Source organism: Selaginella moellendorffii, unplaced genomic scaffold (assembly GCF_000143415.4).
Source record: "Selaginella moellendorffii unplaced genomic scaffold, v1.0 SELMOscaffold_101, whole genome shotgun sequence".
Classification (NCBI taxonomy): domain Eukaryota; kingdom Viridiplantae; phylum Streptophyta; class Lycopodiopsida; order Selaginellales; family Selaginellaceae; genus Selaginella; species Selaginella moellendorffii.
Window position 1 is genome coordinate 1 of NW_003314362.1, and position 122730 is coordinate 122730.

At 46.7% G+C, this 122730-nt stretch overlaps 34 protein-coding genes, 1 long non-coding RNA gene and 1 pseudogene across 44 annotated transcripts in view; 24 read left to right on the plus strand and 12 right to left on the minus strand.

Annotated features, from left to right (window-relative positions):
- Positions 1-3424: 3424 nt before the first annotated feature.
- On the plus strand, positions 3425-4155 carry LOC9629348 (cilia- and flagella-associated protein 20). Its single transcript, XM_002989738.1, has 3 exons — positions 3425-3477; positions 3526-3853; positions 3907-4155. Exons 1-3 carry the CDS (start codon positions 3425-3427, stop codon positions 4153-4155), a joined length of 630 nt encoding a protein of 209 aa, XP_002989784.1.
- A 131-nt stretch (positions 4156-4286) lies between these two features.
- Positions 4287-21280, minus strand: LOC9628975 (dynein-1-alpha heavy chain, flagellar inner arm I1 complex). The gene is made up of 71 exons (XM_024663584.1): positions 21160-21280; positions 20991-21098; positions 20860-20925; positions 20647-20814; positions 20511-20588; positions 20324-20464; positions 20111-20274; positions 19885-20050; positions 19645-19819; positions 19472-19566; positions 19309-19383; positions 19130-19246; positions 18964-19074; positions 18730-18915; positions 18489-18674; positions 18320-18427; positions 18205-18263; positions 17964-18153; positions 17795-17914; positions 17658-17732; positions 17536-17604; positions 17421-17482; positions 17246-17372; positions 17001-17201; positions 16869-16951; positions 16719-16814; positions 16577-16664; positions 16413-16523; positions 16267-16362; positions 15977-16213; positions 15778-15920; positions 15425-15713; positions 15138-15367; positions 14544-15075; positions 14348-14493; positions 14061-14298; positions 13880-13999; positions 13624-13829; positions 13250-13574; positions 12959-13190; positions 12683-12909; positions 12507-12625; positions 12252-12456; positions 11953-12195; positions 11812-11898; positions 11548-11754; positions 11373-11515; positions 11111-11315; positions 10806-11057; positions 10479-10748; positions 10126-10431; positions 9918-10073; positions 9517-9858; positions 9390-9463; positions 9113-9338; positions 8933-9064; positions 8659-8874; positions 8366-8601; positions 8059-8302; positions 7775-8011; positions 7626-7718; positions 7429-7533; positions 7231-7365; positions 6575-7180; positions 5991-6515; positions 5829-5935; positions 5245-5773; positions 5016-5195; positions 4733-4930; positions 4564-4683; positions 4287-4511 (listed from the first exon to the last, which is right to left on the minus strand). Exons 1-71 carry the CDS (start codon positions 21178-21180, stop codon positions 4287-4289), a joined length of 12990 nt encoding a protein of 4329 aa, XP_024519352.1. The 5' UTR covers positions 21181-21280.
- Positions 21281-21755: 475 nt separating this feature from the next.
- LOC112342176 lies at positions 21756-23419 on the minus strand. The gene is made up of 8 exons (XM_024663594.1): positions 23305-23419; positions 23186-23248; positions 22961-23119; positions 22687-22896; positions 22484-22630; positions 22312-22437; positions 22059-22250; positions 21756-21986 (listed from the first exon to the last, which is right to left on the minus strand). Exons 4-8 carry the CDS (start codon positions 22834-22836, stop codon positions 21780-21782), a joined length of 822 nt encoding a protein of 273 aa, XP_024519362.1. The 5' UTR covers positions 22837-22896; positions 22961-23119; positions 23186-23248; positions 23305-23419; the 3' UTR covers positions 21756-21779.
- LOC9629021 (ycf20-like protein) lies at positions 23409-23998 on the plus strand. The gene has a single exon (XM_002989739.3). The coding sequence runs from the start codon at positions 23472-23474 to the stop codon at positions 23928-23930; it is 459 nt and encodes a 152-aa protein (XP_002989785.2). The 5' UTR covers positions 23409-23471; the 3' UTR covers positions 23931-23998.
- On the plus strand, positions 23894-26508 carry LOC112342174. Its single transcript, XM_024663588.1, has 9 exons — positions 23894-24131; positions 24191-24511; positions 24561-24776; positions 24835-25484; positions 25546-25642; positions 25699-25755; positions 25803-25927; positions 25978-26168; positions 26235-26508. The coding sequence occupies exons 1-9, from the start codon at positions 24000-24002 to the stop codon at positions 26441-26443; spliced, it is 1998 nt and encodes a 665-aa protein (XP_024519356.1). The 5' UTR covers positions 23894-23999; the 3' UTR covers positions 26444-26508.
- Positions 26496-27817, plus strand: LOC112342175 (GATA zinc finger domain-containing protein 10-like). The gene is made up of 2 exons (XM_024663591.1): positions 26496-27145; positions 27204-27817. The coding sequence occupies exons 1-2, from the start codon at positions 26518-26520 to the stop codon at positions 27794-27796; spliced, it is 1221 nt and encodes a 406-aa protein (XP_024519359.1). The 5' UTR covers positions 26496-26517; the 3' UTR covers positions 27797-27817.
- Positions 27818-27894: 77 nt separating this feature from the next.
- On the plus strand, positions 27895-28681 carry LOC112342179 (protein MHF1 homolog). Its single transcript, XM_024663599.1, has 4 exons — positions 27895-28047; positions 28106-28177; positions 28290-28370; positions 28431-28681. Exons 1-4 carry the CDS (start codon positions 27906-27908, stop codon positions 28547-28549), a joined length of 414 nt encoding a protein of 137 aa, XP_024519367.1. The 5' UTR covers positions 27895-27905; the 3' UTR covers positions 28550-28681.
- A 62-nt stretch (positions 28682-28743) lies between these two features.
- On the plus strand, positions 28744-30780 carry LOC9628976 (aspartate aminotransferase, cytoplasmic). The gene is made up of 12 exons (XM_002989740.2): positions 28744-28924; positions 28969-29040; positions 29116-29177; positions 29235-29318; positions 29365-29464; positions 29526-29646; positions 29701-29864; positions 29916-30053; positions 30106-30227; positions 30278-30372; positions 30426-30546; positions 30595-30780. Exons 1-12 carry the CDS (start codon positions 28760-28762, stop codon positions 30680-30682), a joined length of 1332 nt encoding a protein of 443 aa, XP_002989786.2. The 5' UTR covers positions 28744-28759; the 3' UTR covers positions 30683-30780.
- Positions 30781-30930: 150 nt separating this feature from the next.
- On the minus strand, positions 30931-32049 carry LOC112342184 (pentatricopeptide repeat-containing protein At4g02750-like). The gene has a single exon (XM_024663610.1). The coding sequence runs from the start codon at positions 32047-32049 to the stop codon at positions 30931-30933; it is 1119 nt and encodes a 372-aa protein (XP_024519378.1).
- Positions 31971-35509, minus strand: LOC112342173 (bromodomain-containing protein 4-like). Of its 2 annotated transcripts, none has more exons than XM_024663586.1 (13): positions 35234-35509; positions 33832-35177; positions 33718-33769; positions 33573-33671; positions 33233-33520; positions 33061-33174; positions 32935-33006; positions 32792-32881; positions 32665-32736; positions 32521-32601; positions 32356-32472; positions 32231-32302; positions 31971-32183 (listed from the first exon to the last, which is right to left on the minus strand). In XM_024663586.1, exons 1-13 carry the CDS (start codon positions 35474-35476, stop codon positions 32097-32099), a joined length of 2733 nt encoding a protein of 910 aa, XP_024519354.1. In that variant the 5' UTR covers positions 35477-35509; the 3' UTR covers positions 31971-32096. The 2 variants fall into 2 exon arrangements, with proteins under 2 accessions (XP_024519354.1, XP_024519353.1); XM_024663585.1 differs by having other exon boundaries at positions 33573-33674.
- Positions 35471-36488, minus strand: LOC112342177. Its single transcript, XM_024663595.1, has 2 exons — positions 36153-36488; positions 35471-36106 (listed from the first exon to the last, which is right to left on the minus strand). The coding sequence occupies exons 1-2, from the start codon at positions 36378-36380 to the stop codon at positions 35543-35545; spliced, it is 792 nt and encodes a 263-aa protein (XP_024519363.1). The 5' UTR covers positions 36381-36488; the 3' UTR covers positions 35471-35542.
- On the minus strand, positions 36359-37743 carry LOC9628977. Its single transcript, XM_024663593.1, has 4 exons — positions 37051-37743; positions 36911-36978; positions 36705-36863; positions 36359-36642 (listed from the first exon to the last, which is right to left on the minus strand). Exons 1-4 carry the CDS (start codon positions 37703-37705, stop codon positions 36421-36423), a joined length of 1104 nt encoding a protein of 367 aa, XP_024519361.1. The 5' UTR covers positions 37706-37743; the 3' UTR covers positions 36359-36420.
- A 54-nt stretch (positions 37744-37797) lies between these two features.
- LOC9629022 (digalactosyldiacylglycerol synthase 2, chloroplastic) lies at positions 37798-40912 on the plus strand. Its single transcript, XM_024663587.1, has 7 exons — positions 37798-38765; positions 38829-38873; positions 38931-39030; positions 39077-39555; positions 39602-39868; positions 39925-40274; positions 40328-40912. Exons 1-7 carry the CDS (start codon positions 38037-38039, stop codon positions 40845-40847), a joined length of 2490 nt encoding a protein of 829 aa, XP_024519355.1. The 5' UTR covers positions 37798-38036; the 3' UTR covers positions 40848-40912.
- LOC9628978 (tryptophan--tRNA ligase, cytoplasmic) lies at positions 40910-42624 on the plus strand. Its single transcript, XM_024663592.1, has 11 exons — positions 40910-41110; positions 41165-41284; positions 41337-41522; positions 41579-41630; positions 41681-41749; positions 41805-41891; positions 41946-42038; positions 42094-42180; positions 42236-42319; positions 42371-42481; positions 42537-42624. The coding sequence occupies exons 1-11, from the start codon at positions 40929-40931 to the stop codon at positions 42573-42575; spliced, it is 1110 nt and encodes a 369-aa protein (XP_024519360.1). The 5' UTR covers positions 40910-40928; the 3' UTR covers positions 42576-42624.
- Positions 42625-45546: 2922 nt separating this feature from the next.
- Positions 45547-45917, plus strand: LOC112342180. Its single transcript, XR_002990852.1, has 2 exons — positions 45547-45625; positions 45679-45917. It is a non-coding gene; the product is annotated as an uncharacterized LOC112342180 (long non-coding RNA).
- A 1264-nt stretch (positions 45918-47181) lies between these two features.
- Positions 47182-49340, plus strand: LOC9628979 (AUGMIN subunit 4). The gene is made up of 13 exons (XM_024663590.1): positions 47182-47333; positions 47391-47438; positions 47499-47624; positions 47691-47990; positions 48038-48131; positions 48188-48233; positions 48281-48374; positions 48432-48503; positions 48559-48617; positions 48673-48741; positions 48801-48852; positions 48911-48988; positions 49044-49340. Exons 1-13 carry the CDS (start codon positions 47205-47207, stop codon positions 49110-49112), a joined length of 1236 nt encoding a protein of 411 aa, XP_024519358.1. The 5' UTR covers positions 47182-47204; the 3' UTR covers positions 49113-49340.
- Positions 49341-49466: 126 nt separating this feature from the next.
- On the plus strand, positions 49467-51137 carry LOC9628980 (zingipain-2). The gene is made up of 4 exons (XM_002989744.2): positions 49467-50079; positions 50143-50378; positions 50442-50582; positions 50652-51137. The coding sequence occupies exons 1-4, from the start codon at positions 49662-49664 to the stop codon at positions 50931-50933; spliced, it is 1077 nt and encodes a 358-aa protein (XP_002989790.1). The 5' UTR covers positions 49467-49661; the 3' UTR covers positions 50934-51137.
- On the minus strand, positions 51039-51748 carry LOC9628981 (MORN repeat-containing protein 3). Its single transcript, XM_024663598.1, has 2 exons — positions 51457-51748; positions 51039-51397 (listed from the first exon to the last, which is right to left on the minus strand). Exons 1-2 carry the CDS (start codon positions 51641-51643, stop codon positions 51135-51137), a joined length of 450 nt encoding a protein of 149 aa, XP_024519366.1. The 5' UTR covers positions 51644-51748; the 3' UTR covers positions 51039-51134.
- Positions 51749-52292: 544 nt separating this feature from the next.
- LOC9629023 lies at positions 52293-55387 on the minus strand. Of its 2 annotated transcripts, XR_002990848.1 has the most exons (6): positions 54699-55387; positions 53077-54628; positions 52954-53014; positions 52670-52896; positions 52463-52596; positions 52293-52366 (listed from the first exon to the last, which is right to left on the minus strand). XR_002990848.1 is itself a non-coding variant. In XM_002989787.2 (5 exons), the coding sequence occupies exons 1-5, from the start codon at positions 54799-54801 to the stop codon at positions 52539-52541; spliced, it is 2001 nt and encodes a 666-aa protein (XP_002989833.1). In that variant the 5' UTR covers positions 54802-55387; the 3' UTR covers positions 52293-52538. The 2 variants fall into 2 exon arrangements, 1 of the variants encoding a protein (XP_002989833.1); XM_002989787.2 differs by having other exon boundaries at positions 52293-52596.
- A 107-nt stretch (positions 55388-55494) lies between these two features.
- LOC9629024 (subtilisin-like protease SBT3.9) lies at positions 55495-57496 on the plus strand. Of its 5 annotated transcripts, none has more exons than XR_002990850.1 (7): positions 55511-55618; positions 55685-55788; positions 55840-55937; positions 56116-56729; positions 56779-56926; positions 57002-57083; positions 57134-57484. XR_002990850.1 is itself a non-coding variant. In XM_024663596.1 (6 exons), the coding sequence occupies exons 4-6, from the start codon at positions 56843-56845 to the stop codon at positions 57430-57432; spliced, it is 465 nt and encodes a 154-aa protein (XP_024519364.1). In that variant the 5' UTR covers positions 55495-55618; positions 55685-55788; positions 55840-55937; positions 56116-56842; the 3' UTR covers positions 57433-57496. The 5 variants fall into 5 exon arrangements, 2 of the variants coding, with proteins under 2 accessions (XP_024519364.1, XP_002989791.1); XR_002990849.1 differs by having other exon boundaries at positions 56116-56642; positions 56696-56926; XR_002990851.1 differs by having other exon boundaries at positions 55512-55618; positions 56116-56642.
- A 1425-nt stretch (positions 57497-58921) lies between these two features.
- Positions 58922-61762, plus strand: LOC9629298 (annotated as a pseudogene).
- A 719-nt stretch (positions 61763-62481) lies between these two features.
- LOC112342185 (G-type lectin S-receptor-like serine/threonine-protein kinase SD2-5) lies at positions 62482-63485 on the plus strand. Its single transcript, XM_024663611.1, has 2 exons — positions 62482-62649; positions 62736-63485. The coding sequence occupies exons 1-2, from the start codon at positions 62482-62484 to the stop codon at positions 63483-63485; spliced, it is 918 nt and encodes a 305-aa protein (XP_024519379.1).
- Positions 63486-94757: 31272 nt separating this feature from the next.
- On the plus strand, positions 94758-97341 carry LOC9629299 (sister chromatid cohesion 1 protein 3). Its single transcript, XM_002989748.2, has 13 exons — positions 94758-94898; positions 94976-95240; positions 95303-95394; positions 95448-95491; positions 95551-95594; positions 95663-95931; positions 95994-96108; positions 96173-96303; positions 96356-96673; positions 96726-96881; positions 96938-97007; positions 97063-97183; positions 97234-97341. Exons 1-13 carry the CDS (start codon positions 94775-94777, stop codon positions 97330-97332), a joined length of 1848 nt encoding a protein of 615 aa, XP_002989794.2. The 5' UTR covers positions 94758-94774; the 3' UTR covers positions 97333-97341.
- LOC9628985 (protein PALE CRESS, chloroplastic) lies at positions 97295-98592 on the plus strand. Its single transcript, XM_002989749.2, has 5 exons — positions 97295-97556; positions 97621-97815; positions 97877-98014; positions 98072-98251; positions 98309-98592. Exons 1-5 carry the CDS (start codon positions 97401-97403, stop codon positions 98543-98545), a joined length of 906 nt encoding a protein of 301 aa, XP_002989795.2. The 5' UTR covers positions 97295-97400; the 3' UTR covers positions 98546-98592.
- On the minus strand, positions 98537-99547 carry LOC9628986. Its single transcript, XM_002989790.2, has 5 exons — positions 99351-99547; positions 99082-99293; positions 98973-99022; positions 98718-98922; positions 98537-98656 (listed from the first exon to the last, which is right to left on the minus strand). The coding sequence occupies exons 1-5, from the start codon at positions 99544-99546 to the stop codon at positions 98609-98611; spliced, it is 711 nt and encodes a 236-aa protein (XP_002989836.1). The 5' UTR covers position 99547; the 3' UTR covers positions 98537-98608.
- Positions 99548-99672: 125 nt separating this feature from the next.
- Positions 99673-102513, plus strand: LOC9629300 (serine/threonine protein phosphatase 2A 55 kDa regulatory subunit B beta isoform). 2 transcript variants are annotated; one of them, XM_024663639.1, is made up of 14 exons: positions 99673-99939; positions 100175-100278; positions 100350-100445; positions 100508-100627; positions 100687-100833; positions 100880-100971; positions 101030-101148; positions 101211-101334; positions 101386-101509; positions 101570-101638; positions 101699-101790; positions 101848-101925; positions 101992-102062; positions 102124-102513. In XM_024663639.1, the coding sequence occupies exons 1-14, from the start codon at positions 99810-99812 to the stop codon at positions 102267-102269; spliced, it is 1512 nt and encodes a 503-aa protein (XP_024519407.1). In that variant the 5' UTR covers positions 99673-99809; the 3' UTR covers positions 102270-102513. The 2 variants fall into 2 exon arrangements, with proteins under 2 accessions (XP_024519407.1, XP_024519408.1); XM_024663640.1 differs by having other exon boundaries at positions 99674-99939; positions 101992-102056.
- On the plus strand, positions 102512-105607 carry LOC9628987 (ABC transporter G family member 7). 3 transcript variants are annotated; one of them, XR_002990866.1, is made up of 13 exons: positions 102513-102792; positions 102855-103045; positions 103099-103249; positions 103313-103445; positions 103510-103711; positions 103764-104025; positions 104083-104214; positions 104269-104489; positions 104552-104764; positions 104815-104899; positions 104980-105142; positions 105226-105396; positions 105442-105607. XR_002990866.1 is itself a non-coding variant. In XM_002989751.2 (11 exons), exons 1-11 carry the CDS (start codon positions 102571-102573, stop codon positions 105133-105135), a joined length of 1968 nt encoding a protein of 655 aa, XP_002989797.1. In that variant the 5' UTR covers positions 102513-102570; the 3' UTR covers positions 105136-105241. The 3 variants fall into 3 exon arrangements, 2 of the variants coding, with proteins under 2 accessions (XP_024519404.1, XP_002989797.1); XM_002989751.2 differs by lacking the exon at positions 105442-105607 and having other exon boundaries at positions 104980-105241; XM_024663636.1 differs by lacking the exons at positions 104552-104764; positions 104815-104899; positions 104980-105142; positions 105226-105396; positions 105442-105607 and having other exon boundaries at positions 102512-102792; positions 104269-104493.
- LOC9628988 (fatty-acid-binding protein 1) lies at positions 105159-106301 on the minus strand. Its single transcript, XM_002989791.2, has 4 exons — positions 105866-106301; positions 105587-105809; positions 105429-105520; positions 105159-105373 (listed from the first exon to the last, which is right to left on the minus strand). The coding sequence occupies exons 1-4, from the start codon at positions 106191-106193 to the stop codon at positions 105237-105239; spliced, it is 780 nt and encodes a 259-aa protein (XP_002989837.2). The 5' UTR covers positions 106194-106301; the 3' UTR covers positions 105159-105236.
- Positions 106302-106366: 65 nt separating this feature from the next.
- LOC9629301 (uncharacterized protein At2g17340) lies at positions 106367-108398 on the plus strand. Its single transcript, XM_024663642.1, has 12 exons — positions 106367-106623; positions 106680-106745; positions 106795-106861; positions 106944-107012; positions 107078-107218; positions 107267-107395; positions 107447-107533; positions 107619-107693; positions 107756-107833; positions 107887-107964; positions 108027-108089; positions 108153-108398. Exons 1-12 carry the CDS (start codon positions 106454-106456, stop codon positions 108231-108233), a joined length of 1104 nt encoding a protein of 367 aa, XP_024519410.1. The 5' UTR covers positions 106367-106453; the 3' UTR covers positions 108234-108398.
- Positions 108399-109036: 638 nt separating this feature from the next.
- Positions 109037-109683, minus strand: LOC112342202 (GDSL esterase/lipase At2g03980-like). The gene has a single exon (XM_024663643.1). The coding sequence runs from the start codon at positions 109549-109551 to the stop codon at positions 109063-109065; it is 489 nt and encodes a 162-aa protein (XP_024519411.1). The 5' UTR covers positions 109552-109683; the 3' UTR covers positions 109037-109062.
- Positions 109684-109686: 3 nt separating this feature from the next.
- LOC9629302 (SWI/SNF complex component SNF12 homolog) lies at positions 109687-111611 on the plus strand. Its single transcript, XM_024663637.1, has 2 exons — positions 109687-111314; positions 111380-111611. The coding sequence occupies exons 1-2, from the start codon at positions 109723-109725 to the stop codon at positions 111501-111503; spliced, it is 1716 nt and encodes a 571-aa protein (XP_024519405.1). The 5' UTR covers positions 109687-109722; the 3' UTR covers positions 111504-111611.
- On the plus strand, positions 111595-115038 carry LOC9628990 (phosphoinositide phosphatase SAC1). The gene is made up of 17 exons (XM_024663635.1): positions 111595-111678; positions 111736-111940; positions 112017-112182; positions 112252-112483; positions 112537-112613; positions 112674-112852; positions 112904-113001; positions 113053-113186; positions 113236-113355; positions 113408-113702; positions 113751-113872; positions 113929-114042; positions 114100-114294; positions 114345-114512; positions 114564-114666; positions 114721-114875; positions 114924-115038. Exons 1-16 carry the CDS (start codon positions 111613-111615, stop codon positions 114862-114864), a joined length of 2418 nt encoding a protein of 805 aa, XP_024519403.1. The 5' UTR covers positions 111595-111612; the 3' UTR covers positions 114865-114875; positions 114924-115038.
- A 296-nt stretch (positions 115039-115334) lies between these two features.
- LOC112342201 (pentatricopeptide repeat-containing protein DOT4, chloroplastic-like) lies at positions 115335-117511 on the plus strand. The gene is made up of 3 exons (XM_024663641.1): positions 115335-115451; positions 115522-117329; positions 117394-117511. The coding sequence occupies exon 2, from the start codon at positions 115695-115697 to the stop codon at positions 117105-117107; it is 1413 nt and encodes a 470-aa protein (XP_024519409.1). The 5' UTR covers positions 115335-115451; positions 115522-115694; the 3' UTR covers positions 117108-117329; positions 117394-117511.
- Positions 117512-118026: 515 nt separating this feature from the next.
- LOC9628991 (transcription factor MYBS3) lies at positions 118027-119794 on the plus strand. The gene is made up of 4 exons (XM_002989755.2): positions 118027-118316; positions 118382-118668; positions 118746-118954; positions 119006-119794. The coding sequence occupies exons 2-4, from the start codon at positions 118422-118424 to the stop codon at positions 119591-119593; spliced, it is 1044 nt and encodes a 347-aa protein (XP_002989801.2). The 5' UTR covers positions 118027-118316; positions 118382-118421; the 3' UTR covers positions 119594-119794.
- Positions 119795-119842: 48 nt separating this feature from the next.
- On the plus strand, positions 119843-122391 carry LOC112342196 (coiled-coil domain-containing protein 96-like). Its single transcript, XM_024663631.1, has 11 exons — positions 119843-119927; positions 119990-120091; positions 120158-120193; positions 120292-120426; positions 120492-120641; positions 120769-120831; positions 120891-121073; positions 121134-121244; positions 121299-121412; positions 121524-121825; positions 121883-122391. The coding sequence occupies exons 1-10, from the start codon at positions 119892-119894 to the stop codon at positions 121812-121814; spliced, it is 1221 nt and encodes a 406-aa protein (XP_024519399.1). The 5' UTR covers positions 119843-119891; the 3' UTR covers positions 121815-121825; positions 121883-122391.
- Positions 122392-122556: 165 nt separating this feature from the next.
- The window catches only part of LOC9628992 (ethylene-responsive transcription factor FZP), a 747-nt gene continuing 573 nt past the window's right edge, over positions 122557-122730 (minus strand). Inside the window, exon 1 of the mRNA XM_002989793.2 lies at positions 122557-122730. This exon is cut by the window's right edge and continues 573 nt beyond it. Within this exon, the coding sequence (XP_002989839.2) occupies positions 122632-122730 (99 nt within the window). The 3' untranslated portion in view covers positions 122557-122631.

The following is a 122730-nucleotide window of genomic DNA, read 5'->3' on the forward strand; positions in this document are numbered from 1 at the left end:
CTGTGAGTGTGCATCTTGTTCTATGTATAAAACTTCAGTACAAGTTCAAGTTCATTCAAATTGTACAACTCGAAGAATCTTCTGGAGCTCTAGCTGCTTCATTCACGCAGGATGGGCTCAATAGAAACCAGAACGTTTTTTATTCCATGAGGCCAGGAGCACTGCAGCTTGGAATAGTTCCTGGTTCCCAATATAGCCACTGGGAATAAGGATAAGGGAACACCATTTGTGAGATTTGTCAGCAGGTAATGTCATCCGCACTAAATTTTTTGATTTTCTTACTTTCCTCATATTCGCTGATTTCAATCAATACAGAATTTATTCAATCAACTTACAAAATTTCCTTGTCATGCTCGCTCGATGTTGTTGATATTGTATGGAGTTATGCATCCAAGTCGACTGTGAGAATTCCTCATCCCTTGCTGACCATGGCAAAGTTTCTCAAGTCAGAGTTCTCCTTCTCCTACCCAGCTGTAAGTTCCATGGCACAAGGCTCTTGGCTGCCATGAAATCAAAGATGTGCTGGTTGTGTTCTTTGCTCTCCACACACGGACATTGAGAGACTCAGCACTGGTTGGGCGAGTCCCATTTCTATAAGAATGGAACCAGCTCAAAACCTGTTTTTTCATGTTCAGTAGATTCTATTTTTGCCCTGCTGGGATTTTATCGATGGAGGCTTTATGGAGTGATCCTTGTGATGGTGGTGGGCAGGAGAAAGACGAGACTGGGAATCCTGAAATCCCATGCTCTTGTTGCAGCAGGTTGAAGGTAGGGACTTTGTTCCTTGAGTTGTCTGAGAGTTCTAAGCAATTCTTGCTCGTCCTCATTTATTTTTCTCTCTTTTGTGTTTGGTAGTATGCTCATCAAAAGTGTGTGCAGCACTGGTGCAACTAAAAAGAGGACACCATCTGCAAGATTTGTCTGCAGGTACATCATTTACAACTTACAATTTGCTTACCTTCCTTCTGTTTGCTGATTTCAATCATTCTTTAGTTTTAAATGCAGCCAAGGTAGAGCTCCATTCCTGAGAGTTATGACACAACACTTAAGAACTTAACTGCAAATGTGGATTTCCGCACAAGGGTCACCAACCTGTCGCTGCTTCCATCGCTGCATGATGTTTGTGGTCATGAGAAAAAAACAAAAGCTGCAGAACGCACAGCTTAGAATCAAAGTTGTAAGTCTCAGTAGCAACTGGTAGTAGTAACAAGGTAAGAAACTTTGTTGTTTAGGCCGGCTGAGATTTCTAAGCAAGTTTCTGGCTTTGCTTGTGTTCTATGATTCTTATGATCATTTTTTCATTTTTTTTTTCTTTTTCTTGGTGTTTGGTGCCTCACCGCTGTTTTGCAGCTTTTTAAATGCTATATAGCGCCAATCCAGTTTCATGCCACTCCTATTGCTCTCTCCCTAATGACCACTCGAGGTATGTGTACTTTTTCTTTTCCTTGACATGCTTACTCGGATTCTTCATTGTTTAGTTTATAATTTTTTTTTTATAGTGCTGTTTTTCATTAAGCAATTTCTGTGAAGCTGAGGTAGAGCTCCATTCATAAGAATTGTGCTCAAGAACTTTCATAGAAGGGTCACTAAACTGTCACTACCACCATCACTGCATGATATCTGTGATTTTATGGCTCAAACTTGTCATGAGAAAAAACAGTTAGTGCAGTAAAGAAATGACTAAAAAGGCATGAAGGAATTGCAAACCTGGTAAAGCTGTATAATACACATTGGAATCAAAGCTGTAAGTCTTGGTAGCAACCTATAAAAATAAACATGCTAAAACAAATTAAGAAAAAGAAATAGTTTAAACAATTATAGTTACAAATACATCTTTTCAAATTGAAAATATTCTCTACTACTCCCAGCAGAGCTGGGATCCCTGCTAGTAAGTAAAAATGGATATTCTTAAAATGGAATATGTGACGCCGATGCCAAAATAGCAACTTTAAATAAATGAAACGTACCATCTACATATCAATCAAAGGTGTTGGATAAGGAACAAATGTAGGTTGCGGCTTTTGGTAGGAGGTTTTTTGGTCCCTCGCCAGGCTCGACGCCACCGTTGCTGCAATTGGCCGGAATATCTTGGTCATCCTGGAACATCTCAAGTTAGAATCGCAGGACGACAATAGGGGGGTCGAGACTCTTTTACCAGATGATATTCTCTGTTGAGTACTTTTTCCATAAGTGTGACTCTTTTCTTCACGAACTCGGTAATTCTACGAACTCTACAAACAGAGATAAATCCCTTCCTAGGGTTAGAAATAGGATAAATGAAACGTACCATCTACATATCAATCTGCAAAGCATTCTTAAGCAAAGCATTCCCTCCCAGTCGATGGAGCGGTTGCAAATCTAGAATTGAAACAGTACCTCCCATATTGCCATCTTGGCCGTCTATATCAATCGTCACAGATTTGGACAGTCAGATTAATAGTATCTGCCATAAGTAAATTTGAATATTCTTAAAATGGAATATGTGACGCCGATGCCAAAATAGCAACTTTAAATAAAGAGTTTGATGATTTGTGGCACTTAGCATCAAACACTTTGAATAAAAATCTCTAAAATAGAAAAAGAAAAGAAAATTAATTAAGCCTTGAAGTTTATTCCACTGGCCCTGGTGTTGAAAGGAGGGCACCCTAAACCATCTAGTCTCTCTACTGTAATCAAACTCCATGCTAAATAGCTCCAAATGCATCACTCAAGTCCCATTTTGCTCTGGGCTTGGGCTTGGGCTGGATATTTAAAGAATGTCTCACTTTGGAGGATCAAGCGATTGTGGTGCAAAGAGTACCCATAGACTGCTTGCAAGAAAAGGTGACACAGCCCCAAAAATAGCTGACGTGATTTGCTGGAGAGAGAAGAGACGAAAAGAAAGAAACATTAGAACACAGAGAAAAGAAAAGTAGTAGCAGTGTGACTTTCTTGTCCATTTTTTTTGCTAAGTTTTGTTGGAAGAACATATTTGCTGAACTCATGGCCTTGTGTCCTAAAAATGGTGTGAAATGAAGGTGAAAAAACTAATGAAGTAGTTGGAGTATCAATAGCAATGCCACCTGGAAACTACTAAACACTAAATGATAGGAAATGACTGTGTAAAAAAAGATGATATGAAAAGAACTTTGAGAAACTCTAGAGTCACAAGCTTCAGGGAGAAACGAGATCGATGCAGCCTTGAGGCCAGAACCCAGGCTAAAGAAAAGAAAGATCACACTGCGGCATGCCCCAAATAATATTATAGACATGAAGATTGTTAAGCACGTGATGGTGGTGGTTTTTTAAAGTACTGTTTGAAAACATGTGAAGCTTACGTCAAGCCAGACGCATAAAGCCAAGGTTCGATTCCCAGTGTCATTAGTTTTAGGGCTTTAGGCAAGGGGATACCAAGAGTTTGGTGCAAAACAGAGGAAAGAAAAGGATGTTCAGACATACTTATCAGACAGGATGCCTGTCCATTTTGTACAGCCTAAGGTGAGCTTCTTGTGTGGAGCGCTGACCTGTGGTTGGCCACCACTACAGGGGGAAGAATCCTCTCCAGTCGTGGAAGAGGCACGGTGAGCAGCACTTCGTGCATGGATTGACGGGAAATGAGTGGGGGTGTATAAGTGCGTATGGTGACGTTAAGAGCGTCCGGGACGAGGACATTGAGTCCTATGTTGTGGAGATTATGGGGGCGAACGTTCAGATGACAGGCATCACTTGTCCACGGGACAATTCTGACTCTCTCGCCGTTCGGCTCCCTTTTTTCGTTATGATCGTCAAGAACATGAAGCGCTACTTCATGTTTGAAGTCGAGGTGATTGACGACAAAAACAAGCACCGCCGCTTCATTGCCTCCAATTTCCGGGTAAGAAATGCCCAGAACTGGAATGCGAAACATGTGTTGGCTTTTGTTGGCAGACAGCAACTCGCGTTGGTCAGTCCGTGTGCTTGATGCCTGTCACCTTGGACGTTGGGTGGAACCAGGTGCACTTCGACCTTCCTGGCTGCACCCGACTTGCCTACGGTACCAACTACAGGGAAACCGTCCGAGTGAGGGTGTTTGCCAACTGCAGAATCCGCTCGGTCTTTTTCTGCGACCGAATATATGCCGAGGAAACGCTGCCGCCCGAGTACAAGCTCTTCCTGCCAATTCAGGTAAAAGCCTAAATTCAGCTTCACCCTTCCTGGACTGGTACTTTGCAACAGCGAAAGCAGTGGATTGATCTACCCAGCCAACAGCAGACAGCTGCATACGTACCGCACTCCAAACGTTGTGTGGCTTAATGGCCTTGGCACCATCAGTAGTCGATGTTCATGGACAGAGCAACTCCTTGCAGAACCCAATGTGACGTGTGTTCCTCAGTAGCCAAGTCCGCTTCAAAGATGAGTCCCACGCCCATAGCGTTTCGGCGTGCCTGTGTGACGTAAACAGGCGTTCTAAACGTGTTTTGAAGCTTGATCTTGCTGGCCTCCATGGGAATGATTTCCAATATTGGCAGCTCGACAACGAGCTGCTTTGGATCCTGGGGAGACAAGCAACGTTAACGCTTCTCTTCCACTGGCGTTGACTAGTACCTGTCGCTTGAGAAACGACTTTTCCAGATCCCAATTGGCGCCTTCCAGGTAGAGGCCAGTGACATAGCATCCATGCTTGGGCTTCTCCGGGACTTCATCAATGCTTTTGAACTTGGTCACCTGTGGAGCATCTTTAAATGACAAGCAAGGAAACGGTATAAACAAAAACCTTGGTGTAGATAGTGGACTTGTCTAGTGGCCAACCGCGGTCCCTGCACGCAGTTTGAACAAGTGCAGCAATATATGTTTCGGGAATCTGGAGTCCCGACAGCCACATAACTTTCGGCTCCCCGTGCTCGGCCCAATTTTTGTATTGTTGATCTCGCCGCAACAACCACACAATCCAAGCTGCAAGCATCTTCTCTGTCTGTGTTTTATTTTTTATTTAATTTCCAATGCATTAACATTAACCAACACATCAATAATACGGATTTCATAAAACTGATCTATACCTGAGAGGTTAGCCTGCGCCACATGTTTGGAAGCTGCCCATTAAACAAAGCCGTTGAGAGCTCGTCTAAGTCTTTGCTCATCCCAATCTCTCCAGCAAGTGCTTTCTTGAGCTTCCGAAGGCTCTCTGCCATGCTGGTAATAAGCCTGTTCCATCTCTCAATCTCTTGGAGAAGCACAACCTGGGGCAGGCATCCAAGAAGTTGACAAACAATAGCAGACGTGACTTACTTGCACGGGCGTAGGGACTCCAAATCTTTTCTTCAACACAGGAAGATCAAAAGGCACAGGAAGCTTGGACAGTATATCTGACGCCACACGCTCAATGATGTCCTCTCTTCTCACCCCGCCTCCACTGTCCCCTCCACGAGGCTGCAAGTCCACAAGGTCTTTCCACAGGTTCTTGGTCGTATTGGTGTAGTAGCTAATATCGGCATTGGAGTGGAGACCAAACACCTCAGGCGTCTGGACTATTGGTAGGGAGTCAATGTAATTGGTGTAGTTCTCTCTGGGCCCTGCAGGAGGAAGCATATAGCCAGAGCCATCGTCTTTGGTGTAGAAAAAAAAGGGATGGAACTTGTCAAACAAAAAGTCCCCCAGGTATTCATCCAGGTAAGTTTTCAAGATCCTCCGGTCGAACGAGTCCGAGACACGCCCTCCATACATGGCCTCACCAATGAGGTAGCGCAGCGTGCCCCACGGTATGGTGTCATCCCTGTTATCAAAAGCCTTCCGCAGGTACGTGGAGATGAGCAACAGGCTGTGCAGGAGGGAAGGCGAGGGGTTAAGCACGCGGAGCTAGCGCAAGAGCTCACCTGATGCGAAGGTCGGTCTCGTTAAAGTCGTAAGGGACATTCCATCCAAGCCTTCCGTACTTTCGCCGCTCTTGCACCACTGCATGGAAAAAGGCAACCACAAACACCTGCACATATACAGAAGTCAAGGTGGCGTGAGTGCCTCCGAGAGCAGAGACCCACCTGCGGACGGAAAGCAAAGTGTGGGCAGTCAGCAAGCATCTCTTCGGTGATTTTGGCGTACGATGATCTCAAGTTGAGCTTGAGCCCGTTGGGGGGCTCCGTGACAACTTTTAAGCTGCGCTGCAGGATGCCAAGAGGGAAAGTTGACGTCGGCTCCGTGGTGAGCCAAAGCCTGAATTCGGGATGAGGTTTGGTTATCTTCTCAAGGATCTTTTCCAGCGTCTTTAGCCAGGACGGGAGCAGATGACAATTTTGAAGCATGACCCACAGGCCACGGCCGGAGCCCGACTCGAGTGTCTCTGCTGCCTTTGGCCCCATTCCCTGTCCCAGAGCCATATACTTGAGCTTTGCACCGGGCTTGAACCCCATCTCCTCTCCCAGGTTGAAAACGTCGAAAGCTGGGTCAGCACCAGGGCTAAGAATGAAGACGATGGGCGTCAATGCCGAGCTTTGGCGGTGTATGCTCTTGTAGTCGAGCACCGGAGGCATGACATACTTCTCTCCCATCCGGTCTATCACGTACCGCTGCAGTTTAACAAGTGATCAAACACGTTGACCAGCAAACAATTAGCATTCAATTTTACCGTGACAGCGACCGTGATCCTGTCGATGCGGAAGCAGCGTAAGACGCAGAGCTGCTCGAAAAGATTGAGCTTGTCGTTGAATTGTCCTGGCATGGATGCCATCTCTGGCTGATCTTCCTCGTACCATGACTTCCATTCCGGTCCATTCTCCGAGAAGTGGTCTACTAGAGCTTTGAACTGCGGGCCCAGTTCCATCATCTCCACGACATCTTGCCACCCCGTGTCCGGAAACCAGTCGTGTGGCTTTGGCAGGGGCGATTTCTCCAGAGACAGGTTGCCCTTGAGGAAGAACTGCAGCTGAGCATGATCCATTCCTGTCTCCCCGTCGATGATCCTGGTTGTTAGCTGGAAGGAGAGCATCAACTTGTGCTTCTCAAACAGCCCCGTGCACGTATAATTGTACACGTCGTATGTGACAGCGTCGATGATGCTGCGTAGCCGCGCATCTAGTGTGGGTTCCCGCTTGCTCGTGGCCAGTGATATCTCAAACACTTGCAGAAAGGATGCCAGCGAGTACTCGTACATGTTGTTGATAGCGGAGAGGCCGGACATGACAAAAAAGAGGATGGCACCCCTCTTGGCAGCCGGGGAGTACCTCAGGCGCAGCTGCACACGAACCAGAAAAACTCACACGGTTCATGGACACAACAACTTACTTGATCGATCTCTACGGACGTATCCCGGGCGAGCTTCAGCTTGTGAGAAATCTCAGATGCTTTAAGCTTCGTGTTTTCCAAAGTTGTCAGCAGTTCCTCGTTATCCAGAATGTTACCCGTGGCATTGCTTAGTTCCTGACAGACCGGAGTGGAAACGCAGTCATTGCAGGTTTACGTAGGAACGAACACCAGGCATACCCGCAGAAGGGTGTCTTCGAGCTGTTTCAACAGCGCCTTGTTCTCGCTAGTGTCCCTCACAAGCTCTTCTCTTTGTTCCTCAAGGTCGGGTCTTTCATGTCTTACCTGTTGAAAAGCAAAAAAGAGCGTCAAACTCAGAAAGCTGGCCAGCTTACCGTGGCATTTAGCAGCTGCGACTGCAGCCCTTGTTCAGTGACGCCATAGTTGATGATCATAGTCTTTCCGGATATTTCTGGGCCATAGTGAGGATTCGGAAGCTTGCTTATTAAATACAGCCTAAAGTTGTCGTCCTGTTTGCCGCTGAACAGTCAAAAACAAATACAGTCCTGGAAGATTGTATGCTCACCCATTCGACGTCTTTATCCCCGAGCTTGACACTTTTCCTTGCACCACCAGCAGATGTGAATGTTCTTTCTAGAACCGGATCTATGACAGGGTCTATATACTCGTCCACATTTTCAAACATAAATGGAAACCCATACTGGATTGCCATCTCAAGCTGCTTCACGAAGTCAGAGTCATTGAAGGTTTTCACCCGGCCCTCAAGCTGCTTGCCCTCCTTCTTTTTTATCCAGGATATGGCCTGCTCAGCAAAAGAAGCGTTGGGTTGGAGTTATCACAGAACTATACCTGCATTTGCGGGTCAATGCAAAGAGGAAAGCGGGACGCCCTTGTTGTTAGTATGCCGTTCTGAATGGAGAGCTCATTCGACGGCAATCCCTCGCTGTTCCACTTGCTAATCTCAACTTCACTCGTTAAAATGTTCTCTAGGAAGAAAGGGTCTGTGCAGGGCAACTCTTTGGATCGGATGTCTGCAAGCCAGATATTTTGAATGAGCTCCGTCCTGTAGTCCATTGTAAATGCCCCGCAATAGCTGGGAGAAAACGATAGTAGTAAGTCAACATAACCGTAGTAGCATAGTCATAGTTTAGCCAACCTCAGGAAGCTGGAGGTGACGAGGCAGTCTCCAATCAGCTTGACTCGAGCAACAGCAAGGTCGCCCAGTTCTCGAGACCATCTCTCGTGCTCCGAGCCCAAGCCAACGATAAGACGTTCAGCAGCGCTCAAACGCTTCTCCATGAGGTCTGCTTTCTCCTTAAGTGCTTGCTGCTCTGCTGTGTTGTCCTCAAATTGCTTCTGAAGAGCTCCCAGCTGCTCAGAAAGCTGCCTCACCTGCGCTGGAGTAAAGGGGTGCTTAAGAAACAAAGAGTTGCCTTTTTAAAAACAAACCTCCTCCTGTATTTTCTCAAGCTCCTTCTGTGCATTCTTTAGATTTTTTTCGGCATTGGCAACCGCCAGCCTCTTGGGCTGCACAACTTTTGCTACTCCGTAGTAGTTTACCATGGCAACCACCCAGCGGAGAAGCCCAGCTCCGGCTGTGGAGATGGTACTTAGTTCGTCCAAATTCAGTTTTGGATCCTTAAAGTACTCCTTGAGAGCTCGCATCTGAAAAACACCTCTTAGCTGTGCATGCTTGTTAGGAGACGGGGAGCGACAGAGCAACCTGCTTCTCGGTAATGGAATCCTTGTCAAACTCCATTAACGTGGCCAAAAATCTGTTGTCAGCCATCATTGCCTTGGCACCTTTCCAAGACACGTCTTTGATGCCCCGCAAGATAACCACGCACTCGCACACCTGTATTTTGGCCCTAGTAATCTCACATCACACTAGACAAACTGTTACCTTTTGCACTAAGATGTGAGGCTTGGCAAAAGATCTAATCTCGGTAATCTCTTCCTTTTTAAGACTGTTAAGAGCTTCAGCAGCTGCTTCCAATGCTGGTAGTGCTTCCGCAAGAGCTACCTCTGCCTCTGCTTTCTCTCTTGTTATAACCTCACTTTGCTTGGATAAATCCACGGCTTTATCATTTGCAATGCCTTGTTTTGTCTGAACTTCAGCGGTATTCTTGCTGCAGCCTTCAGTGCATAAGGCAAGCATCCAGTGCATAAGGCAAGTTTACCTGATAACTTCGAGAAGCTCGTTACATTCCTTTGTCTTGGCATCAACAACAATTTTCGCGTCCGCAAGAGTAATCTAGGAAATAGCAGATTATAGGAAAAAGTTTGTAATAGCTAGAGGTAGTGTACCTGCATTTCTGAAACCTCAACCTTCGCCTGAATCAGTTTTTGGAGACCACCATTCAGTCTTGCAGCCATATCACTGTTATTAACCCTGGTCTTGACGAGTGACGTCCGATAGTTTTCAATAAAGTCGAGAAAGTTTTTGGGTGTGACATAGTTGTAGCGACGCATTTTCTGCTCAAAACCTGCACTCACCTTGCACACAGATTGGTGAACCATCACCATATGCTCTAGGATATGGGGGCGCAGGTTTTCCGGGAGGTCTAACTCCGATAGAAAGACCGTAGCCACAGAGTGAAGTGCTTCTTCAGGCCATGGTGTTAGCCAGTTTATGACACAATTGTTGACCTGAGAAATTATAAAACAAATGTGTTGGCAAAGAGAAGAAAAATAAAAAGACGGTATACCATGCCAGGAAAGTTTCGGCAGCGGGTTCTCAAAAGTTCACCAACTGGAGACATTGCCAGAGTGACATGCAAGTTACTGCGACAACGATGAATGAAATAGGCCCAGCAGTTTTCTTTGGTGTCGACGATTCCAGCAGCGGTGACAGCATCTCGAATCTGCATTGGAAAAGGTGAGGACAGTGTGACCGGGGTACAGCATCGAACTTACCTGGCCGATCATTCCATCCTTCTCGTCTTCCGCAAAGAGTGCGGGTACCATTCCAGAAGTTAGCATGTTGTTTACAAGCTCAAGAAAACCCTCGTCCACAACGTGAGCATCTGTGAAAAGGAAGACTACAGAACGGTTCTCAACGCCCAACATGTTATACAGCTTCTTCAAGTCCTCCCTAAATGTTTCCTCGTTGTAGCCCCTGGTGAGAGTTATCTCAAAAATGCTGCATCCAGCCGTAAAGGCGGACAGCTTAGACAGGCTCTTCTTGCCACTGCCGCCAACGCCGACGAGGAGCGCATTCCCCTGGAGCAAAAATATTGGCAAGGCGGCTAAAATCTTGTTACGCATACCTGATCAAGGCGCATGATCCGATGAATATGCGTCAGCTGCTCCAGCGCGTCCTTGAACATGACAAGGTTCATTCTCTTGTTCGTCAAGCTGTATTCGTCCAGGATTTCTTCAAATATTGGCTTCACTACGTCGTAGTTTCCAACGTCTACGTACAGCCGCACTTCACTTTCCTTGAGAGCATTCTTGTAGTCACCATATAGGATAGGATTGCCCGCAGCATAGTCTGCTGAATTTGGCAGCTTGAGTTTGAGTAATTCCGTGAGCTTACTCTGTTTATGCAATGAGAGCTGGCCAATGAGCATGAAAAGTACGACAGCATATCGTACCTCCACAATCTCTTTGTCTTTGTCAGAGATGAGACGATCGTAGAATATTCTCAGTGCCTCGTTCCTCCATAGCCGCACCATCTGTGCGGCATTCTTCGTTGTGTCCGGGGTAGACAGGCAGAGTCCCTCGTATATCCTGCTTAAATCTCGTAGATTAAAGATGTAGTGGAAGCGCGATGGTGTTGGAGGAAGCCGATCAAGTATGTAGTTGTAGAGTTCCAAGGTGACGTCCGTTATGACTCGAGTACTTTCCTGCAGATACCACACAATGTTGAGGTATAGAAGAAGCAAAAATTGACGTTAACCTTAATGTCGGACGCAAGATTCTTGGCATGAGCCTCCAAAATCGCGTTATAGATATGCGACAAGGATTGGTTGGATGGAAACTGTATTTCCAGGACGGCAAAGAGGGAGATAAATCGCGGGTCGACGTTGTTCCTTGCACCTCCAGGACGACCCATTGCGCCAACATACTGCACGTCTTTGATAAATTTCCAGTTGAGTTCCTTCCTGCCAAGGCAAGAAGCATCACTCCTCCTGGGCTCACAAAAGAGACAAGACATTTACCCTCGGTCGTATATACCTCCACGCTCAATCAGCAGCTTCAGCATTGCAATCGGCTGCTGAGTGCCATACGTGTCAACTCTAGGCATGTTCATGTCATCAATAAACAGTATCATTTTCCTTCCAACCGGAGGCCCGTAAATGTCCTGCGGGGAGACCCAGGCACCGCTGAATGAACATTAATGGACAGGTAGAGAGCAAGCACCTTGGTTCGTTTCTCTAGCACGTCTTCAACTGTAATCTGCACGTCCATGGATGTGGTGCGACTGCTAAAATTTGAGCTCAATATCAGCGTGCTAGCTGTCGGCATAGCGCCCAAGTACTTTTGTATGATAACGGTTTTAGCGGTTCCACTTTCTCCAACGAAGAGAACAGCTTTGCCAATCTGCACGGAGTGAAACTTCTTCGGCCACAAAGTCGTGTAAAAGAATAGCAAGCTTACCTCCATGAACGTGTCCAAAAGCCACGTTGATCTCACGGTGTCTATGGTTGGAACCAAGATTTTGCTGAACACGCGATCAGGTGGAGGCTGCAAAGGAAGTATGCATTAGGTGAGAACAAGCAGACTGAAAAAGTAATCTACCTCATATTCCGGGACCATTAACTTCCATGACCGCCACTGAAGATCCTTGACACTGAAGCAGAAATCGTAGAGGGATTCTGCCGGCAATTGTGTGGGTGGGAGGGGATCCGCAGTACTTGTTCCCATTAGAGCCAAAGACTTGATAAACTTGTCGAAACGCTCTCGGTCACGGACTGCCGTGGACTGCACCACTCCGGCCCCTATTGACCATACCAAAGAAAAAATAAACACAGCCTCCAGCACCTGCAAAATGCGAGAGGCGTAAACACTAAGGTCCAGATTCCTTGCATCTTTAAAACCTGTGGAGCAGTGATAGGCTGATCTTCTGTCAGGATAGCTTCTAAAAGAGTGCACAGTTGAGCAGCCATATTCAGGTTGGTAAGCGGAATTGTCAATACCAAAGGAGAAGTGATTTCCTCCTCTGTTACGCCCTCCAGCACGTATTCTATGCATTTTTGTGCGTACTTCTCGAATAGTTCGTTCAATAATCCAGCTTCCTCCTTACTGTAACATCTAGAAATGTAAATCCAGCCAAACAAATGCAAAATCCCTACTTGGCTCGTTTGTTGACCCATTTCCAAATATACGGTTTGAATCCCAAATTCTTAGAGTCGACAAAGACCATCCCACACCTACTTACGGTAGCTGGTGAAGCGTACTGCAAATCCGACACCTACGGGAGCAAGGAATATAAAGTAGTCAAGTAAGGGGAAAATCGAAGTCCTCGTACCTCAAAAAGCAGCTTACAATGATTCTGCAAACGGATTCGCTCTCCATTCGGAAGAGTGAGCAGCTTGTTGTCATCCATCACACTGTTCATATCCTCTACCCACAGAGCGTCCACGTCTCCATCGAATACGAGGTAGAACCTATCGTTTCTATCTGGAGCAAGAGGCTTGTTCATTTCTCGAAATATATTTGAAAGTAGACCATCCGTCCAGTCTCGAGTCTCAGGATCTGCATACAGTTTCTTATCAAGCAAATAAAAGAAATACCATGTCCTTACCCATCAAACCGTAGAGCTCAGTCGTAGGCTGAGCCTTTGGGTTTATAATGCTCAACTTGGTTGGACAATTGAGTTTAGTCTGAGCTCGCGCAAGCGTTTGTATGATCACGCTCTTACCACCTCCGGTTGGTCCGACAACCATGGTGGTATGTCTAGTGAGCATAGTCTCGTATAGCTGAATAACTTTATCAACCTGTTCACTCGGACCGGTCATGACCAGGTAGCCATTTTCCTGTAATCCAAGATGCCATCAGCTAAGAGCTGCCTTTCACTGCTAGCAAGCTTATGTACCTCCAAGTCGTGTTCAACAATGTCATTGAATGACGGATAGCGCACACGAGGACAATCCAGGCCAGGGAACAAGTCGTTAATAAGACCAAGGAATAACGGTACGTCCTCGAATATGAACTTCGGCAGGTTCATGTCACGAAGTGCTCGCATAAGCACCAGCTGTTCACTCATGTCAGGAGCACCACGTTTCAATGCCCCTGCCATTACTAGCACTGACTTCAGGGCACGAAGGCCAAAGTCATAGTGGTATTGCTTGGACAGTTGCTCCCTTGCAAGCTTGTAAAGTACAGTCATCTTCTTTGCTAGAACTTTTGCTGTGTCAAAACTGCAGCAAAGGGAGTTAGAGAGCTCCTTTCATAACAGGAAATCCGTACCCTTCAGAGAAAAGCATGATCTCGCAGATTTGCTGCAAGTCAGGCACGATCATTGTCACTGGACGAAACAGAGCCTTCAAGTTGTCAGGCAGCTCCGTTCTGCCGGCATAACCTGGATTCATTGTAATAAAAATACCTGTCCGTGAATCAAGAGCTATCTCCTTCCCCTCAAATTGAAACTTTTTGAGGTTGTTTTTCAAGGCTTCCTGCAGGAAAAATCGATCAGCATGAAGTCTTTGACAGAAGTTTACAAAACTTGAATTTGCTTAATCTGGGAAGAAACGACAGACAAAACTTCGGCTTCGATGCGATTGAACTCGTCAAAGCAACCCCAAGCTCCGCATTGCACGAGACCAGAGAAAATCGATCCCATGGCCTGCACAGTGAAAAAAGGATAACCGTAAGCTTTTCCAAAGCAAGAGCTTCTTTGGACTAACCTTGTAGTCCAGACCATCACCACAATTAAAAACGACACAAAGTAACGCCATAGATTTTGCGAGATCTTTTGTCGTCTCGGTCTTGCCTGTTCCTGCTGGGCCAGCAGGAGCGCCTCCAAGACGGTAAGTAAGAGCAGTTGTTAGAGTCATGTAGCATCGATCGGTTAAAGCAGTAATGACGAGCCTTCCGTTTAGACCCATGTATTCGTAGCCAAAAAGAAACTGTCCAGTACATTGCCTGCAATCAGAAACGTATGGTGAAACACAAGTTACTACAGCCATCCAACCTTATGACTATATCGTCAACCTCCCGGTCCCAGTAAAAACGCAGCTGGCTCTCCCAGGCAAACTCTCTGTGGTCCAGAATACTGTCTCGGACAAACGTATCTATTATATCTCTTGCATGCACCTCAATAATGATCAACGCATTCACCTGCGTAAAGCTTCGTGTCACTCGAGGAAAAGACTTTTAAACCATTGAACCTTCTTTCGCTGTAGATTACTCAAATCGGAGCGAACCATTCCAACTAGCTCGTTAAGCTGATCTGTCAACTTGAAGCTAAAGACTTTCATGGAATTTTTGTTACCAGACCGCACACTGTTGAAAGCATCTTCAACCTCCCATGTCCACCATATTTGACTCCCAACAAGGGTAACCATACCGAGATTGTCTGTAATCCACTTGGTACGCCTTGCCTTGGCATAGTGATACACACCTTCCTTAGATATTTGATATAGCGAACGCCTCATTTCAGCTTCCACCTTTTTCATCCAAACTTCGACAGGCCCATCTGTTGATATAGGAGCCCGTAAGGCATATGTTTCACCTTCAGATGATTTCATCCCGACAACAGTTTTTGACCGCTCTCCAAAGTCTAAAGCTGCACAATTGTCAAAAAGTTTGAGCATGTGTTCCTGAATAGCAGTTGGATCAGAGCTGCCCAAAACTGAGAGAAGCTCGTCATCAGAAACAAAGAAAAAACGTGGAAAGGCATTTCTCTTTGTGTCCAAGTACCTGCATTTTCCGGCAGGTCAAAACAGTACTGAAAAAAGAAAACAGAACAGAAAAGCTCTTACTCTGTCAGACTCTTTTGACAAGTTTCCAGCTGCGTGTAAAGAACATTGAGCGTCGCAAGCCGATCTGGTGCCGTGCAGGCATCCACTATATTTGGATTTTTAACAGTTTCATTCATTATCTTCTTCCAGGTCTTGTCGATATTATCAAAACGCTTGGCCTCATCGGGCAGCTGATGTCGAATATCATCTGAGATAAATATGCTTTCCAAGTACATCCACTTCCTTTGCACCTACACAGATCATAAATCGATGGTTATATGAGTAAGTGGAAAAAGTGGGAAGAATACCTGCATTAAGATGTCGATGACCTCTCCAATGAGGCTCAACTTTCTCTCCCAGTTATTTACTTCGTTCAAGAATGCACGCACAAAGCGCGAGCTCACCATGCTCTGAAGGTTAAGCATCATATCTTCGAGCAGTACAACGATAGGTTCTGTGGATTTTAATGCCCAGCCCCGATCCATCCCGTCCTTGTTGTATTTGAAGATTTCAAATTGCTGCTCTTTCCATATTTCAGCCATTTTTTTCAGGTCCATTTCAATGTTGAGCTCCTTCTGTGCTGAATTCGTTATGTCACTGTAGGAGCAAAAATAAAATGTAAAATTGGAACAGGTAAGTTGTAAGGGTGACAGACTGTTACCTGATTACAGCAGAAAAATTATGCAGCTCCATTCTGAAAAGGTTTGCCAGTGTGAATGATTTAGGATCCATGTCAAAAGATTTTCCTGTTACTTCCATCAGCTTTTCCCAATGTCGTGATCGTAACGCATCACTTTTCAGGTCCTACACACGTACACCAAAAAGAAGCACATTAGAACACCTTAAGTGCAGCAGCTTACTTGAATAAGCGGAAGAGAATCCTGAAAGCCCTTGACTTTTGCTTCTAGCAGGGCATACGGTTGAAAGTTTTTGAGAGTACGCAGTCTCTTCAGCCGAACAGTAAATTCTTCAGTAATAGCTACTAGCCTTTGGATATCCAGTTCAACCCATAAAGTGCTAGCGTAATTGTCAACGGTCGTTCTGAAATCGGTGTAGACTGTATAGATTTGTGAAAGGCTTTTCAACAGTGTCTCCACCTTCAGTCACAAAGAACAAGTGTGCAGTGTGCCATAATAGCAGCAAATGATACCTCGGCTAAAAGAGGGTATGGTGTTATAGGCAAGTCAAACAGCTTTTGAGCTAGGACAAGTTGTTCCCTATTTCCCTGGAGCCTCAGCAACTCGGCCTGAAAAACCGCGATGAGACAAATTCACCATTTCGAACTTGAGACAATACATGCGCGGTCTCCATTAGTTCCACTCCAACATCTAGGTCCGGAGCTTTTGCCGGACCTCGTTGTACTGCCTGATCACGAAATCCTGAGACTTCCTTGGCAAACTCAACAACCTGAAAGCATAAAAGCAGGAGAGATGCATTTAAAAACAGAAGTGCGCTGATACCTGTTTCTTTGTGGTCTCAGTGAACTTCAGTTTGATTTCTTGCAAGGAAACGTTTAGCAGAGCACACTCTTTCTCCAAGGTTAGCCATCTGGTAAGGAGTAAAATTGCAAATAAATAATGATTATAAATTACAAAACATTACCTCTCTCTGATACTTAAAATACGTGACTTTTCTTCAGGATCGTTGTGTAGTCCAAAAAGTTCCCGCGTTCTGTTTCTTTCTTCCAGGTCCATGTATCTGTGTTTGACAAGGACATTGCCTGATCACATCAACAAAGATGCAATGACATACTCTAACTCCATGACCATGCCTGAACTCTGGACTTCCGCAACCACATTCAGGACCATTTTCAGAGTCTCCAAGGTCTCTGGAGGCTGCGGAAACAACCTCGATAAAAACTAGGAAGCAAAAGTGGTGTTATACCAGGTGTAAAGTATTGAACAGGTAGTCAATTTTTGCGTGGAGTTCAGTCACTCGGGGCTTTTCACAGTTCGACATTTCATTCCCAATAGCTTGGACCCATCCAAGAGCTACTTGATTGATAGAAGCCGCCAACTGGTGGCTGTTAAATACGAGAAACTCCACAGCTTTCTCTTTAGGAAGCTCTAAGATGTCGGTTGCAACCTGCAAAATTCATCTAAGCCACAATAAGGGTAAAAATGCATTACCTTGTAATACTTAGCAAGCTTTTCTTCGAATTTTGCACAAGTTGGATTCTTGGACGCAAACTTTCCAATAATGGTGAGTTTATCTTGCCTCCATAGGTGTTGAAACTTTCTCCAGTGATCCAAATGTCTGACGAACAACCAAAAGGTGAAATGCTTCTTAAAGATCGCAATTTACTTGTGCGCTCCAGTCAAGACTTTGTCGATGCAAGTATTTAACGTGAGCATGGATGTTATGATCTGCAATGTATGAGAAGCCTCTTGAGCTAACTAAACAAAGTGGCGAAACGCACCTTGGGATTAAGCGAGACGTCGCTGTAGAATGAAAAGATAAAAGGCTCCGCATCTTCACTGCCAACTCTCTGTTTGCATTGAACTGATTCAAGGAAACTATAATCATTTTCCAGATGCGAACCTGCTCGGGTGTCTCCAAACAAGTCCCATCCATCCACCTGATAAATGGCTTTGCCGAGTCAACGATACTCCGTACCTGATACAAGGCGGGTTACGTCACAACGCACACCCACCCAATTGTTACTTCGAAACGCATACCATATTTGTAAGCAGCTTGGTCAGCTCAGTCAAGCTTGGCTGCACAACTATGTCCGGGATATTTAAGTAGCAGTTCAGTTTAAAATAGCGTATAAAATCCGGTTTCTTACTGCTTGAAACCTGCATCACAATAATCACACGGCTACCCAGAAGAACTTGGAGCATGTACCTTTACAGTAGGAACCTTCTGATAGAGAGCTTTAAGAGCATCTAGCCCACCGATCACCATCTGGTTGAGAGCCTTGAAGATTTTTCGCTCCCAGAAACTATAGTAGTCAATCAACGCAGGTGATGATCCCGTGTTTGTTGCTACCACGACTTCTTCCAGTTTTTTCAGAAGAGGAGAGATCCCTTGGTACCTGTAACGTAAACGCTAAAAACTTGTAAGTTGTGTCAGATCTAACACTCACTGTTTTAGTGCGTTCTCCTCGGCCTTAAGTCTCTGCTCTTCAATATAATCGTACATCTCCTGCACAAAGGTGCACGCTATAACATTTTTGCAGCAACCATATGTCAAACTAGAACCTGAAATTCCATGCTTTCGACATCCCCAGTGGCAGGTGGTAAGTTCAAAAGCTTTGTTTTGGCAATGGTTTCTATGGCTTTCTCGATGCTAGCCGAGTTGTTTTGAACCTGTAAACAGGTTAGACAAGACAAAGTGACATGACATAGACTGTCAAGGTGACTTGTTTACCTGGGTTACTATGGACTTAAATTCGTAGACTGATTTCATGCACGCCCCCACAAATTCCGGAATGCCCAACGAGTTCCAGTTTAGCTGGTTGTAGCCAGGATCAAGCACATGCTGCAGTTTATCCACACGAATTGCCAAAAGCTTCGACTCCACTGGCGTCAACATCTCCAGGACATTATGGTACCTCTGGAAGGAAAGATTTTCTTTAAATGCTGCACAATCCCAGATTAAAATCCGGTACCTGCAACATATTCTGAAGGCTCTCGATGCACGTTTGAAACTTTTCTTCCTGGAGTGCTACATTCAGCGCCACTTCGGGAAGCTGAAAACCCATTGCGTCCAGATACTTCGCCTCTCTAATGATTTGAACAAGATTTGGATGAAAATTGATAGAGACATTCCCTATCGGGCCCTTGCTCAATATGGACTGCAAAAGCCTCACTGCATGAAGCTCAGCCTTCGGTTTTTGGCGTACCTGTTTCATGTATACCGATGCGTGGTGATTGACGGAATCCGCCCACTTCGTTATCCATTGCTTCTCAAAATACATCATTTGCTTTGCAAACGCTCGATAATGTATTTCCATCTGTTAAAACATGGCTAAGAAAAAGGATGGATTCAAATATACCACGACAACCAACCTCCAGCCCTGATGCAGCTTGAACGATATCCGTGCCACCTGTTTCGAATTTCCGCATTGTTTTGCGTAAACGTCCAAAGAGAGACCTCGCCCAGTTTATCGAACCTGCAACCGGAGGCTATAGGCACAAAGGTGTCAGCCACAAGGTGTTTAAGCAACGGTCAAACGACAAGAAAGTACTTGGTTCCGAGTTCTTGGAGGGGTAGACGAGAGCCGGTCAAAAATTTCTCGTGCACTTTCAATCTCCTTGGTGAACTGCATTAACCATGAATGGGGTAAGTAATCAATCGTGGGAAACTAGACAATAAGACTTATTATCTTACAGAGATAGCTGCGTGAATACTTGAATAATTATGTCATTGAATTTATCCATCATCTGCTTGTTGATGGTCCCTTCGCTCTTGATGTTTTTGAAACTCCGAAGCAACTCCAAAGCGCCTATACAGAAAGAGCTCACTTAGAGGGAAAAAAAAAACGAAAAGAAAAGAAAAGAAAAGAAAATAGGAAGAACCACACCTTCAGCACTGCGCAGCTTCTTGAAGGAAGTGTCAATAAATGCTTTCGTAAGATGCTCAATATTTTCTTTCTCAATATTGAAGTTTGAGACTGTGGCCGACCATTGCAATGCGAAGGCTTTGTCAAACACGTCAAATGCAAGCTTTTCCACGGGCTCTATCATCGCAGCAACTTTCTATTTACACGAGGTGCCAACGTTAGCACGTGTAGGAACAAAGTAAACCATTCCTCAACTATTACCTGGGTCACAGCATCAACACCCTGAGTATCACCGGTCACGGCCTTCAGCTCTGGCCCTAGGAAGTTGTGAAAATCGTAATAAACTTGAACTATATGTAAGAGGTCAATGCAAATGGATGCCATGTAGCTTGTGCGCTCAAACAGCTTCTTTCTATCGAACTCCCACCTGCACTTGCAAAGACGGTGTAGCCCGCCAGCCAAAGCCAAAGAAAGAGATGGTTCGTACCTGGGATCACGACCCTGAACTTCAATTCGTTCACGGACTTGCATATAAACTTCGCTCCATGAATCCAACACAGCTTTGCCGATTGTAAGCTTCGAGACCGCAGATTCAGCAGGCACCGTGAAAAGTGTCTTCAGGTCTATTTCCGACGAAACCTTTTCAGCAATCTACACAAAGAGTTTTGTTTTCGCCGCGCATGCCAACTGGCGGCCATACCTGGTGTGCAATTCTCTCCATCAAGGACCCCATTCGTGCGTCGTCCGAATAATGGCGAGAGATAATCCAGACCATGCGAAGGGCATTCACCATCGGATTCATTGTCTCCAGTACCCTTGGCAGCGCCCCGCCAGCAATAGTCTGAAACGTTGGTGTTAACCGGCATCACACATACTTGGGAGAGTACCTTGAAATGCCTCTCTAGTGTCGTGAGGAACTTGACATTGTCTTTGGCCTCCAGAAACATTTTTGCAAGCTCGCCAAACTGCGACATTCAGCCCACAGTGTACAATGTGAAAGAAACTGCCAGGCAATCCTCTTACGCGAGCTTTATAGGTCCCGACGAGCTCCGAGTTGCTGTTGCCATGCTCCAAAACAGCGAGAACTCTTTTTCTCTTGGCAGAGTTGAGCTGCTGGTAGAGACCGCTCAACGAGCTGCTCCTGTCTCGCCAAAACTCCAGCTCTGCCAGAGGATTCTTCCCGGTTACAACCTGTGCGAGCATCAATCACATTGCAAGAGCAATATAGCAAGTTACCTTTTTCAGCTCGCGAGCTATTAGTGCTTCCAGAGCCTGCAACCAGTCCGTAACTGCAGTCTCGAGCTGGTGACAAAACAAGCATGCATAGGTGAGTGAGGACAGTGTAGCACTATCATAGCACACGGCACCTGAAGGATGAGGTCGAAGTCAATCTCCACTCTGTCAAACGTTTCCGCTGGCAGCGCAGGTATTGCCAGCTGCGTGTCACCAATCAGGAGCTGCTTGACGGTCGACACCTGCGCAAAGTGGAAGCGAGTTGATCACATACAAGTACTGCTTTCTCCCCGGCACGCAAACCTGAGTTTGGAACCTTTGCATGTTGCTGAGGAGCTCACTTCCGCTGTGCTCGGCCACCTCGGTGGCCCAGAAATGCGTCTCCCCCCGCCCCGCCTCCTTGCTGAGCACGGGGATAAACACCTGGTTGAGCAGCTGCAAGGGCCAAAGCAAGGAACAAGGGAGTGAGAGAGGCGAGGAGGAAGGGCTCTTGCCTGCTCCAGTGTTGCCAGGGAAGGCCCCATGGGAAGCGTGCCAAACTCGAAGCTCGAGGCGATGGCGCCGGGCAGCACGGGGCCCGGCGTGAGCGACTTGACGAAGTACATGACCACGTCGGAGGTGGCATCCTGGGGGAGTACGCCGCTGGTGCTGCTCGACGACAGCAGCACCTCCATGTCCTGCTCGCCGTCGGGGCTGGGCTGCGTGCCCACGTAAAAGAGCACCAGGGGCGCAGGGCCGTCGAGGAACTGGAGCAAACCACCCATCCTCCTCGACTCCCCCTGGTAGTCTTGGAACATGCCATCGTCCAGTTCCAGGCCTGCGCATACCTTGGCCTTGAACCACGCAATGCGGCTGTCGCCCGCCATCTGTGACCTAACCGACCGGAGGACACCCTTAAATATTTTTAAGTGTGTCATGGCATTTTAAGTTTGGAGCATCCGGATTGCCTCGAGGCACAGCTGGAAGAGCGCTTGGTCCTTGTCTCTCACCACCGAGCTCGCGTGCTCTAGCGCCGCCATCGCCAGGCTGCTCCGGTGGTTGTACAGGTGAAGGAGGCCCTGCGCCATGAACGCCTCGCCAACCCGGACGTGGTGTGGCCCGTATGACTCTGCTCGCTGCTGGCTTATCTCCTGAATTCACGATCCAAGCCCGGTGCTCATGTGTACCACCGGAGAAAGGGAGAGAGAGAGAGAGAGAGTTACCTGGAGGAGCTTGGTCATCTCGTGCGAATGGACATGAGCCAGTGGAGACGTGCACTCGACGTGGACACGGTCAGTGTCGGGCTTGAGGCCACACCCGTGGACATGGGAAGGATCAAACACTAACTCTTTGAGCTTGGGAAGCCACGACTCGATGACGAGATCGCAACAGGCCATATGGTCGCGCGTTCGCCCCTGGGCACATAAAATTCGGCCATCTTGGATTGCAGAGCTGGATTTGGATTTAAACACCCACCAGGGAGCGATGGACTTGGCCGAGGTGGAAGAAACTAACGCTGGTGTGGGTGTCATAGACGCCATACTCAAGAGAGTTGTAGTAAATCTCCTCGGAGTATGCTTTGAGGGCTTCGTCCACATTCCCCTGCACGCGACAAGTTGGTCAAATACTCGCCACCTTTTGTGGTAACCTTGATAACATGCAGCTGCCCGTAGAGCCGCCCTAGCTCTGCTCGCATGGCGTTGTGACGCGCTCCGGATGTGTCCTGGAGGAGTAGCCATGCAGCCAGCCCCAGCAGGTCCTCGCTCTGCATCACCCGCTCAAGACCCAGATTGGCCTGGAATATAATACAAGCACTTGTCAGAGATGTATCCAGCTCCGTGACGATGTTACCTGGATGACCATGAGGTAGAGAGGGACGAGCTGAGGAGTGTGGCGCGGATAAAAGAGCTTCTGCCCGATCTGGACAGCGTCCATTGCAAGCGGCAGTGCTTCCTCGTACTGCAGCTCGCCGATAAGCTGGACAGCTTCCTCGGTTATCATCCTCAGCAGGTTCACTTGCAGCGTTGCAACCAGATCTTCCTAAGTTCCAAACAGTTGGCCCTTGAAGAAAGAAAGGGGAGGAATTCACACTGTGGAAACTATACAAGAGGTTGCAGGAGGTTACTCGTCTCCGGTTGTGGAGGATCTCTTCCAGCGTCTGCGGCGACAGGAGGGTTGCTCCTTTGATTGTGGCTGATTCGGGGGGGATTTCGTGTTCATCCAGCAGCCTGATGAGCCCCTTCTCCTTCGTCTGGACTCTGCTGTACCTGCCTGATCTCAGCTCCTGGTCAATCGATTGAAAGCGTGATTGGACTGGGTGTGGCGAGCTGTCGTGAAGAAAGAGACCAACCTTGCCAAATGCTCCTGGGTTCTCCTTGAACAGCGACACAGCTATTTCGCTCATTGCAAACATCTAGACAATGTGATATGACCGTGAGATGAGGCCGTTGCAACAAAGAATGTACCCACATTCCCGTGCGGCGTCGGGAAGAGGTGCAAGAGGACGCCATCCAGATCGATGCCAACAACTCGATCCACCTTGTTGTTCGTCGTCATGGCGCGAGAGCGTTTAGGGCCTGTCCGGTAGTTAGGACGTGAACGAGTGCCTGCGCTAGGGTTTGCTTGCGGCTGGAGAGATGGCCGGGGCTGGGATCCTGTGCGCGCCGGCGGTGGCGGGCGCGGCGGGAGTGGCGGGCGCGGCCACGGCGACGAGGAGGAGAATTGGGAGGAATGGAGTGGCGGCAGCAGCAGTAGATGAGGGTGGAGGCAAGCGTCGTCGGCAAAGGCTGCTAGACTTGGTTGGGCGCGTCCCGGGTGCGGCTACAAACTACTTCAGGAGCCCCTGGAGGAGAGCCCTGTTTGGAGGCATATCACTGCTGGGCGGCTTCTTCGTGGCACAGACAATCTCCCTGTCGTTTGGGGCGGTGGGTGTCAACGATGTCATCGCGTCGGCGCTGTGCGTGCTCCTCACCGAGTACATGACCCGCTTCTACTTCACCCGCCAGCGCCCGTCCCTCGGGGTAGCGCTCCTCAACAATTTCAAGATGGGCTTCACGTATGGCCTCTTCATCGACGCATTCAAGCTCGCCAGCTAGCTATAGATCATTCGTGCTCTGGATCTCTTAAATCCGTGTAAGCGAGGAAAGCACCTAGGGCTTTAGGTGATGTCGTGCTTGCCATGGCTATGGCATGCCGCGGGAGTGCCCGCGCGGCTTCCTCCATTGCCCACGCCCACGGTCACAAAGTCATGCATCACCAGGCTCCGCTTGCGGGCCTCCCCCGCCTTTCCTTCCGAGGTACGGCCGATCGTCTTTCTCAAAGTAGCGCGCCTCCACTCACCACCAAACGAATGCAGGGCCATGGTGATTCGCCCGTGCCGCAGCTCGTACGATTGCTGGGGCTGGACAATCCCCTGGACAAGCGAGAGGAGGCAGTGGACGAGCTGTGGAGGCAATCAGAAGGTGGCAAGGAGAGCGTGGAGGAGATTGTGAGCTGCCCCGGGTGCCTGGATTTGGTGGTTTCACTCGTTGCCTCGGGCTCTCATGCTGCCTCTGAAGCAGCCTCTGGGCTTCTTCGTGAGGTCTCGGCTGTACAACCTTATGGCTCCTTGGTTGCTCAGGCTGGTGCCATACAAGAGATTACGGGCTTGCTAACGCGGAAGAGTCCACCACCCGAGGTAGCTCTCTACTTCTGTGTCTCTCCCGTTTTCATCAATCTCGTCTCAGGTGAGAGACCAAGCTGCAAATGTGCTGCTCAATCTGGCGGCGGAGCCAGGGCTGCGGGAAAAAATAGCCAACCCCGAGTTGCTAGCTGCAGTAGTTCTCATGCTAGATTCGGAGCTACAGGGCGAACAGAATGCAGCTGCTGGGATGATTGCCAAGCTCTCGCTTTCGGAAGGCATCCAGAGCTTGCTGCTAGGCGCGGGTGTTATTCCAAAGCTGGTAGGCATGTCTTCTGTCTCGTGTTCACATTTCACTCACAGTGTGCTCTCGCCGCCAGGCCAATATCTTGAAAGCGGACTTTCAGAAGGTGTCCAAAGTTGCTCGGCTGGAGGCTAGGAACGCACTGCTGAGACTTGCAAAGAATCCGGACGCGAAAATGGCCACAATAGACCAAGGCTTGATGTTTGTCCCGCTGGTTGGAGCTGATGCTTACAAGTCTCTCAAGGCTACTGGCGTGGGAGCTCCCAAAGTTCCGGAACAGGTGACCCTGGAGCACCCACTTGGATCGCAAGAGTCTCCATTCGGGGCTGGAGATCTCCTTTTGGGACTGCATATCAGTAGCCAGCAGAGTGTGGACGAAGCAACGCAACTGGCAATGGAAGGCCGCAGCAGGCTAAACTTTCTGAAGAGGGTGGGCTTAGTAGAGACTCCAGCCGGCGGCGACAACAAGCCCAAAAGTGAAGCTCAGAGTTCCACGGTATTGCCCTGGTGGGATGCTATCCCCCGTTTGGTCCTTATTCTCGGCCTCGAGGACGTGTCTTATGCCATGCAAGGTGCCCGGGCTATAGCGGAGGTGGCTATAACCGAAGACTACAGACGAAAGCTCGCCAAGGCTGGCGCAGTTCCTCACTTGGTTTATCTTCTGGGAAGTGGCGACGAGACTGCAATGGGGGCTGCAGCAACCGCCATCGAAAAGCTTTCAATAAGGTGACTCGTCCTTCCTGTTCTTTCGCGTGGATGGTTTCCTGATGCTGGCAATTTGATATAGCCAGAAAGTGAGGAGAGCTATCAATGCCTTCGGTGCTATTCCGGCCCTCGTCTCGGTTTTGAAAACACCCGATGTTCCGGAGTCCCTCCAAGAAAAGGTAAGGTCGCATCTTCAGCGCCTGTCTACTAGTTTTGCCATGTGATGCGTTTGCAGATTGTTGGGGCTCTAGTACGCTTGTCTCAAACGCAGGAGGAGGTGGAGGCTACCACGGTACGCTTTGTACTCGCTCACGGCTCACCTCAGAGATTTGGATGCAGGTCCGGTCTGGAAGCGTCGCTCGGGGAGTTTTGGACATTGTCAACTCCGAGGATGCGACCTACGAGGCCAAGGTTGAGGCTGAAAATGTTCTCAAGGAGATCATGTCGCTCAAGGCAGATCCAAGGTACATACGCATGAGATCAATATTTTATAGGCTCAGCTGGCTGATTTCAGGGACAAGATCGTAGATGCTGGTGGTGCAGCGCCGCTCATTCACCTTGTTGCGTCAAGTGGCTCTTTCGCCTTGAGACGCAAAGCGGCAAGCGTCTTGGAGAGCCTGGCGACCAAGGAAGCTCATGCCGTGAGCATGGCAGGCGCGGGAGTCGATTCTGCTCTTAAGTCTCTACTCCGAGTGGAAACGGCAGGTTCGTAGCTATGATGTGGCCTTCCTTGTTTTCGAGTTACGTATGCCTGCCTTGGTTTGTTTGTAGACGAGGACGATGGTAGCGGTGTGAGCGCAGCCTGTAGTTTACTGGGAAGGCTGCTCGACTGTGAAAATGCCCGGGAGAAGCTCGACTGCCCGTCCTATGTTGCGCTCTTGGGGGAGTTTTCTAAGCTGGAGAGCGTGCCTCCGTCCATCAGACACGAGATATCGGAGTGTCTGCTCAAGCTGGGCGAGCAGTCGAGGAGGATGCATTAAAGTTTATAGTGGCTCGTCTGTCTTGACAAGTATAAAGCGCTGCTTGCCCTAACCCTGGGGGCTCCTCCTCGGCGATGGTCGCTAACGGCTGCATGGCGCCGCACGAGGCGGTGGAGGAGGAGGTGGAGAGGCTGAAAATGGAGATCCGCGAGGTGAAGGCGCTCATCTGGGAGGGGAGGATGAAGCTCGCGGCCACAGCGGACGCGGAGGAGCGGCAGTTTCTGCGGGAGGAGCAGCGCTGGCTGTTCGACGAGACGAGGAAGATCCGGGACGAGGTGAGGGTGCGGCTGGAAGCGCGCAACATTGCGATGCAGCACCAAATGGCGGCCCGCTTTGCGGCCGAGCCCGGATGTGCTGGTACGTCAAACACAAACTGTACGTCGTCGTCGTCGTGGAAGATGCCCGTGCTCCAGAGGCCCGACACTCCCGCTGCTGCTGCCTGGGTGTTCCCCGACTTTGTGCCCGGCTGTGGCTGGCCGCCTTTACTTCCCTGCTCGCAAGAGCAGCATCAACAGCACCAGCACCAGCACCATCAGCAGCAGCAGCAGAGAGATCGGCAGCCGCAGAAGCGTGAGCCGGAGCATGTGGACCTGTCGGGCTGGACGTCATGCCTGATTCAGCAGCAGCAGCAGCAGCAGCCACAGCAGAGCCAGGAGCGTCCGAAACCCAGGCTGCCACCGTTGCGGCCGAGGAAGGATGGAGGTACTGCTTATACTTCCTAGTTTGGTTCTGCCCGCGCATTAATTGTGGTTCGTGACAGAGGCCAAGACTGATCCCCTGGTGATGCAGCCACCAAAGAGCAACGGCAACAGCAGCAGCAGCAAGAGGAAAAGAGTTTCCAATCCGGCAGCTGCAGCGTCGACAATCAAGGAGGAGCAGGATGCGGGTGGTCGAGAGGAGCGGGGGAAGCGGCCGCGCTGGAAGGACCACTGGGTGATGCAGCTCATCCAAGTCCGGGGTGGGATGCAAGAGGAGTTTAGCAAGCCGCCCAAGCAGGGCGTGGATCTGTGGAGGCAGGTCTACACAAAGCTGGTCGCGTCGTGCCCGGATTTTGACAAGGAGCCCGAGGCGTGTAGGAAGAAGTGGAAGACGCTGGTGACCGACTACAAGGCTGCCTCCACCAACAATTCTAACAACAACACTAACACCGCGAGTACCACCACCAACACCGGTGCCAGCAGCGGTGCCGGTGAGGTGAACGAGAGGCCGGACAAGTGCCGCTATTACACCATGATGGACGAGTACATAAGCGTCAAGGACATCCAGACGAGCGTCATTGGCAGTGCCGCAACCGTGGCCACCATTGCCTGCCTGGACGAGGTGACGAGCGAGCTCGACTGTGTGGACACCTAGCGAACATGCAACGCGGGTGACACTATCCCGGACCCGGGGCAAGGAGATATCTATCCCGGAGAGAGGGGAAGGAGACTTCTTTTCTTTTTTATTTTTGCGCGAAGATAATATGGAGGAAGTAGAGGTCGAGGGGGAGGAGGAGGAAGAGGAAGTGGCTGTGGTGGAGGAAGAGGATCGAGTGAAGGAAGAACGGGCGCGGGTGTTGCGTGATCGGCTTCGCATTGCTGTGATTGGCGTCGCTGAATCACAAGGTGCTCTACTTGTTTGGCCCTATAGCTAGTGCCCAAGTCTCATATCGCGGTTTTGCAGCTCGACAGAGTGGACTGACTGTTTCCCAGCCGGTGATGACGGCCATCTGCGACATCACCCACAAGTTCACCGGTGAGTAAGTGAGGTATGATTTATGCAAGTGTGTGAAGGCTCATTGCTTTTCTTTTTCTTTTTTTGTGTGTGTGTGTGTGTGTGTGTGTGTGTGTGTTTCCCACATTTCCAGAACAGCTAGGCAAGGAGCTCCAACTGTTTGCGCATCACGCCGGTCGAAAGTCGATCAACATGGACGATGTTATCCTGGCTGGTAAGCTGTTGTGCTGTTACTGCGGGGCTTGTGTTACTACTCGTGTTCGTTTGCAAGCAGCGCGCAGGAATGAGGACGTGGCCACGGCGCTCAAGGCAGCGTCGCACGAGCTGCCCGACAAGAAGAGGAAAAAGGCTCAGGGGGAGCAACAAGACAACCATTTTCTAGTGATCGATTAGTTCATCTGGAGTGGAGGATCATCGTTGTTTAGGACTGGATGACTTTGGAAAGAGAGAGCGGACACGTTTACTTGCATTAGCCGCAACAACAATAATGCAAATAGAGCGATTGGGCCCGGCCCGGCGTCAAATTTGGAAAGTGTCCAATCCAGCCATCTCTTCCTTTTCCTATTTTTCGCCCTTCACGTATTTGGTGTTTGGGATTTGATCATGGAGAGCTTTGCGCTCAAGCGGATTGCCGCTGTCGCCAGCCATCTCACTCCCACCGCGCCGCCACGGCAGCAGCAGCAAGCGCTCTCCATGGAGGCCACCAGCGCCGCTGCTGCATCGGTGTTTGACCATCTGGAGCAGGCGCCCGAGGATCCCATTCTAGGGGTACGCAAATCTCCTCCTTCCTTGTAAATAACTGCTGTTCCCAGATAACTGTGGCATACAACAAGGATCCCCATCCCGGGAAAGTAAATCTTGGAGTTGGAGCTTATCGCACTGAGGTGAGCAAAGTCGAGCTGCTATACAAAGAAGCGTCCAATTTCTGAAAAGAAGATGGCTCTCACTCGTGAATGAAGGAAGGCAAGCCCCTCATATTGAATGTGGTCCGACGTGCTGAGGAGCGTCTTCTAGCTGACCGGTATGGCATGTAAAATGTGGACGATGTTTATCTTTCTTTTCCTGTGTGTCTTGCCAGCTCCAAGAACAAGGAATATCTGCCCATTACTGGCCTTGCAGATTTTAATAAGCGAAGTGCGATGCTCATTCTTGGGAGCGACAGGTATGTGGATCTTTGCGTGTGTGCTTATTCAAGTTTGTGGGAGCAGCCCCGCTATTGTGGAAAAGAGGCTGGTAACTGCACAATGTCTTTCTGGAACGGGCTCCTTGCGTGTAGGAGCCGAGTTTCTTGCAAGACATTATGGTGTGGTACGCTGCGTTTTTCTTTGTCTTGGTTGATTGTTCACCCTTTCCTTGTTCTGCTTTGCAGAAGCTGGTCTTTCTTCCCACCCCGACATGGGGAAACCATTTTAAGGTTTTTATGAATGCTGGACTCGCCGTTAAAACTTATCGTTACTACGATAACAAAACCCGCGGCCTTGACTATGAAGGTGAGTGATGCTTCTCTGGATTGCCTGTATGAAACGGCATTGTTGGCTTCTCAGGTATGCTCGAAGATATTGGTGCCGCGCCGAGCGGCTCGGTCATTCTCTTGCATGCCTGTGCTCATAACCCCACCGGGGTGGATCCAACACCACAGCAGTGGGAAGGAATCCGGCAGGCAATCCGGAATAGAGGACATTTACCATTTTTTGACAGTGCTTATCAGGTATCGCTATAGCGGAAAATACGTACAGATAGAACTGTTTCGTTCATCCAGGGGTTTGCAAGTGGTAGCTTGGATAAGGACGCGCATGCGGTTCGAACCTTTGTAGCTGATGGCGGAGAGTGCTTCATTGCTCAAAGCTTTGCTAAAAACTTGGGACTTTATGGTGAACGCGTTGGAGCTCTCAGCATTGTAAGTTAAAGGTAGCCTGACTTATGGAGGCTGATATCAAGTTTCTTTTCAGGTCACGAAATCTAGTGGAGTTGCAACGAGGGTCGAAAGCCAGTTGAAGCTCGTCATCAGACCAATGTACTCAAATCCTCCCATTCATGGGGCTTCAATCGTCGCGCTTGTCCTGGGTGACGGGTGAGCCGACTATATGCGCTTGAAGTTCTAAGGACTGACTTGTTGCGCAGTGATCTCTTTTCAGAATGGACTGTGGAGCTGAAAGGCATGGCGGACCGAATCATTAGCATGAGGCATAAGCTCTACGATGCTTTACGAGCTCGAGGTTTGTTCTTGCTACTCGTCTTTGGGTTTTAAAATTCGGCTTTTGTTTCACAGGGACCCCTGGAGATTGGACGCACATTCTCAAACAGATAGGAATGTTTTCATTCACAGGCCTCAACAAGGAGCAAGTGCAGTTTATGACGAGAGAATACCGCATCTACATGACACTAGACGGGTAAAATGCTATTTTGTTTTTAGTTTAACAAACTCTCTTGCTATTCAGACGCATCAGCATGGCCGGCCTGAGCTTGAAAACGGTACCATTGCTCGCGGACGCAATTCATGCTGCCGTTACAGGGGCCAAGGCGTAACCTCTCGCAAAGGCCATAGAATTTTGCCAATAAAAGCCTCTTTTTTCACATCAAGCCAGAGGACTCGGCAATCAAGTCTGCGAGGTCCTCCTCAATTCTATTGTCGTGTCTTTGAGCAATCGTCGTAGGCTATGCTGTAGACGCTTGAAACGAAGTCGAGAATCGTGTGTGAGGGAGCTTCTTTGGCGAAAGTGCCAATACGAAGCATGGGAACATTCTTGTGCTATCTTTCGAAACAGCTCCCATAATCAAACCACGGTGGCCGCTCTACACATGTTAGAGAGCATTACATATGGTGAACCGACGCCAGGCTCCGCTTGCATGGCAGCCTGGGACGCGACGGCAAGGCCATCCGTGCTGCTGTAATGGCCGCCCCGACACGCCGCTACGAAGCATCTCCAGTCCAAGGCAGTCGGAGCGAATGGCATGGCGGCCATCAAGGCTTGGGCGTCGGTCACGTATCCCGCCCTGCACAAGAGGCTCACCATGCAGCTGTAGTGCTGCCCGCTCGCTACAAGCCCAAAGTCGCAAGTCATGGACGTGAAGCAGTGGCAGCCACCTCTCACAGCTCCTCTGTGGCTCCACGCCCCGAGAACGCTCGCGAAACAGATGCCATCCGGGTGCTCCACCAGGTTCATTTCGTTGAAGAGCTGCAGTGCCATCTGCGGCTGGCCCGCTTGAGCGTAGGCGCTGATGACTGCCGTCCACGACACCACGTCCCGCTCGGGCATGCATCCAAACAAATTGCCACACTTGGACATTTGCCCGCATTGGGCATAGGCTGCAAGCAGGGCGTTCCACGATATGACATCTCTCTCTCGCATGGCGATAAATACTTCCTTCGCTTCCTCTATGCTTCCGCTGCTTCCAAACGCCGAAAGCATTGCGTTGCAGCACGCGAGGTTCTTGTCTTGCAGCATGTCAAATACGTGCTTGGATTGCTCCAGATGCCCTGTGCGGGCATACACCCAAATCATAACCAGCGCACACACGTTGTCTCGCTCCGCCATAGAGTCGTAGACGAGCTGCGCTTGGTCAGTCTGGCCGCCTCGCGCGTACATGTTGAGCAGGGCCGTCCATGCCACTAAGTTCCATGCCGGCATCTCGTCGAAGAGTTTCTTGGCCTGCTTCGGGCAGTCGTTGTTGGCATACGAGCACAGCATCAGAACCCAGCTGAAGCAGTCCTTGCAAGGGATGCTGTCAAACACTTGCCTCGAGAGAGCCGGGCTGCCGCACCTGCCATACATCTCCACCACCTTGTTGGCCACAAACACATCAACACGCTGCACCTGGGAATGAAGCCTTCTTGCATTTGGAAGGGAGCAACAGGAACGTATGAGTTCCAGGCAAGAGCTTCGATCTAGCATGCCTCACTGGAAGAAACGAAAAAACTCAGACTTAGGAGCCGAGTTATCTAGATTGTTTCTTCCTGGACACTGGTTGTATACTCCGATATGATGGATTTGAGCGTGCTTCGCTCCAGACTTGTGCGAAGCAGCACCTGCGCATGCAACGTTAAGAGAGCAGAGAAGACATGCACACACGTACCTCCTGGACTTCGTTGCCAGAGCGAGCAAGTAACTTGTACGCTTCGTCATGCTGCGCCGAAGACAGGTACACCTAGAGCTCACCACCGAGTTATTGTCACGAAGAAATCCCAACAGATTCTGTACCTGAAAAGTCGGAACGACTGATGCACTATGCACGCGTCGCCCTTTCGCTATTTCCTGGATCTCCTGTCGCGATTCTAGCCTTTTAAGCAGTGCCTCCAACTCCGGAATGCTGAGGATCTAAGCATGACATACACTGAGAACGACTCAGGCATGAAACGATCTTACTTGTGGATCAGTTGCAGAATTAGAATTCACGTCTTCTTGTCGGGCCAGCATGCTTTCCACGGTCTCTAACAACGGGTCTGGCTGTTGTCAAAAAGCGAAAGACGGTCATTTAGCGTTCATTTGTGTGGACTCAGATCTACTTACAGACATCCTCTTCAGAGAAAGATAGATACGCTGTCGATCGTAATCGAGTTTGTGTACCGCTGTCTCGATTTCCTACAAGTTGAAAGTTAAGTTTCAGCCAAGACGACATGACATCCGTACAACAAACCTGGCCAACGTTTACGAACTTTGCCGGATCAGGAACAGGCGTCCACGAAAGCTCTGAGAAGTGCATCAGCCCACTAACACCTTCAACCAGCTGCGTGATACAAGTTAGAGCTTCAGAAAGCATACTGCTTGCTTATTTCTAACCTCTACAAAAACACCAAAGAGGGAGATGTTTCTGACTCTTCCCTTCACGATATCTCCAGTCTTCAGTTTTGCCTGTAAAATGCGCACGTTCAGTATCACTAGATTAGACTAGAACACAAGGCTAACCATCAAATCAGCTCGTCTCTGAGTAACCTCTGGATCTTCGAGGGCGGCCTTCCTTTCGGAGAAAACAAGCTTTTTCTTCGCTTTATCCACATACGTCACAGTAACCTTTGCTCTCTGTACAGGCAATAAAATATGCGATGTAAAATAAAACATTTCCTAGAGCTATACGTACCTGGCCAACTAAAGATGAAAGGAAGGAGAGCCTTTCCTCCCTGTAAACCCTGTCTAGATCAGAGTCGCAAGCTGGATGTAGCAAATGACTCTCAACTTCGCCGGTTAGGCCTTGGTTGCTCATCTTGGACACGGCAAACGTCGACTCTGACGAGCTAGATGAGTCCAAAATGCTCGTGTGATTGGCATCATGGCCCCTTTCTCTAGCCCAGGCCCTGAAAGTTTTCAGTCCTCGGCTCTCGAGCAAGTCCTTTCCCGGAACAAAACCGTTCAAGTGACCAAATCGCACCTGAGAAATGCCATGGTGACAAAATAATAAGAAGACGAACACAATCACTTACGATCATTCCACCCGCATTGCTCCCAATAAACAACACGTCTTGAATTGCCCTTGTATCCAGAGCAACCTCTGCTAGCGCCCAGTCCTTGTCTATTTCTTCCTGCTAAAAACCACATCAGCGACTAAACAAACATTCTTATGCGTACTTGATCAGGAGTTTCCGCCACAGTTTCTTGCACAAGACGTGGTGCAGGCTTCCTGCATACACCCAGTAAGGCTCGTTTCAAAACAACACAAAATAACCAGGTTGAGGATTGTACTTTGCTTGCACAGCATCCAGGTCTACCTTGGCTGGTTGAGGAGATGAACTTTCTAGATGAGCGGCGGAACCATTTCCACTGTCAACACCACCGGGAATCGCCTTCCCTTCTCCAAAACTGTCCGCCGCCTCGGATTTTTCGGACACTGGCACGGCAGGCTTGGCACTCAAGCTAGGCACAGGTATTTCTTGTCCACTTGTAGGCCGTTCTCCAGCTGAAAACTCATCTGCTGCAGGTGGTGTTAACGGCCGAAGCGCAGGTCTCGAAGTGAGACTTGGAGTTCGTAACTCCTTGTCTTGTCTGGTTGAAGCCGGGTTATCCGAGTGTTCTTTCGTCTCCAGTTTTGAAGACCGGACCTCAGGCCTGGGAGCAAGACCTGAAACGGTTAAGTCTGGTTCTTTCTCGAGTTTTACGAGATCTTCTACTTCTTGGATCGTTGCTGGTGGAGTCATCTCTGGTATCGGCACTCCTGTTAAGTCCGGTCCCATCTGCTGTTGGGCTTCGTGTTCGGCTTTACTAGTAGGAGCCGGCATTTCAGGTCTTGAGGTGAGGCTTGGAACTTGCATCGCAATCGTTTGTGGTGGAGCTTTGGACTCCTGTTCGGGTTCTGCAGGTGGAGTTGGGAGCCGCATTGTAGGTCTCAGCGTGAGCTCAGGCACGTGTAAGTCTGGTTTTTCTTGCACGGCATTTGCCGGTGTATGTTCTTGCTGATGTGATGGTGGAGCTGGCTGCGGGATTGCAGGCCTGGAGCTGAGACTGGGAACAGGCAGCTTTTTTGGAGGTGGAGGCGCCTGCTGTGGTGTTATACCTGCGACTGGAAACATTTCCTTAGCTCCGCCACCCCTCGACGGTCTTGAATGAAGCTCAGGAGCGGGCTTTTCCGGGGCTTTAGCTTTTCCAGGAGACGTCCTTTGAGCATCCGATGATGGAAGCCTGGGAACCAAAGGCTTACCAACGCGTGGTGTCGTCGAAGAACCACCTCTAGGCTTCGGAGAGAGCTGGATGATATCGGGCCTGGAGAAATCCCGATAGTCGTCCTCCAAATTCTTTCGTAGCTCGTCTGCTTCCCGGGGCCACTCAAACTCAAAACCTCCAGCTTGACGACGAGGTGGAGGAGAAGCAGCTCCATCACCAAACGAAGGCCTTGGCGGGAGCATGACCGGCGGCGGCGCTTCGCTTCTGGACTTGTCCATGGCTTCATCCTTACGTTGAATCGCTGCTTCTCGATCCTCGTCCAAATCCGACTCCTTGACAACCAGGCTGAGGAACGTCTTGACACCTTTCTGCTTGACAATCTTCTCCACCTCGAGATTAGTGGCGGATGGATTGAGCTTCTTGGCCACCACCTATGGAACAGAACGAGAAGACAATCATCGTATAGCTAGCCCTGGAATTCCCTCACCTTTGCAATGCTGAGGTCGCGAGATTCTCCGAGCATGCGACGCATTTCCAGCTGCATGAGATCCGCCTTGTCGAGCGTCACTTGTCTGGGCTCCCAGACGTCCTCCCACTGCTGCCTCTTGGCAGCGGCAATCCAAATCCCAGCCCTCCGCCCGCGACCCAATGCCTGCTGCTGTGGAGGAGAAGGAATGCATCCCAGGGCCAAGGCCGACGACGGATTCGGCCATAGCCAGGCATGAACCATAGAAATCTTCCTATTCTTCCACCAGTGGAGGAGAGTGACAAAAAGCCCTACCTATGAACCCTACATTTACTTGGCTGGTTTCCCCTTGTTCTTGGTGAGCTTCCTGTTCGCGTTAGCGGAGGTGGAGAAGGGCATCTGCCGCGACTTGGCCCTGCGCCTCCGCCCAATCACGTCACTGCTGCGAGGCCGACGATCGAATTTCTTGGCCGGCTTCTTGTCCGCTCGCCGCGCATTCATCCCATCTTCCTTTTTCATCACGTCCAGCTCGCGCTCGTTCAGCAGCTTGACGAACTTCTCCATGGAGATGTCGGTGTCCATCCACTCGGGGTTGACAGCAGCATCCAGCGTTCCACCATCCTCCTCCTCCGATGGTCCGATTGCTGGCTTGGGCGGCTTGGGTGCGAGAGCGATGAGGCCACCGTTTTCGAATTCTGGAGCTTGAGCGCGGGCGAGAGCAGCGATTCCTGGAGGAGGATTCACAGGCTTGGGTTCCGGTGGCTCCGTGGCGGCAGCAGCTCGTTGCATCCAGGAATCGGAGACGAGGCGCATCAGAGCATCCGTGCCCCTCTTCTTCACCAGCTTGTGGATCTCCAGATTGTTGAGGTGGGGATTGAGTTTCTTGGCCACCACCTGCAGAGCAGGATCATGAGAAAGAGGAGGTGAGAATAAATGGAACCTTTGCAATGCTCGTCTCCCGCGACTCCCCCAACAACCGGCTGAATTTGAGCTGCAACAGGTCCGACTTGTCCAGCTCAATCTCACTCTCCGCCCCCTCCCACACCACGCTTCTCTCCTCCTTCTTCTTGACACACACCACACTCTGTGGCCTTCGCCATACCCTGCTGCCGCAAGGCACACTCATGCTGGCGCCATGGATTCCCCTTGCCTGGCAAAACAAAGCCATCTTTCTCTCGTTGCCCTACCCTCAGGTAAACTCTTTTATCTCAATCCGCACTAGCTTGGAGAGAGAGAGGTGATTGTGCCAAACCATCCAGGACGTGACCAATACTATCTGTGTCTCGGACGATTTGTCTACCAGGAAGCACGACGGCAGCCAGGGGCATGTTATCCTGTCCGCCACTCTCGTCGATTATAAGCCTGTGACTCTCCATATGCAGCGATCCGTGATGGCCGCTCACCACCATCACGCCATCCTTGACAAGCTCCTGAACAAAAAAAAAAAAGGAGAAATTTTGAGTACCTACGAGAGACTCAATATACTTCTTGCCTCTGGAGCATTCCACACGTTGCTCCGTCCCAGCATGTTCTCGTGCCTCGAAAGCCTCACGTCCTTCTCCCTGAGAACTCTCAGCTGCTCTTCCAGGGGCCGCGCTGCTTCAAGCCCCGCGTGAACTGCAACGAGCTTGCCGCAGCTCTCGCTTCCATCCTGGTGGAGTGAAAGAATGGAATCGATAAAGAGTAAAAACAATATACCTGCTCGTAGATCCACACGAGCTTCCGCAAGAATGCCTTGTGATCCTCAGGAACAGCACCAAGCAGTCCTACGCACACCATCACAAACACAGCATGGCTCAGGAAGGAGCAAAAATGGCTGCGGAAAAAGAAAAGACTACCTTCCCGATCGCCATGCTCCACCCCGTAAGAGCTAAACGTGGGCTCCGAATCAAAGATGGAGCCCCTGTACTCCATGTTCTTCTTCACGTTAAACTTGGCCTTGACCCTGCCACCCCATCGCCTCCCTTGCAAGTGCATGTCCTCGAATCCACGCCCGCTCCACCACCCCTCCGCCTCCTGCTTCTCCTCGGCGCCCTTGGTCCCCTCCCACGTCCGGCTAAACGGGAAGCCGGGCACCGCCGGGAGCAGCCCCAGGAAGGCCGACATCCCAAAGTCGTGATTCCCGCACAGGAAGACGTGCTTCTGGGAGGGATACGAGGCGGGCAATGCGACGAGGAAATCCAGCACCCCGGCGGTATCGGGGCCCCTGTCGCAGTAATCCCCGAGGAAAATCACCGTGGCCGATGCGAACAGCGCGCCCAGTCCCGCTTCCAGATTCCGCCACAGCGCGCGCAGCCGGATCAAGTGGCCGTGCACATCGCCAATGCACACCGTCGGCCGCCTCGCCACGGTCGTCGCCGCCATGGCCAGCTTCGCGAAGCTGCCGGGCCCGGGAGTGACAAACCCTAGCTTTGCGTGGCGCGGAGTGCTTAGATTTGGGGAAACCTCCTGGTGCGTTATTACGCGGATTCCCTTCCAAAGCGCGCCATTCATCGCCGTCTCTTTAAGCAAAACTGGAGAGAAGAGAGAGAGAGAGAGAGAGAGAGAGAGAGAGAGAAAGATGATTCCAGGGACATTCTGTCCACGTCAGCGGACCACGTGGCTACAGCATATGCACAGGGCGGGATGCCCGCATATCCTTTCCTCCTCACAGACGCAGAAGACTTGCTTTTAACCACCGCGGCGGCATTGCGGCAATCTGGAGAAGAAATTCATGGGGTACGCACTACTGCTGGGCTGGGCGAGCTATAGTTAGAACGAGCTTAGGTCTCATCAGCAAGCAAGCAAGCAAGCGAGCAAGCGAGCAATTGGATTGCACCCAGGGATGGCGGCGTGGGTGGATTCCGTGGATGGGCGGACGGAGCGAGCTCTGTCCTTCATCTCTCGGAGCTTATCGGACGTGCAAAGGAGCGCGGATCAGGACTTCAAGCTGATGAAGGCGCGGGCCAAATCGTTCCGGGATCTGGCCAGCACCCTAGACAAGGAGTGGGAGAATTTTAGGTTTCCAGTCCCGGGCAGCAGTCGCGATCTCCTGGGGAGATTTAAGGAGAGGCAGCACGCGTCGCCGGCTCCTCTGGCCATTTCTCCGCTCACAGCCATCTCGGCACAGGTGGAGGACGTGGAATTCATACGGAGGTTGCGGCCCACGCTCTCCACTTTCAGGAGAATCCAGTCGGATCCCAACTTCGTCAAGCGTGATGACTCCAAGAGGAGCAGGGACAGGATGGATCTGTCCATGCTCAAGAAGGCTCTTGCTCCCTTGGCCAGCGATGGCGATGGCGACGATCCATCCACTACTTCCTTGGAGCAGCGCTCCCCTTGGGTCAAGGGCGACAATGCGAGCTGGAGGTGGCGGGAGAGGGGCACAGGCACCAGTGCCAAACGGACGAGAAAGATGGTGAAGTTGCCAGCCTCAGAGGACTGGGAGCCTCTCAAACGAATGAAAGAAGGACTCAGGGATTTGGAATCGACTGCGGCCAAGAGCAAGACGCCCTCCGAGTTCCTCGAGAACGTCAAGAAGACGGAACTGTTTGAGAACGTCAAGAGCAGCCTGGTAAGCCACCTCTCTTCTGGTTCTCAGAGCATAAGTTTTGCTTTCGTTTGCTCCTTGTTGCAGAAACTCACTCTTCCGAATTCCGATGGTGCGAGAAAACTTACAGAGGTTCGACTCTTTTCTTTCTAGACTTTTACTTAGTAGTTCTTAACGAAGGCGCGTCAGGAGCCTGGAAAGGATGTGGCGCCCTTGGACGTTCCCGAGCTGCTGGAGAATCTGGTGAGGCAATCAGAGCCTTTCCTCGATCAACTCGGCGTGAGAAAAGGTTCGTGTTTCTGTTTTGTGGCATTGACTGTATGATCCTCATGCAGACGTCTCCGTGAGCTTCTGTAAGATGCTGCGGCGGTGCAAACGCGCATCCAGCGGCAACGCGGAGCTTGTAGCAACGTCGACAGAGTCAGAACCCAAGGACGACCTGGACTTGAGGGTCGCTAGTGTTCTGCAGAGCACAGGGTACAGGTACAGAGGTGGAATGTGGAAGGAGGGTACTGAAGCTGCGGATTTGCCAGACGATGGAAGGCGTAAAATCGCAATCGTGACGACGGCAAGCTTGCCATGGATGACAGGAACCGCTGTTAATCCTTTGTTCCGTGCGGCATACTTAGCCAAGGACGGGATGAGAAATGTGACCTTGCTCATTCCTTGGCTTTGTAAGAAGGACCAGGCTCTGGTATATCCCAGCCACATGAGCTTCAACACTCCCGAGGAACAGGAATCGTACGTTCGTACTTGGCTGGAGGAAAGAATTGGATTCAAGGCGGATTTCAAGATTGCATTCTACCCCGGCAGAGTAAGCTTGTATCATAGCGATCGTCTTAATGCTGGTGAATTTGCAGTTCTCGACGCACAAGCGAAGTATACTGGCTTGCGGTGATATCTCGCAGTTCATACCCGATAAAGAAGCAGACGTCGCGGTTTTGGAGGAGCCGGAGCATCTCACGTGGTACTACCACGGGAGAAGATGGAACAAGAAGTTCAAGGACGTGATTGGCGTGGTCCACACCAACTACTTGGAGTACGTTCAACGCGAAAAGAACGGTGCCTTGCAAGCGTTTCTACTCAAGCACATCAATAATTGGGTGGTCGGCATCTACTGTAACAAGGTACGCCGTGCTTTTTTTCACTTTGATTCTGCTTGTAGTGAACCGCGGTGTTTCAGGTATTGCGGCTCTCCGCTGCTACACAAGAGCTGCCGAAATCGCAAGTTTGCAACGTCCACGGCGTGAGTCCCAAGTTTTTGGAGATTGGGAAGAAGGTGACCGTGGAAACAGACTCTGGCAAGTCTGCCTTCACCAAGGGCGCTTACTTCCTCGGCAAGATGATATGGGGAAAGGGGTACAGGGAACTTGTTAATTTACTAGCGCAATACAAGCAGGACCTGGCGGACTTGAAGCTGGACGTTTATGGTTCCGGAGAAGATGCGGCCGATGTGAAGTCGACGGCTCAGAACCTTGGCCTGGGCATAAATTTCCATCAAGGCAGAGACCATGCAGACGAGTCTCTACACAGGTGCTCTCTTTTGGACTTGGATATGGTTGCTTACTAACGGGTCTCTCTTGCAGCTATAAGGTGTTTATCAATCCAAGCGTGAGCGATGTGGTGTGCACGACGACGGCAGAGGCACTGGCCATGGGAAAGATCGTTGTTTGCGCCGATCATCCGTCCAACGAGTTCTTCCGGGGCTTCCCAAACTGCCTCACTTACAGCAGCCCCACGGAATTCGTGGAGAAGGTGAAGGTGGCCATGGCGTCGGAGCCGGTGCCGCTGTCGGCCGAGGAGTGCCATCGCTTGTCGTGGGAGGCTGCAACCGAGAGGTTCCTGGAGATGACAAAGCTGGACAGAGGAAGCGCGAGTGAGCAGCAGGCAAAGGCTGGAGCAGCGGTGAAGCGGCCAATGACACTGTCCATGTCGCTTCCAAACTTGCGGGATGTTGTCGATGGCACTCTGGCACTGGCTCACTTCGTAGCTTCGGGATTTGAGCCGGCAAGGCTGGTGTCTGGAGCGATCCCTGGAACGATGCATTGCAGCGTGGAGCAGAGCAAGGATCTGGGCTTGCCACCTCCATTGTTTCATGGTTTTTAAGTTCGCCATGAAAAGGAGGGCAGCCATGTCACCAAAGAGAATATAAAGTTTGCCGGAACCTTTAATATTTGCCCTAGAATTATGGGTGAACAGGTTGTGACGCCTTACTCTGTTTCGGCGAGGAATGGCGGCGTTGATTACGCGCGGATCGTCTCGGATTTTGGATGCAAGCTGATCGATCCACAGCTCATCCAGCGACTGGAGAAGCTGACCAACAAACCCGCCCATCCGTTCTTGCGCCGCGGGATTTTCTTCGCTCACAGGTATGATCGTTTCGCTAAACCCGAACACCCTTGCAATCCCCTCTCCTCTACCAGGGATCTAGAGTCCATTCTCGATGCGTACGAGCAAGGCCACAAGTTCTTCTTGTACACGGGGCGTGGACCATCGTCGGAATCCTTACATTTGGGCCACCTTGTGCAATTCATGTTCACAAAGTACGTACTCTACTCTCTCAAGCTCTAGGAGTGTTTCTAACGATTTCCAAAGGTACTTGCAGGACGCTTTCGATGTCCCTCTGGTGATTCAGCTATCCGATGATGAGAAGTTCATCTGGAAAGACATAAGCCAGGAAGAGTGCCAAAGACTGGGCCGAAACAATGCCAAGGATATCATTTCTTGCGGATTTCGTTTGGAGCGGACTTTTATATTCTCTAATTTAGACTATGTCTCTGGGTACGTGGTGCAGTAATCTCGTTTTGATCTTTGCTTATGTCTCCGGCTCCCTACAGTGCCCTGTTCGACAACGTGCTCACTATTTCGAGTTTTCTCAGCATCAATGCGGTATGATGATTTCTTTGATCGCTGGAGAATCTTTGCGACGGAGCCTGCAGATGAGTGCTGTTTTTGGATTGAATGCAGAAACGGATGTCCTCGGGAAGCTTTTGTACCCCGCTGTCCAGGTATTGCTCGCTGCTCTAGTCGACTTTTACTCATGTCATTTGAATGTAACATCAGATTGCACCAGCATTCTCGACGTCTTTCAATGATGTGTTTGGAGAGGGAATCAAGATGAGATGTCTAATTCCATGTGCAATTGATCAGGTCTAACTTTTCATGTCTGTTTACCACTTTTATTCATTCTTTCTTTCTGTGTAGGATCCATACTTCAGGCTCAGTCGGGATTTGGCTCCACGCCTCAAGCTCTACAAGCCCGCTTTGATAGAGTCCCGGTTTCTACCGAGCATCCAAGTGAGCTATCGTTTTTCCTTGTTTTACTTCTTTCTTATGCTGTTGCCTCACCCAGGCGGGTGACGATTCTGGCAAAATGTCTGCAAGTTCTCCCAACTCAGCAATCTTTGTCACCGATACGCTGGAGGAGATCAAGCAAAAGGTTAAGCAAAACTCCTTTATTTTGCGTGTTCTTTTCTCCAATACTGTCGTTTCAGTTGGCTGGTGCTGCCGTGGAGTCTGTGCTCGCGTACTTCACCTTTTTCGAGGAGAACGATGCCGTTCTTGAAGAAATGAAAGCGGTAATGTACTTAAAACATGCTTTGTTCGTATATTAATCAAGGCTCTCACAGGACTTCTCGTCAGGAAAGAGATCTCTGGAAGACCTGAAAAACGACCTCAGCAAGGCTCTGTGGGAAGTGCTGGAGAATCTCCAGCAACTAAAAGCGGAAGTTGACGACAAGGTAGCAAGAGTGGCTTGAAAAATGGGTTGATTTTTCTTGCATGTTTTTCTTTCAGATACTCTCGGAATTCATGAGACCAAGATTGATACGATGACAAAATCAGATCTAAAATGCTAATTTGAAAATATTGAAAAGATTAAAAGGTTTCAAAAGTACAATATGAGAGAGAAATGTGAGGAAACCGAGAAAATACCCTATCATCGCTCCCATTTGCATCATCAAGTCGACAAGCTCCGATGGCGATGCCCTCGGAAATCACAGCTCCATCGATGTGCCGAATCGAATGGCGAGAGCAGCGAAACACAATAGTCTGTGTCCCAAGCCTCGTCAGCTAAACCATTTTCAAGGTTTTCGAACAACGATTGGGTCCTTGAAATTGCTAAACTTCATAAGAATCTGAGAGGCAGACGAGAATATAGCTTTAACTCGTTTCAAAACATCTCACAAAGACTGTCATCCTGTGCCTCCTAGAAACAAAAACTTTTAGATGTGTCGATCGCATCAAACTAAAGAGCTCGCCAGTGTCTTATTTTGATGCGAGGCATTTTCTGTTCCAAAAGTTATAATGTGAATTACGTTTAATAAACCACGAAAAAAAAGAAACTTACAAATGAAACTTGTGGCTTAATTATAAACTAATATTATAAACCATGTAAATAATCAATCTCTTTAACTAATCAAATGAAACCCACTTTAAAATAATTTATTGAGAATTTGCCACTTTAAATTAATTACAATTATATTTTTAAAATTTTAGTTGTCAATTTTAATTTTGTTTACACTTATTATATTACAAATTTGTCAATATATTTGTTAATATGTTAGAGTCAGCACCTATGGAATGTGAATAGTGGGTTTGGATATTAATTTTATAACAATACTTGATAACATTGAAAATAATATATTTTGTTCTTTTGCACATTTATTATAAATGTAACATTTATTGATATAACAATTAAAAATTAATTTAACCACCCAACAAAGAATTAGAGCTTAAAGCCATAAAAATGGAAATTCTTGGTGATGTGGGCAGACATTTTGTCATGGAGTTCATTCCCTGAATATTTTATGTGAGCGTATTTTATGTTAATTGAAAATGCAATACTACTAGCTTTTAAATTTTATAGTTTTTCTAAAACTTTTAGGGTTTTATAAATTATTAAAAGTCAACTTAATTAATTTTAATCAAATTTAAAAAGTTTTTATTTAACTTGAGCTCCAAAAAATTGCTTAAATTCAAAATGAATAGTGAGATAAATTTTAAATCTAAATATTCTTAAATAATTTTTCCTTTCATCTCCTCAATTATTAAAGAATTTAATTTTGTTACTTTTACTTTAGTCTACCACTTTATAATTGATTTTTATAATTAATAATTTATTCACTTGGTCAAGGAATTGAATATACACCTTGAGTTTAAAATGAAAGTTTATCATTAATTAATTATTATAACTATAACATAGAAATTTAAACAAAATATAAATAAATAAAAGTAGAGATATTTGTATTTGTATATTATAGTACTTGATTATACTTATACTAAATTTGTGTGGTGAGAAATAATCATTAAATTTAATACTTGTATCTTATAAAAAATTTACAATAGCTATTAATTATTTAAATTTAAAATATAGAAAAAAGTTAACTAAACAAAAAACATTAGAATTATTTAAATTAAAATTATTTTTAAAACAGTACGCTGTTATTAATTAATTATAACTGATACATAAAATAAAAGGATTAATTTTGAAGTGTTATAATATAAAATCTTAATTTTTTATCACCCACAAGAAAGAAAACATAACAAATATTTATTTTATAAATATATTATATAATAGTTTTTAATTTATACAAACCCTAAAAATTACTTTATGTTTTTAAGTTAATAAACTGATTTATAATCACAGCCTATTATATTATTATTTTAAGGTATATATTTGTGGCTGGATGGGAGTATGTTAGTAAATGGGCTGCTAGCAACAAGGCGCTCAATGCCGTGGCTCCAACTTCAGGTGGAACATGGTGTGTTGCTCACAAATTTGATTAGGGGCATACTACCCTCTACCGGTGAGGCTCCCAGATGACGAACGACCAAGCGAAGATATCAACAAGTCTATGCGCCCTTGCCAACACGGTGCATGCGTCCAGCACCCTTCCAGGCCTTCGCCCGCCTGCTTGGTTGATTTCCCTGGCCGGCTCGTCTATGACGCCAAGTCGCCCTTGATCGAGAGCAGCCGCGAGCGGAGCAACGCGTGGCTTGACTTTGGCATGGCTGCTCTCGCCTTTCCACCATTCGACGGGCGCCCGGAGAGACTCCTACCCGGGGATCCCTCATCGACGAAGAGTCCGTTTTGTTCGAGCTCCATTGCGAGGGCCCGTTCATCCATCCAAGAGAGGCGAGCCATGCTGCGTGATAGGATACTCGAAACGAAGGCTTATGCGCAGGGAGAGTACGAGCAAGCGCTGATAGATGGCTTTGCAAGGTACTACTGGAGGCTGATTGTGTTCAACAAACCTTCTTTTTTTTTTTCCCTATCGCAGCGTGAACGAGTACCTTAAGCAGGGGACACCAATGAGGCAATGGTTGGTAAACTAGAGCTGGTTAATAAACTCCTCGCTGCTTAATTATCTGGTTACAGGCTGGGATGCTGCGCTTTGGTTGTGGAGCTTTTTCAACAGTGCTACTGATGAAGCGGAATGTCATCTACACCGCTGGTGTTCGTAGCCGCTGCGTTGTCTACTCACCCACCCATGAGCAAGTCTGTACGTGTTTCTTCCTTTTCTGTGTCTAAACATGTTGTGCCGTTGTCAGGAGAATCGTAAGTTTTCCACAATTGTGCCGCGCGATTACTGCAATCCTCATAATCATCCAGAGGCGGGGACATGGTGGTAATCACCGAGACAAGTATCTCCAGTCTCCAGCCATTGAGACGCACACGGCAAGTGTGCTAAACTCATCCCTGTTCTGGTGTGATAACTCTTATTTCCTGCAGTTTGAAGTAAGCATTGGATCTTATGTCATGCTGCTGCCCAGATATCTACAATAAGCGAGCTACTGATCAAGTATTTGACGGTCTTTTTCTTTTCTTTTTTTTCTGCAGTGGTCCAGAGGAGATGGGCATGCTGTATGGGGGACTGAAACTGGTACGTTTTCGTTTTTACACAGAGCTTGATTATAAAGCATGCTGATGATGCAGGGCAAGGACTTGCGAGAGATCTGTATGAGCATTCTCCTTTACCGCGGGATGAACTGCGAGGATGTGACTACACCGCTCGCTCTTGGCAAAGTCAAGGCTGGAAACCAGTAGAGTTACTTATTTTCATGAAGAAGCTATCATCTGTTGAATATTTCGCTTCTTCCAAAAGATTTCTTATCGAAAGAAATCTTGCATAATCGTATATGCTGCCCACAGCATACGACTCTTCTATGGATAAAGTCACAGATTCCTTCTATAATCTATAGCATTTTTAGTGCTTTGACTGTAGCGGCGTGAAGCTATTGAGAGCCCCAAAGTGCAACAAGGGGCTTGGTTTCACTCTGATCATCAGTATTTGCGAGGACTTCTACCTCCTGTCCATTTCTCTCAGGTGCCAATCTGATTTGGAATTTCGACACGACACGAACCAAATGCTGCTTTTTGGTGTGAGGAAGAACGAATTCTAGGGGATTTACGTTCTTACCCGGATCCTCGCTCTTATGGAGCGAATCATGGTTTCTAAAGAGCAACTTGCAGGAAAGAAACCTGTTCACCTTGCTGTTGGTCGTGTGCTTGAGGATCTCCTGATCCGAGTCTATCCCCACCTGGACGAGCTCTTGCTCCACAAACTGCCGCATGCTCTTGGGGTTCACTTCGGTGGCTCTCCTGTACTCACACAATCGCCGGTAGAGCATCTCGGTCGTGCGCCGCAGGCACCGACACTAGCTGATAAACTCCTGGTGGAGGTCCAGCGGGGAGTCCGAGGATCTCGAGAGGAGCATAAGAGTACGTGAGGTCCTCTCCCTTGTCAATGCCCACATTGGCCCAGAAGATCTTGGCGGGTCCAACTTGCACCACGCATAAGTTCCCCTTGCTGCTGTATGCGATGAACCCCGGCAGCGTTCACAAGGCCCTGACAAAGCCCAGCTTTGCAGCGTTCAAATTATGATTATGAATTACGTTTCTTGTGATCTACAGGGGTAAATTGAGTAAATGGAGAAATTGAGTAATATACGCAAACCATAATAATAATTGCAAACTAATTTAATTAAAAATTAGAGGACACACCAGGAATTTAATGCTCGAGTCGAACATGTAGAATCGAGCATGGGCCCGGTGGCAATGGTAGAGGAGACTGGAGGTATGTTGTTGAAAGTTGCTTGTCGGCCATGAAACTTTCTGGTAGCACTTGGATGGCTTGTGCAGCCGTGCATGCAGGATTGGTCTCAGCCCATGCTCGAGCTTTGCAAGCCCAGCGTGCGTCAATTGGTTGCTAGGCATCCTGTTGTGACGAGGGTCCGGTGCACGCAGCCCACAGTCGCCCATGGCGTTGTTTTATGCAGCCCGCGTTGTGCTCTGCTTGTTTCTGGACGTTGTTGGATCCAGTTTTCAACTTTTCTTTCAAGCTTCTGCAGAGTGAAGCTTCTTCCACATCACTCCAACAAGGTCCTAAATGTATTTTACATAAAAGGATAACACACAACAAAAAAGAGGGCGTTTGAATTCTTTCTTTGCCCTAGGCGACAATGGAGCAGCTGGAAGGTGGAGCGATGGTGGATGACGGCCTCGCGCAGCTTGTTGAGCAGCTTAACCGGCATTGCCTTGCCCCCGACGGATCTTATGTCGCCAAAGCTGCGTACTACGATCTCGTCCAGGTACTCTGCTGCTTAGCTAGGTCGATGAGATTGAGCGCCAATCCAAGTCTTCGTTAGGCGCGTGAGGAGATGGGGCGGGAGAGGCTTCGTTTCCTAGAAGTGATGGTCGGTGGTTCGTTTCATTCTTTTCGGAGTGCTCTTAAACCACTGGCGCTGTTGTTATAGGCGGCTTACAGCGAAGCAGTGACACTTGTGGAAGAATTCCAGCAGGCTATCTCAGTGGCAAATGCAGGTGGAATCAGGGATGTTCAGGCATTGTTCTTGCAGCTCGGACTACGCTCTACTCCACAGGTAGTGAAGAGCTTTTCAAGTTTAGTTTCTAGACTTTTTTCTTTAGCTGTTCTTTCTCCCGTCAAGGTGTATGAAGCCCTGGAGGAGCGTCTGGCTGTGGCCGAAGCTTGCCAGCGCTTGCGGCTCCCTTCCGTAACGAAAGATGGCGACATACTAGACGAGGAAGCGGAGAAGTGCAGCATTGTGTCGAAAAGCTCGCTGGACAGCAGCACCACCAGCATCAGCATGAGCTCCAGCAACACCAGCACTCCCAATCCCAGCCACGATGTTAATGAAGTTGGAGTTTCCGGTGTTGTCAACCGCTTCCTAGGAATAACTCCTGCGTGGCTTCGTCAGACACATCTATCAAAGGCCCCTTTTGCTGAGGTTAGTGCCATCTCAATGGCCTTTTTCTCACGAGATTGTCTTGCCAGGACAGCACAGGCTACCTTATGCTGCTGATTCCGGAAATTGAATCACGGCTAAAAGCCAAGTGTGAGAAAATCAGCTCTTCCTTTCAAGAGAATGGTCAGTACTTTGAGTCGTGGCTTTCAGTATTCAGCTCTAACTTACTTTTGTCGTAGATGGCTTTGGTTCTCATGGTACAAAGAGCTATAGACTTGCTGAAAGGTCAGTAAAGATATTCGAGGTCATTTCCTATCAGGTGTTTCTTCCAGGGTTAAAGCAGCTGTAGAATCCAACGAGAGCGAAGAGGCGGCTTTACTTAGCGATCTCTACTCTGCGGACCGAAAGTTTTCAGAATACTACAATGTACGTTTCTTTAAATTTTTGTCCTTGAAGAGCGAAGCTTGATCAGCCATATCCCAGGTTCTTGAGCAGATATTGGGAGTACTGATAAAGCTGGTCAAGGACTATAAGCTGCAGCACCAGCATGAATATGTAAGTGTTCGAAACAATCGCGGGCATATAGATCGATTACTTGTCAAACTGGCAGGACGAGATGAGAAAAGCTTGGCTGTGTAAGCGTTGCGAGACAATGAATGCGAAGCTGCGGTATACGTTTCCTATATTACTAATGCATGATTCCGTTATCTTTTCCTTTTTCTAGTGTGCTGGAACACCTTGTTCTCAGAGACACGTATACGGAAGAATCAATCGCAGCGTTGCACAAGATCAGGTGTGCGCTTTTAAATATTTACTGGCGTGGCGGGCTGCTCACTTCATGGTTGGCTGCAGGAATTATTTGCTGGAAGCAGACGACGAAGCCACTGCCGGATATAATAGAGCCGTAAGTATCGGGACCAATCTCACGGAAGCTCGTCGCTTACCAGTCGTGGTATTCGCAGGTGACGAGGTTGCGCGAGTACCAAGGCGTGGATCAGTACTTTGATGACATTGCCAGGCGGTATCACGACGTTGTTAAGGTGAGAGCAAAATCGTGGGCAGCCTTTGATATGTTGGGTGGTGACAAACTTACAGAAACTGGAGGGAATTCAGTGGACAATAAGACAGGTGGAGATGGACCTCAATAATGGACACGAGCATTAGTTTGGCTGGAACTGGGGAACAGCTCAGTAGATACTTTCGAGGCTCGAAAAGGCAGGCACAGGGAATGGTGAAAGTGGTGGTGGTGCCATGCGTGGAACTCGCTGGTGTTAGTTTGGTTTCTAGTGGCAGGGAAGACGAGCAAGCTACAGCAACGGAAACAGACTTGTTGGTTGGATGTATCCACCGTTTTGCGCTCTGCTAGATTCAATGGACTTGGTCAGTGCGGCACGAATTGAATAGGTGGGGGATCTCCGAAACGCTTGCGTCCAATGGCAAAAGAAATCTCCTTGAAACGAGGATGTGGCGCAAGCAAGTACGTCTCCGAAATTAGCAGGCTCCGCCATTTGTGGAAGGCGGCCAGGCTTGACTGGCCATAGGCGGTGGCCGCCGTCGCCAACTCCCGCGCGTTACCGGTTGGACCCCGTCCCGCCAAATGCCGACCACCACACTTTGGAACAAGGCTGCCTATAAAACCACATCTCCCTTGGTTGGAAACTTGGATCCTTGGCTTACAAAGGGAGGGAGGAGAAGAATCGAGCGAGCAGAAGAATGGGATACCAGCATCAGTTCTTCTTGCTCTTGTTGGTGTTGCTAGTCGCGGCATTAGGAATAGCAGCAGGAGAGGGAGATAGATCGTTCCGGGCTTTGTATGAGAAGTGGATGGTGGATCATGGTCGAGTTTACAATGGAATTGGTGAAAAGGAGAGGAGGTTCCAGATCTTTAGAGACAATGCTGAATATATTGAAGAACACAATCGGCAAGTGAATCAGACTTACTGGTTGGGCCTCAACAACTTTGCGGACATGACCCACGACGAATTCAAAGCCCTCTACTTTGGTACCAAAGTTCCCCTGTCGAACACGATCAAGTCTGGGTTCAGATACAAGGACGCAACGAATTTGCCTCTAGATACCGACTGGAGGTCAAAAGGAGCTGTTGCAACTGTGAAAAACCAGGGAGCTTGCGGTCAGTGAGCAAGTTTTTCTCTCTGTCTCTCATTTCTAAATCCATTCCGTCTCCGTTTTGCAGGTAGCTGCTGGGCCTTCTCCACCGTTGCTGCAGTCGAAGGAGTGAACCAGATTGTAACGGGGGAATTGGTGTCTCTGTCCGAGCAGGAGCTTGTCGACTGCGATAAGCAGAAAAATCAAGGCTGCAATGGCGGCCTCATGGACAGTGCATTCGAGTTCATCATCCAGAATGGCGGGCTGGATTCCGAAGCAGACTACCCTTACAAAGCCGTGTCTGGAAGCTGCGATGAAAGCAGAGTAAGCCTCTGGTTCTTCCTGTCTTGATAAACTTTCTAACTGGTGTTGCTTGTTTTCCAACAGCGCAACTCCCATGTTGTCACGATTGATGGCTTTGAGGATGTGCCAGCGGAAAGTGAGGCTGATCTGCTCAAGGCCGTTGCGAACCAGCCAGTCAGCGTTGCGATCGAGGCCAGCGGTCGCAACTTTCAGCTCTATTCTGGAGTAAGTCTGGAAGAAACCATTTGTATCCTTTTTGGCTTTTGCTAACCAGCCAAAGGAATGCCATTGCAGGGCGTGTATACCGGTCACTGCGGCTACGAACTCGACCACGGCGTAGTGGCAGTCGGGTATGGAACGTCGAAAACCCCAGATGGTGTTGCCACGGATTACTGGATCGTGAGAAACTCTTGGGGTGATGCGTGGGGCGAGAGTGGATACATCCGGCTGCAGCGCAACGTCGCATCGCCTCGAGGCAAGTGTGGCATTGCAATGATGGCGTCGTATCCCGTGAAGAACAGCACCATCGTGGAGACGGTCCCGTCGAGCCGGAAGTCGGGCTTTGCTTTCCAATGAGAGAAAAAGCTACGACACACGGCCAATCGTCAAGTTGTTTGTACAGATCGATCATTCGTTTCATTCGTCCGGGTCGTATTCCAGGATTCATTTCGCCAGAAAACGTACTCTTCAATCTCTCTTTCTTTCGTTTGTAAGCATATCTATATATCGCTAGTGTAAGAAAAAAAAAAAGACAAACAAAACTTCAACTTCACTGGATCAGCAAGAAAGAATTTGGAGCCCGTCATCCTGGACAATTTTGTCAATGAGACAGCTCGCGAAGGTATCGGCATTTCTCAGCTCGAGGTGTGGTAGTGGTGTCTTAAACTCGTAGTCGGATTCCATCTTCGAGTAAGTCCCGCAAATCGCAACATCCTCCCTCCACAGCCCGTCGTATCTACACCTGGAGGTTGTGTAATAGAACACACCCTTGCCATGCTTCTTGTCGTTGGAAAAACACCCCTCATACACATCGCCATTCACTGCAAGATCAAACCAAATCAAGTTTTTTCCAAGAACACTTGCCTAAGCTTTTGCTCACCCACTGTCAGTGTTCCCGTGCCTTCGCGCTTGTCATCCCGCCACTGGCCAACGTAGACGTGATATCTCCCACTTTGGGGGCAATAGTACGTCTGTCGGCCATAGCCACTGCGAACGCCGCGCTCAAAGTCGCCTTCGTACACTTCGCCATAAGCGCAGTGAAGGTAGCCAGGCCCCTGCCAGTACATCCATCGTCTTGTGAGCTATCCTCACTTGTCGTCCATCCCAGTAGCAGCGAAAGAGAACTTACGTGCAAGTTCCCCGATTTCCAGTAGCCTTTGTAGACAACTCTGTACTTTCCATCTTCCCGGATGTAGAAAGTACCATATCCTTCTCTTCGATCTTTCTTCCAGTCGCCCTCGTACCGATTGCCCGTGCAATAGCTTTGGATGCCACTCCCTGCACAAAAGCCACCATGGAAATGGTTGAGCTCGAGTTTGAGAGGAGCTCGATCGAGTACCTTCTTTCTTGTTGAGCCTCCAGTTCCCACGGTAGAGGTCCTGTGTGATCCAGTAGACATCGTGGTGGAATCCATTCTTGTTGGCCCGCAAGTCATTGATCCTCCACGCGCTCTTCTTCTGCTTTTCCAGTTGCTGCTCGCGCTCCTTGAATTTCCTGCGGTACCAGTGCTCGGGCTTCTTCCTGGCGACCGGCTGAGGCTGGTGCTGCAAGCGTGCCAGTGCCAGAGGAACCTCCTTGGTCGTAAACATCACGGAGCGCCTCTCCTTGATATACGCGATCTTCGCTCCCCTCCTCCGATCCATCCTTGCTGCTCCTCCTCCCTCCTCCTTTCTTTCTTAAAGCTTTGAATTTGCTGTGGCGCGCGGCGCGGGTATATACACACGAATATTCACTCGTTCTGTTGTAAGTAGTAGTGCGTGGCTTGCTCCACAAAAAATAAGTTCAAAGCCCTGTTTTGATCGTATGGAGTCAGTCGTGACAAAAAAAAAAAAAAAAAAAAAACACCAACAAGCTCTCTCCTCTATTTTCAACCAGGTCACTCTCACCTTTCGCTAAAAAGTCTCGCTGGAACTCAGAGTCTATGTACGAGTTAGAAGTCAGCAACACGGACCCTCGTTCTCTCTATGTCAATCCCCGAGACAGGGGAAACATTCCAAAGCCGACACCTCGCTTCTCGATCCTGGAAGCAGCAGTCCAGAAGAAAAGTGGTGAGACAAGAGAGCAAGCAAATCGAAGAGAGCTAGAGAACTTACGAGGGAGCGAGCTTGCCCAGGCACCTGATCTCATTCCCGGTGGCCAAGTCCACCACCACACCGTCAATGTCGATTGTGTAGGAAGTGTTTGGAGTGGAAGGCAGGCCGCGCTTGACGAGAACCTGGAGATCCTGCTGGTGTAACTCTCGGCCATTGATCACCACTCCGGTTTTGCCACCCGCGCAGTTTACTGGCATCGCCGGGTGCTTGAACTCCTCAATGCATGGCTGCAAAAAGCAAAAAGTACCCGGTCAAAAAACTATAGCAGGGTCACATGATCTTACAGGAACTATCCCGATGCACGGCCCTCCCATCACTCCCCAGAACCCAGCACGGTAGTCATACCTGTTGATCATCATCGTCAAGAACAGGAAAAAGAAAGAAAAAGATAGCAAAAGTGAGCTTACCAATAGTTTCCTGGATGAATCGGCCCAGCTAGTTCCTCGGCCTTTCTCACGAGCTCGTCCGGTATGGTTGCGCCGTTGATTGTCACAACCGAGTAATGCTGCTGCTGAAAATGGAGCTTGCTGATCTCCTGGATGCTCTTGAGAAGCAGCGCCTTAATTCCGCCACCCCCGGCTTTGGGCTTTGGGCTCGTCTCCGACGAAGACTTTGTGGAGGACCTCGTGCTCTTGTTGTCAGCCACCTTGAGGAACTGCGATGGCGATTCGTAGCCGAAGAGCTCGTGGAGACAGGGCGCCAGCGGCACGGTGGAGCTGGATCCCGCGGAGATGGTCCTGGCGTGGCTTGAGGGAGTGGAGGCGGAGGCGCCGTGATGGAACTCGGGAGCCGACTCGTAGCCTTTGCTGTTGCTGGTGATGTTGTCCGTGATGCGCTTTTGGAGATGGAAATGAGCTGCGTGATACGAAGCTGGAGCCGAGCCTGGAACTGGCGAGCTCGAGGAGCTCATCATCATCGCCACCATGTCCATCTTCCTGTTGTGATCGATCCCTGACGCGTTCTTCATCGTCGAGCCGCCGCTGGAACGATCGAAAGAGTCCACGGGAACAATGCCTGGCTGCTGCTTCCTCTCGTGTTCGACGTCGGCGAGTGCGAACTTGGAGATGGAGTGGCAAGCTCCACACCGGAGCTTCTGGACGCTCGTCTTGGAGGGTGGCAGCGAGCGAGGGACCTCGAGCAGCTTGTCACAGTGTTGGCACACGACGTAAGGCGAGTTGAGTGGAGGATACGCTCTCTTCTTCTTGTTCCCTGCGGGGCCGGGGGTGACGGCAACCATAGCCAGATGATGATCTTCTTCATGTCCTCCCAACGCATCGGACGAGCTGCTACTGTTCCTGCTCCTCCTCGCCGCCGCGTTGCAGCGCAGATCTTCTCCAGTCTCAGTGGCAGCAGTGGAAGTGGGAGCCTCCACTGGATGAAGATCATGAACGCACGACTTCCGGCGAAGATCGTCCGACTGAGCACTCGAATCGAGCTCTTCCAGTGTGGAGTGATAGTCACTCATGGCATCCAAGTCGCGAGCTTGCCTGGGAAACGTGAACTCGTCCAGCTCCTGCCTCGTCATTCTTCCTCCATTGCCGGCGCTGCTGCCATTGCTGCTCGCTAGCCTTGTGGTGGCGTTCTTGCCGTCCTCCGGAGCTTGGACTTGTGCCGGGAAAGCTTCCCTGGCCAGCTTCCTCATGTCCTGGAGGAGCAAAGAATTGTCCTCGTCTATGGCTGCCGGTGCTGGTGCTGGTGCCGCGGCCGAGGACATCCTCCCGCTACCACTGCCAATCCCATTCCTGGGCGTGTACAAAGGCGAGGCCGAGGCGTCGAGTGGATTCCCGGGAAGAGGGCTGGGATTTGGAATGGCGATGGGCTGCCGCTCCCTGTGCTTGTAGAGCGGCGGCGGAGGAGGAGGAGGAGAAGGGGTGGAAGCTTTGGCAGCAGCGGCGGCCGCGGCGGCGTTGTTTTGATTTTGATCGGCTGCGACTGCGAGCGAAGATCTGGCATGCTTGGCTGCCACACAGAGAAAGAATGACACCACAAAATCAGTGCCAAGCAAGCGAAGAACACGCGAGGAGCTCACCGATCAAGACCGTGAGGCAGTTCCCACACTGGTAGATTGTGACCCCGGCCGTGGGCTCGACAAGCAGCTCCTTGCATCCTGGGCAGTGGACGATCCTCGTCATGATCTTGGGCTAGGATCCCTTCTTTCTTCCCAAATGCGCCCTCACTCTCTCTATACCTCGTTGCTCGCTCTCGCCCGCGGCTAAGTCACGCCCATGGATGGAAGAGCTAGGAGCTAGGAGCTTTGCTGGGCTCCCTCCATCTCCCCCTCCCTGTAGTGGTGGCTGACCTAATTGCGCTGGAAGGATACAGCTGCAAAGGACCCACAATCAATGCCGCGAAAACGAAAACGCTGCGCGTTCCCTGCCTCTTCGGGTGCTCGATTCCTGGAGCGAGAACACAGGGCCAGCTCGCTTAGGTATATAACTGTTTTGTTTCTAGCTCCTCCACCCCGGGCGATGATCCATTCCATCCAACAACAAAGCGCGAGCAGACAATGCGGGCGAAGAACAAGGGGGAAAAAAAATTGGAGAGGGATCTCTTTCTTTACAGGAGAATCCAGAAAAAAAAAGGATCGATCGAGGAGGAACTGGGCATTGGATTGGATCTTCGCTCTTACAAAAAAAAGAAATTAATCAGAGGGATGCCGCTCGCTCGCTCACTCCCCTGGCGCGGTCAGAGAAGTTATAATTCTTGTCCACAAGCGAAACAAAGAGAGGAAAAAAAAAAGGTGGACGGACGCGTGCTTCTCCTCTGACTATAAGACGAAGACGACGCGACGATGGGAGATCGATCTGGCGTGAACCATGCATTGACACGCTTTACGATGCGTGTTGGATAAGGCCACTCGGAGACATTCCATTTATTAGGGTTTGAGTTCTCGGAGAAGAAGAGGAAGAACTTGCAAGGAGCAGCATGGCGGGAGAAAGTGGCAATGCCGTGAGTTGTTCTTGTTCTTGGGTTTTTCTCTCGCAGCTCTGATCGATCCATGCCATGGTTTTGCAGCAAAAGAGCGATGTTTACATCGTCCACATGGCGAAATCGGGCGAGGAGAGCCCCAACGCTTTGGAAGCCAAGCAGCTAGACGTGCTAGCCTCGGTTCTTGGAAGGTAAGCGTGAGATTTTGTGTTCTTGGTCACTGATTTCCTTGAGCTTTCCAGCCCCGACGCGGCCAAGGACGCGATCCTCTACCACTACAAGCACTCGATGCACGGGTTCTCCGCCAAGCTCACGGCGGATCAAGCCAAGGCGATCTCCGGTAAGAAGAAGAAAACCCTCTGCTCTCTCTTTTTGAGGTTTTCGTGCTCTAGCTATGGATGAAAGAATAGAAAAAAAGAAAAGAGGCTGTAGCTATGGATGAAAGAGTAGAAAAAAAAAAATGGCTTGTTTGTTTCTTGTGTAAGTACCTAAGATTTTGTTTGGGCGTGTGATACCAGAGCTTCCAGGAGTCCTCCAGGTGCATGTAAGCCAAACATATCAACTCCATGGCGGCGGGGCAACACCAACTGTGCAAGAGGCTTCTTGAGAATTGTTTACATTTTCCCAGGAAAGAAGTATCATGTAAATCTATACTACTAGTAATAATAAGGTGGTATCAAGGTTTTGATTTTAAAGAATGGCAGATGGTTTTGGTTTTGTCCAGGCGACTCGGTCAACATGGATGATGATGGTCAATTCATGAATCCATCAAAAAATTTCTAAAGGTATGGGGCCCTAACCAAACGCGGGCTTTGGTGAGCGAGCGTGTTGTTTTTTATTTCTAGAGATTTCTAGGGGAAACATGACGTGGGTCTTACTCAAGCACAAGCATCGACAGTGTCACATGCTGATTTACCATTCCTTTCGGAAGGTGGTAATAGTAGATTCCTTGGTTTCTTATCTGCTGGGGAATCTTACAACATTGGGATGTAGTCGACCGAAAGAGGAAGGGCTGTGATTGAGGGGAGGAGTTTTGGCCCGCAAGGTAAGTTGGAAAGAGATCAAACCAGAGCTATACTTGTCTTGAGGTTTTAACAGCTACTATGGCACTGGATCTCATCATACCTCCGAAGTTTGTGGTCAATTCTCATGAATGGCTGATTCTTTGGGATGTCTTGTAGAGACTAAAAGAAGTTCCGGCGCGAATCACGGTTGGGTGCTTATAAAGATAGACCATTTGCTTCCATGGCTGTTGACAAGATCGACGAGGAGGAAGCATTTAGCCGCGGAAAAGAGAATGTGGATGAGGATTGGGATGATCAGCCCAAGGTAACAGTGCGTGATAAAGTTCCACCCGTACTTTTGTCTTGTCACCATTTCCGTACGAAAAACTTCCGTGCACAGGTAACAATGCATTTCAGATTGGGGGAAGTGTGTTGCGAGGCTAATGCAAAGACTATCAAAGCCAAACTGGAAGCCATCCGAGGTACGTACACCAAAAACATTATGTAAAATTCATAGAATAGATTCAATCAGGCATAGACGAGGTTCGCGTGGATCACAAGCTCAAGAAGGTGACGATCAAGAGCTCAAAACTGGCGGCAAAGGGAGTAATAGACATTATCTCCAAGTTTCGTGGAGTACAGTTGGAGCCATGGAAAGAACAAATGGATGCTCCTTCCAAAAGAATTCATATTGTTGAAGTGATTAAACGTGAAGATCCACCGATGAGGGCGAGAATGGCTGTTCATCACCCAAACCAAGGCCAGATCTTCGTCTACACAACCAGCGACTGCTACGAAACGTGGTACGAATCAAAAGACGCCAGATTCTAAGAGTAGATTCTGTCGTCAAATATATTAATAATCCAAACGGCCTTAGAAATAATTTACTTATAAATCCTAGCGGAAGAATAGAGTTTGAAGAACAAGATTGCGCTACCAACAGACTTGTGGAGCTCCTTGGCGGTCGGCTTTGGCAGTCAATGAAAGTAAACAAATTTTGAGGACTTGCACTGACTATATTGACTTTTTATTGACATGAATTGACCGACTGCTTATCAAGCACAAAACAATTTATCTATACCATCTAGATGTAAAAAATCGCTAAATAAACTCTCAGGCTAAACGCCTATGTTTAGTCTTGCTTTTGGACTTGCTCTTGGACTTGGGCTTCTTCTTACAAGGGTCCTCCACATCCTTGTTACGCTCCCGCATTTCCGCAAATAGCCGTTCACGCTCCTCACACCATGCCCGCTGCTCCTCCTCGGTTAGCGTGAGCTCGTAGCCTAAGTCATTCCAGACAGGCTCCGGTGCCTCGTTCGTCACACCATCAAGCAATCGCTGCAAGTGATAGAGATCAATCACCACATCCGCTGGCGGCAGCTCCATCTGGTAACCCTCCAACCCAATTCTATCACACGCCACCCCTCCCAGCCCAACACCCGAAACTTGAGCTCCGTCCCTCTCGAGTAGTAGCACAGTCGACGGGTCCAGCGCCTTGGATCCAAAACTCACAGCCTTCTTCTCAACTGTGCCATCGCCCTGCTTGCAGCTGCGGATCGCCACCAGCTGCTCGGTTTTCATCTCGTACTGCTTCACTCCCAGCACAATGCGAACGGCTGGGTTGGCGGCCAGTAACTCATTGCAAGCCTCCAGCAATTCGGGCAGGGTCCGAGCCACTCCAAACACGATGAAGCCAACCGAGTCGTCGTCCGAGTTGAATTCCTCTCCCTCTCCCTCGTCTGGATCAGCCAATGCGATATGGAAAATAGCTCCCACTGCCCTGCTGCCGGATGGATTCAGCTTGATTGGTGTGCCAAGATGGAGCATGGTGTCGTCGGTGAGGTAGTGTTCGCCCAGGCGGTCGAGGGTTTCAGCGAGGATGGGCGTCACCATGTCTTCTACGTAGCAGACTTTATCCTCCAGGCGGAAGCTCATTCCTGCTTTCCAGCTGATACCAGTGTCTGAAACTGAGAGCTTTGCCTTTTGAGCCTCACAGATCCCCTCAAATGATTTGAGCGTGCTGATCTGCCCCTTGTAAACAAACTCTTTGGGGTTGCAGTCGAGAGCGTCCCCCTGAGCAGCGGTGAGTAAAGCTTTCGCCCTCAGACGAGCCATCAGATATGTATTACCCGTCTGCGTCCTCCGCGCCATCGCTCTTGCTAACGACAATAAGGTGAACCCTAAACTGTGACTCTTGTTTTCTTCAATATATAATTATAAAATATATACAGAAATACTCTTTGCTTCTTGTAGACTCTTCCAAGTCGAGGTCCTTTTACATGGTTTCTTTCTTCTTTCTCAAGCTTGCTCTACATCACTCATGGAGAACCATGTTAAGTTTGTCGTTGCTACAAACATATATATATACAAGAACCTCGATGGACGGATTTCAGAGAGGGAGGTAAAAGAGGTATGCATTTTTACAAACCTTTTGAAACTTCAAAAAGTTTCCAGATTTTTTTTCTTTCTCCTCTTTTTCTTTTTGTGAGAGGAAGAAGCATATCCAGAAGAGAATTGTTGAACACTTGCAATGGTGGCAGGTGATAATGCTAAGTGCGTCCGCCAACCGGCTGTCGAAACTCAAGGAGCAGGCCGAGGAATATGCCGCGGTCATGATGGAAGAACTGGATCCGGAAAACCTGGCTACATCGAGGTGGGAAATGAAGATTTAGACGTGGGAACAGAAAAGAAAGCAAAGAAGAAGCTTCGGATGGGAATCTAAAGTGTTCCAATCCGTCACAAGTATCTCAACGTTTTTTCTGACACCACCTTTTTGGTGCTTTTGGTTTGCATTGCATGGTTTGCAGCTATGGCAACTAGAGACGCTGCTGATGCGAGGACCACACTCCAAGGATCACAGCAGCCAGCAGGCGAGCCAGATCATCACGAGCACGAAAGCACCAGGCATCTCACGCCGATTGCAGAGATTCCTGCATTCTTTGGGTGATAACTGGAGGCGAATGTGGGTGGTGTCGCTGTGGATTATGGCTATGGCCGGGCTCTTCAGCTGGAAGTTTGTGCGGTACAAGAACAAGGCGGCATTTCAAGTCATGGGCTACTGCGTTTGCACCGCCAAGGGTGCTGCCGAGACGCTCAAGCTCAACATGGCTTTGATCCTATTCCCGGTTTGCAGGAAGACGATCACCTGGCTTCCATCGACTTGGCTCGGGAATCTTGTTCCTTTTGACGATGATATCAACTTCCACAAGGTGAGATCACCTTCGAGAAAGTTGTATACCAACTTGGCCGTCAACGTTTTTGTATACTTTGCAGATCATTGCTCTAGGGATTGTTGTGGGGGTTCTCATCCACGCAGGAACTCACCTGGCTTGCGATTTCGTTAGGATTGTCAACTATACTGACCAGGAGTTTGTAAGGATGATCGGGAAAGGATTCCACAACAAGAAGCCAACTTATGTGGACATTCTTCGATCGGTGGAAGGGGTGACAGGAACTATCATGGTAGTATTGATGGTCATCGCCTTCACTCTCGTGTCGAGATGGTTCCGGAGAGATCTCATCAAACTTCCCTGGCCTCTCAAGAACATGACCGGTTTCAATGCGTTTTGGTACTCGCATCACCTCCTCATCGTCGTTTACATCCTCCTCCTCGTCCATTCCTTCTTCCTCTTCCTTACTTACAAGTGGCACGAAAAAAATGTAAGACAAAACTCCTTTTTATCTTTTTCAAAGCAGAATTTTGAATTGCAGACATGGATGTATTTGGCTGTGCCCCTACTGCTGTATGCTGGAGCAAGTGTATCGAGCTTGCAGGGCCAATTACACTTGTACAAATCATCAAGGTGAGCAAGGCTTTTGGAAAGATTTGGGCTTTTTCTTATGATAGTCGCGATATACCCCGGAAATGTGCTAGCTTTACACATGAGCAAGCCTCCTGGATTCACTTACCACAGTGGAATGTATCTCTTCCTCAAATGCGCTGAAATCTCGCCCTTCGAATGGTATGATGCAAATTATGGTTCTTGCCTTTGAAGCTTATAATGTTTTCCACAGGCATCCCTTCTCCATAACCTCCGCTCCAGGAGAGGATTTCCTGAGCGTTCACATCAGAACTTTGGGCGACTGGACTCAAAAGATGAGGAAGCTCTTCTCTGAGGTACAATTTGTTTCCAATCATATGGTTTGCCAACGTTCATTGACGGCCCGTATGTCCTTCGCAAGACTATAGAAAGTACGATGTTCTTCTCCTCATTGGACTGGGAATCGGTGCCACTCCATTTATCAGCATTCTCAAAGACATACTCAACCAGCGCACAGCTGCAAGTAAGTGCGCTCAAGCCTCTTCAAACGATCTCTCGTGAGTAACAAAAGCTAGGCTCGATCGATTGTGCTTGCAGGATTTATCATTCTCGATTGATATGAGCAAGTCATTTGGATCTCCCAACGGAGCACTAGCGCTGGAGAGCCCCAGGAGACACTCGCTCGAAAGCCCACGTAGACGCAAGCGGAAGTGTCCCACAAACGCGTATTTCTACTGGGTGACGCGGGAGCAGGGATCGTTCGAGTGGTTTAAAGGTGTCATGAATGACGTTGCGGAAATCGATCACAAGGTAAAACCTCTCTATGTTCCTCCAAAGTTTAGATTATCAATCTTTTGCTTATCAGGCCGTGATTGAGATGCACAACTATCTCACGAGTGTTTATGAGGAGGGTGACGCGAGGTCTGCTCTCATTGCAATGGTTCAAGCTTTGCACCATGCAAAAAACGGAGTTGACATTGTTTCTGGAACTCGGGTATGAAATTTTGGGTATTTTCTTATGGTATTTCTGAGTAATAATATCAATCGTATATAAACTTCCAGGTTCGCACACATTTTGCTCGTCCAAACTGGAGCAAAGTTTTCTCAAACTTTTCGACCACGCATGCTAACTCCACAATTGGTCAGTCAAATTGGTTTTCACTTTCCATATAACTTTTTGATATTCGCAGTTGTTTTTTACTGCGGGCCGGCGCTGCTAGCAAAAGAGCTACGCACACTTTCACAGGAATACACACAGCAATCAAGCTGCAGGTTTGAGTTTCACAAAGAAAACTTCTAGACGAGATCGAAGCAAAAAATTTTAGGCGAGAGAGATTTTATGTACATAATTGTCTAACCATTTGCGGCACAGGCGAAAGCAAATCGCCTGCTCCAAAGAGTTTGTGATCGATTGGAACCAGAGCATACTCCAAAACGAACTAAATCTCTGGCGATCGATCGATCCCAATGTCAAATTCAACTCTAGACTTTCGCGGCGAGAAGATGCTCGCAAAGTCTGACTAAACCACCGCGATCTTTAAGAACCAATCCCCCAGATTGTCAGGAGATCGATCGCTTTTTCCGCAAATCTCTCCAACTCTACAATGCCCAATTCTATCCCGGTTCTTCTCGCCACGATCACGCTGTTCTTCGCGGCCGGGAGTCCCCAATCCACGAGCAGCGCCTGCGGCAAGCCCTGCGCGAGCGTCAACGACTGCCCGGCCATGATGATCTGCGATCCCTACGGCCAATGCAACAGCAATCCCTCCAACACCCACATGTCCGTTTCCCCAGTCGCCCCGGGCTGCAATCCTGCCCAATCATTCGTCTACACCGCTCCTACCATCGACGAGGATCACTGCGCCACAAACACCACACACTATCTCTACAACTGCTCGCCCCCAGTGTCGCGCCGCCGCCCCAACCCCGCCATTCTCTACTACATCGAGCTCGATAATGGCTCGAGGTGCGAGGAGAAGAAATACCAGCCGTCCGATCTCGTGGCATCCATGGCCACCGGATGGTATAATAACTATCAACGGCCAGGGGTAGAAACGTAACCATCACGGCCCTCAACGGCCGTACCGTGACGGCCATGGTTGTGGACGCGTGCTCGGCCATGGCTGGCTGTACGGCCGCCACTAGCTTCTATCCATCGTGCTCTCCAAAGAGCCTGGGCGCCACGCAGGGCGTTTGGGAGGCCCTGGGATACAAAATCTCGGAAGGAATCATCGATATAACATGGGAGTTTGAGCGCGCGGGAAAGAGGCCGCGTTTGAAACGGACGGTTGTGATTGCGTCCTCTGTTGCGGCAGCGACGGCTGGGATTGTTCTAGGGTTTGTTCTTGGTTCCGGGCTAGGGATTGCGAGAAGGAGAGCGAGCTCGGGGGAATGCTGCCGGAGCGATTCAGGCATCGGAAGCTCTGTGCCGCGACGGGGGATTTCGGCGCGGGATCGAAGCTGGGACAGGGCGGATCGGGGTCTGTCTTCAAGGGTGTTCTTCCGGATGGGAGATTGGTGGCTGTCAAGCGGATCGGGGGCTCTGGCAAGCAATTCCGGGCGGAGGTGATGGCCGTGGGGAGGATTCACCACTTGAATCTCGTGAGGCTGCTGTGGTTTTGCATCAAGAGCCCGCTCCACTTCCTGGTGTACGAATTCATGCCAAACGGGTCGCTGGATTCGTGGATTTTTGGCAAGGGGAGGTACTTGGATTGGAGCAGCAGGGTCTCGATCGCCATGGATGTCGCTCGCGGGCTGGCCTATCTCCACGATTCATGCCGCGAGAAGATCTTCCATCTGGATATCAAGCCTCAGAACATTCTTCTGGATGGGAAGATGCGTGCCAAGATTTCCGATTTTGGATTCGCCAAGATTGTCGACAAGGACAAGAGCCAAACGATCACGGGGCTACATGGCGCCCGAGTGGCTCCATTCCACGATCACAGACAAGACAGACGTCTACAGCTACGGTGTGGTTTTGATCGAGCTGGTTTCGACACAGCAATCTCCAGAATTTTCTGGCATTCCACCTCCACAAAACTGGGATCTCTCCTCAGCCTTGGATCGATCAGGCTGTTGTGGGAATCGGCTTGGATCTCAACATCCTCCACTCCAGCCAAGTAATTCGATCCAGAACTGGTTTCTTCCTCACTGCCCTCGATTGCCTGATCTCGTGTACACAAGAGGAACCTTGGTTGAGACCGTCCATGGGACTGGTGGTAAAGCAGCTGGAATCTCTTGTGGAGCTAGAGACCACCACCTTGCCTAGATTCTCTGTTAACTTGCCAACCTCTCCCGATGATACAAAAAAGCAAACATAAGGGAAAAAGTAAATTATTAATTGCAAAAAAGAATATTATAAAAATATACTTCTCTAACAAATTGTTAATAGCTTATCTAGAATTAGCATTTGCCCAGCATATGCTGTCCTGTTAACAAATATTGTTTTGAATGTTAAATCTAATAAACAAATAAAGTGAACTTGAAAAGCTTGTATTATAACTATATATCAAGAATTTCTTTCAGTGCTACAAACAATGCATGGAGCATTTAGTATTAAACCTCCTTATAAACTGTGTTGATGGTGAAAGTAGGACTTAAAGGGAATAATTGTCCTTGGAGTGACATGTTCTGTACTTTAATACCTAATCCTGATGGTGATGTGCATTTTGATAAAGCCACATAAAGTTGGCTATAGGTGAAAATTGGATGTGGCAAGTGTGTTCCAACTTGGTCAGATGTCTAGCTTTGACACTTAGAGATTGTAAGGCAATACCCCAAACGTACTAGAAATTGTCTTCTGGACATTTTAAATAGAATTTATATGGTTGAAGGTGTGAGTAGGATTTGACAGATGAAAACTCGTGTACCTTTGAATTGGTTTAATACAATTTCATAGTTAGAACTGTTGGTAAAATATGTTTAAGGATGAGGCATGTACCATTATATAGTCTAATTGATGGACATATATTCCTTATTAGAATAAAGATAACACCTTCTTTAAGTAAGAGTTTATGTGGTGGAAGACTAAAAGGAGTAATGGAATTTAGGAATTTAATTGAAAATCTTTTGGATGTTTAGTATCAACAAAGTCAACACTTTCATAAATATGTATGTCACTAGGTAAGGAAGAGATTATAGCATTATTAATAGGAAAAGTATCATCATTAAGTGGGGTAAGTATGACTCTATTAGCTGCAATGTAGGAGTTTGAAATATCCTATAGAGATGGAAAAACAAAATCAACAACAAAGGACATTATTATTTGTGTGTAAGGCAATATAATAGATTTTGAAGTTAAATCACATAATTATTACCATTTCCAATTTGAAAAAGCCAATCAACCCATAAAAAGTTGTTTTCAAGTAGTCTCATATTCTTTTTTAGTGGAAGTGTTCTAAAAAATTTCCATAACCTATTCATTTTATTGAATTTGAAATAATTTGTGCTCAATGACCATATGGAATAATTGGTAGTATTTATCTAAAGTCACCACTTGTCATAATAACAATTCCTCCAAAATATAATTCATTTTTTTTATATCTTGTAAGGCTAAATTAATGGCAGAAAATGCATGTGTGTGAACCATGCTAATTTTATCTCATATTAACACATGTGCATTTTTAATTTTTTGGCTTGCTTCACTATTAGCTATAATAGCAGAAGTAAAAGTTTCATTTATTGGAATAGGAAGTTTAAAAGTCATATGCAATGTTTGACCATTATGTAGTAATGTGCTTACAATACATTTTTATTTAGAAGTTGAAACATATGTATAAAAGTGTTAAGGAGAAAAGTTTTATCAGTACCACCAAGACCATTAATGAAAATATATCGATTTTGTTTGGTTAGGTTGTTAATCGTGCTAAGGATATCATAATATACAATCTTTTGTTCATTATCAAATTAAAGTAAATTTTGTTCTACAGAATGAATGAATTGTGTTAAATTAATATGATTATTTATATCAAAGTTTGTATAAGATGAAGGTAATTTATAATCTTGATTGGATTTTCCATATAGATTGAATCTGCTATTTATATAATGTAAACCATATTCAAAACAACATAATAGATCTATTAGTACAAAATCTTCAAAGAAAGAGTTTTTAGAATTTTTCCCATAAGGGATAAGGATTAAAAAATAAATAGTTGTCTTAATTGTGATGGCATTTTAAAAGAGCAAGCATCTTTTAAACATTTTTCCCGTTCTATATCATCTGCGAAAAGTCCCATAGCATATGCAGTAAATTGAAATGTTTTGAAATAAGTATTATTAACTATTTTTAGATCATTAAAGGAAGTAACCCCTCTTTTGTAACGTAAATGATAAAATTTAGTATTAGATAGGGAAACAAAATATATTTGTGAGATAATATTTTGTCGATGTCTAATTTGCCAATGATGAGTGCACTCCTATTTATCCCCATTGTATATGTGGAGAAGAGGCCATAAGGATCCCAACTTCTCAACCTTATGTGCTGAGAAGGCCAATGTGTAAGGGTCACTTGAATGTTTTGCCACAATATCCCATGCAACAGGTAAATTTACAACTATGATCTCTATGTTTTACTAAGTTTGTAGTTATACACCAAGTACCTCTTCTCCAGCTTCCTTACGCTTTAGTTTGATGTCATAAGTGTAGGAATGCATTTCAACTACATTTGGGAATGACGTTTCATCTGCATGCTTAGTTTAAATGGGGGCTCAGGTCACTTCTATAATCTGTGTTGAGGCAAGGCTCTGTAAAAGTTTTGTTGCTGTTTTAACTACAATTGTTTTCTACTGTTAGAACAGTGTGTCTATATCAGTCTGTCAGAAAATTCTTCCATATGGTGGAGAGGTACATCATGTGAGTTCACGTGTTTTTCTAACTTCATGTGAACTCTAGGACATATCAAGATGTCTTTTATGGGTCCAGCAACAGGATGGGAACTAGCCCCTTGTAAAAACTGTCAGAATACAAGAGGAGTTTATAACACTTTCGAGTTTCTAAAAAATGTGAGAGTTTTGTGGATTTCTAGTATGATGAGACTTCTTTGTGTTGTAGGTCTTGGACTCTTATTCTGAAGATTCTAAAGAAAACTATACCCGAGGCTAGTTCCCTTCGCTAAAGGATTTGTTAAATCACTTGGGTACACTTTTCTTTGTTGCTGTCAATTTGAACTCCGATGCTAATGCTTGCAAAATTCATAGGACTATGACAAAAACCAGTGTTATGGAGTTTTTTTCCAAATTGAAAAATGGTGAAGATTATAGAAAGGAAACATTTGGAAGTAGCCGGTCTGTATATAGGCTTGGTTTATTTGAAGTATATCCATGTCTCCTCATGAACGGTCTTGTTTATAGAAAAAGCCAGGTATATTGTCATTTATAAAATCTTAGGGACATTCCTAATGTGTCACTTGAACTTAGCCATAATTTTCATTGATGGTGGCTCTTGAGCTTTACAAATAACTTGTGCTGCATGCAGATAGCTGGTACTGAGAAAGGTTGGAAGTATGTGTCAGTTGCATCAGTGGTTATTGAGAACCATCCAGTTGTACGTAGTACTTAAAAATGAAGTTTTTGTCATGTATCCTCCTGGTAAGCCTTTCTATTTTTTTCTTCTACTCAGTCGCCTTATAGGTTGGAGGAGTAGCCTCTACACCCGGCATTGCCAAATTTATTGAAAATAAATGCATATTTTGATTCATTTTATCAATCCCTTATGTTTGTGCCACGTAGAATTGTCCACTTAATTCAAGTGACGAAGAAATGAGCGACAAAGCTCCCAAGCTTGAGGTCAGCAACTTGTAGGTGAGATAGATGTTTGTTCTTTGGCTAGTTCAGCAAAGGTAGAGGTACCATTAGAAATGGTGTAGCCACCAAGTTAAATTGTGTATCACACAATTTCAAATTTAAAGCCATAGTGTCTATAGTCCAGAATTATCATCTATGATCGACTAAGTCGCAATGTTCCAACATTTTAAAGAAGTCACTGAGATGATTAGGATGCTTGCTTCAATAGAGAGTTTTGCAAGAGACTTTGAGGTTGTAATAATACAATGGATCCTATATACAACTATGCAACAAGCTTATAGACAATATATTGTACAAACAGAAAATAAAAGCACATTGGAATAGGAAATGAAAGTGCATAATACTTTAATCAGCCTTGAACGCAATAACTTTTGGCAAGCTTTGATTAGCACTAGTTGAGAATAAAAAGTAGCATGTTTGTGGCTTCTTTATCTCCAAAAGTATAATTGCCCTAGGCATTTGAGTAAAAGTGAATATTTTTAGAAATTGGCCAGGAGTGAGACCATATGCTTGGTCTATATAAGTGTCCTCCATGCAAACGTCTTGTGGGTGGCTAATATCTGGATAGAATTTGCCACAGACCCACAAAGTTTGAAAAAACATTCATTTATTCTTGCAATGGTGACACCAACTAATATCTCGCATTTGTTTCTCGACCCTAAACTTTTTGCAAACATAGCAGCCACAACAAATAGAGATTGTGTGAGGGTTTTCAGGGATAAAATGGCCATGCACCTATTGACAAAACATGCATTTTGAACCATTGATATACATCAAGAGAGACATACCCCAAAGTTCTTTCTATATATGAATGAGATAGAGTGCAGTTGCTTCTATATGTGGTCCCAAGGCATATTGTTAGGAATTTTCAAGACAATAGTCAAGGGTGCAATCCTGAACACATTTGTATCTTTAGTTCCTCAGAGATTGTAGAAAATACAACTTGGCATGTCCCCAACAAACCGTAATAATTTGAGCTCATGATAAACATGGTCCATATCACCCAGCATATGCACTTACTTTTGAAGTTCACCTAAAAAATCCAGTCAAAATATTACAAATACCTTATAGGTGTTTTCAGCTTCAAAATCATTAGCAATGAATATGATGTTTGTAGTGTTAGGCGTTTGATCTACACCAGTGATTGCTGCAGCAACCATTGCAGAAGTATAAGTAGAAGCATCCACTACAAATTGACTTAGTGGAACAATGTTTGATATTATGACAAAATCAAGCATTGGAGGAGCCTTCTCTAGCCATGCTCAAATATGTGTGGTTGTAGAAATATCTACCAAGAGACAATGGAGCCCCAAATGATATTTCGGATTCTTAGCTCTAACCTTGTAGTGTTGAATACACAGCCAGTTAGATGGCTTGAAAATGTGGCTGTATTTATCAGTAGCGTTGGCTGCCATCAAAGTTGTCGCAAGTTGCATGTTGTCACTGTCAATGAAATCGATATTAAGGAACCTTGATATTGATGCCATACTTGTTGAGTGGACCTCATGTTGGAAATCATAACTGTCATACTAAGATAATACATATATAAGAAGTGGCTCACCACCTGAATGAAGCTGTAGATACGTAATATGAACACATGTATATTGTGTTTCCTTAGAGAAAGCAATCAGATTCCATATGCCAGGGTCTAGAATGCTATATAATTTGCACTTAGCTAAAAAGTCCCATTACAAACCCATAACTAAAAAAATATTCTAAAATTGAGTAGTACCTCTTATAATCCCACGGGGCACTTGGCTGGAAGTTTGTGTCTGAACACCTAGATCTGGCCAACAGAGAAGGTTTAAGAAGCAAAAAGCCAAGTGCCAGTACCTGCTAAAATAGCAAAGGGACTTTGAAAATGTAATGGCTGTTTGAAGTCTTCTTGTATACCTATTCCTCAAGCTGTAAAGCACTATATTGGAATAAATTAAGTACTTGAAGCACTAAGCTGTGTAAGGTGCTCAGATCCTAGATAAAAAGGTGATTAGATTCTGCTTTATCAAGATAAACACAAACCTAGTTCACTACTCTCTCCACCTATCTCTACATCACCTAGAATTTGTTGCTGCTACGAAGAAACATCATCTGGCGATGACTAGTAATTTAATCTACATGGTCTTGAGACCCCACATTAGAATCACTAGCTGCTGCTACCATTGGAGAGAGAGATCCTAAATGAAGCAATTGATTAACTTTGGGTTAATCACAACAGTTAGCCCAAAGGCTTGCTTAATTTTTGCTACGTCATTGGGCACATGCAAAACTCGTAATAGCTTTTTCCTTTGACAGGACAGGCGACAGGCACAATCATGGCCAACACTTTGCATGCATGTGCCATGTGTTGCAATGCCTTCCTCTCCCACCCCATGCAACTTGGCTGCCTCCCATTGGCCAGGAGCAAACATCAACACTTCCTCCTTATTATAGAAGGACTTCTTGAAGTGTGCATTTTTGAGAGCTTGAGTAGCCGAGGGGTGATTTTTTGCTGCTGGATGCATCAGAGACTTGATTAAGCTTTAGAACACAAGTGAGAATCCAAGAAGAAGAGCAAGCTTTCCCTAGCGGATGGCTTGATATTGCCTTCTAGACGCTGGTGGTGGTGAGTATCTTGCAAGCTCGTAGAATGTCACCCCTAGGGAAAAACATGTCAGCTTTGTCAAGGTGGCTGTGATCATTGTTGATGAGCTCCATCGGGAGATATCTCAAGTTGCCATCCTTGATGGAAATGGTTCCATCAATCCGACTGGCGAGGACAAAGTTACCAATCTTGTAGTGGATGTAGATCTTGTTGGGCTTCGCATCCAGGTGAGTGAGGCCATGTGAGTAGAAGTGCTTCAAAGTGTTTAAGAGCTGTCATGCATGACAAACTTAGAAAAGAACACACAATTGAGCTGCTTCCTTAAAACATTGCCTTAGTCAGCTTCTTCTCCGTGAATGTCCATGCAAGGCTCTCATCTTGTAGATTCATCTTGCACAGCTCCATTTGGATATACAAAAAGTCATTCTCGAACCATGAAGAGAAGTAGCACACTACAATTTCATGGTAAGCTGGAAGCTGGATAAGTTTTGAGGAACCCAGTGGTAATATTGAAAGAAAAAAGCCAACTCACCAAGATATGAAAGTGCCTGAACTTTTCTCAGTGTTTTCTTCTTGCAAAGAGAAAAATTTGCCAAAGCATTACCATAGTCTCTCAACTATAGTGACGAACTGATCTCCCTTATTTAGCAGACACCAATTGGAATACTTTACAGCATAAAGGCAGCCGTCAAGTCTTTTGAGAACTTTATAAACATAGCTAAAATCACCTCGTCCTATTTCCTGATAGTGGAGTAAGAATGAAGATCATACAAATTCTACGCACCACAAATACTTTGATTTGATGGAACTCCTCATGGTAACGCGATGAAGAGCCAAAAGCGGAGACACATCCTGTATGAGAATACCAAAGCTATGAAAGAAAAATGAAAAATAGCACTTGGGAAACACATTAGTGTTAAAAAAAGGGTTTCAGAAGCATGGTGGGGACATGACATTCTGTCACAGAGACATTGTCTTTGCATTCTCTGCTTCTTGGTTCAAATATTCATTTAGGAAAAGAAGAGCAGAACAAAAAAAAGCCGAGTGAGTGTTTAAGATTATCAAAGCAAAGCTAGACATACCACTTCTTGGTTTTTTGCTCCGTAGAGGCATCAGACCCACAGGGAATAGCTTTGAGATTTTAGCATCATGGTCTCATTGCCAGTAGTTCTCCTGTAGAAAGAAAAACCAGAAAAGAAAAGAAAATTGAAAAACCAAATCAGGAAAAGAATGAAAACAATAAGAAAAGATGCCAAGAGTTGAAGTGTTCGAGAAGAAGAAAAGAAAGTAAAATGGAAGACATTAGAAGAAAGTGCGGACACAAATAGTACCAGGACGTGGTTCATTCCAGCAGCATTGACACAACACCTCAGATTTGGATCGTGAATCAGCAGCAGCAGCAGGGGCTGTCTCGCCACTTCGTAAACCCTAGAAAAATGTCACAGCCAACACATTGCATGCTTTCTTTGCTCGACAGTCAACACTTTGCATGTGATATATGTCACAATGCCTTCCTCTCCCGCCCCACACAGGTTGGCTGCCTCCCATGAGAGCAAACATCGATTATTCACTAAGACGTGGTTAAAGAAATAACCCCCCATCAGACGGCTGTGATTGGTTGGATCCAACGGCCCAAAAATTTCAACACTCCCTCCTTATTATGATACTAGGGGTGGTTGGCAAATTTGATGCCATTTCAAGAGGTTTCTTGAGCTTAGCTATATTGCTGTTTGATCAACTCCACAATTGAAAGACATTCTCTTGACCAAACGTGTTATGAGCATTATATAAGCTAGATTAGATCACTGTTGAGTTGCATTCCTCCATTTTGAACACAGAGAGACCAAAGAATACTTCCAAGTCCATCTTTGGTGCAGGTGTTGCTACTTGCTCCACAGCCCGCTAGAGAGGTTTCTGGGATGAGCCGAAAACCATTATACTGCAATGAGAGCTGCACTCAAGAAGCAATAGGATGAAAAATGTACCTCTGCCATTAGCAACTCAATAGCATGTTGCCATAACCAAAATGGGACACCACCCAAGGCACACCAATCAATGCCAGCTTTGTTGTGGTGTGCACTTGAAACTCACAAATGCAAGTCAAGGGTGGTTGAGTAGATAACTTTGTGGAATTATGGTTGGATTTGGAATTATGCCATGTATTTGTCAGTCTACTTAAGAATTTCAACATAGATTGTATTCACAGTGTAAAAGTGTTGATCATGTGGTATAAGATTGCCTTGAAGGGGGCTTGCGAGCACTTGAACATGAAGTTGTTCAGATGATCTACACCTTAATAAAGCAACATAAAGTTGATCATGTGTGAAAACAAGTTGGGGGAGGTAATGTAAGCTCTTGAGTTTTGGACTTCCCGGGAGGTCACCAAGCCCAGTACTATTCAAACCCAAACATGTTTAACCCTAAATATCCCAAGACCCTTAACTGATTGGAAAAGGGGGTGCACTCTTGTTCATGGGCCCTTTCCCTCTATATTTGAACTCTATAGATCGTCTCTTAAGTTGTTCTCTTTGGTTGCTTACAATCCACCACGCTTCCCTGCAAGTTCACGTTTTCGTAAACGGAAGTTGAGAGCCGCAACTCTCTCGAAAGTCCTGCTCTCTTGACACCCTACCCCTCGGGTCGAGCCCAGCAAGAGCAAATTGGACCAGCCAGATGTCAATCAACATGTGGTGTGATTCCCTAGCCAACCAACAGAGTCAAACCCAAGATCCCTCTAATACCAAATGTAAGCTCTTAAGTTTTGGACTTCCCAAGAGGTCACTCAGCCCAGTACTATTTAAACCCAAGGATGCTTAACCCCAAATATCCCAAGACCCTTAACCGATTGGAAAAGGGGGTGCACTTTTGTTCATAAGTCCTTTCCCTTTATATTTGAACCCCATGGATCATCTCTTAAGTTGGTTGCTTACAGATAAATGCCAACACAATTGAAAGTTTGGCCTTGAGCTTTAGAAATAGTTAAGCAATAACCCAGACAAACTAGGAATTGTCTTTGGGATATCTTGAAAGGGATTTCAACATTAAAGGTAATATGTGGAATAAAAACTCATGATCCCTTGAATTGTCCAGTGATAATTTCACAATCTAAAACATTTTGAGATGCTTGCTTGAGAATGAGGTGAGTGCCATTGCATAAACCAATTTATGGAGATATGTTCCTAAGAAGAATCAAAATCACATTTTTTTTTAGAATTAATTTGTGTGGTGGTAGTCCCGATGTAATTGAATTTAAGAATTGAATTGGGAATTCTTTAAGGTGATCTAAGTCAACCTTGTCAATGCTCAAATAAACATATGGATCACCTAGTAGTCTTCCAACAATGTCATTATTTATTCTAAATCTGTCATCATTGAGTGGGGTGAGAAAAACCTTTGATGCAGCTGTATAAGTGTTTATAATTGTAGTGCACCTTATTTCTCTCCCCTTAAGCCAACTGGAAAACAATTATAAACACCTTATTTCTCTCCCCTTAAGCCAACTGGAAAAGCAATTACTTGATGAGAGAGCCTTTAGTGGCTATTTATCCCCATTTATCCCCCAAGGTTCCAAAGATCTACAGTGATAGTATATCCAAATCTCATCCCATGATCAGATGGGCTACACTCACCCCCCCTTCAGAGATGTCAATGTCCTCATTGACTATTGATGTGCTATTGACCAACACGTCCATATCCCCATTTATCCCCCAAGGTTCCAAAGATCTACAGTGATAGTATATCCAAATCTCATCCCATGATCAGATGGGCTACACTCACCCCCCCTTCAGAGATGTCAATGTCCTCATTGACTATTGATGTGCTATTGACCAACACGTCCATTTCCTTTCATTGTGTAGACTAGCTATTCCATGTGAGGGAACTCAATCTACCAATCTTTTCATTGTGTAGACTAGCACGTCCATTTCCTTTCATTGTGTAGACTAGCTATTCCATGTGAGGGAACTAGTCATCCACCTGTACCGCAGTCCCACGGTGGATACCTTCGTCCGTGGATGCTCCACACAAGAGGAAAGACATATGTATGGATGCCCAATACGTACGATTTTAAATTTAGGGGTAGGAATATACCTTGCTCAAGGGTATATTATACTTTTAAGTAACCACTAATCAATGGGAATCGAACCCGTGCCATTTTCTCTGATACCAACTGTATAGCGCCTTATCTCTCTCCTCTTAAGCCAACTGGAAAAGGGGCAATTGCTTGATAAGAGAGCCTTTAGTGGCTATTTTATCCCCATTTATCCCCCAAGGTTCCAAGGATCCATGGTGATAGTATATCCAAATCTCATCCCATGATCACGTGTGCTACAATAATATCATTGGTATTTGGGAAAACAAAGTTTATAACAAGTGTAGAGATAGATAATGTATGTGGTATTTTGATAATATCTGGTGGGAGACATGGTAGTTGCAAACTATTACCACCATTGCCAAATTTAAGAAGCCATTAAAAAAAAAAAAGATTGCTTGAATTTATATTCTTTATTAGTGTTAGTGTTGTAAAGAATGATTATAGTCTATTCATTTTAACTGAGCTTGAAATAATAAAAGTTCTATGGCTATAGGGAACAATAGGAAGGGTTTGACGAAAATCACCACTTATAATCATTGTAATGCTTCTAAATGGTTTAGAATTACATTTGAGATGCTTTAAACATTTATCAACCACAAAGAAAGCATATGTGTGGACCATATTAATTTTATCCCATATAAGAACATTTGCTTGTTTAATGGTTTTTCTAGCATCACTATTAATTGTTAAAGCAAAGATAGAAGTTTCATTTAAAGGAATTGGAAGTTTAAAAGTTGTATGTGCCATTTGACTATACTTTAGCAAAATGCTTGCAATCCCAGTCTATGCCATACTGATTACTTATATTTTTTTAATTGTAATGCTGTAATGATGGTATTAAGTAGAAAAGTTTTCCCAGTACCACCAGGTCCATCAATAAAGAAAAATTAATGCTGGTTAGTGTCAATGGCATTTATAATGAGTTAAAAAAATATAACATTATTCATAACTAAATTAATTTATGTTTGCATTAATTTGGTTTTGTGATGGGCCAGGGATCTCTATATTAAGTATGTGTTTGATAATGGGAGTAAGAGTTGGGAGTGGTAAACCAAATCACAATTAGATTTATTGTGTAGTTGGAATTTTGACTTAATATCGACTAAAGCAATATGAAAATAATTTATATCATTTTAGCATAATCCTCAGACATATCAATATTGAATTGATCCCATAATAGATTTGGATCTTTTGGTGAATAATACAAACAAATAAAAATAAATAATTGTCTTAATTGAGATGGCATTTTAAAAGTAGAAGCTTTTTGCATGCAATATTGCCATTCTGAATCATCTGCTAAAAGTCCCATTGTTATAATTGCTTGTTTAAAAGAGAAGAATATAACACCTTCGACAGTACGTATATCCTCAAATGATATAACATCTTTTTTATGGAGTAATATAAGCCGCAAGTGGTACAACTCACTATTACAAGGAGATATGGAATACATTCTTGGTATGAGTTTAACTTTTCATTGGCATAATTGTCATTTATAAGAGGATTTATTATATGTGTAATGTAACGGAATTTGACTATATGTATATTGCCTTGCATTAGTATTTTGCATGTTTAAATTGAACCATTATATAAGCATTATTCCATTTTAAGTGGTTCTTTCTAGTGTTTCTTGTTTATGACCTGATTTGAAATAGATGTTTTGAAAATTGGGTAAATGAACTGGAAGGCGTATAATAGTTAATGATTTATCATGCATATAAAACTTAAATATATGCAAAATGGCTTCGGGAGCAGAAATATATCAAACATCGACAAAACTTAAGATTTTGTCTCAATTTAAAGTCCCTCGTTCTTCAGATGCAGTTAAGAATTCTAATGTTGCACAGTTATAACCTTTGTATACATATTGAAATAAATATTTAATATTTTTAAAAGAAGCCCAAATCTTTATATTGATGTGTGCTTTATATTTCTTACAAAGGTATTTATTATAAGAAACAACCCATCTATTGTTAATAGTACAACTAATTTTTATGAAAGTGAATCCATTATTGGGTCAGTAGTAATTAAGATAACTATCAACACAATAAATGGTTTCAATATTAAATTCTTTTGGATAATTTTTAGACCATTTGTTATTTTCCATGCAAGGGCTTCCAAGATTTAAATTACCATATGGAACATTTATCATATGATTTATAATTATGTTATGCAATTCTGGTTCTAGCAGTGGGTGTGGCAACTGTGCGGTGATAAATTCGTCAATCGAGTCACAGTTTCTTATCTTGTCTTTTCTTGATAACATTGATTAGAAATGATAATGAGGCAAACCTCTTTTTTTGGAATTCAATAATATAAACATATGTGATGCACTTCCCAAAAATTCCTTTGATACTTATGTCATGTAGGAATTCTTTCAACTTTAAGTTGAAAACTCTTGAAATAAGATTAGGTTGATCCTCAGGTGATTCATTCAATTGTAAATTTTGCACAATTTCAGGCTACTTTGGGTTGCATGTAAATGTAATAAATAAATTAGGTTTTTCAAAATGTGTGACAATAGCAATAGCATCTTGATAATGTTGTTGCATTGCTTATAGGCTACCAAGAAATGTAGAATACAAACTTAAAACGTTTCCAGATTAATCATTATTAATAGTAGCTTTGTTGTTAACATAGTCTATAAGACCTATATAGTAGTCTATTTTTAAGTGTTTTTGATGAGTGCAAAAGAAATTAAAGTTGTTAGATTCAACCTTTACATAAGCATCAACTATAAATTGTTGAGTGAGTTTCCCAGCATGTAGCAATTGATCATAAAGGAAAGAGTTGTCAATGCTATCTCATTGAGATAATCGATATGCATAGTACTGAAGTAGTGTTACATGCGACTCATTGTGATAGATTTTTTCATGCCAACCTTTATCACCAAATGGTAAAAGTAAATGATAAACCATAAGATCACAATTTTCATTAAGAATAAAGATTTTTGTTGGCTGTGAGTTATATGGATATATGCATATTTCTCTGTCAAGAGATGGCTCACCCTTATCAATACCGGAAATAATAGCAACATCATTAGTCTGTGGCAAGTTATAATGATGTAGATTAGTACTTTCACTTTTAATAATCATGTAAACACCACATTTCAAAGTTCCATTGCAAATTGACTGATGTTATTCTTGTGATTCAAGATTATACATCATTTGAAAAGCTTGTGCATATGGGTTTATTATTCTTAGCAAGTTATCTAATTGTAATAATAAAATAGGATCACAATTTGTGTTGAATGGGTTTTGCTTTCTAATATTTGTAGCCTCAAATGCATCAAACATGTAAAGTTATCTATATGATGGTGGCACGTTAGCAGCAGGATATGCTGAAGCAATATTGTGATAAATTTGACCATGTATTCTAAAGCAATATGGGCCTTTACCACTTAAATTATCAATATTAGCACCCATTGATGCAAAAGCCAAAGCACTATTGAAATTTAAGGTTTATATTTGTATGACCTTCATCAGCATATGCTATGTTTGTATTAGCATTGTCAAGATCTGAAGTAATTTTTGCATTAGCATGTTCAAGGTCTAGATTAGTTTCTTCAATAGCATATGCAAGGTTGTTGTGAATATGAATATATGTGCTAGTGTCAATAGTTGGAGGCAAATGGTGACATATGCCTCTTAATACTTTGCAAAGCCGAGGCATATTTGCTAGGGATGATAAATGAGATGAAATAACCTATCTAGTGCAAATTTAAACTTAAAAGGCAAGAAGTAGATGCGAGCAATGCATCAATTTAAAAGAAAGTCAAAGCACTTATCTCAAAGATTCTAAGTAAAAGCCAGAACTCACTTTCTTACACTGCAAAATTTTATTTTTTTAAACAAAAATTGAAGACTATACAATGAGAGCACAATCTGTACACACCTTAATCTATAAACAAAAGAGACTAATCTAACAACCAATAAAACCTAGACACAGGACTGGCACACCTTTTTCAGGGCATGGTGAGCAACCGTGAGAGGTGGGTGGGGTTTGCAAGTTCAAGAACTCACCTTGGGCTTGTTCTCTTTTGCAAAAGGACAGGGACTGCAAACTCTCTAATGGTTCTAGCCGTGAAGGCCGGCTCTGGCTCCAGCTCTGCCACTGGATGGCATCCACAAACCCAAATGAAGACGTCTCAAACTTTCACAGCACACAAAAATCCAGATTGTTGGGGTTGGCAGCCAAATTAGCGGCTGTCGGCCTGACATTGAACACGGACCTCTGCGGGAAGAAGCACAATTACTGCAATTGCCATTGGTCCAACAAGCAAGCGTTAGCTCAATTGCGGTAGGGCATCTAGGGCAAGCTAAAAAGAACGGGCATGGGGCAGGATACCATTGGTGACACATGTCAGATGCCTGTTTTGCCTCGCTTGGAGCCAATGAGCACCGGAGCTGTGGTGGCTCTCTCACACTTACGCACTTTTAAAAGCCTGAAACGCAGCTCCAAGGAAGCACGCATATGTCGTTCCGCTGTCCAGAACAGTGCCATACTTGCCATCAAAAACTTCAGGCTTTAAGTGCAACGGGCTACCATCAACACGAATTTTTTTGAGCATCAAGTTGTAAGAAGGACTGGAAAAAAAGATGTCAACTCTAATAAAGTCAGAAAGAATGAAAGAATACCTGCGATAGGGATCAGATGATGTAAAAACCATGTCTTTTGGAGGCTGAAAACCATCAAGTATCATCGCACCACCCCCCTCATCCATCCCTCCATAACAAAGAGAGAAAACGTCCTCCATGGCATTCTTCTCAACACCTCTGTCATCGCTGGTGGAGGTGCCGCTGCTGCCGCTGGGGGCTCGGGAGGAGTGCTCACATCCTGCAGTGGATCTAAAGCCCGTGGGTCCAGATCTGCTGCTGGCACCTGTTCCCACCAGGATTGGGAGCCTTCATTGGCCATTTACTCACTCTCCTCTAGAGCTATGCCCTTTCCCTAAAGCAGCGGTGGAGATCCTCCATGCCGGTTTTGATGGTGGCGAGATTGTAGAAAGGCATCCCATCAAGCTTTGGATCTGCTGCTGGTGCCTGTTCCTGTGGGGATTGCTGTGGCGATTAAGTGGGAGATCTCTGAGTGGAAGATCTCTGCCTAGGAGATCCGGGAGCCACAGTTTCACTGGCCATTTACTCAAGCACATCGCTCTCTTGCCCTTTCCCTGGGGGTGATTTCTGCAGGAAAATTTAAAAGATCTCAACAAAAAAAGTTTGGATGGTGATAGGAAAGACACAGTCTAGTCAACACATTGCATGTGACATGCGTCGCTGTGCCTTCTTCTCCCACCCCACGTAGCTTGGCCGCTTCCTATTGGCCAATAGCAAACATCAGAAAATTTTCTTGTGCAACCATGGCTACCAATCCTAGCCCGGGCCTGGGATCCAACAGCCAGTGGCCACCTTACTATCGCTTTATATGTATGTATATATATATATATATATAGCAATCGCCTAGCAAATGTTGGGTGGTTGGCAAATTTGATGTTATTTCAAGAGGTTTGCTGAGTTTAGCTATATTTGGTCAACTCCACAATTGAAAAACATTCTTCTGAAATATGAATATTTTAACCATAAGTTAGTGTATGTTAAGGTGCTAGACATTTCAAAAAAACTAAGTTGTGGTGACTATGGTTATTGCTCAGCTCCTGTATCATGCACCACAAGTTAGCTACAATCATAAAATAGTAATGCATTTACCATACTTGATTGTTGTCTAAACTCCTCAAATCCAGATTTCCTATGATCTTAACAGGATAGAGGATGAAGGAAGGCGACTATGTAACAGATGATGCAAGCTATGCTGCTGCTTTCAAGGGTCTAGTGGGTGAAGAAGAAGGCAAGGAGCTCAATAGGAAGCTCATTAAAGTTTTGAAGAATACAATGACACTTGGGCCATGAGAGGTGGATGGGGTTTGCAAGCTATGGGTTCAAGAACTCACCTTGGGCTTGTTCTCTCTCACAGAAGAACAAGGATTGCAAACTCTTTGATGGTTCTAGCTGCATTGAAGGCTAGTTTTGGCTCCAGCTTTGCCACTCGATGGCTTCCACAATGTCGCGAATGTGACTTCGGGTATCGAAAGATACTTGTCGACCAGTCCTTACGGGCACTCTTTCCTTATTGCCATGACGGCAGGAGGTCGGTACTGCTGGTTCCCTTCAATAGCCCTTCTTGTCCAAGTGTTAATTTACTGGGCTTAGCATTTGTATTTAGCCAGATGGACATAAAGTAGGAACTCCTATGTGTTTTTAGCTGAGCATTCTCGGCCTGGCTCTTAGTTCTCTTTTGCTCTGTCTTGCACTGGCTTGGCAAGACCCCTCGCATATTGAGACTAGTCCCTCAATATCATTGGATGATAGCTTACCGTGTTTGCCAAACACCCTCGCTATCACGCCTTTTGTGTTGGTCTCATTTCGGTCCCAAATGTTATTTATGGAAAGTATCTAGATTAGCTCATTTGGCATATCTATGGAATGTAGAGATCAGCCTGAACACAATGGTGTTCGTCCCGTGTCTAAATTCACAATCTAAGGACATTCTATATTTAGTAAATTTCGAGCTTGTCCCAGAGACTAACTCCTGGTACTAAGGGAGGCTTGGGGTGAAAGCCCAAAGCGTGTGTTCCTCAAGGGGGGGGGGGGGCTATGGGGGCTTCCAAATGTATAGTAGGGATAGTGGTTGGAATGCATGTCCGACCACCTGAGACATTAATTTGGCTCCCACTGGGCTGTGTCACTCTTTGTTCTGCATCCGGCTTGGGTTTAAGCCCAAGCTCCACGCTGCTCTAGTCGGTGGAGTACCCTCCTCCTCGCGTTAGGCCACCGGTATGCCAAAATTGTGCCAGACTCTGTCTGACACCATTTTGCATGTAGGTGCTAGATACGGGGAGTTGGTGCTCGTGGGATTGTACCGGACCCTCGTTTCGTAGCGCAATGGGCTTGGAGTTTGGCTCCAAATTCAGGTGCATTACATTTGGTATTAGAGGAATTGTCTCAGCGATTCCTATCCAACTTTTGTCGGATTTTTTAACTCAAGTTGCATACGCAGAGATTTTTCTAGTAGATCCGAAGCGACCTGTGTAGGATTAGTTGGAATGCACCATTCGGTAAGAACATTCTATGCATGTTCAGTTACTGATAGAGGCATGCATGTAGCTAGTGGGATGGTGAAATGGAACCATGCTAATGATGCTGAAACCTCTAGATGGGCAAATCAAGAGGGGGAAACTCTTGCTAGAGATGCTGCGGAAGAGGTAGAGGCCGAGTCAGAAGAGGAAGAGCCGGATGCTGTGGCATTGCAACGTACAGCTCAGGAAGTCGAGATCAAGAATTTGCGAAGAGAGATTTGCAAATTGAAGAAGGAGAACAAGAAGAGGAAGAAAGAGGCTGAAGCAGCTAAATCAACTAAGCCTAAGCAACCAGACTCCTCTTCGAGTTCTGAGGACGATGAATTTCTACAGCCGCCCCCAGTTGCACAAGTTTCAAAGTTCAAGCCCCCGAAACCACCCAACTTTAGAGGCATGCGGGACTATCAGGTTTTGGAAGACTGGGTCTACGATATAGAAAACTATTTCATAGCGGCAGACGTAGATGATCGTACGAAAGTTGCGTGCACGCAATCCTTTCTCACTGATCATGCCAAAACTTGGTAGCACTAAGTGTGTGCTGAAAAAGGGCAGACTAGAAGTTGGACCAAGATGCAGTCTCGTATCCATAAGGAATACTTGCCGGATGATCTTGGTCTAAGACTTTGCGTGGAGCTGCGGTGGTTAAAGCAGCGAGGGGATCTCATGCATTACGTTAATGCGTTTGCTCAGAAGCGCATTATGATTGCAAATATGAGTGACGAAAATGCACAGAGTTATTTCCTGGAGGGTTTAAGTTCACTTTCTCGTAATGAGATTTTGAAGTTTAAGCCAAAGACGTACCTGGAGTGTAAGGAGGCAGCGCAGCAAGTTGCCTTTAGTCACTCGCTCATAGAACAATATTAGCAATCGTATGCTGGTAACTCGGATAAGAATAAAAATTCTGGGAATAAACAAGGTGATCGGAAACAGAGGCAGGTTCTGCTCTGGAGGCTCACAAGCAACAGTTAACAAAGGTGGCGGTGGTTGGAGACCACCAGCAGCTTCTTCTAGTCCTAGGCCCTCTATTCCTCCTCCTAGTGGGTACAAGTAGCAGCAACCTGCAAAACCTGCTCCTAGCGGAATGGGTAGTGTGGGTCATTGCTTCCATTGTGGAGTGTCGGGACATAGGTCCTCGAAATGTCCCAACAAGCATAAGACAAAGTCTCGAGTTAATATCATGAGGGAAGACGGTGGTGGTGAAGCTGAAGGGGTTGACGAGTTGGTCAATGCAGACTATGAAGAAAAAGAGGTGAGTAACTATCGTTGCTTTCCTCAAGTTTTTCTTGTAGTCAATGCAAATATTGATTCGTTGATGTATCTAGTAGGCTTTGTCCGTGGGCACTAAATCCGAGTGATGATTGACACGGGAGCTACGCACAGCATGATATCTGAAGACTTAGTTAAGTTGTTAGGATTAAATGCTGAGCAAATGTCACCTATGCACTTCCGGTTTGCGGAAGGTGGGCAAGTAGCTAGAAAGTTTGTGAGTGATGTTCCAATAAAGATATCCAAGTGGAAAGAAAAAGTGGACTTGGTAGTGTTGAAGATACCAGATTTTCAAATGGTGTTTGGTATGGACTTCTTCAACAAATATATAAGTGGGATTTATGGTGCTGGACAAAGTTGTATCATATTAAAGTCAGAAGGACGTCCCGATGTGTCTTTCCAGTTGCAAAAGCATTCCTTAAAAGATTGGGATGGAAAGTTCTTAATTGCGAGGGCCGCTCAAAAAGCAGCTAAGAGGGGATGTCGAACCTTTTGGGTTCAAGTGATGGAAGCTGAGGGTGTGGGTGACTCAATTTGAATTGGTGATGGGGTTGATTATGTACCAAAGAAGATATTGGAGTTGTTGGCGATGAATCAGGATATCTTTCCGAAGGATTTGCCACCAGAGCTACCTCCTAGCCATGAGATTGATCATCAGATTGAGGTTATTCCGGGTTCTAAACCACCTACAAAAGCTCCATATCGGTTGAACATCAAGGACATGGCTAAACTCAAGAAGCAACTCACGAAGCTTCTTGACAAAGGTTATATCCGACTAAGCAAGTCACCTTATGGAGTGCCGGTCCTTTTCGTTATGAAAAAAGATGGAACCATGAGGATGTGTATTGACTATCGAGCACTCAACAAGATCAAGGTCAAAAATAGTTATCCTTTGCCTTGCATTGATGACTTGTTCGACCAACTTTTAAAGGCTAAGTATTTTACACGACTTGATTTGCGGTCCGGGTATCATCAGATACAGGTGGCAGATCAGGATATGGAGAAGACAGCCTTTAAGACTCGGTACGGATTTTATGAGTTCCTTGTCATGCTGTTTGGGTTATGCAATGCTCCGGCAACGTTCAGCACTATGATGGATAGAATATTCGGAGATTATCTGGACACATTTGTTGTTCTATATATCGACGATGTTCTAGTCTTCAGTGAAACGTTGGAGGATCATTTGAAACACTTGGAGCTAGTGTTTCAGAAATTGCGCGAACACAAGCTGTATGTTAAGGAAAGTAAATGCGCTTTTGGTCAATTGCATGTAAACTTTCTCGGACATATAGTTGGTGGTGGCATGATTGAAGTCAATCCAAAGAAGGTGGAAGCAGTGAAGTTCTGGGAAGTCCCGACCACTGTATCAGATGTTCGTTCTTTTCTCGGTTTGGCGGGATACTATTGCAAGTTTGTCCACAATTTTGCAAGAATTGCTCTTCTGTTGATTGAGTTGACGAAGAGTAGTATTTCGTTTCATTGGACACCAGCTTGTCAACGTGCTTTTGTATGGTTGAAGGAAATCTTGACTACGGTTCCTGTTCTCAGGATCCCAGATCTTGATAAACCCTTCGAAGTGCATTGTGATGCGTCTGGCTATGCTATTGGTGCCGTGTTGCAGCAAGATTGTGACAAAGCGGTTGGTGTTACGCTAAGGCGACATGGTTGTCCCGTTGCGTTCTATTCCAAGAAATTGGATGAGACCCAATGAAAATGGCCAACGCATAAGAAAGAGATATTTGCTATAGTGTCAGCCCTGGAACACTGGAGACACTACTTGGGTGGACATACCAAGGTTTATACGGATAGTAACACACTAAGTTACTTTGCTACACAGCCTAAGCTTATGCCGAAGCAGGCTCATTGGCAAGAGAAGCTTGCTAGATATGATATTGAAATCATATATAAACCTAGTAAAGACAATATTGTTCCGGATGCATTGAGTCGTTAAGCTCAATTCCGGGCAATATCGGCAATCAGTTCGGACTGGTTGGAGGACGTTTGGGCTTCATATGGAAGTGATCCATTGGCGAAGGCAATCTTATGCCATGCGGGGTTGTTGAAGCAGAGCCTTGGTAGTGAAGCAGCAAAAGTTGCTAGTCGCACTAATGCGAAGCTTCACTTCTCAATTTGGGATGGGCTTATATTCTATAAGCAAGAAAGATTGTATCTTCCCTCTAAGGATCTTCAGCAGTTATTTCTGCGGGAACATCATGATATTCTAGCAGCGGGACATGGTGGACAGTGAAAGACTCTGGCTTCGTTGAAAAAGGGATTTTTCTAGTCTGGTATGGAAGGTGATGTAGCAGACTATGTCCATTCTTGCCCTATATGCTAGCAATGTAAGTGCAAAGCTGAGAAGCAGGCTGGAAAGTTGCAGTGTATTCCAGCACCAGCATGGCCATTTCAGAGTGTGACACTTGATTTCGTCACTTGCTTGCCGAAGTCTAAGGGTCATGATACTTTGATAGTGGTTGTGGATCGGTTATCGAAGATTGCACACTTCATTCCAATTGTGGGAACAGTGAATGCGAAACAAGTAGCAAAGTTCTTTTTCCATGAAGTAGTGCGAGTTCGTGGTCCTCCTGAAGAGATGATCTCAGATAGAGATTCAAGGTTTACAGGGAAGTTTTGGGGCACACTGTTCCAGTTGTTCAGTACCAAGTTGAAGTTTAGTACGGCTTATCATCCTCAAACTGATGGGAAAACCGAACGTGTGAATGCTCAAATTGAGGATTATCTGCGGTACTATGTTGCGGCGGACCAACGCGACTGGGTTGAGCATTTGGATACAACAGAAATATGTTATAACAACACATTTCACAGCACTATTGATTGTTCTCCATGGGAGATGCTGCAAGGAAATGCTCGTGGGGTTTCTCAACAGATTGTTGTACCAAAACCAATGTCCGAAATGTTGGTCCCGGCCGTTGAGACTTATGCGGAGTAGCTATGCCAAGGTTGGTCTAGAGCTACTAAGGCGATGGGCAAAGCTCAGGATAGGTATCGATGTGATAAGGATCAGCATCGTCAGGATGTATCCTATGAAGTGGGAGATCAGGTGTGGCTATCTTTCCGAAACTTGAACATTAAGGGTTCTCTGTCTCGGAAGCTCTTGCCGAGATATATTGGACCCTATCGGGTGTTAAAACGCATTGGTGATGTATCCTATAAGTTGGATCTTTTGGATGAGTTATCTTAGCTACATGATGTGTTTCATGTCAGTTTACTGGCACCATATCTTGCTGCTGTGGAATGCTCTACGGATATGCGTCCTCCGCTAGTAATTGTGGATGGTGAACCTAAGTATGAAGCTGAATCTATCTTGGATTCTTGGTTTTGGAGACGGGCTCATGCAAAGGAATATCTAGTTAAGTGGAAAGGTTACTCGACTTATGAATCAACTTGGGAACCTCTTAGGAATCTTACACATGCTTGTGAGCTTGTCACGGAGTATGAGAATAGTAATAAAGACCAGTTTTTGTAAAAACCTTGTCATAAATTTTGCAAATCAATAAAGTAATATATTTCTATCAAACAAAGTGTCGTTTCTTTCGTTCGTTCGTACTTAGGTCAGTTTTGCCAGGCTGACTTCGGCACTTCGGTGCATAGGTCCAATCCATAACCATGGGGATAACTATTATAGACTGATCGCAAGTCCCCACCTCTCTCTTGGTGACTCATTTTTGAAAAAGGGGCGTGGTCGTGTAAACAACTTAATCTGCCAGTTTATAATAGTTCTCTAAATCTTCCCGACGGGGTTGATTTCTTGCTTAGGGGAAGTTGGGCCTCTGGCCTTCTCCCTATGTCCCTGCGGGCAGGGATGTATCATTCCTTTGTAAGCCGAGTGGTACTCGGAGCAGCAAGGGTGGCTAACTCCGTTAGTCATTTCCTTGTCGGCGACGGCCGGAGGGTGTCTGAGTCTTAACGTCTTTGGACGTAGAGGAGAGGTCATTCCATCACTCATTTAAGTCGGTGTGTTTCCCACATAGTGTGCTTTCCATTAACTTTCGGAGTTGTTTCCTTGATGGTTTGGTAAACTCGAGTATGCATCGACGGGGACGTTGATCTTCCCCAAGGGGGGGAGATTGTCACGAATGTGACTTCAGGTATTGAAAGATACTTGTCGACCAGTCCTTATGGGCACTCTTTCCTTACTACCATGACGGCAGGAGGTTGGTACTACTGGTTCCCTTCAATAGCCCCTCTTGTCCAAGTGTTAGTTTACTGGGCTTAGCATCTGTACTTAGCCAGATGGACATAAGGTAGGAACTCCTATGTGTTTTTAGCTGAGCATTCTCGGCCTGGCTCTTAGTTCTCTTTTGCTCTGTCTTGCACTGGCTTGGCAAGACCCCTCGCATATTGAGACTAGTCCCTCAATATCATTGGATGATAGCTTACCGTGTTTGCCAAACACCCTCGCTATCACGCCTTTTGTGTTGGTCTCATTTCGGTCCCAAATGCTATTTATGGAAAGTGTCTAGATTAGCTCATTTGACATATCTACGAAATGTAGAGATCGGCCTAAACACAATGGTGTTTGTCCCGTGTTCAAATTCACAATCTAAGGACATTCCATATTTAGTAAATTTTAAGTTTGTCCCAGAGACTAACTCCTGGTACTAAGGGAGGCTTGGGGTGAAAGCCCAAAGTGTGTGTTCCTCAAAGGGGGGGGGTTATGGGGGGTTCCAAATGTATAGTAGGGATAGTGGTTGGAATGCATGTTTGACCACCTAAGACATTAGTTTGGCTCCCACTGGGTTGTGTCGCTCCTTGTTCTGTGTCCGGCTTGGGTCTAAGCCCAAGCTCCACGCTGCTCTAGTCAGTAGAGTACCCTCCTCCTCGCGTTAGGCCACCGGTATGCCAAAATTGTGCCAGACTCCGTCTGACACCATTTTGCGTGCAGGTGCTGGATACGGGGAGCTGGTGCTCGTGGGATTGTACCGGACCCTCGTTTCGTAGCGCAACGGGCTTGGAGTTCGGCTCCAAATTCATGTGTGCTACACACAAACCCAAATGAACATCTCTCAAATGTCCACAACACACAAAAGGCTAGATTGTTGTGGTTCAAGGCCAAATCAGCAACCACTATTATTGACGAGTATTTGCTAGCAAATGTTTGGTGGTTTATAAAGAGGTTTAATATAAACCTCTTTATAGACAGTGTTGATTGTAAAAACAAAAGGATCTTGAGGAAGGAGGTGGCCCTGGTGTGTGGTGTTTTGAACTTTAATTCCAAGTCCATGTGGTGATGTGTATCTTGATAAAGCCACATAAAGTTGCCCATGAGTGAAAATTAGGTGGGGCAAGTAAACTCCAACTCTGTCAAATGTCTATCCTTGGCATTTGGAGATTGTTAAGTAATAACCCAAATGAATTGGAAATTGTTGTCTAGCATTTTGAACGGAATTTCTGTATTTGATGGTATTAGTGTGATATGTGGGATAAAAACTCTAGTCCCTTTAAATTGCCCCATCACAATTTCACAATCTAAAACATTTAGTAGTGCATTTTTTAGGATGAGACGTGTGTTATTACATAGTCCTACTAATAGAGATATATTTCTTATAAGAATAAGAACAACACCTTATTTGAGAAAGAGTTTATATGGTGGGAGACCAAAAGGTGTGATAGAATTTAGGAATTCTGTTGGAAAATTTTCAGGATGTTCAGTATCAACAAAATCAGTGCTTTTGTAGATATATGTATCACCTTGTAATCTAGAGATAATAGTGTTGTTGATTGCAAATGTATCATTGTTAAGTGGGGTAAGTATGACTCGATTGGCTGCAATATAAGGGTTTGAAATATCAAGTACTAAAGGGTAAACAAAATCAATAATAAATGAATAAATTAGTTGTGTATGAGGTAATAAAATGGAGTTAAAAGATAAAGATGGTAAATTTTGAAAATTTTCACCATTTCTGACTTTGAGAAGCCATTCAGCCCATGATTTATTACTTTCAGCAAGTTGCATATTTGTTTTCAAAGATAACTTTCTAAATAATCTTCATAATTTATTCATTCTTATAGAACTTGTAACAATTTATGCCCTATGTCCATGTGGAATGATTGGAAGTGTCTATCTAAAGTCCCTGCTAGTGACAACAATTATGCTACCAAAAGGTAATAATGTATTTTTTAGGTCTTGCAACACTTAATTAACAGCAATGAATGCATGAGTGTGAACCATATTTATTTCATCCCATAACAATACGTTAGTAGTTTTGATTCTTAAACCTACTTCACTATTAGTAGTTATAGTAGAAGTTGATGTTTCATTTATTGGAGCAAGAAGTTTAAAAGTAGTATGTGAAGTTTGGCCATAATAGAGTAAAGTACTTGCAATTCCTATTCAAGTTATGCTAACAATATTTTTTTTTTCAGTTGTAAAATATTTATAAGATTGTTAAGAAGAAATATTTTACCAATACCACCAAGGCTATTAATGAAAATGTATCGATTATGCTCAGTTGGGTGATCAATAACATTAAGAATATCATTAAAAATATTTATCTGTTCTTGATTAAATTGAGGAATATTTTGTTCAACATTTTGATATATATGTGTTGAGTTGACAATAATTTCATCATCAAAGTTTTCAGACGGCAAAGGTAGATGGTAGTTTTGATTAGTTTTGCCATGCATTTTCATTTTAATATTTATATCATGTAAAGCATGTTCATAATGAAAAATTAGATTTTTTTACACGAAATTCTCAGAGAGAAAGTCTTTAAATTTATCCCATAAGAAGCAAGGATCTTTTGGAGTGCAAAAAAGACAAAGTAATACAAATAATTGTTTTAATTATGATGGCATTCTAAAAAAGCAAACATCTTCTAAACATTTTTCCTATTTGGTATCATCAGCTATAAGCCTTATTGCATCTGCAAATTGTTGAAATGTGTCATAATAAATATTGTTAACTGTCTTGAGATTTTTGAAAGACTTAGCACCTTTTTTATGGAGTAAAATAAGACGTAAATGATATAATTCAACATTAGATGGTGACACAAAATACATTCGGGGAATGACATATCTTGTATGTCAAATTTGCCAATTATGAGTATGAGGGTTAAATGTATAATATAAAGGGATTTCAGGATATATATATTGTCTAGCATTTGGATCATTTATATTTAATTCAAACCATTTTGTCAACATCATACCATTTTGAGTAGCTATTTGAAGTGCTATTTGTTCAGAACCTTCTATAAAATAGACGTTTTGAAAATTTAGAAGATGGATAGGAAGAAAAATTATAGGGGTTGAATGACCATGCATTTTAAATTTAAAAAGTCTCTATATTTCCTTTGGAGCAGATACATAATGTGTATTTAAAAAAGTTGAGATTTCATCCCAATTTAAAATATTATCAGATTGTTGGGTTGCTGAATGGATTTCAATTGTAGCATAATCATAACCTTTATAGATGTATTGAAATAAATACTTAATACTTTTTATAGTAGCATAAATTTCAATATTAATATGAGCATTATATTTTTTACAAAGGTATTTATTATAAGGCACTACCCAATGATTATCAATATAACACCCATTTTTTAGAAATGTACGGTCATTATCAGGTCTATAATAATCTAGATATTCATCAACACTAAAAGTAGTTTTATAATTAAATTTTTTTGGATAACCTTTTGAGCAAGTGCCATTTTCCATGCAAAGATTATTAGGGTAAAGAGGCTCACATGGACCATGTATCATATGAGATGTAATTATTTTAGAAATTTCAAGTTCATCTTGAGGATCAAGCAATTGTGCCATTATGTATTGGTCAATAACATCATGGTCTTTAATCTTGTTTTCATGAGATAAATCCCTAAAAAGTGACAATGTGGAAGGCCTCTCTTTTAAAATTCAATTACATATATAAAAGCAATACAATTTCCAAAAATATATCTTTTAGTCATATCATTCAAAAATTCTTTAAGTTTGATATGAAATACTCTAGAAACTAAGTCTGGACAATCCTTAGGGCCTTCATTTGGATGTAAGTTTTTAGAATTTTCTAGCCATTTGCAATTGCATGTAAAAGTAATGAAAAGATCTGGCTTTGAAAAATGAGTAACTATAACCATTGCATTTTGATAATTTTGTTGCATTGCTCTAGGGCCACCCCCAAAACTTGAATGTAAAATAACAATCTTGCCTAGATTTATATTTTCATTAGTAGCACATTTTGCATTATAATCCATAAGACCAATATACATTTCAACTCGCAGTTTTTTCTGATGAGTGCAATAGTAATTTAAATTATTGCTTTCAACTTTTACATAAGCATCGACTATATATTGTGGTATGAGTTTTCCTGCATGTAAAATTTGATCAAAACCAAAGTGTATTATCTCTTATAGATAAACAGTATGCATAATATTGGAGTAATGTAATTCGACGTCCGGAATTAAAAATATTTTGGTGCCAGCCTTTGTCACCAAAAGGAAATATTAATGGGTAAACCATTGGATCACAATTATAATCAATTGTTGAGATACATTTAGAATTGCTTACAGTTGGATATATACAAATTTCACAACTATGTGGTAGTTCTCTATCATCACTAGCAAACACAACAGCAACATCATTTGTCCATGGATCATTATAGCATCGTGGATCAGTTCCTTCAATTTTTAATAACATGTAAACACTACATAAAGGATAACCTAAAAGAGTAGCAGAATGAATTTCTTCTTGTTCCATTTCATACATCATTTTGAAAGCTTGAGCATATGGGTTAACATGACAAAGGAGAGCATCAAGATGTTTAAGTAAGTTTGTCTCATAGCTTGAAATAAAAGGGTTTTGCTTTCTTATATCTATAGCTTCTAGAGTATCAAGCATATAAAGTATCCATAAGTTCGATATTGACCTTCAAAAGGGTGTGCTAATACAATATTATGATATATTTGATCATGGATTTTAAAGCAATAAGGACCATGACCTTTTACAATATCAATATTAGAAGACATAGATGCAAAAGCAAGAGCACTATTGAAGTGTCTAATATTGGTTTTAAAATTAGAGTTCTTATTTTGCTTGTAAAGTGAAAGTAAATCAAATGGTAAAGGTGAAATTGGAGGTAATATAACTTGGTTATTCTGGCAACACATTGAAGAGTTTTCATCTTTAAAATGCAATGCATTACAAAAAGTATAAACAAATGATAAACTACCAATATTAAAATTTATTATGTTAAAGTCATTATAAATACTATGGCTTGCTAGTGTGGTAGTCATGGGTGGGAGTGGTGGATTTAGTATTGCTTGATATATGTAATCATTATAATGACATGCATGTAAGGTTCCAGATGCTTCTGACTGTCCAATTGATTGGTGTATATAGTCATTATCATGATTAATATTTTGGTATATAGAATCATTATCATGATTATTTTGAACAGTTATAGTATGTGTATCATGGTCAATCATAGTTTCAGAGGCATCTAAATCTCCATTAGATTGTTTACTATGTCATATGGTTCTCAAAAGATGGCGGAGGCAAGGCATTTTCAGTCAGTTTGATTATAGGTTTGATTATATATATTTTTTAATTGAGTTTGTATAGAAGTTTATGCACAATAGAAATGCAGACTATAGTATTTCACAACTATGTAATGATCTGAAAGGAAAATATTAGACTTTTGCGAAGCACACTCAAGAACAACAAAATAACTCTAATGTTGTGTTTACCAATCTCTACCTCATAATCCACAACTTTGCAATTTTGAGCTACAGCCCCAAGTGCTGCTCCTATGCCAGCATCAGGTTACCTGGCACAGCATCCCAGACACCTGAGAAAGCCCATAAGCATGCATCGTTGAAACTGGCCCTCAAAATCTCAGAAACTGGAACTAAATTTTACATTCGACAAAAGCAGTATCGAACGGAAAAAAAATCCCTCACCATGTGCTGAAACAACAATCCCTCACCAGGCCCAGCAGCAAGTCCTTGAGAGAATCCGGGGATGAAGAGGGAGTGTCCTTGATAATTGCTTTCCTGTAGGCCAAAGAGCTTGTGAGGTAGTGGCGAACAGGGATCAAAGCTTTGCTGAGTTGGAGATGAGCCAATTTGCCTCTCACAGTCCTGAGTTGATCCCAAGAGGAGCCTAGATTGTGTGCCTAACTACCATTTTGCTTGCCCCTGTTACTTACCACTCACAGGCTCTCACAGGAATTCCCACACAACTGTGTATGAGTAGAGCAGCCATGGAGCCCTAGGAGTGCATGGCATAACACTTGTCACCACGCCCTTTTCCCTTCCCGGCCATGCGTGCATCCCATCCATTGGCCGCCACAACATTGAGTTGATATTCCCACTAACCATGGCCACCGGCCCTGGCCCGAGCCTAGGCTGGCCTCCCCTTCCCGAGAACCATGGCTTCCGAGGCTGCCCTAGGCCCGGGATTGGATGGCTGCGGGGGTCTGGGATCTTTGTTCTTATTATTATAGATTGTGTGGCCAGCTCATCAAGACACCTCTCCTAGCGGTCCAACTACTAACACCTACAACTAACACAAAGTTTCTTCTTCTTGATTGTCATGCTGAAACTGCAAGAAAAAAGGAAACTTGTGCTCAATATCAATGGATGACTTACTTTCTTAGTCTCAATCCTGGGAGTTCTAAAGTAATTCTAGCACTGGTCAATTCTAGAGGTAGAAGCATCAGGCTGTGATGCAGCAACCATAGAAGTGTTGATTCCAAATGATTGTGGGCAAGCCTAAACTTTGTGTGGTGTGAGCCCAGTGCCAATTCTCGGCACAATCATCACTCAATAATGCTAAGATGGATGGCCTGGGTCTGGGATCCAATGGTTGGCAGGCCTCCCCACTATCACTTTATATATATATATATAAAAGTCATATTCTTGTCTCAAAGATTAAGCCATGCATGTGTAAGTATAAATTGTTTTGTACTATGAAACTAGAAATATACTAAAATATATTCTTTTATATATATATATATAAAAAAATGAAGGGCATAGCCATCCAATCCCAAGCCCGGGGCAGCCTCAGAAGCCATGGTTCTTAGGAAGGGGAGGCCATCCCAGGCCCGGGATAGGACCAGTAACTATGGTTTGTGGGAATATCAACTCAATGTTGTGGTGGCCAATGGGTAGCATGCACATATGGCCAGGAAGGGAAGAGGGCATGGTCACAGCTGTTACACCATGCACTCCTAGGGTTCCATGGCTGCTCTGCTCATGGCTGCATAAGCAGCACCACATGCTTTTGTGGCTTGGGCCCTCTCTGAATTGCAGTTCAATTGCACATGTCAGCACTGATGGATTCAGCTAGGCAAATGAATCAATTCCTAGTGTAAGATTTCCCTATTTTTGATGCGGTGGTGAAAGAGTTGGCGCAGATTTGCAGATTTGCTGTCTACAAGGTGGTGGAGAGAAGCTATGGAGATTCTGATTTCTTAGTCTTCCTTGTGTCCCAGTCATAGTCACTAGGGAACTCACTTGTGTCTGCTTGGAGATGAGGGCGAGTTACTTTCCTTCAGGTGGAGAAGCTATGCTTAAGGAATTAACCTGCTCACAGATGCCTGGTAAGAAATTCTTTCTGTTTAAATTATTTTGAAGGCCTAATGGCATGTGTGCTAGCAAAATGGTATGCGAAATTTGATCTCGCTAGACCTACTCCATCCAATCTAAGCTAAGTCGTCCCTCGCAGAAAGCGCTGTCCTCACACTTTAATCTGGCACTGTAATTAACAAAATGTTCAGCAAATTTGCAAAAGAAAAGTCTAATTCCTTCAATTCATTTGCTCCTGACCCTGAACTGTGCTATGCACACACCTTGATGTGATAAAATTTAGCTAGAGAGCTAGCATGGATTCACAAACTTGCTCATCCATCTTGGTGGGCAGAGAGAAGCTACAGGGTGAAAATGTTTCACCATAAATGTGCATGCATAGCAACTTTACTTCTGTAACTATCCACCTTTGCAACGTGGCTAGAAGTGAGTGATCCCTTTCTTTCTCAACAATTCCTTTCCTAGACTAACTTGATTTCTATTACTGCCACATCAATTGAAACTTTGCACTTGCATATTCAAATGTATAGAATCAAGAGGCTTTAATCAGATTACATGGAATTACCCTTTTACCGTGGCTCCTCCTTTGCCTTTGCAGCCATGATTACTGAATCAATTACTATTGATGATAGGTTACTTTAGCTTCAAGACTTTTTTTTTACGAAGATTTCAAAAGCTTACTTTAGCAGTGTAAGAGTTGATCAGGGAGCAAATATAGCTAAAATCAGCAAATCTCTTAAAATGGTATGAAATTGCAAACCACCCAAATTACTAGTATATATATGGCATGGCTATTTGAATTACACTTTGCTTTGCTTACTGCTAAGCACACTTTAAAATTTATCTAGGAATGAGTTTATTCCGTCTTGCTAGAAAGCCCTAAAGAACACGTGGCAGGCTCGAGCGGAAGTGTGTTGGAGAAGGAGCCCAGCTCGTTCAAGAAGCGCGAAAAAGAGGAGAAAGAAAAACCTAGGGTTTGGGCGATCGATCGGCGGCGATGTTTTACTCGCAGTACATTTTGGCAAAGAAAGGGCCGCTGGGGACGATCTGGATCGCAGCGCACCTCGAGAAGAAGCTCCGCAAGAACCAGGTGAACGACACCAACATCTCCACCTCTGTAGGTATGTTGTCCGCGCAATCTTGTTCTTGTTCCTGTCCCTTTTCCCTTAATCTCTCCTTTGTGTGTGTGTGTCTCTAGATTCTATTCTCTTTCCCGAGGTTCCCATCGCGCTGCGCTTGTCGGGTCACTTGCTGCTAGGCGTTGTGAGGATTTACTCCCGCAAAGTAAACTATCTCTTCCACGATTGCAACGACGCGCTTGTCAAGCTCAAGAATGCCTTCTCCTCCGCGACTTCGGCGTCCGTGGATCTTCCGGCCGACGCCGCCAGTGCTCCCTTTCACTCCATCACTCTACCGGAAACGTTTGAGTTCGACGACATAGATGTGTTGTACATTCCTGATGGGTACGTGCTTCTTTTCTTTGGTGTTTTGTTTCTCTTTTCCCACCAAGAGCCACCGCTTGCAGAGTCGATCACCATGTTACAACTCGAGACCAAATTACTCTGGAAGAAAATGTCGTGGACGATACGTATCCGGGTTCTCAGTTCGAGCAGGACGGTATGTATGTAGCTCCCAGGCTAACACTCGCTCACGGTTTGTTCATCTTGCAGAAAGGTTTATGGAAACTCCTCACGCTATGGACATTGGTAACGAGGTCTGCTTTGTGACTTATTCCTTTTCTCGTCAGCTTCTTTGCTAAGACGTGATCTTCAGAAATTTCCGTTGAACGAGGCTGAAACACCCGAGCTCCAAGAAGAGTGAGTTTCATCCTTCTTTCTTTTCCTTGATTTTTTTATGCTGACTGATCTTTAACTTGCTATAACAGTGTGCTTCCTCCAATGGATATGGATGTTGGACCTTCTTCGCCGCTGGATGCAGACACTGTCCCTGACATTGAGAAGCTTCGATCCGCTTCGCTGGCTGGGGAAGAAAACTTTCATGCTTTTGAGAAGCAAAGTGTCGAGCCAGTGGCAGCCGAACCACGAGAGGACGCCGTTGTCGAAGAAGCACGGCTGGTTGAAGACGAGCAGCCTTTACCGAGCACACCCGTTTCAAGGTCAGACGCGAACTCTCCTGGTGCTCAGCGGTTTCCAGGTAATGCTTAGCATGAGATTATTGTTGTCCGAAATGCTGACGAATGCGTGCAATCACTCTAGATGGCGACGAAACTCCTGCTTTCGGAGTTGTGGAGACCCCTGTTCCATCTCGCAAGAATAACACTCCTAGAAAGAGAAAGCAAGCATATGATATGCAGGTAACACTCTCGGAAAGGTAATGTGTTTGTTTCAATGATGTCGGATCTTCACCTTTTCTTTTTAAACTCGGCACGTTGCAGTTACATGAAAGATATGCTCAACGATTCGTCTGACCTGCGCCGGGTCCGGAGAAAGGTTTCTCCCAAGGAGATTTGGATTTTTCAAAAAGAACGTCTAGGCAAGCGTACGCTGAGCACACCTTCTGTGGATGGTAATCTTGTCCCTGGATGCTTGTAGTCCTTAACGACCATTTTCTTCCGCAGGCCTATGCTCTCGGCTGGAACAACTTTATGACCGAGTTTTCAATCCAAAGCGATTGAAAGCCTCCGCTCCCAACGTGACCTTCGCTGCAGATGGCGCAGATGTCGAAACTACTCCCGTTCAGGATCGTACCAAAGTGCAGTCACCTCCAAAGTCACCCCTCGCCACGCCACAATCACCAGGCGGGGTTTCTCCTGCACCAGTCAGATCACCAGAGCAATCTCCTCTTGAAGTACGGAACCCATCACCCCAGCAACTATATGCAATACCTGAAATGCCGGAAGTAGAAGCTCCCACTCCTATAATTCCAGACAGTGGCGGTAAGTTTATCGAATTATTACGATTTTGGTAACGAAAAACATTTCCTGACAGGTGGTGAAACAGGTGCATTTGAAGATAGAGTAAGCGAGCAAATTCAAAAACATCACGAGGATAATAGCAAACAAGCGGAAGAATACCACGACACTGTGCAGACCGATCATGACAAGAACACTGTGCCTCGGGAGTTTCCACCACCAATCGACTCTTGTGAGTGACTCTCTCTTATGTTTGTGTGTGTTTTTCCCTGATTTGCTCTTTTACAGCTTATTTATTGGCTAGCAATGGCACTGACCTGGTAGGCTCACAATCTGAAGGATGGTCCGAACGAACAAGGTACACTCTGAAAGTGAAAAACTGGAGTGAGTGAAAAACAAATCATCCATTGCAGGGCGATTGCGCAGTTTCTTCGAGCTACATTTGATACGGCTGTAAAGAGGCCTGTGACTCTGAACAAGCTCTTAACTGGCAAAACTAGGAAGGAAGCAGCTCGGATGTTTTTCGAGACTTTGGTATGGTGGATTTTTGGTTTTCAACTAGAAGCTCATGTTGCGATTGACAGGTTCTTCGAACAAATGATTACATCACAGTGGAACAAAAGAGCGCATACGAGGACATAAGTATCCATTATCGTCCCAAGCTGATGAAGGCCGTGTTTTGACGAGAGGATGGTCCGTGTAAATAGGTTATCTACAGGTTTTTCCTCTGTCACAGATGTAAGTTACTTCGATGGCTTCAATCGCAAATCCGGGAGTGTTCTTCCCTGTCAACAAGCAACCATATCGCATCGCAAAGTTCTCCTTTTCATCTTGTTTTGCAGCTAGTACCAGAGCAAGAGCTTCCAGAATGACGAAAGAAGAGTTCCTGGCAAGACCCATCGATGAGGTAAGCACTCTCGCTTTACTTCGTGAGAGATGGATGGAACGCTCCTTCTTTGTTGTCTGTGCAGGAATGGGAGAAAGCCAGGCGGCAGGAGACGGCGGACTTGGAGAGAAGGCGGCGCGAGGAAGACGAAGAAGAAGTGAGGCTAGCGCTCGAGTACCGAAGGATTGGGTCGAGCCTTAAGAACTATCCGCAAGAGGAGGTGAATAAGGCAAGACGGCTCGTAGCCAACTTGATCAAGTCGGGCGAGGAGATCGAAGAGGTGAGTTCCTCCTTTTTTAGCATTTGGGTGATCGCTTCAAAGTGTAGGCTCTCTGGTGTAGATGATTGTCGAGGCTGGCGATAATGAAGAACTCACTCCACTGTTGCTTCTGGTGATCAAGAGTCGGCTGGAGCTGGCACGGCAAGACGACGAGAGAGAGGCTGTGGAAGCTCTGGATCTACTGCACAGACGAGTTGAGGTGAAGCGCTGTTGATGATACTCTTCACGTTGAAAGAGCTATTGTTGCTTTTGGCAGTACGAAATCATGAAGAGGCAGGCGAGCCCCTCAATGCGTTTGCTCAATGAGTTGCTAAACTTGCACGATGGAACCGATGACACCGAGTGGCTGCGAAAGGCCCGGCACCGGATGCTGAAAGCTTTTCCCCCGGAGCATGCCTTCACCATCCTTGCACCTCGGGGCTTTGATCTCTCCTCGGTAGGCTCCAGTAATTGTTGCTCGTGAGGAAACTTACAACTCGTTTCTCTCGCTCAGCACCATGGTCCAATCGACGCACCAGTAGAGGGCGACGACGACGACGTTCTCCTCCGCATCGACTTCATAAGAGAAGTGAACCAGCTCGTCAAGGAAGTGGAAGCTCAAATCCATTCCCATGAAGTGGAAGACCTGGACACTGATGCTGTGGCGCTGCGGCTCAGGCTGGAAGACAAGAAGCGAAACTTGCAATACGTGAAAGATCTGCTTGAGGTAGCTATAGCGCTGAAATGGTAACTTAGTAAAGTGGTATACATTTAACTGAGCATGTTTTACATAGCTTACTTTAGCCTGAGTGGCCTATGCATTTACAGACAAGAGTTGCTTCTCCACTTGCAAAAGTTTGCGCTGCAAAGAATAGAATAGAAAATGTTTAGAAAGCATCCAAGGGTATTTGGAGTTTTGTTACCTGGAACGACTTGGATCTCCGGAGGGAGGGATCCAAACCAAGAGCAAGGGACAAGTAATGCCTGGCTGCATCGAATTGGGCCATCTTTGTGTATGCGTCGGCTTGTCGGACAAAAGCCACTGGCCAGTCGGGATGTAACTCAGCAGCCATCTTGGCATCTGCTAGTCCAGCTTCTAGATCGTCCATGGCAACCAGCACAGCGGACCTGTTCTTACTCGGTGAGAAACTTAGCGGAGTTTGATTGAAAAGCTATACCTCTTGGCATAGATGTAGTGCAAGCCACCGCTTGGATTTAGCTCAATCGCCTGGAGAAAACGAACATGAATGAATCGTCCTGTTTCTCTTCTTTAGATGGAATACGTACGTGTGTGAAGTGATCATACGCTTGCTCGAGCTGGCCGAGGTCGACCGCCTTGTCCCCCTTTTGAGCGAGAGCAAAAGCGGCAAGATTACTCTCGGGATTGCTGGCTCCGCATTGCACGTCCAGAAAGCGCGCAGCATGCGCTGGAGTGTTGCAGTAGGAGACCAAGCGCTGGTCTGGCAGCAGCACAAGATTTGGACCCGAGCCACAGCGTCCTGGCATTGTCGATGGATTCGAATGAGGAGAAGAAGAAGGAGAAGAAGAACACATACCCAGGCAACCGCATGATTCCACCGACACAGCCGCTGGCGCCAAATTCTGGAGCGCTTGCAGCGTCTGGAGGGAGCCGCTCTTCCTGCAAGTGGTGTGCGTGCACACCCGGACCTCGCGCCTCTTCTCCGCCGATGCGCGGCAGCCAAGAACCCTAAATCCCACTCCCGCTGACGAGGACAATGCGCTTGTACTCATGGTGGGTGAAAAGAAGGAAAGAAAAAAGGGGTTTATACCTTGTGACCTGGAGGGTACACGTGGATGTGAGCCGGGTTGGGGCGGAATCGAGCTCGAGACCGGCTGTGTTTATATTACACAGGGGATCGCGAGGCTAGGGTTTTGTTCCCTTGCGAGAGAGTAATGCGGAAGGTGAGAAGGAGGGATCGGATGAATGCGGGAGGAGCTGGGATCGTCGCTGTGAAATCCAGCAGCTAAGCAGGCGCAGGGCCAAATTCCAGAGAATGATTAGTGTAGGCAGCGCGAATGGAGCACCTGGGGGTGGGCAGGGCCACTCTGGAGAGAGCGCGAGCTTGGCATGGAACTTCTCACAGGTGTTTGGGGAGCGCATGTCCGGTGAAGAAATCCAGGAAGGTAAGAAGGAGTTTTTTTCTTCTTAATCAGTGATTGGAATTCCTGTCCTAGCTTACAAGCATACACACACTGAAACGCTCCAGCATAACTTAACTGCATTTATTTTGTGTTCCTTCCTATCGTCTCGCTTCGCTCGAGACGAGACGGTGTGGGATTTGGTGTCTAGGAGCTGGATGCCAATAGTGGTTTTTTCTTCGAGACTGTAGTTGACACCTGGGTTCTGGATTGGTTGCAGTTGACATTATATCCGCAATCGAATTCGACAAGACTGGTGATCATCTCGCAACTGGAGATCGCGGAGGGCGAGTAGTCCTCTTTGACAGATGTGATGATAAAGAGGTGTGAAGAGAAAGTCTGGTTTTTTTCTTTATCTTCAGTGGTACTATATATCCTAGCTTGTCTTGCTGCAGCTAAAAAACCGCAAAGAGTTAGAGAAGGCTGACCATTCGATACCTAGGCATCCGGAGTACCGCTACTCAACCGAGTTCCAAAGCCACGAACCAGAGGTGCGCTTGCTCTATCGTTGAAGCGTGTTGATGCTACATTACTTTTGTTTTGGCTTCCCCAGTTTGACTACCTCAAGAGCCTGGAGATAGAGGAAAAGATCAACAAAATCAGATGGTGTCACACGGCTAACGGCGCTCGTTTTGTTTTATCCACTAATGACAAGACCATCAAGCTTTGGAAGGTAGGATTTCTATTCGGATTAACTTGACGCGTATGTTGGATCCTCTGAACAACGAGCAGATCACAGAAAAGAAGGTCAAGAGAGTTACAAAGCTAAACGTGGAGACGCCTGAACCATTGGGTCCTAAGAAGGCCTCGTTGATACACAACATGGCTCAAAATTTTGAAATTCCTCCCGGTGGGATTCCGTCCCTTCATTTGCCAAAGGTATGCTGCTGCTGCTTTTTCTTCTTGTTGCTAAGCTTTGCTGCAGGTTTCTTGCACCGAGACAGCACCTTTTGCCAGATGTAGAAGAGTTTATGCAAATGCCCATACATATCATATAAATTCGATTTCCAATAACAGGTCAGCTGTTTGCATTGTGGGGCGCGTGTCTGACGCTGGTGCTCTCTTTTTTATGCAGTGATTGCGAAACGTATATTTCTGCTGACGATTTGAGAATCAACTTATGGAATATGGAAATTAGTGACCTTAGTTTCAACATTGTTGATATCAAGCCAGCTAACATGGAAGATCTTACAGGTATAGTCGCATCTCCGCTTCAGTTTTTCATGTCTGACAGGATGATGTTAACCTTTGTACAGAAGTTATAACGTCTGCAGAGTTCCATCCCTCCCACTGCAATACTCTTGCTTATAGCAGCTCAAAGGGAACAATTCGTCTTATAGATATGCGGCAATCGGCTCTTTGTGACCGGCATGCTATATTGTAAGTTCTTGTCTTCTACGCGTGGACTGAAGTTCCATCCTTCCAATGTAGGTTCGAGGAACAGGAAGCTCCTGCAACAAGATCATTTTTTACAGAAATTGTTGCCTCCATCTCGGATATCAAGTTTTCTCGTAGTGGACGGTACATTCTCAGCCGCGACTATATGACATTAAAGGTTTGGCGTTTGTTTTGTTTGCTCGGATCTTTCATTGTTAACGTTTCTTCCTACTTTCAGCTTTGGGACGTGAACATGAACGCCTCTCCGGTTGTGTCTTTCAAAGTTCATGAGTATTTGAGACCTAAGGTTGCGTCTTTCGATGTCGTTCGGGTGGTCCCTGACTTTGCGGGTTCTTTTGCGTTGCAGTTATGTGACTTGTATGAGAACGATTCTTTATTCGACAAATTCGAGTGCTGTTTAAGTGGCGATGGCCTCCGTGTAGCAACCGGATCCTACAGGTATGGATGATTCGAGTTTCCAAGTGTGTGTGTGACGAGCTTTTTCATGTTTTGCAGTAATTTGTTTCGTGTGTTTGGGGTGACCCCGGGTAGCGATGAAGCGACTACTTTGGAGTGTACTAAAACGCCAAACAGGTACGAGAAAAAGAGAAAGCTTCTCTCCGGAGTGGATTGTTCTAACGGTTTTCGCTGGTGATGAAGGCGGCAAGCACAAACCCCGAGCAGATTCAGCCGTTTCCCTGCCCTCTCTCGAGGGCGGCGACGAGGTGAAGGTTTCTGGAAAGTTTCAGTTCTCGTTTTGGTGATTGATGGTTTCTTCTTTTGCGTTTGTAGAGAATGGAGGCAGTGGTGCCGCTTCTGGGAGTGAGATGAATGGCAGCTACGATTTCTCATCAAAGCTGTTGCATTTGGCGTGGCATCCGTGTGCTAATCTCATCGCATGCGCCGCCTCCAACAGCCTGTACATGTATTATGCTTAAGTAGAGTGAGAGCGAGACAAAAAGAAAAAAAAAAAACAAACAAAAAAAGTGAGAGTATCCAGCGATCGATCGAAGAGTTATTTCTTCTTCTTTTTCTTCTTCTTCGTCTTCCTTGCAACAATCTTCTTCGCGAAAGAGAAAAGAAATAAGCAAATGCAAGCAAGCAAGCCATTCTTTGTAGACTGACTTCAAACTTTTCAAGTAATAATCTTGTATCAATGGAAGTAAAGGCTTATCATTCAAAGGAGCTGCTTAGGTTTTTATTCTTTGCCGCGAGGGAGTGGAGAGAGAATTCTCCCCGATGGCGGCAGCTGCTGCTCCGGCGATCCCAGTGCTTGTGGCTGGAGGAGTAGCAGCTCTCGTCCTGAAATTCTTCTCCAGGAGGCCACCAGCAGCGCCAGAAATCCAGGGAGAAGCATCCGATGATGGTAAAGATGCTTCCTCCGCTCCAGAGGTTCCTCCGATCACTCTCAGCTGGCACAAGATCTGCTGCGCGCTCCAGGCCAAGGATGGCATCACGACGGTGAGTGGATATTTCGATCGATGGTCTCATCACTCGCGATGCGATTGCTCTCTTTCGCTTAGGTGAAGCGCCTGCTTAAGAATCTGAGTGGAGAAGCGAAGGCAGGGAGGCTTCTGGCGATCATGGGGCCATCTGGCTCTGGAAAGACGACCATTCTTAACGTTCTAGCCGGGCAGCTCGCTGCATCGCCTCGACTCAAGCTTACGGGGCTGCTCTTCGTCAATGGAACTCCCTGCGTTTCTACGTCTTACAAGTAAGCTATCGGCTAGCTTAATATTAGTTTTTCATTCATTCTATTCATCGCAGGGTTGCATATGTCCGGCAAGAAGATCTCTTCTTCTCTCAACTCACGGTTCGCGAGACACTCTCCCTTGCTGCTGAGCTTCAATTGCCGGGATCTAGCACTGCTGCGGAGAGGAGTCGCTACGTGGATGACATACTGCAACGCTTGGGGCTGGTATTTCTATTTTGAACTTGTTTTGTATCATTAAAAACTTCTGTGAGCCATGGAACATTGTAGGTGCGCTGTGCGGACACGCCCGTGGGTGATGCCAAAGTGAGAGGCATCAGTGGTGGAGAGAAAAAGAGGCTGTCGATAGCCTGCGAACTCATTGCCAGTCCATCTGTAATTTTTGCCGACGAGCCAACTACAGGTTTGTTTTGTGCTACGCAGTTTCGGAGTCATTTCTGATTCCTTGGACTTTTTCCCTTGGCCAGGACTTGATGCATTTCAAGCAGAGCAAGTGATGGAAACTCTCAAGAAACTTGCCCAAGATGGTCATACCGTTGTGTGTTCGATTCATCAGCCTCGTGGATCAATCTATTCCAAGTTTGACGACCTCTTATTGCTCTCGGAGGGATCAGTCATTTATGCAGGCCCGGCACAAAATGAAGCTCTAGCATATTTTGCAGGCCTCGGGTTTGCAGTTTATATTTTTCAGCATGAAATCTCTGACAGAAGTTTATCGCAGGCATTCGTGTCCAGAACACGTAAATCCGGCGGAATTTTTTGCCGACCTCATCTCGATCGATTATAGCTCCCCGGAGAAAGAATCGGCCTCAAGAAAACGCGTGGAAGCTTTTGTGGAAATTTTTGCGACTACACTGTATGCCACTCGATCACTTTCTGGGACCGAGCCAGCTCCCGTAAAGCTTTCCACACAATATGTTACACAGCAGAAGGTTGGGTGGTGGAAGCAGTTCAGGCTGCTCTTTAGACGAGCCTGGCTGCAGGTATGTACGCGTGTGCATGAACCTTTCGAAGAGCTTACTCCGTTCATTTATTACCAGGCAATACGCGATGGCCCGACAAACAAAGTGCGAAGTAGGATGTCCGTTGCAGCTGCCATGATCTTTGGCTCGATCTACTGGAGAATGGGGCGTTCCCAGACGTCAATTCAAGATCGTATGGGTCTCCTTCAGGTCTGTTTTGAATTGCCTTGTAATGGATTTATGTAAGTTCACTCCTCTCTACAGGTTGCAGCTGTGAACACTGCAATGGCTGCACTGACCAAGACTGTTAATGTCTTTCCTAAGGAACGTGCTATCGTTGATAGAGAGAGAGCCAAGGGAAGCTACGGTTTGGCACCTTACTTGGCTGCGAAGCTCATAGCGGAGATGCCAATTGGTGCTGCCTTTCCTCTCCTCTTTGGTGCCATTCTCTATCCAATGGCTCGGCTCCATCCATCAGCAAAGAGGTGATACCTTATAGTAAACTACCACTCACTTCCATTCTAAAGTTGGTTTGCATGCGCTACAGGTTTGGTAGTTTCTCAAGCATTGTGACTGTGGAGTCTTTCACGGCGTCGGCTATGGGATTGTGTGTGGGAGCCATGGTTCCCACTACGGAGGCAGCAATGGCACTGGGACCATCGCTCATGACCGTGTTCATCGTCTTTGGTGGCTACTACGTGAACTCGGAGAACGCTCCCGTCATGTTCCGCTGGATTCCGCGAGTGTCACTCATAAGATGGTAAGCATTGAATCTACTTTCTCGGCTCTGAGCAATGTCGTTCAATGCAGGGCTTTCCAAGCACTGTGCATAAACGAGTTTAAGGGATTAAAGTTCGAGTGTGACAAACCGTATGATCTTCCCAACGGGGAACAGGTATTTAATACTGATCTTCCTGTGTTTTTGTTCTTGATGCGATCTTGCGCTTATCGAGAAAATGTAACGGCGTGCTGCAGGCACTGGAAAGATTGGGATTCGGTGACAGCACCATAAACAAGGCAATGGTGGAAGAAGGCCGAATTCTCCTCTTTTGGTACACAATGACATACGCATTGATGAGGAAGAACAAGCCTCGGTACCAACGTATTGTAGCACCAGATGAGAGCTCATAACACCCGAGTAAGTGGTTTTCAAACAAGAAAGAAGCTCTCTCGCATTTTGCTTTTTTATTTCCCGGCATTGGAATCAATCAACCAATGCAGATATAAAGTACTCAACTCAGCATCGAGGAGAGTCCTGCAGCGATCGCCTCCTTGCCAGCCACGTCAAATGGCTCGTCACCAATGTAGAGATCAAACAGGCAGCGGCACAGGAGTTCGCTCTTGACACTCCCGACCTCCTGGCCATCGACTGAGAAGGAAGAACAGAAAATGGTAACTCGAAGGCCTATGAATTGCGAACTTACTTCTGGTGGACAGGACGTGACCGGGGAGTCGGACCATGTCGATGGCTGTCCCCTTTGGCAGCTTGATATCCTCCTTGAAGAGCTGAGTGAAACTGTGGAGGAGCAAAGAGAAGAGATCGAGTGCTAGGAAACGAGAGAAGCAACTTATCAAGCCAAACCTCTGGAGGAGTTGTTTGTTCTCGGCCCCGGAGAACTTCTTGATGCGTCCGCCAATGGATTCCTCGAAGGCGCTGCGCACGGTGCCCATCTTGAGCTTGCCATAGACGATGACGAGCCGGACGCTCATCTCCGCATCCATGCATGGCAGCTCCGCCAGCGAGATCGCCTTCTTGTCATCCTTAAGCTTGAGCTCGCGGAGCTTGGCGGCGTTGGCATAGATTCCTGGACGAGCGAGCACACATTGTCAGAGATGGAAGCCAAAAGATGGGAGTTTGTACCAAAGGCGTAGACGACGATGCTCTTGAGGCCCAAGATGCTCTTTTTGCGCAATCCCGTGCCGCCCAGCTCCAGCTTTGCGCCATCGCTGTCGATCCAAGCAGGGAACTCGGCCCCGGTGGAGGATTCCACGGTGAGAGGAGGAGAGGGGAGAGCCATGGATATGGCGGCGAAGAATGGCGATGGAGAGGGAGGAGGAAGAGAAAGCTTGAGACGAGCATATGAATAATTCACTGCTACCGCGACTGCCGCGGCGGCTGCTGCTGCCATAGCCGCGGGAGGTCGCGGCGAGCGACACGGCGGCATGCCACCGCGAGCCATGGCCTCCATTTTCTTTTTCTCTCTTTCTTTCACGGCTATCTAAACCCAGGTAGGAGTTTGTCCTATTACCCCAGTGGAAAACACAATCTTTTCCATGAGAGCTTCCAAGATATCAACCCTTCAAACATGGTCACTTTAACTACTTCCCCTTGTAAGGAAAATTTGCGATTTACGATATGGTTGAGAGGTTCCACCACCTTGGTCTCTTGGACACTCTATTTTTTCTCCACTTGGGTTTTAGGGCGCGCAGGATTTTAGGCTAGCAAGGAATGGAGAGCGCGGGCGAGGCTGTGGTGTTTCCCTTGCTCAAGGAATGGGTGGATTACACCTACAGGCCGTGCACCATCCCCTATCGCTTCCCATCGGATCCGCCACACCAGCCCACCCCCACCGAGATGCTCTGGATCCAGCTCTTCCGCAGATCGATCCCTTCTTTCAGGTTCTACTGTGAGCGATTCCGCACAGATTCTCAAATCGCCTCGCGTTTTGCCCCAGCAAGCGAGCAGAGATGGACGATTCGGTGCCCGACGCAGCTGCCAAGGCGCGTGTGTTTGCATCGAGGTAAGAGAATCTCTTGCAAGTGATGGATCTTATTTTCATGGTTTCTTAGATTCGGGAAGATGCTAGACGATCTAGAGGCCAATCCGGAGAGTCACGGTGGACCTCCTGATTGCATTGTAAGTTTCCTAGAGATCATTCATTCAATCCAATGCCAATCGTGGTCGTCTTACATTTTTTCTTTTCTTCTTCTTTCCTTAGCTTCTTTGTAGGCTTCGAGAGGTATGTCTCCGTGAAACTGGATTCCGAGATATCTTCAAGAGTGTCAAAGTAAGTTGGCCTTTTCTCTTTGTAAAGTGTTCCTCCCTACTTAGTGCGTTTCTCTTGCTATCTAGGACGACGAGAACGCTAAAGCCTTCGTTTTGTTTGAGGAAGTTGTAAAAGCCGCGGACGCCATAGCTGACGATGGTGGGCGATTGGAACACCTTGTCAAATGCTTGCTCGCAGGAAATGTGTTTGATCTCGGCTCCGCAGAGGTAATCAATCTCTTAAACTATCTAGTCGCTAAAACTCGTGAACTATAGCTCGCAGAAATGTACAAGAGCGATGGCATGTCTTTTGTCAAGAGTGTGGAGAAATTACTGCCTCGTCCTTGGGTGATTGACGATCTAGACAAGTTTAAGCTTATGTGGCTACGTCGATCCTGGAAAAAGGTGAGAAGCTGTCATTTCTTGTGTGATCTTTAAAGCGTGCTTTGTTCACAGGCCGTCATCTTTGTCGACAATGCGGGGGCTGATATCATTCTGGGAATCATCCCTTTGGCTCGAGAACTCCTTCGACGAGGTACACAGGTGGCTGCATTCTTTCCATGCTCTCAATCTCAAAGTCTTTGGAACAAAGAAGCCTGTTTTTTATCTGTATGCTTCCTCCTTTTAGGTGGTCTTGGCTGCCAACGAGCTGCCCTCGATCAACGACATCACCTACGCGGAGCTGCTGCAAATCATGTCCAAGGTTTGAAGTCTCGGGTTTTTTGTCGCTTTATTGACTCGTGGCATCGTCTGCGTGTTTTCAAGCTGAAAGGAGAAGACGGAAAGATACAGGGAGTCGATGCTAGCGGCCTCATGGTTATCAACACTGGGAACGACTTACCCGTAAGCTCACTCCAAGTTTTCATCTAGAAACTCACCGAGTGACGACTTTTCAGGTGATCGATTTATCATCTGTGTCGCAAGAGCTAGCTTTCGCAGCCGCTGATGCCGACCTTGTCATTCTGGAGGGGATGGTAACTTCCAATTCATGATCATGCCTGTGATTCTTATCACTGATCATGCTACATTGTTACAGGGAAGAGCCATTGAGACCAATTTGTACGCGCAGTTTCGTTGCGACTCCCTCAAAGTAGGAATGGTACGTAGCTATGTGATGCGTGTCTCAAGACTCCGAAGAGGTTACTAGGAGAGTTTTTTACAGGTTAAGCATCAGGAAGTGGCCGAGTTCTTGGGGGGGCGACTGTACGATTGCGTCGTCCGGTTCACCGAGGTGATTGCGTGATAGCAAGATTGCAAGTTGAATCTATAGGGGCGACCAAAGGTGCCGAAAGTTGGAGCAAGCTATAGTACTTCCAAAAGGGGATGAAAGGTAAGCTATGGAATAGCTCCAAGCTCGAGGTATGTAGAAGCGATTATTTTCTTAAAAGAAAGATGGATACTTGCCAAACACTTTCGTGAAGTTCTACCACAGAGAAGCAAGGTGGCGGATGTTGAAAGGAAACGTTTCTCGCAGAGTTCCGTTCCAAAACCTGTGAGCAGCGATCCGGTTGAAAGCACTTGAAGGGTGTGCGATGTCCCAGAAGAGATACTGCGATGGGTTTGAACAGTAGCTATCGGTGGCATTGCACCATCGTCCACCTCCAACCGGGCAGCAGGGATCCACAGTGCTGGACAATCCAAAAGCACCCGGCTGCTGGATCACACCCATCATCAAGTCGTGGAGATTCGCGTACACGATGTGGAGTCCGAGGTGGGAGGAACTGAAGTCGCGGAGGAGCTGCTGGAGAGCTCGGTTGTAGGCCCGAGCCGAGGACTCCCCGGCTGGCTCGCAGGGAAGAGAGCGCTTCTCCAGTGGCGGACACCCGATGATCGCCGCGGACACCACCACCATCTTGCGAGCTCCACACGAGTAGAGGCGGTGGAGGTCGCACTCGAGCGATCGCAGCAGCGCGGCGAGGAGCTCGAGCGGAGCTTGGCTCCCGGTGGCTCGCACGGCGTTGGCGACGTCGTTGGTGCCGATGTTGAGGTAGAAGATGGCGCGGGAGATCGTCCGGTGGCCGTGGTGCTGCTCCAGCGTTGTGCTTAGCTGCTCGAAGTCGCCGATTTGCTGCTCAAACGTCCGGATGCCTTGCTTCGAGTGGAGGACAAAGTTCGTGAGATTGGATCATGGCTTTTCTTCTCCTTACCAGGCCGGTGGTGTTGAAGATCCCAGCGCTGGCGGACGCGAAGTTGGCCCCGGTGCTAAAGTTGGCGCGTTTGTCGTGGAAGTTTGGAGGATATGGGAGTCCCAGGAACGAAGCTGTCCAGCAAAGCGTTCTTGAGAGAAGCAAGAATGGAAGAACAAGATGAGAGATCTCGATACCAATGTAGTCTGTGACGATGAGCCCGTCGCTCCATCGCCCCGTGGATCGCCGGCCCTCGAAGTTGATCCCATACGGCGGGTGATTGCACTTGGCGGAGGTGTTGAAGAAATTGTTGTTCCCGGAGTCGACGAAGGAATCGCCAAAGACGAAGAGCGCAGGAACATCGTAGCGGTGCTGAGGAAAAGGAGCGCCGCTTACGAGCAAAGATCGCAAGAGCGCCAGGAGCAGCGGCAGCATTTCGATCGAATCGATCGATCATGGCGAGAAGAGCCACAGGCGAGCGCGCAGAGATTTAAGTAGTGGAGCATTTCATGCCAAGGCGATGGATGGCATCCGGGAAAGCAAAAAAATAAGAATTTTATAAAACTCCAAGAACCCTAATCTCAAGAGCCCTAGGTTGAGGAGGCGATGGCGGCAGGGCAGCCAGGTGCTGGGGCGGGGCAACCTTCCTCGTCCGCCACTCCAGCGGCGATGATCCAGCAGCTCCAGCAAGGGCAGCAACAGCAGCAGCAGCAGAGCCAGCATTTGGCCGCGCAGATGCAAATGGCGATGGCGGCGGCGGCGGCGGGTCGCAATGGCGGGATGCTCAACAGCGCCGCCGGCCCCCTCCAGCAGCAGCTCCTCAAGCAGCGCCTCGCGGTGGGAGGCGTGGGGGGAGGAGGGGGCGTCCAGGGCAGCGCCGGTGGGATGATCAAACCCCAGCCACACCAGATCCATCAAATGCAGATGATCCAGATGCAAATGCTCCAACAGCAGCAGCAGCAGCAGAGATTGGCGGCGGCGGCAACGGCGGCAGCGGCGATCAAGAGCGGCGAAGCCAATCCCGCCGCTAGGCGCAAGAGGAGGAAGATCGGCGATAGGCAAATCCCCGATAGAGTTGGAGCTCTCCTCCCCGAGTCGGCGCTCTACTCGCAGCTGCTGGAGTTCGAGGGCCGGGTGGACGCGGCGCTGGCCCGGAAGAAGCTCGAGATCCAGGAGAGCGTCCAGAATCCACCGCGCTACCAGCGAACGCTACGCATGTACGTCTTCAATACGTATGCGAACCAGGTAAACAACCACGACCCACACATGGGATACAACCCGGGCGAGCCACCCTCGTGGACGCTCCGGATCATGGGCAGGATCGTCGGGGACGATGGCGAGACCGAGAGCGCCGCCGCCAAGAGCTTGCCATTCCCAAAGTTCTCCTCCTTCTTCAAGAGGATCACCGTCCAGCTCGACCCGGCAATGTATCCCGAGAACTCCACCATCGTCTGGGATGCGTCGAGGAGCACCGGCAACAACAGTGGCGGGATCATCTCCAGCAATGGCAGCGGCGGTGGCGGCGGCAGCGCTCCCGTGGAGGGATTCGAGATCAAGAGGAAAGGCGACAAGGAGCTGACCGCGATCATCCGGCTTGACATGAAGTATACTCCGGAGAGGTACAAGCTCTCACCGCCGCTGGCGGAGCTCTTGGGTGTGGAGGTCGAGACGCGAGCTCGGATCATCGCGGCTTTCTGGCACTACATCAAAGGGAAGAAGCTCCAGAACCCGAGCGATCCCACCGTCGTCAACTGCGACTTGCCACTCCAGAGAATCCTGGGCGAGGACCGCGTCAAGTTCACGTCCATCTTGAACCGGCTCCACCAGCATCTCTCGGCTCCACAACCCATCCAGCTGGAGCACAAGATCAAGCTGAGCGGCAAGAACCCCGCCGGGAACGCGTGCTACGACATCGTGGTGGACGTGGTGACGCCGCTGCAAAAGGATATGGCGATGTTCTTGGCCAACATGGAGAGGCACAGGGACATCGAGGCCTACGACGAGCTCATCTGCAGCTCCATCCGCAAGATCAACGAGCACCGCAAGAGGAGAGCCTTCTTTCTCGGGTTTAGCAACTCGCCGGTGGAGTTCATCAATGGTCTCATCGCTTCGCAGAGCCGGGACCTCAAGATCATCAATGGCCAGGCCAGCCGGAACGCGGAGAAGGAGCGTCGATCGGATTTCTACTGCCAACCATGGTTTGTGATCTCGATTTGCTTTTTGGCTGTTCTTGTTTCATTGATCGGTCGAATTTTTCGTGCAGGGTGGAGGACGCAGTGATCAGGTACTTGAATCGAAGAACAGCCAGGGTGGCGGAAGCTGCGGCCAATGCGGCACCAGCGGCGGTGGCGTTGGCGACAGCGAATTCTTCCGTGACTCCCAGCTAAAGCTTAGCTTGATTCGAGAAAGAACAAAGGGAGGGGAAACTACTATATCGCTACGAAGAACACTTGTACAATTTTTAATCAATTTGAAGAACCCTAATTCCTTGCTGCTATGCCGACGCCTGGCGATGGCGGCAGCTACTCCCTGGAGAAATTCAAGCTCTACGAGACGCAATCGGTGCGCTGTGCTTGATGCGATTTGGATTTGTGTGATGATCGATTGCGTTGTTGGCAGTGGTTCTACCTGGTTGCGAGGGATTCCGAGAAGCGGCACTGGAGAATCCTCAAGATCGACAGGACCGAGCCTGCGGAGCTCAATATTGTGGAAGATCCCGTCGTCTACACCAAGCACGAATGCGCGGGGAGCTTGCAGAGGGTCGCCGAGGGCAACAAGGCCACTGGTGGACTCCATCTCGTCACCAAGGCTTACGGCATTGTCGGTGAGCGACCATTCCTCCTCTAGCTGAGCTCAGCTACGATCGATCGATTGATTGGATCATCTTTTTCTCTTTGCAGGGTTTATCAAGTTCCGCGAATCACATTACATGATCCTTGTTTCCAAGCGTCGCCAGATTGGAAGTTTGTGTGGTCATGCTGTGTATGCGATCGATGAGAACCAGCTTCTCACCGTTCCTCATCCCACTGTCCAGACCGAAGTAGCAGCTTCCAAGACCGAGCTCAGGTAAGATTTTTTTCTTCGTTCTGCTCCATCTATGTTTCTTCGCCCTCTTCCATTTTGTTCTTCTTACAGGTATAGGAAGCTGCTGTCTAGCGTGGATCTCACCAAAGACTTCTACTTCAGCTACACGTACAATCTCATGCACACTCTCCAGAGGAACGCACTAGAAGCGGGTGAAGGTGCGGATAGTAACATTCCTTACGACAACATGTTCGTTTGGAATGCTTTTCTGACGCTGGGAATTCGTCGTCGTCTTGGAAACACCAGGTGGACTGTGGCGCTAGTTCACGGGCACTTTGAGCAGGTACTTGCTACTTGCTCGTTTGTTGTGCTGAGAAGAATTCGGCTTTTTGTCAGGCAAAGCTTTCAATCTATGGTCATGTTTTCTCCCTCACGCTCATTGCACGGAGGTCGCGGCATTTTGCCGGGACGAGGTTCGCTGCTTTCCTTTCTTTGGTTTTTAACTTTTTCATGTTCTTTATGATGACGTGCAGATATCTCAAAAGAGGTGTGAATGATAAAGGCAGAGTCGCAAATGATGTCGAAACCGAGCAGATTGTGATTGACGAGACCAAGCCGGGCCTCATGAGCTCTGTGGTGCAAAACCGTGGATCCATCCCGCTCTTCTGGTCACAAGAAGCTTCTCGCCTCAGTCCAAAGCCCGACATTGTCTGTGAGTGCCTCGGATGCTTTTGATTGCGTATGACTAACAGTTCTTGTGCAGTACAAAGATATGATCCGGTCTATCTGGCTACCAAGCTGCATTTTGAAGACCTTTCACGAAGATATGGCGATCCAATCATAATTCTCAACCTTATAAAGGCAAGTGTAGTCATGTTAGCGTTAAGCTCTTATCGTGTGAATCCGGTGTAGACGGTGGAGAAAAGACCGCGTGAAATGATGCTGCGACGTGAATTTGCAACTGCAGTCGGTTATCTCAATCAGATTCTTCCTGAAGAACGCCGTTTAAAGTTTATCCACTGGGACTTCCACAAGTTTGCCAAAAGGTGTTTTGTTTTTCGTTCTTGTCTCACCTCATTGACGCTGTGATTCCAGTAAGTCTGCAAATGTCTTGGCTGTGCTTGGAGCTGTTGCAACTGAAGCATTGGACTTGACTGGCTTCTACTACAGCGGGAGACCATGGAAAGAAAAAAAGAAATTTCAACGTCCGTCTTTGTAAGCTTTCCTCGTGGTCTGAACTGTTTACGGTAACAATATTCTCTGACAGATACACTGGGGGTTCTGAAACGGCAAGCTCCAGCGATACAGTAAACTATGACCGAGGGAGGACCTTGCAATCTGGAGTTTTGAGAACAAATTGTATTGATTGCCTGGATCGCACAAATGTTGCGCAGTACGCATATGGCTTGGCAGCACTTGGACGGCAACTGCATTCCGTTGGAATCACAAACGTACCGCGAGTAGATCCTGACAGTACCATAGCCGCAGCTCTGATGGACATGTACCAGAATATGGGAGATGCATTGGCTCTTCAGTATGGTGGCTCCGCAGCTCACAACACCGTAAGAACCATCGACGCTGATTAGTCTTACATATAGTGCTGCTGGCAGGTGTTTCCTGAGAGGCATGGGAGGTGGAAGGCGACCACGCAGTCTCAAGAGTTCTTGAAGTCAATTAAGCGGTACTACAGCAACACTTACACTGACGGCGAGAAGCAAGACGCGATGAACTTGTAAGCACTTGAAATGTTTCCTCCTTTCCTTTTTTCATGACCATGTGTCTGCCCAGGTTCTTAGGCTACTTCCAACCGCAAGAAGGAAAACCAGCTCTGTGGGATCTTGATTCAGATTACTACCTTCATGTCGCTGGCTGTGGCGAGGAATTGTTTGAAGATTTCGTCTTGTAAGTAATTAATTTATTAGTGTGGAGATGCTCAGTAACCAGCTCGTGGTATTTTAGGAAGCCGTCGCCGAAACTTGAAGCCAGCAGCTCAAAAACGACGATTTCAAAGCTATCGACTTCCAATGACGAGTCCACTCGGTTGAAGCTGACATCATTTGATAAAATCATGCAGGTGACGAGCGGATTACTGAAGGTAGTCTGCACTCAGAGTGATTCAGATCCGAAAGGAACCTGCACGGCCCCTGATGCTGCGTAAGTATAAGCGGAATGGAATAGGAAATAGCTAACCCGTAATTCTACAGAGAAGTGCAGTTAAAGAGTCCCAACTGGCTGTTTGGCCAACGGAAGCATGAGGAGCCGCCAGCAGTTGTGGCGTCAGAGCCATTGCAAAAAGAGAAGCAATCTGAAGTTTCTACGGAGGACGATTGGGTAGCACTGGTGATGCCTTCCGAACAGGATGTATCTGACAGGCAAGAGCTCAACTCTTTGTCTTTCTTCGTCTAAACTGGTTTTCTTGTTAGTCTATCCCTTACGACGGAGTCAGAGAAATGGTATGGGAGCGATCTTCTTTTTGGAACTGTCGAAAATAGCCCGGCTTATCTGCACTACGCTCAATTTTGCGAGGTACGGTGTCCCTGTTATTACTGATTAGATGAGTGATGGTAGTGGAAAGTATAGCAGGTTGGAAGCGTCAATCCCTTTGATCGTGGCACGGACGAAACAGACTACTTTTGCGACAACAATCAAGACGACGGGGACGTTGCATCAGCCATGGAGGCTGCTCTGGCCGAGTTTGATGAACTTTGTGCTCTAGATTCATAGGCTACTACCAGGTAAGAATCGGGCGAGCGTTCTCTTTTCCAAACTAATTTTCCTTTTAGGGGGAAGTTAATGGTTCCAAGGCATAGGGTTCTTCTGCCTAATGCCCCGAGGCCATGCGAACAAGCGGCGTGTGCGCAGGGGAGTCCATTTCCATCCAGGTATGCAATCACAGGAAGAATAAGGAAGGAGGTTCAAAAGTAGAACTTCTTGCGGAGCTTAAAGCGTGCGCTAGAACAAGGGACCTTGACCGAGGGAGAAAAATTCACTCTTTAATCAGTGTGCGTGAAGAAAGATCCAACGTTTACTTGGCCACTGCCCTCATCAACATGTATGGAAAATGCGGCATTCTGGCCGAAGCTCGACGTATTTTCGATGGAATGCCGTCTCACACGGTTGTATCATGGACTGCGTTGATTCTGGGACTTGTAGAGAATGGCCAGGAGGTGGCGGCCTTGGAAACGTTTTCTCACATGATATCCTCGGGGGCGGTTCTTCCGAATTCTCGAACCTATGTAGCAGCATTCAAGGCTTGTAGCCGTCTGGCAGCGATGGAAGGCAGCAGTGCAATGGACGGTAAGGCTGTCAAGGTGAGCTCCTTGGAAAAAATAATGTTTTTGCATTGCGAGCTTCTTAAAACTAGTGGCTGCTGTGTTTCAGACTTGTATGTGGCGAGCATTCTTATAGATGCGTACGCCAATTCCGGGAGCTTGGTAGACGCTGGAAGAGTCTTCGACTCGATAGGGTGCCGGAACGTTGTGTCGTGGAATTCACTCATCCTGGGGCATGCTGAGAACGGTGAAGAAGATGTCGCTTTGAAGTTACTTGAGTGGATGCTGTGCAACAACTCTTGCAAGCCGGACGGTCGGACATTCCTTGCTGCAGTGAAGGCTTGCACAAATCTGGCAGTGAAGGAAGCGGTTCGTGAAAGCGACGAGACAGTCACCAAAGTTCTCTCTTTGGAAAAGGGCCTGGCAGTGCATCTTCAGCTGACAAGGTGTTGCAAAGACCAAGACGACGTCTTCATTGCCAACGCACTTGTCGACATGTACGCAAAGTGTGGGAGCTTGGTGGATTCTGAGAGGGTCTTTCACGGCATGAAGAATCTCACGGTCGTGACTTGGACTTCGCTGATGCTCGGTTACGTTGACAATGGCCGACAGGAACTGGCCTTGGAGCTGTTTGTGTCAATGGCAAACCTTGGAGCTGTTTGTCCACCCAATGCCAGGACCTTTGTGGCAGTACTCAAGGCTTGCACGGGCATGGCAGAGAAAGAAGAGGTGACAGTGGTGAGCGACAAGTCTTACAAGCAGCTCTCTCTGGAAAAAGGACTGGCTCTTCACTCGGAAGCTGCGAGACATGGCTGTGACACCGAAGTGTTCGTCGCAAACACCTTGGTTGACATGTACTCCAAGTGCGGGAGCTTGGAGGACGCAAGCAGGGTGTTTTACCAGATGCCACACCGGAACGTGGTGACGTACACGGCGCTGATAACAGGTTTCTCCGAGACTGGTGAAGCGAAGCTCGCTCTCGAGCTGTTTTCGCTCATGAAACGAGACGGAGGCTGCGTTCCGGACAGTAAAACTTTTGCGGCTGTGCTCAAGGCCTGCGGCGGTGCCGTCGACTTGCAAATGGCGAGAGAGGCTCACGCAGCTGCTTGCAGGCGTGGCCTCGAGAGCGATCGAGTTGTAGCCAACTCCGTGGTAGACACGTACGGTAAGTGCGGAAGAATTTCCTGCGCTCAGCATGTCTTTGACACGCTGTGTTGCAGAGATACAGTGACTTGGACTGCTCTTATTGCTGGATATGGCCGTCAAGGCGACACCGATCGAGTACTGGCACTTTTCCGTGAGATGGAAACAGCGGGGTCCCGACCAAACGGTACGACTTTTGTGTCTTTGTTGGCCGCGTTCAGTCGTGCGGGCCTCGTTGACTCTGGGAAACTTTGCTTTCAGGCAATGCGTTCTCGGTACGGGGTTGATCCGGGCATGGAGCACTATCTGTGCATGGTGGATTTGCTCGCACGGGCCAACTTAGTGGAAGCTGCCGTGGAGACTCTGGAGCGAATGCCATTCAAACCCGAGGCGCTGGCTTGGAGAACAGTCCTGGGCGCGTGTCAAGATGGAAACTTCGGAGCCGGGAAGATTGCTTTCGAGTCACTGATGGGAGCCAAAGGAGATCACGCGGCTGCTTACGATTTGATGGCGAACTTCCACAGCTGCCTGGCGATATCTCTGCAGCGGTGAGAAGTATGTGTGCTGCCGCTACTGAAAGTCGAGGTTCTACTTTGTCTCGAAGGTGACGGGTTTCAACAGGCGTGACTGCTGCGTCGGCTGCTCGAGTCCCCACCACACTCACGGATTCCTTCGCAGATACAATTGATCAATCCAAAGACTTCGTCGACTGCGGATCGTGACGTGATTCCTCGCGAGCGCACCTTTCCTTTCTCGCGTGTCAGCTTTTACTCGGTGAGTGGTGGCTTTCTTTCTCTTCTTCGAGTCTCTCGAGCCAAAATAGCTTTCTTTTCTGCAGGAGAGAGAAGAGAAGATGATGCGTTTGTATATGCGTCTAGCTCGCCTTGGAGCCATTATAGCTCGTTTGCTGGAGCAAGACATGGCAACAAATGAAAAAATTTCCATGAACTCGCACAGATGCTCTCTTTTGTTGTGTTGCGTGACTTGTGATCCATCTTACTCCACGTGATTCCCATGTCTCTCGCAGGATGGCGAGTTTTGCCCGAAAAGAAATTGTTGCGCCATCGCTGTCACACCAGAAGCTTCTCTCGAGATTTTCACGTAATCCGGTTTTGGATGAGTTCGTTCGTTCTACTCCACCAAGCGGGAAGTTAAAAAGCAAAGAAAATTTATGTCTCTGTACGAAGTCGAAAGGAAAACTTGTAAAGTGTGCATGCGTGTAACTCTCCTCGTCCATCCGTCAAAGATGCGATTTCCATGTGTTGGGGGACACAGGCATATTCGTTAGTTTATATTAGGGCAAGGTGGAAGCCTTCCCCGGGCAGAGCCAAGGAATAGAGAATCAAAGTCTTTACGCTAAAATATTTGGCACATTTGGGGAAGGAGAGGGGTGAAAATTATATGCCAACCAACCAACCATATATGCGGATATCTTCACATATAATCACCAAGTGCTGTACGAACCCTGGCGGCGGAGCCGCCTCGTGGCGCCACGACAGTCCATCCATTTTGGGATCCACTCGTCCATCTCCGCGTTTTAACTAGGTACCACCTTCTAAATCTTTTACTTGCCCATTTTCTTCCTTCTCTTTTTTACTTTAACCTTGCGAGGTTGTTGTTCCTTGTGCGCCTTTGGAGTGTGCTTGGTTTTTTCCCCCCTTGATTTTTCTCCTCCTCCTCCTCCTCCTCCTCCTTCCTCGAGCGCTTAGGGTTTGTGGATCTCGAGCTCGACGGCGGCGCTCTCTCCCTGGAAGAAATCTGGTAAGCGAGCGAGCGCTGGGAATTCTCCCTCCCATGCTCTGCTGATCTCTCGTGTCGCGCGCTAGGTTTTCCCTTCCCCGCCATAGCTGCTAAGGAGGAACAAGCATGACGCGCAAGTGCTCCCATTGCGGGCACAATGGACACAACTCGCGGACGTGCCCCGATCGCGGCGTGAGGCTGTTTGGCGTGAGATTGACCGAGGGGATGCGCAAGAGCGCCAGCATGGGCAATCTCCTGCATTACAATCCCTCCGCCGTCACGCCGGAGCCCTCGGATTCCGGAGCTATCGCCGATGGTTACGTCTCTGATGGACTCGTCCAAACATCCAGCAATGCTCGCGAGAGAAAGAAAGGTGAGTGAGTGCTAACTTAGATTTCTTCCTTTGTTCTTCGTTTCCACTCACAAAGGAGGGCTTTTCTTGGCTTGCAGGAGTTCCCTGGACGGAGGAAGAGCACAGATGCTTCCTCTTGGGCTTGCAAAAGCTCGGCAAGGGCGATTGGAGGGGCATCGCCAAGAACTTTGTGACGACGCGGACTCCCACGCAGGTCGCCAGCCACGCGCAAAAGTATTTTATCCGGCAGAGTAATCTAAGCAAGAGGAAGAGGCGCTCCAGCCTCTTTGATATCTCTCCAGAGGTGGTAAGTTGTTCGATTTGCAAGAAGGAATTGCGCTCAAACTTTGGCTTCCAGGATGTCGCAGCTGCTGCTGGTGGATTTGACTCCTTCACCAGTCCAGTTCTAGATGCGATGCCGCCACCACCACTCCGCCAATTGAGCAGCGGTCCAGCGCCAGCATCCGTCGCTCCAACATTTCGCGAGAGCTTGCAGCCGTTCCCAGTGGCGATGGCCCTCGACTCCGTGAAGGAGGAGGAGGTGATGGACTCGAGCGAGGGAGACACCACCAACGAGGAAACCAACAGAAGTTCGTCGACGACACGAGCAGCCCCCGTCGCCTTCCTCCACCCGGTGCCCGTCCCAATTCCCGTGGCAGTGCCGGTGTGGCTGGGCCTCGGCCCGTGCATGGACCGGCCTCCAGCTCCATCGCCATCGCTATCCTCCTCCTCCAAGCTCGTCCGGCCAACAGCCAGCCTCCCAAGAGCTCCGGTGAGGCTCGACAGCGGCGAGCTTCCGCAACTGCGGCTGGGACTGTCGGTGGAGCCGCTCAAGCTGGACGAGCCATCGACGAGACACTCGGCCTTCCACTCCAAGAGCTCCTCGTCCTCGGCTTTCAGCAGCAATTTGCGGGACCGCAACAACGTTCCAATCAGCGTCGTGTGATTCCACCGCTCGATCGATCTCTCTCGTCTCGATCGAAGCAGCAGCGAGCAGCAGCGAGCAGAGATTTCTAGTGTCGCAACTCAACTTTGACGAAACGATTCTTTTCTTCTTGCCTGTGAATACGTGTTGTAGTTTACTTCTAGTCACTGGTGATGACGTTCTTCCGAGGCACCTTTTATCTTATAAACTATGATTCACGTATGATTCTTTTTTAGGGCTCTTTTAACTACCAGATGGAATCGAGCGAGTGAGAGAATCTCGCCTCCTTGTCGCGCTCGATCGCCATCGCTCGCTCTCAATGGCGGAGGAAGGAGAAGAAGTCAAGGGCGACGAGGTGAGATTGTTGCGTGATTGAGAGGGAAATGTGGATGATTTGTTTATTTTGCGATGGATCAGGTGAAACAAGGGGAGCAACAAATGGAGAAGGAGGAGGTATCGCCGCAAACGACAACGACGGATCCTTCCACATCGGAGGGGACTAAGGATGAGGCGCCCCAGGTCTTCGTTTTAAGCGACTTTGTTATAGTTTTTGGATCTAAATTCGTGTCGCGACTGGGAATGTAGGCCGAGGAAAGGCACCAAGTCATGTTTCACATCGAGGTGGGATATCATCACTAAACATCTTAGATAAGATGAAATGTTGTTTCTCTCTTCCCTCCTTTCCGTGTTCTTCACACAAATGGCTTTGCTTTTTCTAGGAAACGATGGAGGAGATTGGTGATCTCCAGTCAGAGAACAAGGTGCTGGAGAAACGCCTGCTGGCTCTGCAGAAGCGACGCTCGACAATTGGAACCAAGCTCTTCCTCGAAGGTGCCGAGACACTGTATCAGGCTGTGAGAAAATCCTTGTTTTATCTCTTTCGAAGTGTTTCATCCTTGTTTCTTGTTTTGATTGGCAGCGGTTGACTCAATGGAAGAATCTCAAGGAAGAGATCGACCGGCTGGTTCTCGAGTACGACGAGAGGATTGAGGACATGCAAGAGCAAGTGAGGGAGAAGCAAGAGGAAGCCAAAGCGATGCGCTCCGAGTTTCTGGCCTACAAGTGGCAGGTTCTTTCGTTGTTGCCTTGCTGAAATTATCTTGCATGACAAAACAACAAACTGTAGCCGCCAGCTTTTTCTTTGATTCTTTCTTTCAGCTGAAACTAACGAAATGCACGATCTGACTCCAGTGCAGATGGCTAGGGAAGCCGAACACAGCATAACTGGAAAGCCGCTGAAGCCTAAGCTACTCGCAAAGGTTACTTTAGACTAACACTGGTACGGGACGGAGCATTGACGAGGGGAATTTATTGCCAGCTCCAAGCCGAAGAAAACGATCTGGATGCAGAGATTGAAACTCTGAGGATTCAGGGGAAGCAGCTCAAGACTCAGCTGAAAAAGCTGGAGCAGGCATTATGGAAGAAGGAACAGCTACCTGGCGGCCTTCACTTGGTCGACTTCGAGCAGCTCAAAATCGAGAATGAGTCACTCAACGAGAAGGTAAACTCCCACTTTACGAGGTAAACGATCTCCTTTCTCGTCGTGTTTGTGTGTGTGCAGCTATCGAAGAAAAATGACGAGCTCTTCCAGCTCAAGAAAAAGAGCACGCATGTAGTTCACGTGCTCACTCATGTTCGTGAGAAGCTCCAGTACGTCCAGAAGGAGACCGAGGTATATGTAGCTACGTTTCCTGGTTTCGTGACGAAGTTTTATGGTGAGTGACAGACTGATGCAAAAGCTTTAGAGACTGTGGACTCTGAATTGCTGGCCAAGCGAAAAGAACTGCACAGGGTGAAGGCTATGTGCAAAACTCTCCGAGCTAAGATGGCAAAGATGCAGGTTCGTCCACGTCTCTACTCCATGCTTTCTCTTTCTCTGCTTTTACTCTTTACGGGTCCTTTTTTTTTTTTTTCTAATCGGAACAACTGATGATTCTTTGCTACTAAACAGGAGGATATCGTAAATGTGACAAACCCCGCGCTGCTGGACGACTTGGAGCTCCACAAAGAAAACGTGGAGGCGTTTGAGAGGAAGCTCCGAGAGCTCAAGGGGCGGCACGCCGTGCTGACGAAGAAGAACAAGGAGCTCCACCGGCAGCTCCAGGACTCGCTCACCATGGGCAATTACGTGATTGGCAATCCCATGCAAGCCGAGACCACTGGCCCGACCAACAGCTTGAGGTGGGGATCCAAACGCGACGTGCTCAAGAAGAAATTCTCGGGAGCTCTCAATCACATATGATCGTCCAACAAGTAAGCCAAGCTTTTCTCTTTTTACTCTTTCTCTGTTTACTCTTCACTTTTGGCTAGAGCTCGTTCGCTTGGAACTCAGGTACTTCTTTTTCTTGGAGTCAAGAAAAAGAAGATAAATGTGCTGGAAGAGATTTACCGCTGCTACCGTACTCCATTTACTGCGATGGTGCTAAGCTTTTGCCAGGGCCTAGCTAGCCATCGCGCGAGCTATGGAAGAAAAGAAAAACTAAATAACAGTACCAGGTACTACTGTTGCTACTGCTGCTCGAGGAGAAAGTTTTCCACATTCCACCAATTCCCGCGTTGGTCTTGTTCGTTCTCCTCGGAATGGTGGACGAATGGATCCAAAAAATCCAAGCCAACGGTGTGCTGCGCTGCTGCTGCTACTGTCAATCGAATTTTGTGGAGTGGAATCGCTCGCCCGCTCGCTCGCTGCTAGCCATCTCGATCAATCGCCTCTAGCACTCTGCAAATTTAATGGACTGGTGGTCACTGTGTTTGTAGCAAGACACTAAACGCTCGCACGAACGAGTCGTCGATAATGCGATTGCGTTGAGATTCCCTCCCTCCATGCTTCCTCCCACTTGGAAGAAATGGTTTTTACTGGGGCGTTGACTGGGCTGGGCTGTGTTGACTGGCAGCGCCACTGGATTCGAGGTGGCGCGAGCGATCCATCGTCGAATTTTACAATCATGGCACGCGAGGTTTCTCTCGCTCTTTCTTACACTGATAACAAGGCGCGCGCGAAAAGGCCGAGATTTTCATTAACATTTGAAGAACCCTAAAAACAGGGGAGTCAAATCCCACTACGATCTCCGATAAGACGACGACGAATTGGAGGAATTCCAGAGCTTGAGCTTGAGATCGAGATCGTAGCTGTGCTGCTGATGCTGGTAGCCGCTGCT

Excerpts from the sequence above, each read along its gene's own strand:
- LOC9628985 (XM_002989749.2), top strand. The coding sequence starts at position 97,401 with ATGGCTTCAATCGCAAATCCGGGAGTGTTCTTCCCTGTCAACAAGCAA. Across the intron at positions 97,816-97,876 it reads CGGGCGAGGAGATCGAAGAG|ATGATTGTCGAGGCTGGCGA; the intron begins GTGAGTTCCTCC and ends TCTCTGGTGTAG. Across the intron at positions 98,015-98,071 it reads TACTGCACAGACGAGTTGAG|TACGAAATCATGAAGAGGCA; the intron begins GTGAAGCGCTGT and ends TGCTTTTGGCAG.
- LOC9629021 (XM_002989739.3), top strand. The coding sequence starts at position 23,472 with ATGGCCGGGGCTGGGATCCTGTGCGCGCCGGCGGTGGCGGGCGCGGCG.
- LOC9628990 (XM_024663635.1), top strand. The coding sequence starts at position 111,613 with ATGCCGACGCCTGGCGATGGCGGCAGCTACTCCCTGGAGAAATTCAAG. Across the intron at positions 111,679-111,735 it reads AGCTCTACGAGACGCAATCG|TGGTTCTACCTGGTTGCGAG; the intron begins GTGCGCTGTGCT and ends CGTTGTTGGCAG. Across the intron at positions 112,183-112,251 it reads GCTTCCAAGACCGAGCTCAG|GTATAGGAAGCTGCTGTCTA; the intron begins GTAAGATTTTTT and ends TTCTTCTTACAG.
- LOC112342201 (XM_024663641.1), top strand. The coding sequence starts at position 115,695 with ATGCTGTGCAACAACTCTTGCAAGCCGGACGGTCGGACATTCCTTGCT.
- LOC9628987 (XM_002989751.2), top strand. The coding sequence starts at position 102,571 with ATGGCGGCAGCTGCTGCTCCGGCGATCCCAGTGCTTGTGGCTGGAGGA. Across the intron at positions 103,250-103,312 it reads TACTGCAACGCTTGGGGCTG|GTGCGCTGTGCGGACACGCC; the intron begins GTATTTCTATTT and ends GGAACATTGTAG. Across the intron at positions 104,215-104,268 it reads ATCGTATGGGTCTCCTTCAG|GTTGCAGCTGTGAACACTGC; the intron begins GTCTGTTTTGAA and ends TCCTCTCTACAG.
- LOC9628976 (XM_002989740.2), top strand. The coding sequence starts at position 28,760 with ATGGAGAGCTTTGCGCTCAAGCGGATTGCCGCTGTCGCCAGCCATCTC. Across the intron at positions 29,178-29,234 it reads GAGCGTCTTCTAGCTGACCG|CTCCAAGAACAAGGAATATC; the intron begins GTATGGCATGTA and ends GTGTCTTGCCAG. Across the intron at positions 30,373-30,425 it reads CGATGCTTTACGAGCTCGAG|GGACCCCTGGAGATTGGACG; the intron begins GTTTGTTCTTGC and ends TTTGTTTCACAG.
- LOC9628986 (XM_002989790.2), bottom strand. The coding sequence starts at position 99,546 with ATGAGTACAAGCGCATTGTCCTCGTCAGCGGGAGTGGGATTTAGGGTT. Across the intron at positions 99,294-99,350 it reads GGAATCATGCGGTTGCCTGG|GACGCTGTGGCTCGGGTCCA; the intron begins GTATGTGTTCTT and ends CGACAATGCCAG. Across the intron at positions 98,657-98,717 it reads GGAGATCCAAGTCGTTCCAG|CGCAAACTTTTGCAAGTGGA; the intron begins GTAACAAAACTC and ends TATTCTTTGCAG.
- LOC9628991 (XM_002989755.2), top strand. The coding sequence starts at position 118,422 with ATGACGCGCAAGTGCTCCCATTGCGGGCACAATGGACACAACTCGCGG. Across the intron at positions 118,669-118,745 it reads TGCTCGCGAGAGAAAGAAAG|GAGTTCCCTGGACGGAGGAA; the intron begins GTGAGTGAGTGC and ends CTTGGCTTGCAG. Across the intron at positions 118,955-119,005 it reads TTGATATCTCTCCAGAGGTG|GATGTCGCAGCTGCTGCTGG; the intron begins GTAAGTTGTTCG and ends TTTGGCTTCCAG.
- LOC112342179 (XM_024663599.1), top strand. The coding sequence starts at position 27,906 with ATGGAGGAAGTAGAGGTCGAGGGGGAGGAGGAGGAAGAGGAAGTGGCT. Across the intron at positions 28,178-28,289 it reads CATCACCCACAAGTTCACCG|AACAGCTAGGCAAGGAGCTC; the intron begins GTGAGTAAGTGA and ends CCACATTTCCAG. Across the intron at positions 28,371-28,430 it reads GGACGATGTTATCCTGGCTG|CGCGCAGGAATGAGGACGTG; the intron begins GTAAGCTGTTGT and ends GTTTGCAAGCAG.
- LOC112342176 (XM_024663594.1), bottom strand. The coding sequence starts at position 22,836 with ATGATAACCGAGGAAGCTGTCCAGCTTATCGGCGAGCTGCAGTACGAG. Across the intron at positions 22,631-22,686 it reads TCTACCTCATGGTCATCCAG|GCCAATCTGGGTCTTGAGCG; the intron begins GTAACATCGTCA and ends ATTATATTCCAG. Across the intron at positions 21,987-22,058 it reads AGATGACCAAGCTCCTCCAG|GAGATAAGCCAGCAGCGAGC; the intron begins GTAACTCTCTCT and ends TCGTGAATTCAG.
- LOC9629348 (XM_002989738.1), top strand. The coding sequence starts at position 3,425 with ATGTTCAGACATACTTATCAGACAGGATGCCTGTCCATTTTGTACAGC. Across the intron at positions 3,478-3,525 it reads TCCATTTTGTACAGCCTAAG|GGGGAAGAATCCTCTCCAGT; the intron begins GTGAGCTTCTTG and ends CCACCACTACAG. Across the intron at positions 3,854-3,906 it reads TCATTGCCTCCAATTTCCGG|ACAGCAACTCGCGTTGGTCA; the intron begins GTAAGAAATGCC and ends TTTTGTTGGCAG.
- LOC112342173 (XM_024663585.1), bottom strand. The coding sequence starts at position 35,476 with ATGGTTCATGCCTGGCTATGGCCGAATCCGTCGTCGGCCTTGGCCCTG. Across the intron at positions 33,175-33,232 it reads TTTCATCTTTAGTTGGCCAG|AGAGCAAAGGTTACTGTGAC; the intron begins GTACGTATAGCT and ends TTGCCTGTACAG. Across the intron at positions 32,303-32,355 it reads CAGTCGTTCCGACTTTTCAG|GTGTACCTGTCTTCGGCGCA; the intron begins GTACAGAATCTG and ends GGTGAGCTCTAG.
- LOC9629022 (XM_024663587.1), top strand. The coding sequence starts at position 38,037 with ATGGCGGCGTGGGTGGATTCCGTGGATGGGCGGACGGAGCGAGCTCTG. Across the intron at positions 38,874-38,930 it reads GTGCGAGAAAACTTACAGAG|GAGCCTGGAAAGGATGTGGC; the intron begins GTTCGACTCTTT and ends AAGGCGCGTCAG. Across the intron at positions 40,275-40,327 it reads GCAGACGAGTCTCTACACAG|CTATAAGGTGTTTATCAATC; the intron begins GTGCTCTCTTTT and ends TCTCTCTTGCAG.
- LOC112342175 (XM_024663591.1), top strand. The coding sequence starts at position 26,518 with ATGGTCGCTAACGGCTGCATGGCGCCGCACGAGGCGGTGGAGGAGGAG. Across the intron at positions 27,146-27,203 it reads GCGGCCGAGGAAGGATGGAG|AGGCCAAGACTGATCCCCTG; the intron begins GTACTGCTTATA and ends GGTTCGTGACAG.
- LOC112342196 (XM_024663631.1), top strand. The coding sequence starts at position 119,892 with ATGGCGGAGGAAGGAGAAGAAGTCAAGGGCGACGAG. Across the intron at positions 120,194-120,291 it reads AAGTCATGTTTCACATCGAG|GAAACGATGGAGGAGATTGG; the intron begins GTGGGATATCAT and ends TGCTTTTTCTAG. Across the intron at positions 121,413-121,523 it reads CTAAGATGGCAAAGATGCAG|GAGGATATCGTAAATGTGAC; the intron begins GTTCGTCCACGT and ends GCTACTAAACAG.
- LOC9628988 (XM_002989791.2), bottom strand. The coding sequence starts at position 106,193 with ATGGAGGCCATGGCTCGCGGTGGCATGCCGCCGTGTCGCTCGCCGCGA. Across the intron at positions 105,810-105,865 it reads CATCGTCGTCTACGCCTTTG|GAATCTATGCCAACGCCGCC; the intron begins GTACAAACTCCC and ends TCGCTCGTCCAG. Across the intron at positions 105,521-105,586 it reads AACAAACAACTCCTCCAGAG|TTTCACTCAGCTCTTCAAGG; the intron begins GTTTGGCTTGAT and ends GCTCCTCCACAG.
- LOC112342202 (XM_024663643.1), bottom strand. The coding sequence starts at position 109,551 with ATGCTGCCGCTGCTCCTGGCGCTCTTGCGATCTTTGCTCGTAAGCGGC.
- LOC9629300 (XM_024663639.1), top strand. The coding sequence starts at position 99,810 with ATGATTAGTGTAGGCAGCGCGAATGGAGCACCTGGGGGTGGGCAGGGC. Across the intron at positions 101,149-101,210 it reads TAACATGGAAGATCTTACAG|AAGTTATAACGTCTGCAGAG; the intron begins GTATAGTCGCAT and ends ACCTTTGTACAG. Across the intron at positions 101,639-101,698 it reads ATGAGTATTTGAGACCTAAG|TTATGTGACTTGTATGAGAA; the intron begins GTTGCGTCTTTC and ends TTTGCGTTGCAG.
- LOC112342184 (XM_024663610.1), bottom strand. The coding sequence starts at position 32,049 with ATGCTAGATCGAAGCTCTTGCCTGGAACTCATACGTTCCTGTTGCTCC.
- LOC9628979 (XM_024663590.1), top strand. The coding sequence starts at position 47,205 with ATGGAGCAGCTGGAAGGTGGAGCGATGGTGGATGACGGCCTCGCGCAG. Across the intron at positions 47,625-47,690 it reads GACTACGCTCTACTCCACAG|GTGTATGAAGCCCTGGAGGA; the intron begins GTAGTGAAGAGC and ends TCTCCCGTCAAG. Across the intron at positions 48,234-48,280 it reads AGCTATAGACTTGCTGAAAG|GGTTAAAGCAGCTGTAGAAT; the intron begins GTCAGTAAAGAT and ends TGTTTCTTCCAG.
- LOC9628980 (XM_002989744.2), top strand. The coding sequence starts at position 49,662 with ATGGGATACCAGCATCAGTTCTTCTTGCTCTTGTTGGTGTTGCTAGTC. Across the intron at positions 50,379-50,441 it reads GAAGCTGCGATGAAAGCAGA|CGCAACTCCCATGTTGTCAC; the intron begins GTAAGCCTCTGG and ends GTTTTCCAACAG. Across the intron at positions 50,583-50,651 it reads ACTTTCAGCTCTATTCTGGA|GGCGTGTATACCGGTCACTG; the intron begins GTAAGTCTGGAA and ends ATGCCATTGCAG.
- LOC9629301 (XM_024663642.1), top strand. The coding sequence starts at position 106,454 with ATGGAGAGCGCGGGCGAGGCTGTGGTGTTTCCCTTGCTCAAGGAATGG. Across the intron at positions 107,694-107,755 it reads TGCTGCAAATCATGTCCAAG|CTGAAAGGAGAAGACGGAAA; the intron begins GTTTGAAGTCTC and ends CGTGTTTTCAAG. Across the intron at positions 107,965-108,026 it reads TTGTCATTCTGGAGGGGATG|GGAAGAGCCATTGAGACCAA; the intron begins GTAACTTCCAAT and ends ACATTGTTACAG.
- LOC9628977 (XM_024663593.1), bottom strand. The coding sequence starts at position 37,705 with ATGAATGGCGCGCTTTGGAAGGGAATCCGCGTAATAACGCACCAGGAG. Across the intron at positions 36,864-36,910 it reads TCGTGTGGATCTACGAGCAG|GATGGAAGCGAGAGCTGCGG; the intron begins GTATATTGTTTT and ends TCACTCCACCAG. Across the intron at positions 36,643-36,704 it reads ACGTGTGGAATGCTCCAGAG|GAGCTTGTCAAGGATGGCGT; the intron begins GCAAGAAGTATA and ends TTTTTTGTTCAG.
- LOC9628978 (XM_024663592.1), top strand. The coding sequence starts at position 40,929 with ATGGGTGAACAGGTTGTGACGCCTTACTCTGTTTCGGCGAGGAATGGC. Across the intron at positions 41,750-41,804 it reads TTTTGTACCCCGCTGTCCAG|ATTGCACCAGCATTCTCGAC; the intron begins GTATTGCTCGCT and ends ATGTAACATCAG. Across the intron at positions 42,482-42,536 it reads AAGCGGAAGTTGACGACAAG|ATACTCTCGGAATTCATGAG; the intron begins GTAGCAAGAGTG and ends TTTTTCTTTCAG.
- LOC112342174 (XM_024663588.1), top strand. The coding sequence starts at position 24,000 with ATGTCGTGCTTGCCATGGCTATGGCATGCCGCGGGAGTGCCCGCGCGG. Across the intron at positions 24,132-24,190 it reads CCCCCGCCTTTCCTTCCGAG|GGCCATGGTGATTCGCCCGT; the intron begins GTACGGCCGATC and ends AAACGAATGCAG. Across the intron at positions 24,512-24,560 it reads GGAAGAGTCCACCACCCGAG|GTGAGAGACCAAGCTGCAAA; the intron begins GTAGCTCTCTAC and ends ATCTCGTCTCAG.
- LOC112342177 (XM_024663595.1), bottom strand. The coding sequence starts at position 36,380 with ATGGCTTTGTTTTGCCAGGCAAGGGGAATCCATGGCGCCAGCATGAGT. Across the intron at positions 36,107-36,152 it reads GGGAGACGAGCATTGCAAAG|GTGGTGGCCAAGAAACTCAA; the intron begins GTTCCATTTATT and ends CCTGCTCTGCAG.
- LOC9629302 (XM_024663637.1), top strand. The coding sequence starts at position 109,723 with ATGGCGGCAGGGCAGCCAGGTGCTGGGGCGGGGCAACCTTCCTCGTCC. Across the intron at positions 111,315-111,379 it reads GATTTCTACTGCCAACCATG|GGTGGAGGACGCAGTGATCA; the intron begins GTTTGTGATCTC and ends TTTTTCGTGCAG.
- LOC9628975 (XM_024663584.1), bottom strand. The coding sequence starts at position 21,180 with ATGCAAAGGTTCCAAACTCAG. Across the intron at positions 4,684-4,732 it reads AGTCCACTATCTACACCAAG|GTGACCAAGTTCAAAAGCAT; the intron begins GTTTTTGTTTAT and ends GATGCTCCACAG. Across the intron at positions 4,512-4,563 it reads AGTCGTTTCTCAAGCGACAG|GATCCAAAGCAGCTCGTTGT; the intron begins GTACTAGTCAAC and ends TTGTCTCCCCAG.
- LOC9629024 (XM_024663596.1), top strand. The coding sequence starts at position 56,843 with ATGGCTGTTGACAAGATCGACGAGGAGGAAGCATTTAGCCGCGGAAAA. Across the intron at positions 56,927-57,001 it reads ATTGGGATGATCAGCCCAAG|GTAACAATGCATTTCAGATT; the intron begins GTAACAGTGCGT and ends TTCCGTGCACAG. Across the intron at positions 57,084-57,133 it reads CAAACTGGAAGCCATCCGAG|GCATAGACGAGGTTCGCGTG; the intron begins GTACGTACACCA and ends AGATTCAATCAG.
- LOC9628981 (XM_024663598.1), bottom strand. The coding sequence starts at position 51,643 with ATGTACTGGCAGGGGCCTGGCTACCTTCACTGCGCTTATGGCGAAGTG. Across the intron at positions 51,398-51,456 it reads CACGGGAACACTGACAGTGG|TGAATGGCGATGTGTATGAG; the intron begins GTGAGCAAAAGC and ends TTGATCTTGCAG.
- LOC9629023 (XM_002989787.2), bottom strand. The coding sequence starts at position 54,801 with ATGACGAGGATCGTCCACTGCCCAGGATGCAAGGAGCTGCTTGTCGAG. Across the intron at positions 52,897-52,953 it reads CGTGCATCGGGATAGTTCCT|CCATGCATTGAGGAGTTCAA; the intron begins GTAAGATCATGT and ends TGCTTTTTGCAG. Across the intron at positions 52,597-52,669 it reads CTGGGCAAGCTCGCTCCCTC|GATCGAGAAGCGAGGTGTCG; the intron begins GTAAGTTCTCTA and ends TGCTGCTTCCAG.
- LOC112342185 (XM_024663611.1), top strand. The coding sequence starts at position 62,482 with ATGGCTGGCTGTACGGCCGCCACTAGCTTCTATCCATCGTGCTCTCCA. Across the intron at positions 62,650-62,735 it reads GGCCGCGTTTGAAACGGACG|GAGAGCGAGCTCGGGGGAAT; the intron begins GTTGTGATTGCG and ends GATTGCGAGAAG.
- LOC9629299 (XM_002989748.2), top strand. The coding sequence starts at position 94,775 with ATGTTTTACTCGCAGTACATTTTGGCAAAGAAAGGGCCGCTGGGGACG. Across the intron at positions 95,395-95,447 it reads TTCTCAGTTCGAGCAGGACG|AAAGGTTTATGGAAACTCCT; the intron begins GTATGTATGTAG and ends TTCATCTTGCAG. Across the intron at positions 96,304-96,355 it reads GAGCACACCTTCTGTGGATG|GCCTATGCTCTCGGCTGGAA; the intron begins GTAATCTTGTCC and ends TTTCTTCCGCAG.